The sequence below is a fragment of the Pseudoliparis swirei genome, chromosome 23 (genome assembly GCF_029220125.1).
Source record: "Pseudoliparis swirei isolate HS2019 ecotype Mariana Trench chromosome 23, NWPU_hadal_v1, whole genome shotgun sequence".
NCBI lineage: Eukaryota > Metazoa > Chordata > Actinopteri > Perciformes > Liparidae > Pseudoliparis > Pseudoliparis swirei.
Window position 1 is genome coordinate 19,938,768 of NC_079410.1, and position 144,179 is coordinate 20,082,946.

The 144,179-nt window shown below is 43.8% G+C and overlaps 5 protein-coding genes across 11 annotated transcripts in view; 4 read left to right on the forward strand and 1 right to left on the reverse strand.

The window, feature by feature from the left end:
• The first annotated feature begins 606 nt into the window (after positions 1 to 606).
• On the forward strand, positions 607 to 7,649 carry nat15 (N-acetyltransferase 15 (GCN5-related, putative)). The gene is made up of 7 exons (XM_056408202.1): positions 607 to 1,046; positions 2,217 to 2,332; positions 3,664 to 3,793; positions 4,790 to 4,886; positions 6,483 to 6,717; positions 7,264 to 7,433; positions 7,560 to 7,649. Exons 2-6 carry the CDS (start codon positions 2,223 to 2,225, stop codon positions 7,418 to 7,420), a joined length of 729 nt encoding a protein of 242 aa, XP_056264177.1. The 5' UTR covers positions 607 to 1,046; positions 2,217 to 2,222; the 3' UTR covers positions 7,421 to 7,433; positions 7,560 to 7,649.
• A 4,444-nt stretch (positions 7,650 to 12,093) lies between these two features.
• carhsp1 (calcium regulated heat stable protein 1) lies at positions 12,094 to 22,733 on the forward strand. The gene is made up of 5 exons (XM_056408205.1): positions 12,094 to 12,259; positions 19,676 to 19,847; positions 20,245 to 20,339; positions 21,125 to 21,247; positions 22,090 to 22,733. The coding sequence occupies exons 2-5, from the start codon at positions 19,743 to 19,745 to the stop codon at positions 22,250 to 22,252; spliced, it is 486 nt and encodes a 161-aa protein (XP_056264180.1). The 5' UTR covers positions 12,094 to 12,259; positions 19,676 to 19,742; the 3' UTR covers positions 22,253 to 22,733.
• A 7,637-nt stretch (positions 22,734 to 30,370) lies between these two features.
• On the forward strand, positions 30,371 to 59,991 carry LOC130189368 (neurabin-2-like). Of its 2 annotated transcripts, XM_056408172.1 has the most exons (15): positions 30,371 to 30,453; positions 37,597 to 37,989; positions 39,022 to 39,221; positions 39,300 to 39,722; positions 39,862 to 40,566; positions 50,649 to 50,781; positions 51,173 to 51,293; positions 52,006 to 52,110; positions 52,851 to 52,986; positions 55,140 to 55,283; positions 55,419 to 55,472; positions 55,618 to 55,749; positions 56,458 to 56,555; positions 56,654 to 56,750; positions 56,997 to 59,991. In XM_056408172.1, exons 2-15 carry the CDS (start codon positions 37,683 to 37,685, stop codon positions 57,048 to 57,050), a joined length of 2,709 nt encoding a protein of 902 aa, XP_056264147.1. In that variant the 5' UTR covers positions 30,371 to 30,453; positions 37,597 to 37,682; the 3' UTR covers positions 57,051 to 59,991. The 2 variants fall into 2 exon arrangements, with proteins under 2 accessions (XP_056264147.1, XP_056264146.1); XM_056408171.1 differs by having other exon boundaries at positions 55,140 to 55,472.
• Positions 59,992 to 65,333: 5,342 nt separating this feature from the next.
• Positions 65,334 to 76,307, reverse strand: prpsap2 (phosphoribosyl pyrophosphate synthetase-associated protein 2). 3 transcript variants are annotated; one of them, XM_056408194.1, is made up of 11 exons: positions 76,099 to 76,307; positions 73,329 to 73,489; positions 72,242 to 72,294; positions 70,753 to 70,819; positions 70,432 to 70,604; positions 70,132 to 70,247; positions 68,284 to 68,339; positions 67,912 to 68,060; positions 67,734 to 67,804; positions 67,056 to 67,202; positions 65,334 to 66,966 (listed from the first exon to the last, which is right to left on the reverse strand). In XM_056408194.1, the coding sequence occupies exons 2-11, from the start codon at positions 73,409 to 73,411 to the stop codon at positions 66,808 to 66,810; spliced, it is 1,074 nt and encodes a 357-aa protein (XP_056264169.1). In that variant the 5' UTR covers positions 73,412 to 73,489; positions 76,099 to 76,307; the 3' UTR covers positions 65,334 to 66,807. The 3 variants fall into 3 exon arrangements, with proteins under 3 accessions (XP_056264169.1, XP_056264168.1, XP_056264167.1); XM_056408193.1 differs by lacking the exon at positions 76,099 to 76,307 and adding an exon at positions 75,214 to 76,086; XM_056408192.1 differs by lacking the exon at positions 76,099 to 76,307 and adding an exon at positions 74,668 to 75,177.
• A 1,675-nt stretch (positions 76,308 to 77,982) lies between these two features.
• caskin1 (CASK interacting protein 1) overlaps positions 77,983 to 144,179 on the forward strand; it is a 104,435-nt gene continuing 38,238 nt past the window's right edge. For all 4 annotated transcript variants that reach the window (XM_056408167.1, XM_056408168.1, XM_056408170.1 and 1 more), the window contains exons 1-2: positions 77,983 to 78,772; positions 132,561 to 132,612. In XM_056408167.1, coding sequence (XP_056264142.1) covers positions 78,679 to 78,772; positions 132,561 to 132,612 — 146 coding nt within the window. In that variant the 5' untranslated portion in view covers positions 77,983 to 78,678. The remainder of the gene's footprint in view (positions 78,773 to 132,560; positions 132,613 to 144,179) is intronic.

Below are 144,179 nucleotides of genomic sequence, written 5' to 3' on the forward strand. Positions count from 1 at the left end.
GGATGAATTATTTGGATTAATCTCCGTTTCCTGCCTGGTAACCCTTTGGACCTCAGGCTTGTTTGGTTTGGAACGCATTTTTTCCCACTCCGGTCTGGTCAAAATATTCCTTTCATCAATGGTTTTGTAGTATATATTCCTATATCCTTCCGATATGTTTGGAAAAACATCAGACACGTATGATTTGGTCCAGTTTGGTTCGTACACTGGTAAAACAAGATGCCTGGAGCTTCGGACAACCACAGGGATTGCGGGAAAGCGAGACATTTCTTTTCCTTGTTGTTTTGGGGTTTGAAAAATGTTGAATTGGAGTTTAAATGTTAAATTGTGATTCCAAAAATGTAAAAAACTGAGTTGTTTACAAGATTCTAACCAAAAAAAAGTATACCTTCTGTATACCTTCTAGTATTATACCTTCTGAATCAAAGGTACAAAGCCAACTGATGACGTCATCAAATACGTCACATTATTTTCGACTTTGATCAGGGATGGGCAAACCGCGGTCTTCAGCCCCTCCCCCACCTTGTTTTCTTTCAGCCCCCCCCCCCCCCCAGTAAACTGTAAATGGTTAAATAAAAAACGATAAAAGTCACTGAGAAAAAGATAAAGTATATTTCTGCGCGGGCATATTTTTATGGTAACAGTATTTATGCACTGTAATATTGCCACTTTTATTCTATCATCGCAGCAAAAAGGACACCGGAAAAACGAGTCGATTTATTTTGCTTATTTGGATTCAGCGCCAGTAGGTGGTGATACAGCGCCACGGTGTTTTAACACCGACCGACTCTAAACTCAGAAGAAAAAACTCGCGTGACGTCATCGTTGTAGCAGCCACAAACAGGAAGAAAACACCCAGCTGTTCTCTATGCGGCGAGAGCTTTCGGCTAGCTTTGTGTAGCACTGCCACAGGAATGAAACGACGTTGAGAGTCGCAAACTAACTGGTGTTTGGTCATGCTGTGTCCGGAGTAGCGGCCGCATCCGCCAGATACCCCGGGAATATCGTCCTCCTCGACTTTCCTCCGGTCCGAGTGTTGAAACGAGGTATGTTAGCTTCGCAACCGACGGTTCGCTAGCGATAACTCGGGTTAGCCTGGTTGCTTTATTCTCTCGTTTTGGTGATACACGTGGACGTGGAGGTCACACATAAGCAGAGCTCTCAAGTCTCACGCATTTCGGTCTTATCTCACGCACTCCCGCCACACATCGAATTCCTCACGCTGAAAAAACCTCTCGGCTATTTAATGCTTGAATGCAGGGGTGCTCAATACGCCGATCGATTGTTCCGCTGCAGAGCTCAGACGCCGGTCTGCGCGCATTGGGATGGAGCTAAAAAATAGTCACTAGCACCCCCCCCCGTCAACAACTTTTCAGCTGTATCGGGTGCTGATGGAAATCTCACGCTTGCCTGTCTTCAAAACTTGAGAGCCCTGCATAAAATCACTAGCTAGCTGCTTGTAATACAAGCAGACCTCTCCAATATAACGTGGGTTGATAACATGAAGCGTTATGACAGTTTGGGGTACATGGGTAATGTAGTCAGAAATAATAAACTCGTTTATGTGGATTGTCCACTTGTGACATTTAACTGTTTTTTTTGGATGAAATCATTTCTGTTTTTTCGAGTCTGCATGCTGTCAACGGTCAAGAGATGGACACAATGCATTCTCTGCAGATGGTTTTTGTGTGCTGTCAATAACCTGGAGAGGAGATGGTACCATTCACTCCTGATTTGGGGTCTCTTCACTTTTTTCTAGTCCGTGAATCTGTCAGAAATAACATGTCAGTAGACGTAGAATAAATGCACTGACACACCATATTTCTAAATGCTGCACTCCCACCACTACACAGAGCGGCATGTGATCATTGGATGTGCTTCCTTGGAGTTTAGTGACACTTTTTGATGTCATTATGACCCGGAACAATAAATCAATTCATCATATTCCAGCCGTACTATTATAGTTGCACAACAAAGAGTTGTCAGTACAGATTAAGGCTGCAACTAATGATTCCAAAACGTTTTTTTAGAGATAATTGCCCAGCACCGTGTACCAGAACTTGGGGTGATGTTTTTAAAAGAATGCTTAACCCCCAAAATGGTCATTTGTGTTTCAATGAATAACCCTGCGTTACCTCGAATCCTTACAGACGATGTGTTTTTTCATCAAAACACCCATTGACAAACCTTTCTCTGCTCTCGGTTTGTCCCTGCAGGTGTGAATGAGTGACGTGGTGCCTCCCACAGCTATCAGTGAAGTCCAGCTCCGCTTCCTCTGCCACGATGACATAGAGAATGTCAAGCTGCTCTGTGGGGATTGGTTCCCAATCGAGTAAGAGTCGTCGCTCAGCGTGCAGAGGACAGCCCGTCGGGAGTTGTGGGCGTTTGAAACATTTTGTCCAATTTGCATCCAAGTCTGAAAGTGCTATTTGTCCTTGAACATGTGTACATGTGTTGTAGGGTAAAACCCCAAAACAATTGATAAAATAAGCCAACTTCTTCTCAGATTTACATTCATCCTCGCTTATTTACTCCTCTTGTGCACCCACATTAGTTGACGATGGCATTAATATTAAATTCACTTTCGGGCGTTCACAAATTTATAGTAACTGAAAAACATCTCGTGTGCCACCACCGGCACACTAGTGGGGCTCGGCGATATCTCAATATGATAGTGTGTCGTCTTTAATGGGTTCACACGCAATTAATAATTACAATACTAATTTCGATTTCTCAGACAATGTGATTATTTTTGCACTCTAGTTTTTAATTAAAATGAGAAATTACTGAGTACTTTTTACTTGTGAAGTACTTATTTCGCACAAGTATACCAAACCTTTTAAAATAGACTATTTATTTGTTGAATTACCATAAAACCGATGTCACTTATATTTAATTAAAATTATTCTAATTATTTTTTGCTTTGCCCGTTGTCTATATGGATGCAGTCAATTTACAGATCGGTTGGAGGTTTTAATTGCGATGTGTCATTATTAAAACTAATGTTAAATAAACAAGATTAACAAGAATATTTAATGGAACATTTCAAAAGTTTTGCACACCCCTGGAGTAGAGGAAGGAATGAATAACGTGTTCATGCATTACACTTATATGGGCTTACAAGATCACACAAATTGACATAACTAACTTTACTGACGATATAATATAGTTATATATACAGGGGTGCACATAACTGGTACGCAGGTACGCATGCGTGAAAATAATCAACAATGCGTAATGCCACTTGTTACTTCGCGCCTTTGCGTACTTGACCCATCTGATATTGATCGTGTCTACACAACAGCATGTCATTTCTGTCTCGTGTCAACACTTCTCGGCTCTCCGCCTCGCCTCCCCCGTCAACAACTCTTCTCGGCTCGCGTGCGGCAGAGCTTCGATGCCGGCGCGCACGCAAGTGAGCACACTCACTAGCACCCCCACCCCCCCCCCCCCAGTAGGTGGACGTCACAAAAGGTGACGCTACATATGGAGTGAGGACCAAACACCATCTCCCGGTACTCACTGAAAAAGTTATGTGCACCCCTGTATATATATATATATATAATCTGTTAAAAGCCTTTGTTTATTTAGCCTATAGCCTTTGCCCATTATTTGGACTGGGTGACAGACCCTGATATGAGCCCTTCTGACCTTTGCCTGCAGGTACCCAGACTCATGGTATCAGGACATCACCTCCAACAAGAAGTTCTTCTCCCTCGCGGCCACCTTCAGAGGGGGCATCGTGGGAATGATTGTGGCTGAGATCAAAGGCCGGACCAAAGTACACAAAGAGGTGCGACGCGCAGAAAAATCTACCGTGATTCTTAAAATACCATAAATGTTACTCTGATTGTTTCGTTACCAGGTACTATTGCCGTTTTGTGTGGAGGTACTCTTGACGAAAGACTGTTTTTGAGTAAATACATTGGCGTGGCAAATGAATCGCTCAAGACGAATAACTCAACTGTTATAAAACAATAGGATTCAGTAGCGGAAAAGTTTCATTGGGCTGATGTCAGATCTACTCCCCTCACTTCAGGTTATCATAAGCCGTATACTAAGTGGAAGGAACTTCATTTCCCTTTGGAAGAGTCTTTGCCTTTTGAATATCTGCCGTCCGAGTGGGTCGTTTGGCTGGGCACAGATTAAAGACGCTGTGCTGATGAGGGAGCACTCAGAAGCTCTTTCAGTGGTGTACAGCAGATGAGCAAACTCAAAGATCCTTTTGAGAGGATTACAAATGTAAATACCAAATTGAATGTCGTTGAAGTGGCAATTCGTCCAAATAACTCAAATAAAACTCAATTTGCCACTGACACTGGGTTTTAAGTTGATGCAGCCAAAAGAAAGTAATGTCCATCTCTGTATGCCTTTATTCTTATAATTTATTTACTAAACAAACAAAAAGAACAAACAAAATGCTGACACTGCCTCTCGTGTGCTGGTATAAAACCAGAGGCCGCCCAGGTGCATGCTGGTCCTGAAGCTACCCACACCTACATATAACCACAGGTGCCCAGTGTTACCCAATCAGTGATCCTAAAACTAAATATTTAAACAACAATCACAATAAACTAAACTAAAACTATCATAAGAAAAAAGCTCTTCTAACATTAATAAATATAACCTAAATAAGCAATGAATAATCAATCTTACTTTACCTTAAAACTAAATAGCTCCAACATAAAGTTTTTAATTGAAAAATCTGGATGGGAGAAGGAAAAAAGGAATTCCTCATCTTAATCTGCGGTTTTCTTACACTCTTTATCTGTGTGTGTGTGTGTGTTAGGATGGAGACATCATGGCCTCCAGTTTCCCTGTGGACACACAGGTAGCCTACATCCTGAGCCTGGGAGTTGTCAAAGATTTCAGGAAACATGGCATAGGTACCTTTCCCACACAAGCTCATTGCGCTGGAGAGACATCGCTTTGGAGGCTTTAGCTCCAACCTGCACGAGCACCCCGACAGCCTGCACACATGTCTGAATCCCACAGGAAGTTGGTCGTTGTAGTTTTCTTTGCTTATCGACGATGTGACTTACACCCTCCGACAGAAACTTAACTTTCCATGAAGTCGTCCTCGTCCGTGAAAACGCTTCGAAAAAATGACACCGCCCTCGACTTCACAACTTGCCTGAGAATCATCACCGTTTTAACGGCTGTAACAGGAACCGCTAACGACTCATCCTGCGTGCTTCTGATGGAGCCCGTTTTGCCAAAACGGGCTTAAGTCGTAGACGGATGTCAAAATCCTGATGGCTGAGCGGATTTAAATGTATTCAAATTCTACAATGCACTGGTCCAGCCGATGTTATCCGATCTTCATCCTATATTGTTTTCTAAAAATGCCACCAAGCAGACTTTACATTTAAATGTGAAAGCACAAATCAGTGATTTGCATGTCCCACGGGTTTTGCCCTACGCGACCCACTTCATCACGCCGCTCTGAGGTCCGTTTGAAACTCCGCCTCCAGCACGTCGGCCTTTACTCGCTATCCGCAGGATGCAGCGTTGCTATATTTGAATGCACACGGCGTTTTTCTGCAAGTTCGCCATGCAGCTCTGAGTTTGTATTTGTTCAGAATGCTTCCGGTCTCAGGCCCAATAAACGGTTCTGCTTAGAGGTGCCACCTTTTGTGGACTGAGCCTGTTTTTATTTTAGCTCTTGCAATGACTTGCAGACGAGCTGGAATCTAAACTCCCTCATCTCTTCAACCAGTTTACCATCAATTGTTCTTGTTACAATAGATTTCGACAGGTTTTTAAAATGTAATCTCTTCTGTTTTGTTGATGATTTGTGTTTTTATCGTATGACGTGTTATATAGAACTCTAAAAAAGAGATTTGTAAAAATAAAAACTTTTTATTTATTTAAAAAAAAATCTTTTAGTATACACTACCGTTGAAAAGTTTGGGGTCATCCAGACAATTTTGTGTCTTCCATGGAAACTCACTTTTATTTATCAAATGAATTAAATTGAATAGAAAATATAGTCAAGACATTGACAAGGTTAGAAATAATGATTCATATTTGAAGTATTAATTTTGTTCTTCAAGCTCAAAGGAAGGCCAGTTGTATAGCTTATATCACCAGCATAACTGTTTTCAGCTGTGCTAACATAATTGCACAAGGGTTTTCTAATCAGACATTAGTCTTCTAAGGCGATTAGCAAACACAATGTACCATTAGAACACTGGAGTGATAGTTGATGGAAATGAGCCTCTATACACCTATGGAGATATTTCATTAGAAACCAGACGTTTCCACCTAGAATAGTCATTTACCACATTAACAATGTATAGTGTGTATTTTTGATTAATGTTATCTTTATTGAAAAAACAGTGCTTTTCTTTGAAAAATAAAGACATTTCTAAGTGACCCCAAACTTTTGAACGGTAGTGTAAAGGTAAAAAAGTTTCAAAATCCAGTGGCCAACATAAATTGAATTAATTGTGCTTGCGCTCTTCTTTCTACCAATCCAGGCTCCCTACTGCTGGACAGTCTGAAGGAGCACATCTCGACCACGCCCCAGGACCACTGTAAGGCCATCTACCTGCACGTGCTCACCACCAACATCACTGCCATCCACTTCTACGAGAACAGGGACTTCCGGCAGCACCACTACCTGCCCTACTACTACTCCATACGAGGCATCCTCAAAGATGGCTTCACATACGTGCTCTATATTAACGGGGGCCATCCGCCCTGGACGATATTATATCCTTTTTGTGGAAATGAGGAGACGCATGCTCGATAATATACACACACTCATATTTCCGTGTCACGCCGTCTGCGTGGATGGCAAAAAGCTGGGGATTTGTCCACGATTGGAAGTTTGAAATGAAGCTTAAAAAACATTTGGAAAAACAAACTTAGTTGTAGTTTGACAATAAACTTTGATAAATCCAGTTCTTTCAAAGAGAAGCTTTCACAGCACTAACGATAGATATTAGAGAGGGAATTTAACTGCTTAACATCAAGATGAATTAATCAAATGATTTCAATTACATTTATTTTAAATATAATTACAACTACCGATGACAGGTTTTGTTTTTCATCGAAACAAATACAATCATTTATTTCTCAATATCCACTATAGACAGTAACTTTAGGCAATAACAAAGTAAAACGAAAAAATGTCTCCGGAATCGTAATTGACCGACTTTTGAAGAAAGCGGAAGAAGACGGATTCAGCCAAGGGAATTTCCAACGGGTTCATCTCTAAATATAAACGCTCCCGTTTTCCTTGACTTCCTGTCCCACTGACTATATCCAGCACATCGGCTCCAGCCTGGCCAGCCTGAGCCCCTGCTCCATCCCTCAGAGGCTGTACCGGCAGGCCCAGTCGCTGCTGCGCTCTCTGCTGCCCTGGTCCAACATCGCCTCCAAGGCCGGCATTCAGTACAGCAGAACAATGTGACCGCGGCGACAAGGTGGGCGGGACTTGTGGTGACAGCCGCGTGCTTTTGTGTTCCGTTTGTATTGTACCTTGTTCATGAACGGATGTTTGATTTACCTCCTTTTGTCTCTTCGGTTTTCCCCTTTTATTATTTTTTCAGGAGTGCAACCGATTCTCTTCAGTCTTCCCCTGTACACACCCAGCTGTACACACACACTCGCATCCTCGCCACGGCGCTCCGCGCCCTGTGCTTGTCACGGTTCCTCGGGTTCAACCTGCGTCCGACCTGCTGACGTGCGAGAAGAACGTTATTCCAGATTTCCGATACATGTTTGTCACCGTTACCCTCGAGATTCGGGTTCGCCCGGCCGTAGGTCTGCTAAACAGGATTGTCGCTTTTTTACACTGACCTGGTAAAACCGTAGGATTACTTTACCCGTATATACGACTACACCATCCCATAGTTACTAAAGTAACCTGTGTACACTGAAGCCGAGCAGCGTCGGTCCCGCTTTCTCCCGAAGGCAGGGAAGGATCTGGGACGGATAAACTGTGGATGGCAAACACAGATCGTAGCTTTGATGAGAAAAGGTTGTAACACACACACACACACACACACACTGGGAATCCGACGGGGACTAAAGGTCTCCGTCCATCTTTCTTGTCTCCTCTCCTCCTGTCCACTGTCACAGAGACTATGTATACTGTTTGTATATTATATATACTAAGCTAATATATAAATGTATCTTCTGTATGTCTGTTCTATGCTGTCGGTAGGCCTAGTTCAAAGATAACCCACCCTGTCCCCCTTTTTTTTTAATGTAAACTGAATCCAGAGTCAATTCCACTTTGTGAAGTAGAGACTCAAGAACACGCCAAATTGAATTGGTCCTTGATTTTAGATACGCTAACGGGCTAAAAGGGTAGAGCAAAGCTAATTATACGCAGGAAACGTTGGGACACGATGTAGATGGGGTGATATGAAAAAGAAATCGTCCCGTTCCAAAATAAAAAGTCCAGATATTTGCTGTGTGCAATAACTTGACGGGGATCTGGACTGGTGGCATCGGCACCGTAGCGTATGAACATGTCGGAGCATGTTCCGCAGACACCGGATATGTCCGGGCCCTTTTTTACATTGTTCCCAAATGTTACCCGTGTAGTTCATGCGAGAGTAGGGTGGGGGAGTTGCTCAGGTCCTTATTTTTAGAGGTTTTAAATGGCTTCAGCCCTGTCTCGTCTGCTCTATGGCTGTAAACTTGCTGCTAATGTAGAGAAATGTCCACTTGTTTTTCCAGATTTTTAAAAAAACACTTCCAAGATCAGATTTTTATTTGGGCCTATAGTTAGTAATCCAACCCCCAAACACGCACACACTTTACACACCTTGCGTGCCTGTGTGTGTGTGAGGGTCTGAATTTAGCACGCGGCTCGTGCTAAATGCTGAAAGACAATTGAATAAAGTTGGCCCGACATGTGAGTCACATTGTAGTTTCTCACTTCTCCTGTGTTCTGTTGCACCGGATCCAATGGACACGCCGGTGAGCAGATGGAGTCGATACATGGCACTGGAAAGGGTTTAGTTTCTGTGTGAAAAACAAAATGTGTGTGGTTTCTTGAGTCCACCCGTCATGGGCAGGTAACTCAAAAATAAATTTCAGACAGTGTTTATGCAATAAATTTGTTTTATTTGACTGATTGAAACGACTGAGTCAGTCAGTATTTTTGCTGTATGAGTATTATATTATCCAAGGAAGTCTATCAAGAACCCGTCTATTTCATCCAGAATCCATCCAGTGTAACAAGAACCCTTTTCAATCCCTGTTTTGTGTCTAGAACCCACCCAGGGCAATCTTATCAAGTTACCTTTTATATTTCAAGTTTTTTTTAATTATCTAGAACCCGCCCAAGGAAGTCTATCAAGAACCCTTTTATATTCAAAGAAGTTCTTTAAGAATCCACCCCGGATTTTCTACTTCCCTTTTATATTCCATGGGTGTCATCTGGACAAAGGCCTAAAGTGGTGCAGTGCAGCCAACAACCATGATGGTTCACAAGCACGTCTTTTGGGGGTGTTCCCCGTATAACACCCATGCTATCAAGAATCCTTGAACTCTTTCTTCCAAAAAAGGGTCTTTTGATGAAAAGGGTTCTTTGTGGAACCCATAATGTCACAAAGTAGCCTGTTTGTCAAATGTAATTGTTTACAACTTTTTTCAATGGTAGACTGCCCGTTTGAGATGTATTGTAAAAGGCTTCCATTGTGTCCTTTCCACCATCTGCTGCCACACAGACCTAATTGCAGCTTTAGCATCCGGCCAAAGCAATGCATCTCAAGAAACTCAGAAAGGAAGACATTTGTTCATTTTTTTTCTCCATTAAGCTTGGTTAATTTTGAATATTGAGTGCATATGAAGAAGCTTTATTTGGTCCAGGGCCATGCTACTTTTTCCTGTCGTAATCTGATATTAAAAGGCCAAGAGAATCATCATTTGTGGCACTCTAAATGTTCTCAGTATATCAGACCGACTAAAACTATCATTTTAATAAAAGTTTACTCTGTAAGAAGAATACATTGCCAGGGTCTAACTATATTGATGTTGTTTTTGTGATGGGTTGAATGGGTTTTTCTGTCCAGGTGAAGGGCATATGGGAGGTGGCTCACCCTTTGTTCCTGCTAATGCCGCCGCTCTCTTTGTTTTTTTCTCTTCATGAGTTGCACAAAAGGGATCCTCAGTTGACCGGTTATAAAAGGGACCAGTTAAAAAAAGGAATTCCAGTGCACAGCTGCAGTTTTTCGTAGCTGGGCGTTGTGTTTTTATCAGCTTACACAGTACTTTTGTAAACGTCTATGTCACTGTAGAAACAGATTTACAGAAATCCTTAAACGGAAGGAAAAAAATCAGAGTTCAATTCAGTTTATTTCATATAGCCCAATATCACAAATATTTATATATATATATATTTATATATAATCAGCAGGGCCATGACAGGAGCCCAGCACACCAGGCAGGAGGCATCAGATACAGCCAGCTCCAATGGGCCCTATGAGACGTGAAGTCACAAAGACTCCGGGGAGGAAGCAGAGTTAGTAATGTGTGATGAAGAGATGGAAATTCATCCATAAAGAGGGAGAGAATAAGAGATATATGCTCAGTATATCCCAAAACGTCCCCCAGCAGCCTATAAGCCTATAGCAGCATCTTTAGGGGCTGGACCAGGTGAACCTGATTCAGCCCTAACTATAAGCTCTGTCAAAGAGGAAAGTCTTAAGTCTACTCTTAACCCTTGTGTTGCCTTCGGGTCATTTTGACCCGAATCAATATTACACCCTCCCCCCGCCTTCGGATTAATTTGATCCCATTCAATGTTTAATGTCGGTGTTCTTTCGGTAGTCAACAAACAAACATAAAGTGCCTCACACTTAAACTTGGAAAACAATATTAATTCTAATAATTTTCTGGAGGTTTTAATTGCTGGCGTCAAATTGAACCCAAAGGGTAAAATATGTTAGTAAATATAAAGGTAACAGGAGGGTGACACATTGAATCGGGTCAAAATGACCCATAGGCGGGGGGAGGGTGTAATATTGATTCGGGTCAAAATGACCCGAAGGCAACACAAGGGTTAAAGGAGGTGACTGTGTCTGCCTCCCGGACTGAAAGTGGAAGCTGGTTCCATAAAAAGGAGGGCTAAATGCAGGAATGTCTCCCTCTGCTAAAATGAGAGGAGGCGCTTCCCATGAACTATGACACTTTTCCAGTTCAACCAGTTTAAGTACGGTTGTTATTCCTCATAGAACATTCTCTTTTAGAGTAAAGTTGCATTATTGTCGATTCATGTGCCCACAGGTGTAACAGATGCATCAACACAAACTGTCTATAAGTTATAAGGAAATAAAGACATCTTAAAGTAACTTGTTCAACACGATTTCTTCTCGTCCATCGGTTGTCCTGCTTTCTATGTTTTGATTAAAAGCTCCAGCCTGTACCAGCAATTGGAATAGGCACCTAGCACCAGGATGCCAGATGCCCCCAGCTGTCTCCTTCCAGGAATCACCCCCAGTCGCCTACCTCTTTCCTTCCCGGACCACCTCAACTTTGCCTAAGAATTTTTTCCAAAGGGAAAGCCTTTATCTCTCACCTCCGGACAAAACCATGCTATAAATATCATGTCTCTGGCTCAACCTTCACGCTGACTGTAACAAGATCACATTCTTTATCTATGATCAACTCGCTGACCCACACAAAATCCATCAACGTTTTTCCTCATATCAGAAAAATATAGTGATCTTTAATATCTCTATCTATCCTATATTGATATCTCTATCTATTTACATTCATATTTCAGAAGGAACAGAACGCTGAAAACATTATATCCACTGCACAATAAAGATTTTTCAATGACTTGCTTTGATAATTGTCCGTTTTAAAATGATTATTTTAATGAATTGCCATTAGGCCATCTGCAATGGTAAGTCGTGGTAAAATGCACTTATTGTAAGTCGCTTTGGATAAAAGCGTCAGCTAAATGACATGTAATGTCAAAGTAAACATTGGCAGCGTTGCGGGCTGTCCTTGTATTTACGGTGCGCAGCGTGTTTCTGAGGCCGCACTGTGGCGTCCGTTACGGTAAAGAGCTCACATCAGCCACGCCCCTTCAGAAAGAGAGAGAGAGAGAGAGCGCTGCAGTGAGTCGTGGTCAGTGAATCACACACACAAACACAACGACTCTCACCGCGGCGGAGCAAACAAACACAACAACCTAAACTCCACACAAAGTTGTTCCTCCGGTCTCGTCGGACCTGTTTCCCCGGGTCCAGAACGCCCCTCAACGGTGAAGTTGTTGGCGGTGAACGAGGTGAGTGATGCTCCAAGACACAACAAAGTGACACCGCCGTGAACGCATCACGGATAAATTCTCAGCAGTCAACGTGAGATCACTTCCATATGTTTATCACAAGCTCGCTGTCGTGTTGTCGGTCTCTTATACGGTCTCTTGATGTAAATACGTTGGTTTGCACACCGCCATCATTGATGTTGTGTCGTGGAAGTGAAGAGCGAGGAGTTGCTGTCGAGCTTCGCGTCTCGTTTTCTCTTGGCAACTTTTTATTGGCGCTCAAGTCCACTGATTTCCACGCGCTTCCTTTTCCATTACGGGCTGTGTTTTCCTGGCCTCTCGGGCTTCCTCGGGAGGGGGGGCTGCACACGAGCACGCGCGAGTCCACAACAGACAGAAAGAGAGTTTTTGGTAACGTGTGCGTGCATGTGTGCGTGCGTGCGCATGCGCGCCGCTTTCATTCAAAAGATGTTCTCTCAACACAATCCTCGTTTCGAGTTAATTAAGTGCTGAAGACGAGCTTCATATGAATACTTGTAGAACACATGTCTATGTGCAGTTAATCAGTGCAAGAATATTAGTTTAATTGGAGAAGAACAAGTCTAGTTGTGGTGTTTTGACAGGCCGTGCTCTAAATTCGTGCTTTTATTTCGTCTGTACAGGTGTAAACGTGTATGCTGTAAATGGGGTTTTTAACCTTTTGTGGAGGAAAAAGGCAAAAGTGTGCCTTTTGATGTGTGTGTATATTCATCACTCCTTTCCACTTGAATATAATGTATAGTTATAGATGCGGGACGTTGTCAGTATGTCAGCGGCTCCTTATACGTGGGAAGTGCTTATGTGCGCGCGCGTTAACCACACAGGAGAACAGGCTGATGGGAAATACCTTGTTTTTTAGTTCTGTTAGGGCCTGTCGTTGGGGGATGGGGATGGGGGATGTGGGGTCATGACATAGTTTCAGTCAGGATGTGGCTCTCTCTAAAAGTTTGAAGTGCGCTCCTCACCAGGTCTGAACACCATCAGGCTACTTGCGACAGATTCCTCACGGCAACGCCTGCATTTTGACAGCACATATTTTAAAATTCTAGCAGACTTGAGCGTGTAAACGAATAAGCTGCAATAGCCTTTTTAACAAACATCTTCAACCGTTTTTAAATAACAAGCACGTGCATTGCATTCTGGGATCGCCCCTTAATGATTTGTGTGAAATTGCCCTAATTAGCATTTCTATTTGTGATGGACACAAATGTGTGTTGTGATATTACAGTGACCTTTGACCACCGATTTCTTAACATTTTAAAATCTGTGTGCGAGTGGCCGTTACTATATCAAGTTTGAGGAGCATTTTGCTTCATGCTGAGGCTGATCAACAGGCCTATATCGATATAACATTGACAATTTATTGACCTATCAATATCGTGATATGAGAGTAGATATCCTCTTTGTATATCGTATTACGGCGTACGTGTTGTCCTTGTTTTAAAGGCTGCGTTACAGTAAAGTGAAGTCATTATCTCCTGAGATTGTGCATAATGCGTCCGGCTGATAAAAGCACGTTACTGTTTGATGGAAAAGCTCGCTGGTTCGCTCATAAGGTGAAATAAGTCGGAGAATATGTGAATATGCCAGTGACGTGGGAAGATAAAGCAGCGATCATCATCCATCTTTGCATGTCGAGAAATAGCTGCTATGGAAACGAGTTTGATGTAACATCAGCCATCATGGCGGACTTTAACCTACCTTTTTTATTTTGCATGCACACAATAGTCCAGCTAAGAGAAGAACCCAACCCAGGAAAAAAGAGGCTGTGTGCAACCGGTTCGCTGGTTGATTATGCGGCGAGAGATCGGTGTCTGTGAGCAAGCAGCTTCTTCAGTGAAAACGCTCATGCATTTCGAGTCCCAGTGAACTGAGAAACACATTTCCCCAGTTTCAACCCTGGGTTTGTTATTCACGTGTCTCTTGTTGTATGCCAAAGATATGTCAACAAGATTTATAAAAATCCCCTTCAGATTCCTGTCTTTTTCCTTCTGTTACATGTTTTTAAATGTTTGACTCATCCTGTCCTGGGGGGGTTTTAAGAAAGAGAAATCCAAATGAGACTCGACTTTAACACTGCATGTGTGGATCGTCAACTGGACGGTTGAAGGATCACTTGCTGTCATGCAGTCCCTTCGTGACACAACAAAGGCATGACAAACAAAACCAGTGGCACATTCCTGTGGTGCAAATTGTTTTTGAATTTGCATCATGAGGAATGTACACGGCTTCAACAACAGCAACAACAATTCTCTGGTCAGATAATATGGCCGACGTCTTCACATTCATAACTCTGACTGTTTGAGCATCATGTAAACACAGAGCCCTCCTCCTCTCCTCCTTTCACTTCCATAACCGTGTGGCTGAGGTTTAATTCCTGCAAGAGAAACGTTATGCTCATCCCCGCAGCCAAATTTGCCATTTTTAAAGATATGCGGTGATTTTGCGTAGCCGCTGCTGTCCACTGGCGGTGTCCAAACCAGTTGGCAGTCATCTGGACAGGCGCCTGGAAGGACATCGCAAAAGTCTTAATTGATCTAGTTCTAGTCTATTTCCACATTCTTATAGCATTGAGGCGCAAGATCCTGATACGACACATGTGATGCTCGTCAGTTGACCTTTGTAGCACGCACAAGGTACAGTAGCCTAAGAGGGCCAATCTGGGAGGCAATCACCAGGACGTGTGTGTGTGTGTGTTGCCGTTTTATAGGTAAATTGTACAAGTACGACTGCTACTCCTTTTTTCCTGACGCAGTACGTCTGCACAGACATTGTAAACGTGTGGCTCGTGTCAAAGATACAGCTGGTTGATTTAATTGATTAGTCGATTGGAGGAACACATTAATTGTCAAGAGTTTAGATAATCAGCCAAGAGGTCATTTTTCTAAGTTAAAAAAAAAAAGCTTCCAAATGAGAGGATTTGCTTCAATGTCTCATGTCCTCGTAAACTGAATGTCTCTGAAGGTTTCGACCGTGAGTCATGTCACATTGGGCCCTGATTACTTTTTTAATATGAATTGTAGAAAGAGTTGACACATTTGTCTGTCGTCGCACCTCAGCCGCGCAGGAGGCGTGGCCAAGAGGGTCCATGTCCTATGTTGGTAGACCAGAGTTACTTTACCTGGTAATGCTCGCCTTTTTTATATCTATATTTATTCAAGAATTGCTTTCACAATATAATTTTTTGTACCTAACAGAATAACAATTAAAGTCATCACAGGAGCCTTTGAGGCGAGACGCCACGGTTTTCTATATGAATTCCTCTTTCCGTGTTTCTTTCTGGGGCAGAACTCATTCAGCTGTAGCTCTGAGGTTTATTCCCACCAGAGGTGTCGTATTACTCAGTTGGTCTGCATGTGGTATGATGCACAAGAGGGCAGGACACAAACACAGGATCAGGTTTCATTGTGTTTTGGAGTGTGTGTGGAGAGCTGCATCTGTTTGCCATCCTGCTTTTCTGTGAGCAGGAACAACACGGAACACGCGACCTGCATCCGAGAATACCGTGAAGGAGTTGTACACCAAGTTAGGAGTGCAGTAATCCATTTTTATAAAGGCAGTGTCATCAAAGTTTCACTTGAAAGGCTCTCAATTTGAAATTCAGAAGCAGAACCTTCTTTTTGGCTCATGGTAGCTAATGTTAACGTTAAAAACAAAATCTTCCGATGCGTCTTTGAAATTTTTCTAAATCGCTATATAAATCGAATATATTATTATTACCATTCGATACATTTTTAAACCTCTAGCTTCATCCTATAATTCTCACATGTGGCCTCAGAGTGTAAAAGTTCCGTCGTCTTGCTTTAGGCGTTTGTATTTGTCCAAAATGTCAGTTTTATCATTGCGTGAACTTTGACTCCCACTTGGTGGAATGTGTTTTATCAGTGGGCAAAGGGTTTGTGATTCACCGGCCGGTGTCGGGGGTCATTGTAGCCTACAGTAGGACCCCCCCCCCCCCCTGCAGCGATGGGATGGTTTCACCACCCAGACGGCGTTCAAACATGAAAAGAAGCGCGGCCGCTGATCCGGACTTGACTCTCGGTTCACGGCTGTAAAAGTGTTGAAACTAACGGGGTCAAAGTTCTGATATTCTCAAGCTGCTCTTCTGCCATATGGCGGGAATGAGAAGGTTTATTGTTGTTCACAGCAGTTTGGGTAACGTCCTATTTAGTTTTTCACGACCCTGACTTGACACGAGTCCAAGTAGAAGAAAAGGCAATGATGCCACAACCCTGTCGGGAAACGCAACGGGGGAGGGTTGTTGGGGGCATGTTGACATTCAGTCAAGGACACGTTGAGGTTCATCTGCCGCGGTTTAAGAGTAGTCCCCCTCTTAACTCCTCCGGTGCTTCATTGTTTGCTGAGGATCATTAGCATCCTGTCGGAGAAGCTTCCTTTGCCTCAACACAGCGTTTGTCACTCTCATTCATCACACCCGTTCTGCCAATGCTCCCCCCCCCATCGGCTGTAGATGGGCCGCGATCAGGTTGAGCTTATTCACAACCACGTCACTTATTTTTTGTATCTGTCCTAAACATCATCAAGGAAGCATTTGCAAATGTGAGACATGTTGGAACAGTTCTTCCACATTTCTTTCTTTTTCCACACAGCGATACCCGTCGGACAATTTGAAAGATGCGTCAATGATAAGAAAAAGTCTTTGGGTGTGGGGCTGAAAGAGCCCCCACCACCACCACCACCCTCAGCTACTGAGTCACTTCCCCTCTGTGGCGGTTGCAGGGGATGAGATGTGCGGCTGCTTCCTTTTTTCCTGCTGTATCCAGGAAGTGGGGATGCACTGACTGGCTGGGTCGTGACACCCTGAGGAGAGGGCCAGAATAAGAGGAGGCACAGATAGCTGAGCGGGGTGCTCGTTGCTGTTGTTGGACTGTCAATGAATACAAAAACATCTCGGGACAACAGGCCGAGCAACAGCTGGCAAGTCCTGATAGCTGCGATTTCGCATATCCTTCTTTTATCCAGCTTGTGTGGTGGAGAGAATCCGACGCACGCTCTCTCCACTGGTTCTGAAAGCCGAAGGGATTCACACGAGTCGCGCTGGAGAGCGTCTCTGTGTGTGAAAGGAATCATTTTGCTTTGTTTCAAGTCGGTTCCAAGGCGTTTGATTTCCATGAACTCAAAGGTTAATAACAAATCATGGAAATAGTTTGATCAAAAGCTGTGCCAAAAAACCCAAAAGCGTTGCGAGTAGATCCCATGCAAAGTCCACGAATGGTTGGGAATGACGCACATTTTCGGCGGCGCCACTTACATTCGTTCATTCGCTCCCTTATTTGTGGTTTATTCGTTTCTTAGAGGGGCGGGGCTTATCTCTGTGGCTTTACTCCGGTTATCTTTTTCGCCATCCACCACGGAAGAACTAACTGCTTCATGCTTGTTGAGGACCTCCCACAAGAGTGGACATCTAACGCCCTCGTGTTTGGGTTCATAACATTAATATCGTCTATATTTATCCATGACATCACCCGTAGGCTCACAGTGAATTTCACCGTCTGTCTGGATAACTGCCGCCTGTCGCGCTACTAGAGTAGCAGCGGCCAGTTTGATTCACCAACGGCACGACGGGCGAAGCGTCTCAACGCCGATCGGCTTTCACAACTCGGCGTCGGGGCGAATTCTTGGCGAATGATGCTATTCGCGCGGTCCCCGTGAAAGTTTGCGTCATTCGCATCCATTCGCGTCCGTGCATCGGCTTTGCACCAGTGATCCGACTGACGGACGTCTGCTCTGAGCCAATCACAGCGCGTTGCTACTACATCTCGGAGGTGCACGGGTCGGGGCTCAGACCCATAACCTTCGCCCGCACGTTGGCCCGGACGCCTCTTAACCCCAACAAGCATGAACAATGTTTCAAGATGGTTTTAAAAATCTGGTTTTGGCAAGAAAGGATCCGTCTTGTAAATATGATGTGACTTTCTCGAGAAAAACCTGAGATAATTATTATTTTGCTATTCCAAGAGCAGGTCATAGTCGGGCCTCATCCACGCTATATATATATACTTTTCTTTGCTCGGTCCCGATGTGCGCAGACCAGCATCGGAACTCTGCGGCGACCGCGATCGACATATAGAACACCCCTGCATTAAAACATTAACGAGCCGAGAGTTTTTTTTCAGCGTGAGAAATACGATGTGTGGCGGGAGTGCGTGAGTCTCACGCTCAATGCGTGACACACAGAACCTGCATTTATACACGGGGTGTATGCTGCTCAGAACCTGCATTTATCGGGGGAGCTCGGAGCTCTGCCGCGAGTCGCCGCCGTCGTCGGAGCGCGCCGCAGAACAGAAGAGATGAGGCTGGAGGACGGGCAAAAACAGACTTTTTTCGTCTCCGATGTGCGCGCTTAATGGCAAAAAAAAAAAATTAAAAGTGTGGATTAATTAGTCGTTTAATTAACACACTTATTTTCATATTTTTCACAGCACTAATATATATATATATATAACTTTCTCCACCCAGTGTTCAGCATTTTTTTTCAACTTGATCCGTCCTCCGTACCACTAGAAATAGTAAAAATAAAAACTGGGCTGCATTAAAATTAAAAATTTAATCACAGGTTAATCACAGGTTTCTGTGGATTAATCATATAACTTTCTCCACCCACACAGGTGTTTCAGCATTGTTTTCGAACTGATCCGTCCAATTCGTAACCACTGAAATAGTAAAAACTAGGGCTGTGAAACGATTAAAAAATTTAATCAGGTTAATCACAGGTTTCTGTAATTATTAATTATCATATTACCGATTTTTGTGAGAACATAAAGATTTATGACAAAAGACGGATATATACATTTATACACAGGGGTGCACATAACTTGCTCACCAGTGTGCGCGCATCGCGGCTGAGCTCTGCACGAAAAGCCGAGTTGTTGATGGGGGGGGGGGGGTTTTTTTTTTTTTTGCGCGTGCGCGCGGCGCGACGCGGGCGCGGAATCTGGGCGCGGCGAGAGATCGGAGTAGTGTTGACGCGCGACGACAGAAGACAGAATGACATGCTGCTGGAGACAACAACAACATACGGTTTTCTTCTCAAGTTGCGCGCATGCAAAAAAAAAAATAAAAAAAAAAATCTAAAAAAATAATCATCAATCATTTATTTTTCACAGCACTAGTAAAAACAGGAAGTAGATTTTCTACACACTGCAGTTGGTTTAATGGCAGAACATAATTCGGAAAAAGGACGAGAGATTTCTCCGCTTCGACTGCCGACGAGGTCGAACTGTTGCTATTTTGTTTTCTCCAGAAGAATTTTCATGACGAGAAACTCTGACGCATCACAATCACACAGGAGCTCAGATGTGCGGTGAACTCCCATCTTGTTGTGTGTGTGTGGAATTTTTTCAGCTGACTGAACTATCTCCTCCGGCTCTCTCCCAGGTGTTCAACATCTTCTTCAGCGACACCCCCTCCTTCCTCCCAGCCCTTTGACTCCACCTGCTTCGCGATGTCATCTCAGGCCACGCCCATCGAGGGATTACGCCCGGTGACCCCCCCGCTGACCTCCGCGGGATCCCCATGTTCCCCAGTGTCTTCAGGTAAAGGCCGATTATCTTGAGCACCGGTGACTCCATGCACCAAACTGTAACCATAACCAGTCTTAAAGGGACAGTGCACCGACTTTTGAAGATGCCTTAAGATCTGTTTACTCCTGAGTCTGTGAAAAGTACTGTGAAGCCTCAGAAAACAGCGAAAGCCTGCGTTACAAACCGCAGCGTGATATTTGCATCTAATGAAAGATGCAATATGGGAAAGAATCCAGCTTTTCCGTAGTTCATAACGAGTCTGATACCTCCGTCTCCGTTCTCTGATTCTGACTTTACTTCCCCCGACTGAACAGGAATGACACTAAACCACTGGGATATCCTTCAGATACCAGTAGTTGAACTCTGTGTGTGTGTGTGTGTGTGTGTGTGTGTGTGTGTGTGTGTGTGTGTGTGTGTGTGTCCCCGGCCTGCAGACAAAGAGACCGCTCACCTTCCCCCATGAGAGGATACCTCATCCCCAGCCCCCTGCCCACACGCAGAAACCGGACCTGCTCGGCGTGAGTGCACACACACAAAACACACACACTCTTGGTCTCTCCCCGTTGGACACTGCGACACTCTAATAACTTTTGATGGAGAGGGAGACACATCTCCTCCAGGTTGACAGAGTAGGACACTCGGTGCGTTTACATGATGGTATAATTCTAATCTTGCTTTAGTCGGACTATGCTATCTTTTGGGGGATCTGCTGTTATCCCAATATACATGGCAGTGAGTAATTCCAATCATTGGCCGAAAGCATGTCACATCTGATACGATAGGTGGCGCTGTTTTCATTACAACTCGTGGCGATACAGCCATTTCCGCTTGACCTCTTCACCACTGCCAACAACAACCAACAACAACAACATTTCGAGAAAGATGGCGAACAGAGAGCAAGGCGGTTGCATCCTCTACTATTCTTGCATGATGTAAATAGTGACATTATCGTCTCTTTCGACTTCCGGGTCACGACATGGGAGGGAGGGGAGGAGGGCGGCGGGATCTCAAGCATGCGCAAAGACGCAAAGTCCAGTTCCTAATCCAATTCACCGTTACATGCCGCGATAGTCGAATTATCAACCGGATCGGCTCGAGTTATCCAGGGGTGTTAATCGGATCGTAGTCGGACCGCACATAGTCGAACAAAGGTGTTTACATGAAACGGATCATTCGATTTCAGTCCGACTAAGCCAGCTATTCGAATGCATGTAAACACGGTCACTGACTATTTATTTTCTTTCTCTCTCACCTTTCACCAACCCCCCCCCCCCCCACACACACACACACACTCTCCCTGCAGGACTGCTCGTGCGTCAGAGGGTCCGGCCTTCACCGGCGTGTGTAAGTGCTTTTCCCGCTCAAAGGGCCACGGCTTCATCACGCCGTCCGACGGGGGCGCCGACATCTTCGTCCACATCTCGGAGTAAGTGTGCAATCTTCTATTTGGACTCGCCAATATATGTTCTGATGACCGAATGAATGATGAGAGGGCTGCTTTAATCACTGACCTCAATGAATGTGTGGTAGTAGAGACGCACACACACACACACAAACACAGAGCAGTGGCAGTAGCTGCAGGAGTGTGTAGGAGGACAGCAGAATATCTGATGACCTTCACCGCAGAGCCTTTGTTATCAGCCACAGGCTTTGAAACCCATGGACATCTCCAGTGGACACACACACACACACAAATACACACACACACACACACGTGCCTACCAACACTTTGAACACAGTGTGCTGTGAATCGGCAATAAAGAAAGGTTCCCTGGATACGGTTTGAATGGACTCGGGGTGACGAGGGCTTTCTCTGTCTGGACCGTGTTGCTGGCTTCTGATTGGTCGACTCTCCCGTGTGCGATTGCCTCTTAATGCGTTCGCTTCTCTATGAGCTGTGTGAACTCTTCCTGATGGTCTGACTAATGAAATTAGTAATGCTCTGTTTTTTTTCTTCCTCTGTTGAACATAAATGTCTCTCTCAATCCAAACAAAGAGTCGACACATCTTTATGATATTTTATGTTGCTGTTTTGATGCTTCTTTCCAGTAGTTATTTCATATTTTCATACAAAACATTTGTCGGAATGTATAAAAACAACGTGAGGATGTCATTTAGATAGAAAATATAGTTTAGTTAAAGAAAATCTTTTTAAAATATCATACAGATGTTTCCTCCAGATGTTTAGAAGACTAAAAGAACCCGACTAGCGCTTCGCTCCCGCTGCTTAACCTTTAACCCCCCTCCCCCCCCCCCCCTCTCCTCCAGCATCGAGGGCGAGTACGTGCTGATGGAAGGCGACGAGGTGAGCTACAAAATCTGCTCCATCCCTCCCAAGCAGCAGAAGGTGCAGGCGGTGGACGTGACCATCACTCACCTCAAGCCGGGGACCAAGCACGAGACCTGGGCCGGGCGCATCGTCAGCAGCTGAGCGCCGTCCCTCACCGAGGGAGGGGTGGGGGGAGGTTTGATATCAGAGTAGTAGGGTGATGAGGTTTGAAGTTCAGAGTCATTGGTGTGAAAATAAGATGTGTTGGATGCATCAGTTACATATTAATCATCTCATAGTTCACTTGTGTGGACATTTTAGAGGGTGGGGGGGAGTGCTCTTCCTCTTCCTCTCTTTTACCTGGGAAGTGAGTATACTTTGGGAGAACTGCTAAATGAATAGATATATGATTCCGGGGGAGCATACGTTTATCATAGAAGCAACATGATGTTTCCTGCTTGCATGTGTAGACCCCCTGCATTACTGTCCTCTTCTTTGGGGTGTTGCTTCTTCCGGGTTAGCTGCGTGACCTCCGTCGACCCGGAGGACTCTCGGCTCTGTGTGTGCCTACTCATCCCGACCTCTCGTCTGTGTTGCATCATGTGGCTGTGGCTATGCTTATTAAAATCTTTTTCAATCGGGTCGTCTTGGTGGCTTTTGCATTTATTCCATTTCTTGGGGATGAATATCTTTGGCTAACTGTAATTGGAGTGAACTGGGCCAGTGTGTATGAAACACATGCATTACAAGGGACCATTTCAGGTTTTTAAATTTCACATGTTTTTTTAGAATATTTTAGAAAGAATGTTTTCATCTTTTTATTTTGAAAGTTCACCATCAGCCCCTTTTAAGAGGTCTAAAAAACACTTACCAAAATACAGAGATGCTGTTTCTCAAAGAAAAAAATTATATATCAGGCTTTTTTTAAGGCGACAAAATTGTTGGTTTTTACTATTTTATTTTAACAAATTGCACAATTGTCTGCGGTTTGTCCAATGGGAAAAAAATCTCAAACAATCCTGCACAAAAATGTATAATAATCTTAGGAAGAAGAACTTATGGAAGTTTTGCATTAAGCAGCTACAATTAAATGTGTGATTCTTCAGTGCAGTGATTTGGAATAAGGACTTAAAATCATCCACTAGCTGGCCTCCAGAGGGCGCTGTCATGGCTGCATCGCTACACCTTCCCTCTAATTGTGTCCAATGCTGCCAGTACGAGATGACGTAATGGTTTTTTCCCCTGCTGATTATATTTCTAAAACTGAGAACGGGAGTGACTTACAAATGGAAGATTTTGAGTTTGTTTTTGTTTCATATTTAACAAAACGCGCACAAACAACAGTTTTAATTATTTAGCAGGCTTAGTGTCGACATATTATAACCTATCTTCAATGCCAGAAAAGTCAAGTTAACACACACAAACATCTGAGTGTCATATTTGAATGCTGGGCATCGCTCATGACCAGACCTGAGATAAACATTGCTCTGCTGCCCTCCTCCGGCCACGTGTGGTTACTGCAGCTCGACACAGGTCAGAGGTCAGACCAGGGGTGGGCAAACTTTGACTTGCGGGCCACAATCGGTTCTAAAATTTGACAGAGGGGCCGGGCCAGGAGCATACAACCTGTTTGCAGTTGTATGTCACATTTGAGTTGTCTGATTTTCCCAGCTGCTCCTGAACGCATCATCTCACTCTTCCGGTAAGCTTTGGTTGCCAGCCTCAACAAGCACATGACTTCCTCTCTCCCCCGCTCCCTCTTGCTCAATTTGTGTCTCATGTATAGTTATCCCCTCCCTCCCTGATAACGATACAACACAACACAAAGTGTTATTTTGTGCTTGGGTTGGAGGCAGGTTGTTATTAGACGGTTCACCGGCTCCTTCGCAGCAGCTTCAGCTAGCTATGCCCGCCCTCTCCCGGCCCAGCCGCGCCAGCAGCCGTTGTTAGTCAGCTGTGTTAACCGTGTGCAGCCGGATGGCAGCCGGATGGGGCAGGGTTCAGTTCTCTGCTAGCGGTCACCACAGCACAGCTCATTTAACCAGTTTTCCACCTTTGAACCAGTTTTCCCTGAGGAACACACACCACATGATCACAGAGCATCCTCAGGGAACTCTCTCTAGCCGGCGAAACGGAATAAAGCGAGTGCCTGGAGCCAAGTGCCGGAGCAGGTTATCTGAACTCGGCGGCTGGCTGAGCGATAAGCGGAGATACAGGATTGCGAATACACACAGATTTAGAATGACCGCACCGCCGTAACCTACCTTACTAAAAATGAATCGTGAAATTATGTGCTTATGCCAAGACGTTGTCGGACAATGTGATCTTTCTTCCATTTTGGTAATTTCCTCTGCTTAATTTTTGCAACAGGCGGAATCTCGGCAGTCGAGGTGGTGCCCAGTGCTGGCTGTGTGGGGTGCCACCAAAAATAATGTGGGGTCTCCACGAAACGGAAGAAGACTTTCATCCCAACGCTCTGTGGTGAGAGGGAGTCATCGATTCATGACATTTCATCATTTCTGCTCATTTCGATATGCAATTCCACCACAACAAAACTTAACAACCAGAACCCAGGACCAGGAACGAGAAGTATCCAGGGAGTACTGCTCCTCCATTCGATTCGTAGAGTTTCGATTCAAGTCCTAGAGACTAGACTACTTTAGATGTCCCTTTCTCCACTTCCATACCAAAAAAAGCAGAAGAAAGTTAATACAATAGAAACACAAGTTATACAAATTAATTATAATATAACTAAATTAACAATTAGATGCTGGCAACAAAATAATTCTATGTGTCTGGTCTCTTACATCTCTATCATTGTTAAGCTTAGTTACTGAATCATTTAATATCATTGATTGCATTCTGATATGTTTGCCTGAATGACTGGGAAGAATATGCCTGCTATGTATGTCTGCCTGAATGCAAGTCCTCCGCTCCTCATCAATTCATACATTCCTCGAGGCACCCGGTCGAGGGCGGTGAATCGAATCTATTAATCGAATTATTAATTAATCAATTATAAAAATTCATCCTCCCTATTTCTTTCTTGTTCTTGTTCTTAAAACCTCACTCTTTCTACAGCCTTCACAATTTAATTTGAAGAATTCATCTTCAGAATTTCTTTCAAGTTTATCAGCTTTTTTGGTCTTATATTATCATTTATATCAAGTTTGGTTCTTAAGATGTTTAAGTTTGTTGGATATGAATTTTTGGATGTTGATAATGATTGTTGAGCTCGTCTGTAATCATCAGAGTGTTGGACTGAGATTGAGACCTTCTGTAGGAGCACCATGAACTTCTTCAGACCGGCCACACAGTCGACCCTGTCTTGCTTATGGGAACGACATTGAGCATTTGAGTCACTCCACAGACCTCTTCTGTTTCACCACAACCCACCTTTTGAATTTATACTACTAGAGATTACTCTTGAAGTGATTGATGTCTACCTTCTAGTGCTCCTTGTCTAACTGATAGTGCTAATTAAAAAAAGAAGCGATCTCTAATTGATGACACGATTCCTTCTGTATTTGATTGGACTCCTCTTCGTCTTAGAGCAGTCCCAGATCTATCACCATCATCTGACAGGATAGGCTGCCTCTCTTCTGAGCAACAGTGTGTCTGAGATCCTCTGGAAGAGACATAACCTGGAGGAAGAACTACCTCAGTAAAGACCCTCGACCAGACTGAATTTATCAAGCAGGTCAAGAGCTTGCCAACTGTCTAAGCTAATCTAAAAGCAAGAAAGTATATGTTTGGAATGGTCTTAAAAAACATCCCTCTTTAATCCGTATATGCCATGCAGCTCTATTATATTAAAATAACAAAAAATAAAAAAACAACCCAGACTTCTTCTTTCACAGCCTGACCCAGCTTGAGACAGAAGCCTGTCTGTGTCGCGAGCATTCCTATAACTTTAACAGGTATGTTTTAACTAGTAGGGAAAAGATTTCTTCTTTATTTAGTGGTAGGGACATAAATAATAATCTCTTGCCAACCACAGTTGCTCGAATCCTCAAAGTGGGATAGGCTGTGGGAAACCGTTTTTATTTGGAGGTTATTTGGAGGTTTTTCAACTATCTTCCGTGACCAATTTTTTCGCTGTTTTACTTCTCCTAACCCCTGTCTCTTGACCCCCATCCGGCTGGGCTCGCGTACAGCGTTTGCCTTATATATGTGTCTCTCTGTTAACTCTGCTGTAACCTGCTCTGCTCTTGACCCGCATTACTCATTCTCAGCTAACCTGTACTTAAACCCTCCCACAGAGAAGCCCACTCATCTAGAGTCTCCCCTCCCTACAGACCGAATCTAACCTCCCCCTTCCTCTCAAAAGACTTGATTTCAAGTAAAATCAGTTTTCAACGACTTTCCATTTCAATAGTTTGATTTGAGAAATTTCCATCAGCACAAGAAAACCAACACCGAGCTGACAGATGGCAGACAAAGGACCTTACTCTAACCTCAGGCAGATAACGGACCTCTCTGTCCTCTCTCTGTTAAGACCTTAGTGCTGCATTCTTGACGACTGATTGATTCCGACGACAGGAGACTGGGCAATTAATTTGGCATTTTCAGGCGGCATTTGGTTGATCATTTTAAATTTGTAATCGATCATCTTTGTCAGGTTGTACGTGTAATGACGGGACCAACCACCAACGTTAACTTGATCCTTGAGGTTCCACAAGGTTCATTGCTTGGGTTTTATTTATTATACATTTCTTTCTTCATTTATATTATCATTATATCAACTATACTTACTTCATTTGTTATGCAGATATATTTAACTATTAAAACTAATAGAATGCAATAAAAACAAACTCTGTAAAATTCAAATGTAAATAAACAAATACACCTGCAACTTGCTTGCTTCTCTGAATGAAAAAACATAAAACAAATTAATACACTCACTCCTTCGGCCCTGAGCATTCATGGCTCAATTATCACTGGCATTGCCTTCTGTTTGGCATTCAATTGCCACTGTAAAGAATCTTACTTTATCTTTGAAGGCTTCTCTCCCACCTAGCAAATCTCAAGCTTTCCATTCTTTCTTTCATCTAAAATCTATTTCTCAAAAAGATAAAGATGCAGAAAAAAATCAGAATCATTGGTCTCAAAAAGACTGCATTTTCCGAGACTGGATAGCGTTCGTTGTTTCTCTTTTTCTCTACCCTGCTCTCTTTAGGTCCTGCTCTGCTCCAGAATATCACTAAGGTGATTCTTTCTCACACCAAGAGCTTCACTCGCTGCTAAACTGCAACAGCCCAGTAAATCAATCTAACTTGCAAAATTCTTCTCCCCACCACTCCATCACTTGATGCCCATTCTCTTAACCTCTTAAGATACTTCATTGCCAATTAATTTCTACTACTATATTGTGCCCACTAGAGAGCTACTACTAAATGTCTCAGTAAGAGCGGGGAGTCTTAAAAGCAGAATGGAGCCTCTTTTCCTTGGATAGCCAAAAATTTTGGTTATCAGACTGCGTCACCAGGAAGTCACAGAGAGACAGACCTTTCAATTTGACAGAGACAGTAGTTAGGTTTGAAATGACTGTAGGATTAACTCCTCATTTGAGATGCTCTATTAGGCTTATAGCTGCCACGCTTTTGCTCTGAGCTGTGAATCAGCTATCTTTTTTTAGCTGCAGGGATGAATTTTCATCTCTCCTGGCACTATAACCTCTTTCTTTTTCTCCCAAGTCCTTTTTTTTCTCTCTCCCCTCATGGGGTTTCTCACCCCTTGAGACGGCATAGATCCCATCTGCCTGATGCAGGTCATGGGGCCCTATCCTCCTCTGCTCGATACTTATCACACTGTCCTTAGACTGCCGGAATTTGGACACGCAATGTAATTTATTAAACCTGGAGATTATATCTGATTTTTATACATTTCAATTAAAGGTGCAAAGTTAAAGAAATCAACATTTACTGGAAAAAGATCACTTTCAACATTCAAAACATATTACCCAACGAAATAATCAAGCTCAATAATTTCTAATTGTTTTAAACCCCGCAAAATAATGGACGGATTGTCTCAGCTCTCTATATAATGAGGCACAATTGTCCTCAGGTACAAGTGGAAAGAGAAAATATGGCCCAAAAGCTGAAAATTGAAGTTGGTTTTTTAAAGATTCTTCATATCGCTTCTGAAAACACACCTTTACTCATGTGGACGAACTGTTTTGGTTTTTGAAATTGGTTTACCAAAAGGTCATAGGTTCACAAAAGCAGTGAAATATCTGAATACAATGCTAGATACATGAAACTAAATGTTGTATTATCGTTTTTTGAGTAAAAATGATGTGATCTGTCACACATTCACCAAAATGATAAAGATGGGACTGAGAAATGACTTCATATTGCAGATAAAGCTTCATGTGGTGTGTGCAAATAAAAAATGACCATTAGATTTTTTCTTTCTTCAAATAAATATGTATTGTACATAAATGAATGAAAAAAATCTACATTATACACATGTTGAGAAATAGAAAACAGAACACAACTATTGACACAGACTATTTACAATATGGCTTCACTATAATAACATGTCATCGTTGTGGATCTCTTCTGGCTGCGTGTTCCTCCTCGTGGCTCTGCAGCTCCTCCGGAGGCTCCGCTCTGCTCGCCAAAATCACTGCGGCTGTTTCTAAATGAGCCTCACCTGTGTGGTGGGGAGGTCCTTTGTGATTTACTGAGTGTTCATTGGTTGTTTTTTTCGCAAAATGTTGACAGACAAACGGATTGACCAATCACGGTGAAGGGTTTTGTGTGAGGAGTACGTTCCGCGCCAACGCACACCGGAAGTAAACAAAGCTGCGATTTGGACAAGTTCGGCGGGCCGGATGTGGCCTGCGGGCCGTAGTTTGCCCATGTCTGGGTCAGACTACCTTCGGCTCACATTCGACTATCATTTTCACAAAAGAGGACACAAATTAAAATTTAAAAGAGGAAGAAAATATCCCCAACACTCGCACTGCTATTAATACGATTATTGATACTCCTAAATGATAATAATAATCAGTATACGTGTATTCTTAGCTGTAACTGTTTGATTACATTAATAACAATGTTACCGTGTGTTAGCATGAAGCTAAATCAATGTCGCAGTTCTTCCCAGTGACCACCTGAGGGCAGTAAAGACTAATTAATTAATTAACGTCGACAGTCACCCCCTTTCTGAGCGTCACACACGATAATACCATTTCCGGTGGAGAAAAGGTTTCAAAATAACGGCATGGCAGATATGTGAAAAAGTCAAAGGAAAAACAATATGCAATAAGGAGCAGGTCATTTAATTAGGTTTATTATTATTATCATTTTCAGTGATTACAAAAAAAAGTTATTTATTTGTTTTAAATACTGGTTATACGCGCAAGAATCCTCATCCATGGCACCTTATTGTCTCCTGACATGTGACAGGGTCAATAACATTATATAATGTATATATATCTATTTTATATAACAATTATATATACATATTCTAAAATACAGGTTCAGGTTACTTTAATTGTACCCGGGTAGAGATGGTTCCCAGTGGAAAGTGAGGCATTCATCTCGACAAAACATTACAATCAACACAAAAAACAAGACAGACATGATGATAAGAGTACACAAAGCCACACTTGTCTAATTACATACAATATAAATGTTATATATATATATATTGTTGTGACTTTTACTTACAAATGCATTGTGGTATCAATAAGTACTTTTACTCAACCATACACCACGAGCCTCCTTTAGTGTAGTTTTAGTGCATTTGGCCAACAGGAGTCGCTGAATCGCCACGTGGTGACTGACATGCTGCGTTCACTGACCCGTCAGCCGGCCAGCCGCCAGAATAAGGTCACCCAGTTAAAAACAGAGAGGAAGTGGACGCGATGCCATGAGGCCAATCGGCTGTCTGAGCACGTGACGTAATGACGTCTGTCAGTGGATGAATTGGTGAGGTAAACACGTTAAAACGATGCCAATACGCATCTTCTGAGGGGGGAGAACTACTTATAAGACACCTGATGGTCAAGAGGAGGGAGGAGGGGAGGGGGGAAAGGGCTGTAAAGGAGGGAAAAAAGAGGGAGTGAAGTAAAAGAGATTTAGAAGAGAAAAAAAAGATAGAAATCGAATGAGCAGAGGAAAGAATAGCAGAGGAGAGAGAGAGAGGGAAGGATGGATGGATGGAGGAAAATTATGGGAGGGGGAAGGGGGAGGGGGGGGGTGTAGAGGGAGGAGCAGAAGAGAGGCTGGCACTCAGTCTGTTCTCTCGCAGGAGGAATCAGCAGCGGCAGCCAGCAGCAGGACAATGGACTGTCTCCCCTACGGATCCTAACAGGCACCGGGGCTGCTGCTCGTGACTAACCGGAATACGCGGTAAGGATGACGGCGCGCGCCTCGAGCTGCGGGAGAAACAAACACAAACAAATCTGCGGTTTAGAGTTTGAGAGACGAGAGTCTGCAGGAAGGAAGGAAGCGACGCAGAGCAGCAGACAAGACAGCCAGCAGGGCCGCGTCGTCCGCGCGCCTCCGGGTCGTGAACCGGCCGGTGACACGTTATAACACAGACACTACCGGGGCTGCTCCGTGTCATTGTTGTGTACGTGCTGCATGTATTCGGCGTGATAACTCGTAAAGCAGGGGGGCGGAAAAAAACAAGAAAAAAATACACATCCGGAATGCGCGTGCCTGTGTGTTCGTCTCTTTTTCAGAAAAAAACGTCGCGGCGGAATTCGCTTAGAAATGTTGCTGTTTTAAACTCTCGCGCGTGCATGTTGAAGTGAACGCCACTAAAACGACGCGAGCGAACAGTTATTCGGATACCGCGACGTCTTCTGGCAATTTCGGGCGCACGAACTATTCATAAAAACCTTCTTTTCATTCAAGTTCAAACCGAAATCTCGATGCGCGAGCACAGCGCGCGTCGCTGTAGTTTTGACGGGAGACATTAGACACAGTTGACATTCTAACTATTCGAAGGCTCGTGCGTGTGTTACGCGCACGGCCGAATTAATCCACGTCGCGCGGCGATGCGCGGCAGCCGGAACGTTGTATCTGGCGAACATGCAGTTCGCGCTCCTCGAGCGACGCCACAATAAAGACTCTTGTTTTTCGATGGAAGTTCGGCGCGAGCGGCGGCTGCCAACAAAGCCTCTCTCTAGCCAGCAGCAGGAACAGCAGGAGCACGCACTGTGCGCGCGCGCGTGTGTGTGTGTCTGCCAGCCAGAAACCGTTGTCGCACCAGGTCAGGCCCGGGAGTCTCCTCCTCGACAGATGCAGGGATTGTGGGGCGAATAGACGGGAGTCATTGTAGTTCTGCCATAATGTGGCTTCTGTTGAACGGCGCGCGTGACGCACAGACGAGAGATGGTGTGCGGGCGCGGAGACTTTTAGGGGACCCATTATCATTAACCCCTGTGCGAACCGGAGAGCACATTGCGCGTCAGCGGCGGCGAGTGTCTGTCTCGAGCAGGACTGCGTTCGGCCGTCGTGCACGCGCACGGCTACACATGGTGCTACACACACATAGCTCCAGTCCTCCAGTGATGAAGGTCATTGTTGCCAGAAGAACCACCACTCTGTGTGTGTGTGTGTGTGCGTGTGCGTGTGTGTGTGTGTGCGTATGTGTGTGTGTGTGTGTGTGTGTGTGTGTGTGTAGCCTGTATTTAGTGATGGGAGGGGCTGCTTCTCCCATCAATAGTGATTTTTCTTAAGTCAATAGTAATTTACCTCAATATTCTGAGGATTATTGGTGCCCATGGTGGATGGGCTGCGATGGTTTTATTTTAGATTGTGTTGACCTGACCGAGACAGTGTGTTTGTGAGGAGGAGGAGGAGGAGGAGGAGGGTGGGTAGCTCTTGGTAAACACATTAGATTTTAAAATCAGCACAGCATCCTTTAATAGACCAACATCTGTTTAATTAAAAATGTTCTGGTACGTTTTAAATCGCAAGGTTGGCCGTACAATCCCCGGCTTCCTTCCGTCCGCAAGTCAAAGTGTCCTTGGTGCAAGACATCGAATCCCAGAGTCACTGGGAGTCCATTGTCAGGGAACGACTTGCAACCTTGCACAACAGTGCCGCCGCCATCAGTGTGTGTGTGTGTGTGTGTGTGTGCGTGCATGCGTGTGTGAAGGAGCAGAAAGTTGTCCGGAGGTTTAAAAACAAAACATAAATGATGATTTCAGTCCACACTGTCTCCTCAGCTGTTTTTAATGACGGCACCAACATTAAGGACAATGTCTTCTAAATGGAGACGACTAAGGAGAGGACCCCGAACAAATGACAGTAAAGCAAACCCCCTGAACCACAAGGGATTATGGGTAGCAGCAGACGGATGAAGTCTTTCCTGGAAAGGCGGGGAGTCAAATTAAATCTGTTCCGATGGAGACAGATTGTGTTTGTCTGTGTTGTGCATGTCAGGTTTGTGTGTTTGTCAATGAGACGAAGAGCCACCAGATTGGTCTCGACAACAACGGGAAAAAAGGCCAGGAGCTGTGTGTGTGTGTGTGTGTCTGGGTGTGTGTGTGTCTGTGTGTGTGTGTGTGTGTGTGTGTTTCTAGTGTCGCCTGAAAGAGCTCTTCTCTTTACATCGGATTTGCTCGCTTATCACATGATCAGTGTGTGAACACCTAATGTTTGGCAAGACATGTAAAAGTTTGTGTGTGTGTGTGTGTTTATATGTATGTGTGTGTAGATCTTTCGTACATTTCCCCAGAGTGAGTACTGTTTTCAACATTTGATTTGGCTGGTTTGAAGTGTGACCCAAAAACCGTTCCCCTCTGTGTCGACGCGGCGTCTGTCAACATCCATCCAGGAAAAGGATGCGAGCTCCCGCACAACATGAATCGACATGTTTGTAATCCACCTTCAGTTCGGATGCACGTTGCAGCATATTGTGTGCAAAGTAGCCGCTGCGGTGAAGGAGTGGAGTTTTGGGTGCAAAGCTGAAACTGGACAAAATAACATTGGTGACCCCCTGACCTTCACCGTGTGTTTGACAATTATGGATTTGATGAACTGTAAGGCCTTATGGTGATGCCTTTCAGGTTCTATACATCACATCACATGTCATTTAGCCAACGCTTTCTATCCAAAGCGATTTACAATCATGTTACATTCACACAGGGAGCCATTCTGGGTCTTGCTCAAGGACACATCGACTAGGGCGGGAAATAAACCGCCAAGCCCCTTGATTGAAAGACGGACTTGCTAACCTCTGACCCACAGTCGCCCTATATGGGATTCAGGGCAAACAACCGTCTGTAAAGTTATAGTGGAGCTTCCGGGCTTCTCTGTGCTATGTTTATGTATCTGGACCGGTTGTAAGCTAAGGCTCTCTGTTGTGCCCCACTAGCTAGCTGGTAGTAGCATCCCCCCCCCCCCCCCAAGATTCCCACAGTTCATCCTCAGCGAAATACCGTTAGCTCTGTCGTTTGTACTGCTATTTATTTTTGTTTCGTGCTAATTGACAAGGTGACACGCTAAATGTGCGTGTCATGACTGATGTATTCTAATGTTAGCATTGCCGTTGTGCACATGCTAACACTTAGCTCAACGCGCTGCTGTGCTAAAGGGCAGCCTCAAAAGAGCGGCTAGCACGGCTGTGGACTCACTTGTTGTCTGCCCTTTTATAGACTACGGGATGAATCAATAATTCAATGAGAAAATAATTGCCAGATTAAGCTCCACGCTGGACTGACGGTTGTCTCAAAGTGTGCGATGTGCATCGCTGCGCCTCTGACGTCTGAAAAGCCAATGGAAAGTTTCACTGTCGCGGCTTGTTCGGAGAAAAGCTTTTGACTGCGGCTTGATGAGGGACAATCAACACACCATCAGTTAGTGATGACATCACACTAAGCCGTTGCAGGGCGCCCTCGTTTGGGTCTCTTTGGTCTAAACCCGGGTGGACAATTCGCCTGGAGTATTTGGCATGTTCAGACTCGGGCAAACAAAGGACAGGGCAAGACTGTGCACGACCAGACCACTTCAGTTGTGTATTGAGGAGCGGCGGATCGAAAGCAGTTGGCGCTGTATCCTCACACCTCAGCTGTGAATTTTCACACAAAGCCCACAGTGGGACGGACTCTGCTGAAAAAAAGAAGACAAAAAGAGAGATGGCTCGGTCCACAGTCGATTAATCAAAGCGCCTGAGTTGCAAAACACATTTATGTTTCATGGAGTGGCCAACAGCTATAGATCCTTGTGTAATTAGTACCAGTCAGGGCCCCTAACTTAAAATTTTAGGGGCGCAAGCAGAAAATTTAGGGGCGCACACTATAAATCGACTTGCAAAGTGTTCCCATCATTTTTACTGTATTACTGATAAATAATTTGACAATATACAATCTTATGCCTGTTTGCCTTCATGAACTGCAAAACATTCACAACAGAGAACTCTTCAGAAGTTACTGTATTGAGTTTCAACATATTTTAAGAGAAAACATACCGTGAGCATGTGCATGTTGCACTTCGATGTGGCCAATCAAAACATTTGTTGGTTTCTAGAGATGCACCGATCAGGTTTTTGGTGCCGATCACCGATCACTGAAATCAGTATCTGCCGATCTGATAATACCGATCACCGATCACGGTGTCGATTGAAGCATTCTATTTATTGTGTAGCATTATTGCCTAGGACTATGAGGAAATACATATATAAAGCAACTCAAACATTAAAGAAATTACCGATTTCTTTAAACATTTAGGACTTTTACTTTGAAAAATTTCCTAATTGATACATTAAAATTGTTTGATTGCTATTGTAGGGGATTTCAGATATGTATGGAACACATCTGCATCATTCATTTCCTGGAACTCTTGGGGAAATCTATTTACAGGACTTTTCTTAACATACAAAAGTCTGACTTATTTTTATAAACTCTTCCTTGGTCCAGTAAAAATGTTTTAATGTTAGCATAATTTAAGCTAAATCTCAGAAACGATCTCAAAAGATACAAAATCAGTTAATTGTTTACTTTTATATGTTCGTGTATGATTTGTCGACATCTTATTTTGAAAAACGGATGTTGTTTCACGTGGTTCTTTCCGCTAACTTTGCAAAACCGGATGTTGTCACTTAAATCCTTCCGCTAACTTTATCAAAACCCTCACGCGCTCCCGATCGAATGTGTTTACCGTCAGCATCAGTCTCTAGGGGCAGACATGGAAGTGTCGGCTGAGTTGACCCAGAGATTCAACTCGGGGGACGGGGACGCCGCTCGGTGGTGAGGATCCCCTCTGACCTCTCACTCTGCGGCCCTCGCGATCGTCTCCGTTGCGATGCGCCTCTTTTCACACATTAGCCTATAACCGTGGTCATCCCCCCCCCCCCCCCCGGCTCTCACACACAGGCCAGCCTTCTTCTTCGGTTTTCATCTCCTTTCTTCGTCGGTTAGCAAACCAGTCATTCAGGCATTACCGCTAACTATAGTGGGCTGAAGTGTAGAACAAGTTTGTCAGCAACACAAATATTTAATAACAACAAAAAATCTGCTAATTTACTGGTCGCGCATGCGCGAGTTGATGAAAAATTTACTCGCACTGTGTCTAATTTTAGGCGCAAAATGCGACCATTTGGTCGCAGTCTGGAGCCCTGCCAGTGCAGTGGCCGTTCATATGCATGCCTGTTCTGTAACAGTTTAGCTCCACGCCTTCCTTTTTGTAATAGTTGTTTTCATCCTGTCACACCATCTCGTCAATCCAACTCCCCTCACCTGCCTCTGATCACCTCGTTAGTCCCTCATTCCCTTCACCTGGTCCTCACGCCCTTCTCACCTGCAGTCCATCCCCTCATTAGTCCCTCACTATTTAGCTCCCTCACTTCCACTTGTCCTCTGCCAGATTGTCTTGTGTTTTCGTGCCAAGTTCTCCAGTGTTATTAGAGTCTATTCCTGACCTGCCTGTTCTGACCCTGCCTGCCTGCCCTGACATCTGATTCTCTGCCACGCCCCTTTTTGGACTTGTTTGCTTCTTCGACTGATCTCCCGGTTTTGACCCAGCCTGTTTCCAACCAAAGACAGTAATCTTTGTTACTCCTGTCTGAGTCGTGCTATTGGGTCCACTCTAATAGCAGCGTGACATGTTCAGAAAGTGGTCGGATACTTTTGTGTTGCTGCTTTCATGCAAGAGGAACAGCTGACATGAGAGTACCTGCTCCGCACGCCCACGTCATTATATTATTTACAGTACTGTTACAGTGACAACAAAATGCAAATAATATTTTTTTACGAAGTTTGCTCTGTAAGCTCGTCACAAAATGGCTAGCATGACCGTGAAACGTGGAAGTCATTTGCCCAGAGAGATGGAACCTGAAAGTTCACAGCTGTTTTTCTTCTAATCATCAAATTATAATGAGATAATAATTTTTCTTGAGACCTCTACATATATAGATCAAACATGTAGTCACGTTTTCATCACAACCCGCTTTTATTCGGTCTCAGTAAGTTATTGTCCGTACTCTGTATCCATTTGTTCATTTTCATTGTCATAGCTTATAAGCAATTTAGTACTTGTGTGTGTTGCACAATGTCGGTCTCATTGCCAGTGATGTCGTACAGTGCAGAACTCTTAATGAAGCCTGATGAAAACATCACACTTCACTGTGTGTACAGACCGCCAAACGCAATCAGACAGTTAATAGGATCGTGATCGTAAGAAAGCAGCTTCATGTCTGGGGACAACGCGGGAGGGTTCTCTGTATTCATGCGCTGACTTTGCCACAAAGTAAATTTGGCATTCTGAGCGGCAACATTACACACACACACACACACCGACACGTGAGGCGAGGTCACAGTGACTCAGCATTTTAATTGGATTATTTTGACAGCTCCTGCAGCACCATGTGGATGTTATTAAATACACAGCGATGTCATTACTGGCAACTCTTTTTGGATTGGTCATTTTCCGTCGATGCTCGATTATGGATGAAAAACTTAAAGGCCAACTTCAGCGTTTTGGCTCCAAGTTGGGTCACTTATGAGGATGAAAGTGATCAAAATTCTAACGACTGAGGCAGAGATATACGGCATTTTACATTTCCTGTAGTGCAACACAACGTAATCTTTATCATTTTTTTAGACTTCCCCACTGGTTTTCTCTTGAAGTTTCCAGCCAAGATAAATAACCCTGACAATGCTGTTGAGAAAGTTTAGAAAGAGCCACACGATAAATCATACTTATTAATAATGCAACGCACTCTTAGGCATTTGTTTTCTTTTTATTGCAGAATGACTTATTTGCAAGAAACTTGTAAACATTTCTAATTTACATAATATTTAAAGTTGTGCTATTGTTTGATTCTTTTGAAGAAACTATATTTGAACAGATCTGTCAATAAGAACTCAACATTTGTCGAGTGTCATTTCACTTAGTTTCATATCATCAATAATAGAATACTTAGGGTTTTTGTTGGTTGCACGTCAAACCGAGGAAGAAGTTCGAAGACCAAGCTTTTGGGGTGTGGTTATCCTCATCTGGTTATCTAGATATGACCCATCGATCTGTCTCTGTGTGCTTCAGGAGGTGAATGTCAAACAGCTCCAGGATGCTGCCGTCCTCGTCCTTGCTGACCTGCTGTTCACCGGTGGGCATCTGAGTTACCAAACATGATGAAGACCGAACCCCCGACGGCCACGGGAGGCAACGGGACCTCCGCCGGCAGCGGCAGCTCAAACCTGCGGAGTCCCTCGCCCCACCGCAACGCCTACGAGGCGGGGCTGGCGGCGCTCAAGAAGGCCACGGACCACCTCAATAATGCCGCGAACGGAGGCGCCGGGCCCGTCTCCAAACCCGCTCCTCTGCCTCGCCCGACCGGGAGGGGACGGAAATACGGGTCAAATGTTCACCGCATCAAGAACATGTTCATGCAGATGCAGTCGCCTGGCGACGAGGAGGAGGGAGCCAAAATGATTGGTAATTACCTCCCATGTTCTATTTGGGTCAAAGCCTTTAGAATATACAGTGTGAGGAGAACCCGATGACGATTCCTATGTTGCCGTACTTACATTATGACTCTAATCTCTAGTTTGGACCTGCTTGGTCCAGACTTTGAGCCCTACAAACCCACACAGGTGGACAATTACTATTGCTGACTAGACCTGGAGTCAGGTTGGAATTTGGGTTGAGCTATGTATGTCGTGGACCGCTCACTAAACCCCTTAAATGAACAGACAATCCAATCGTCTACATAGCTTAGCAGTTATAACAAGGCAAGGCCGACCTGTCACATTTTTGATATGTGTAGCTATAATACGAACAATGTTTCGTATCTTAAAAGTTAGTCGAGGTTTACTTTTTTGTTCGTCTTTTATTCTTCTATGGATAAATGTTGGCGCATCATTAGCTGTGCATATGCTTTTTTGGAGTTGCCAGGTTATGCCTTTCCAACATTACATTTATATTAGCAGAACTAATCTGCTCTACGCCGCAACGCAAGAACAATGCTGCTTCTTTTATTTCCAAGCCTTCTAGATTGCTCATCAACTGGCGAGGACCTGTTAGCTTAAGCCTGGCACAGTTTGTGGCCCTCAAACATAATATTCAGACCCTTTGAGAGTGTTCTCTGTTTAAATGTCTGCTAGAGACAGCAGCTAGCTAACGTTATCTTAAGTAGCTAAAGTTAGCGAGCTACAGCTGGCTAACAGCAACGTTCTTTATCGTCATTCTGACTTTTCTTACCAAAGAGTAGCAAATAGGAAAACGTATTATTAGGAGTATTTAAATAGTAACAATGTGCAATGAATAGACAACAGATATTACCCCCATTGAGGACCAACTTTATCTGGTTTATCTGGCTCAACAAAGTGACTGCTGAGCTCCGGAAAGATAGCAACACCACCCCCCGACATCCAATGCGACCGAAACCTGGAATGGTTTCTTTAACTCACCTCTCTTACTTTCCCTTTTGCTGTTAACAATCTCCCCAAATAACCTTGTCACCGGCAGGTATAGTAGAGCAGGTGGTGAAACTGTCCCTGCCGAGGGCATCCAGCCTCAACGAGAAGGTCGACCACAGCGCCCTGCTCAAGCTCGGGTCCACGGTCTCAGAGAGGGTCAACCGCTTTGACACGAAACCGGGCGAAGAGAGCGGGGGCTTCTCCAACCTTCAGGAGACCAGGAGGATCTTCGAACAGCGGACTCTACAGGTCGGAAGGGTATCTGTGTTTCTTACTTGTGCGTTCTGGTTCTGATTCGAGACCATGACTGACTGTTGGCTCCTCCAGGAGAAGCAAGCCGCCACCAACCGGATCTTACTGAAGAAAGAGCGGGCAACGGGTTTCCAGGACAGCCGCCTAGATGTCGTGGCTCGCTTTAACGGCTCCACTGAGGCTTTGGACCGATTGGACGACCCCCCAGCTCCCGCTCCTCTTCCGGCTCCGGCTCCTCTACCGGCTCCTGATCTGGCTCCGGCTCTTCTACCGGCTCCTGATCTGACTCCGGCTCTTCTTCCGGCTCCCGCTACTCTCACCGCTGCCGCAGCTTCGGTCGGGCCCGGTGACGCGGTCAGCCCCACCGTGAGCCAGCTCAGTGCCGTGTTCGAGACCACCGAACCGCCAACCAATGTCCAACCCCCCCAACGTCGGGCAGGCCCTGCCCTGGCACCAAAGCCCAAACCTCCAGCTAGAACGGACGCGACCGGAAGGAAGGTGAGAAGACTTCACTGTCTTTTTTACTATGCGGGAAATCGCAAACTGCGGTACAAGGAAAGGAAATCTTGTTTGGAGGAAAACCAATGAATTGAGTGAATGATTGGACGGACGATCTCTCTCTGTCTTTCTCTCTTAGGGGAAAGTGCTCCCTCCAGGTAAGAAGGACCAGGAGGAGATGGCACAAAGCGGTGGAAGCACCCAGGACGAAGAAGAACCTCAAGAGACTCTAGAGAGGAGCATAGAAGAAGCGATGGCCACCAAGGATATGGAAGGGTCAGAAGACCAGCTCCCCAATTCCTCCTACTCCTCATCATCGTCCTCCTCCTCTTCTTCGGGAGTCAAGCCAGAGTCGGAGGTCCGGCCGACAGCGACTGAAGCCAGGGGCTCAAGTACGGTGCCTGTCCCAGAGCAAGAGCTGCAGGCTGATGAGCACGACGGCTCCACCGGGGGTTCTGAGGCCAGAGCCAGGCTGGTGCAGGCGGAGGTCCACGCCTCACTGGAAAATGGTGAAAAAGAGCATCCGGGTTCCTCTCCCTCCTCCTCGGAGGAGGAGAAAGGAGGGAACTCTGGGAGGAGGAGCGAGGAGGAGGAGGAGAACGATGAGGACGGCTCGAGGAAGGAGGATTACTCGGAGGGCGACCTGGTGGATATCAGCGCGTACAGCGGGCTCGGGGAGGAGGACTCTGGAGGCAGCCAGCTAGACGATGAGGAGGATGAGGAAGAGGAAGAGGAGGAGGAGTACCAGCTGGAGACCAGCTGCCACGAGATCCCGGGTCTACCTGAGGAAGAGGAACCCGCACCACCAAATAGGAAGATTCAGTTCAGCACCGGGCTGATCAGGGTGAGTGAGTTTCTTAGCAACGTAAATGGTCCCACGTCCTCTGGGGAGCATGAACGGTTTCTGGTTAAACACCCTGCGTTTCCTGTATCTTGTCTGTTAGATGGTACATCATCAAGTTATCTTCGATGGTATTCGATTATCTCTCTCACTGACGAAGTATGGTGTCAACGAGACTTCATCGTGACGCGTCGAGACAAGTTTCACAATTCATAGCTCAACCAGCTGACTGCCGCAGTGAGGAAGAGGAGGGGGGGGGGGGGGAGAAGAGCACTACGGTTTAGAAAAGAGCTTGTGTTAAATCAAGATCTGTGTTCAACCAAACACACACACACAGTTTGAGCGAGAGTCAGCAGGAAATTGTGGTGAAATCAACCCGTGTGCGAGTGATGTTACCGGAAGAGGAAGTCAGTGAGTCTTTTCAATCTTTTCCTTTTCTCTCTTAATTTCTTCTTACAGTTTACACGCTATGGTAGACAACAGCGCACACACAAGCACGCACGCACACACACACACGCACATCTTCACTAAACCTATTCAGGTTGTTTCTCCAATTGTAATTTGTCATTATAAGATACCAACTGTCCTGGGTTTGTAATATTTATCAATGTGCAATAATGCAGACGACAGAAGATAATAAGGAGGAACAGGTTTCATTTCAACGCAAGGGCCTGAAGGAATTCTTCATATTTTCGTAAACCGTGGAATATTTAACCTCCGAACCTCTTTAGCCACAGTGCAGCGGCCTGAGGCAGCGCTGGTCACTACCGAGGTAACTGTTGCCGTTAGCTGCCTAGCGAACCGACTCAAACCGGCGTCCGCCGCTAATGTGCGACCACCTGTTCTCTGGTTCAGGAATCCCTTTTGTTCACGATCATAAAACGCACACAAAGCATCCCTACTGTCCCAGTCAGGTTGTTTCTAATCACTGTTACACTGATTGAATTACTTCCACAAAACATAAAGAGACACTCTATTTATTGAAGAGGAAGTGTAATAATCATTTAAGATTGAATTTATTACCGTACTTACTTAAAAAGACTGCAACGAGATCAAGGAATGCAAATGGGAATGTGAGGTGAGGAGTATACAAATATTTATACAGAATTTCCCCCGTTACAAACGTTGCTACAATACCTTATTTATGGACATTTTCAGGATTTAGAAATAAAACAACTTGCATTTACGTGTGACAATACCCTTTTCTACCACATGCCACCTTTTCGTCTCTGGCTAGCTAACGTGACATAAATGACATAGGCTGTGTCTACTACCGCGCACTTAACGAAGTACACTGCGTCGCTGATGAAGTGCTGTCTCAAATGGAACACTTAACCGTTAACCACTTGGCGGAAGTGACGGACGCAAATCTGTTCACAGCACCCGCGAAATTAAGCCGGGAGTGACATATGCAAATCTGCTTGCGATACCCTAACCCTTAAACTGACAAAATGAATGCACTTCTTGCCCTCTTGTTGTCCCTTGTTTACCCTTCTCCACCCCATGTGGAAACTGCGATACCTCCACAATCGCGGCAGGAGCCTCCGCCTTCTGGCTGAAGTCGAGATGGTATATGTAAATTTAATTGTGATTTTGCCTTACCTTCACAGCATAGCTTCATGTAGTAGTTGCAATTAAATTCTCCTCGCTAGGTATGCTAAATTCTCAATTATCTTTGTCAGAAGTAACCTTCTTCTTTGCAATCCACATACACACCATATGGAAATAAAACATGACAAATCTGTACATGTTTGTCCCTAGATTCCAATTAGTTTTAAGAATTATCCACTGAAATGATAGGCATCATCTGCTTGAATTCACAGTAATAGGCCTACTTTGACTGACTGTACTTTTATACACATCTCTGTTGTAGTGAAGTTCACCCTGATACAGGAATCAATTAGCAATTGAACACACAGGCATATTAATTATTGTTACAAACATGCATCAATTCTAATATAAATCAGAAAACGCAATAAAAGACTACAAAACCTCAATGACAACATTTTATTGATAAAATGACTTACATATTAATATAATCTTCCCTTCCCCTCCCCTCCCCACACTCTACAGCAGCCACCCAGTCCCAGGCGGCGCTGCCGTATCAATGTTGCAATGCCACTGCTGGCGTTGTATTGTGATGGCCACAGTGACATGAGGGTGGACTTCAGGCTCACCCGAGTCATTCAACGCCCTCATGGCTGTGCTGGGCACTGACTGACCACGGTTGGGGCCCCGAGATCTCCTGTCTAGTTTTTATTTTTTGGCTTGCCAGCGCCACCTCCTATCGGGTGGTGGCCAGGGCCTTCGACAGGCCCCGGGCTCAATGCATGATGCCAGGGTCCTGAATAACAGCCCCATCTTCTATGAGCAGTCATACCCTCCACCAGGATCAGGGCTCCAGACTGCGACCAAATGGTCGCATTTTGCGCCTAAAATTAGACACAGTGCGAGTAAATTTTTCATCAACTCGCGCATGCGCGACCAGTAAATTAGCAGATTTTTTTTGTTTTTGTTATTAAATATTTTTGTTGCTGACAAACTTGTTCTATACTTCAGCCCACTATAGTTAGCGGTAATGCCTGAATGACTGGTTTGCTAACCGACATTAACTCCAGAAGAAGAAGAAAGGAGACGAAAACCGAAGAAGAAGGCTGGCCTGTGTGTGAGAGCCGGGGGGGGGGGGATGACCACGGTTATAGGCTAATGTGTGAAAAGAGGCGCACCGCAACGGAGACAATGCGACCGGCGTTGGCCGCAGAGTGAGAGGTCAGAGGGGATCCTCACCACCGAGCGGCGTCCCCGTCCCCCGAGTTGAATCTCTGGGTCGACTCAGCCGACTCTCACATGTCTGAGCCCCTAGAGCCTGATGCTCACGGTAAACACATTCGATCGGGAGCGCGAGGGTTTTGAGAAAGTTAGCGGAAGGATTTAAGTGACAACATCCCGTTTTGCAAAGTTAGCGTAAAGAACCACGTGAAACAACATCCGTTTTTCAAAATAAGATGTCGACAAATCATACACGAACATATAAAAGTAAACAATGAACTGATTTTGTATCTTTAGAGATCGTTTCTGAGATTTAGCTTAACATATGCTAACATTAAAACATTTTTACTGGACCAAGGAAGGGTTTATAAAAATTAGTCAGACTTGTGTATGTTAAGAAAAGTCCTGTATATAGATTTCCCCAAGAGTTCCAGGAAAGGAATGATGCAGATGTGTTCCATACATATCTGAAATCCCCTACAATAACAATCAAACAATTGTAATGTATCAATTAGGACATTTTTCAAAGTAAAAGTCCTAAATGTTTAAAGAAATCTGTAATTTCTTTAATGTTTGAGTTGCTTTATATATGTATTTCCTCATAGTCCTCATAGCAATAATGCTACACAAAAAATAGAATGCTTCAATCGACACAGTGATCGGTATTATCGGTGATCGGCAGATACTGATTTCAGTGATCGGTGATCGGCACCAAAAACCTGATCGGTGCATCTCTAGAAACCAACAAATGTTTTGATTGGCCACATCGAAGTGCAACATGCACATGCTCAAGGTATGTTTTTTCTTAAAATATGTTTAAACTCAATACAGTAACTTCTGAAGAGTTCTCTGTTGTGAATGTTTTGCAGTTCATGAAGGCAAAAAGGCATAAGATTGTATATTGTCAAATTATTTATCAGTAATACAGTAGAAATGATGGGAAAACTTTGCAAGTCGATTTATACTGTGCGCAGGGTTTTTCCTGCATAGAGAAAATTTGGGCGAGCCGAGAAGAGTTGTTAACGGGGGGAGGGGGTGCTAGTGAGGAGTGTGCTCACCCGTGTGCGTGGATGTGTGCGCGCATCACGGCAGAGTGGCCAGCTGCTGATCACTCACTCAACATCTCGACTGCATGAATAGATGGTGCGCGCGCAGCGCGCCAACAATTTTGACCCAGGAAAACCCTGTGTGCGCCCCTAAATGTTCTGCTTGCGCCCCTAACATTTTAAGTTAGGGGCCACTGTGCTCCTAGTTAAAAAAGTTAGTCTGGAGCCCTGACCAGGATACTGTATCCTTGGGGATGGTGGCTATCCCTGCCTGTCCCAACCCATCTGCCTCATGACCCCCTTCAGGCAGCCTGTCCGCAACCACCTCCAAGCTACAACTGCTGCCTGTCAAAGGCGAGGTGTGTTGTGGAGAGGTCCTTCGGGATACTGAAGACGCGATGGCGGTCCATCTTCTTAAAGGCCCTGGAGGTGGATGTGAGGTGCCAGAGGTCATTGGAGCCAGATGCAGATGTCGGGAGGGCAGCAGAGGACCAGCAGCACCTCCAGGAAACGTCTCTGGGGCAGGAAACAGAAATAGGATAGCCATTCAGTGCTCTGTCCCAGACCACGATTACATTAAAATTAATACATACACGACATTAAAAAAAAACCACACAACGATGATTGAAAGCTACAATTATTTCTAGAAGGATAAGCTTAGATAGCTATCGTAACGGTATTAATTATCGGGCGGCGTGTGGGCAAACGCACGCGGTGTCATGTTAACCTGTTATTAAACTGAGCATATCCATTGTTAATCCATTATTAAAATTGCTATTTCGATTGGTTAACAGAACAGCCGTTGTTTAACACTGTCCGATGACTGACATAGATATCTGTCGTCGGACTTGCCGCTGGAGCAAGCGCCTGGAGCCGACCTGCCCCCGCTCGTCAAGCGGAAAGTGTCCGATAAAAGTGCACCTTCGTCGGACTGGCAAGAGGACCCAGCTAGCTTATCATAACTGCCATGCAGATCCAATGGCATCTAATGCTACCTAGGTATGCTCACTAATCTGAGAATGGCATGTTAGTAGTACATTGTAATACCAGTACAATGTGTAATTACCGCTGATACTTACATTTACGGTCTGTAGCTTCGTGGTCTACCGCTTGTGCTGTCCGCCATTGTTTTAGAAATAAAATGAAAAGCTGGCGAAAGGGCTCCTCCTCTTCCGATACGTAGCCAAGATGGCGGCCGTTTAGGGCGAGTAGTGTCCATCGTTTTACACTACATTTTTTGCCCGTTTGCAGTGCACCATCTGGGTACTTTCAGTGCACTGAATTCTGCTGGTTTTTTCAGTGGCGCACTTCGAACACTGAAAGTCAGCTCGAAGTGCTCAAGTGCGCGGTAGTAGACACAGCCATAGTCTGGCTTATATGGTGTCCCACCATAAACAATTTTTAAACACACAAGCAGCTCAGGTAAAAAGTTGAATCCCACCTCACACAAGCAACATTAGATTTTATGTGTTGACATTAAAAAAAGCATTAAACATTAACGTTGCAAAAAAGTTAAGTCCGCATGTTTAAAACCGGAACGTTAGCTGTTTAAAAAGGTAAAGTTAGCATGAAAAAAAAGTACTGTTAGTACTAAAAACAATAACGTTAGCATTTCACAGAAGCCCTACTACTCGCATCACATTAACTACTTAATGAATGATAAAAAAAGAAAACTTAAGTTTACCTGTATATATAAGACATTAAAGAATAACTGGTGCTGTGAAGAAGGAAAAGAATACTGAGCCTTGGAGATTTACAGACTATTCAAACTGTCCCTCTACACTTCACTGCAAATTCACATTTTAATGCTGGACATTTGAAAAGCACCCATAAAGGATTTAACATGACAGAATATCATGGGAAAGCAGAATGAGAGACAAAGTGTGACTCGCCTCACGGCGTTATGCGTCCGGCAGCAGGTAACTGAGCCCCTGAACTGAGACTCCGTGGCTCGGCACGTTGGCTGATGTTGCGCAATTTTTTTCAAAACCTGTTGATAATTGTTGTTGACATCAAGAGAGCACAAACCTCCTCCGGCACCCAGCTAGTCTCTCACCGGGCCCCCGCGGCACGTCGTCTTGTTAAAAGAAAAAAGAAGAAAAACAACAGGCCCCACATTTGATCATCCGACACTTTCTCATGACGCAACAATCGGTGAGGAGTAATAAATGATCAATCGCAGCCTGGAGGAAACCGGTCTCTGTAGCTCGGTGGTCCCGCTGCTCACCTCACACAGCCTGGACCGAGCCGAGGCCCGCACAAGGCCACCTTTGTGCCTCTGCAAAAATCTGTTGGAATTTAGCCGGGTGTGTTTGCTCTCCTTGAAAACGCACGTGTACTCACACACACACACACACACACACACACCAACTCAAAAACACACAAAGGCAGGGGAAGCTGATTGATAAGAACCACAAAGTGGAGCTTTGTGTGGAAGAAATGACACCAGGTGTGTGTGTTTGTGTGTGTGTGTTGATGTGAACTGAATAGCTAATTGAGTCAACCTATTTTCCTCAAGGATTTTCGGGATGCACTACATCCTAATTGAGATGATAAAAGTGTGATTGGGGTGGTGTCGTGACTGGAACGTCCGGAGGCTTTTGGCTTCTTCACCTGCAGCATGAACGGCTCTATTAATAAAATGCTCGGCTCGATTTTTTTCGGCAACCGAAGGACGAAAGTTAGAAAAACCCTGAAGCAGTTTAGTTTATTCTCACAGTATGACATTGTAAAGCAGCTAATGTAGTTTGTTTTGTGATAATTTAGAGGATATCGCTATTTATTGGAGAATTTGTAGGTACCCGAATGGAGTTTTTAAATATCATTTGAATCAAATTCAATGAATTTGTGATACAACTTCCTCTCCTTTGAGTCCAGACTCAATTCCCCTCTTAAAAAAGTGCGTGATATTTGCAAATGTTCACATTTTTAGAATTGGAACTAACTCTGACAAAGTACTTCTGTTCATTATTCAAGCCGTCGATTTAACATGACACAAATTATATTTAAGCGTGAAGTTATTATGTCGTGTATGTAGGTCCGATCCACGATCTTATTTACAGTCAGGATGTACTTACGCCGAGCGACCCTGTGATGATGTATAACTAATCATGACTGGTTCTTTATGCCCATCTCCAGGGATATTCCAATCAATAAATAGTCTGCTATTCAAGCTGTAAAGTGCCTTTGGAAACACGCGGCGCTCAGTCTGAACACTGGCCGCTCTGTTTAAGTGCAGCATTAATTAACGGATTTATCAAGTGACTTGGATTTGAGAAACAATCTGACAACTGTCTCTCGGAGATGGCAGATATACTGTTATCACATAAAACCTGACGACCTAATGAATCCATTGCTTGATCCAAACTTCGGCGAAAATTCGGCGAGGGGTAAATCTTCCGTGGTCCCTTGACCTCTCACCTCAAGATATGTGAATGAAACTGGGTTCTTTGATACCCACAAGTCTCCCCTTTTTGCTTTGCATGCATATAAATGTGTTATTTTCGCATATTTTAATATTTCGGCACATGAATTGACTATAAAATAGAAAGCCGAGCTTCTTATGGTTCCCATGAGCCCGGCTGTCATCAGCTGTGATAATGGAGCCAGTTCATTTTAGCGAGACCATTTTAAAAAAAACTTTTGGAAATGACCTATTATTTAACAAATAGTTCCGACCAAGCGAACTGATTGGTGAGGTACTCATTCAGAACGTGCTCAATCCAGTAAAAATATTACCCCGATATTTCTATGACGACATTGTATCTTATGACTGCCAGAGCTGGAGCAAAATTGGTGGTTTTGTTGTTAATTTTGATTTCTGTGTTGTTGTAAAATGCGACGACGCTTAAACGCCACCAAAACTAATATTTGTACCTCATGTTTGCCTGGCAATGAGTTTCATATGTTGGCTCCAAACTAAAAGCTCTGAAAATATAAGGGGCAGTAAAAATTGAATGCAACATACACATATGTGTATATCTCGCTCTCTCTATATATATAATATATTTTTGTATAAGTATATATCTGTATATATAAGTGTGCATGTGTATATGTATATTTATATATATATATATATGTGTATGTATATATTATGTACGTATATATCTATATATATACGTAGTATATATCTGTCAGATATCTTCGTCAGAATGATTTTGCTGACGTGACTGATTTATTTTCCAGTTATTAGTCAGATGCCATGCATTTCCATGGAAACAGCGACAACACTTGCAAAAACCACAACATCCTTTTGAGAGTGAATTGCCCCACCATATAAACTCACTCTGACTATTTATTTGTGTATTTATTTGTTGACCGTAACAGTGTGAGATGTTTCCACAGCCTCATGAAGCTTTACAGCCACACACTCGAGGCCAAAGGTCATTCGGAGGTTCTGCTCTCCATTTCTGTTGACAGTGAGCGGCTTTCTGATCGATCGCCGCTCAATTACTGAAAACCAAGGCCTTGGTGTCTCAATGTGGTATTTTGGAGGGATTGGTGATCCGTTCTATCAATTTCCAAGTGGACAAAAACTGTCAAAATTGGAGCGTCACATGAGTGGAGCCACACTGCCAAACTCATATATATATATATATATATATATATATATAGAGAGAGAGAGAGATATACATATATGTATGTTGCAGTCAATTTATACTGCCCCTTATATTTTCAGAGCTTTTATTTTGGAGCCAAAATATGAAACTCATTGCCAGGCAAACATGAGGTAAACATATTAGTTTCGGTGGCGTTTAAGCGTCGTCGCCTTTTACAACAACACAGAAATCAAAATCCATGTGAGTGAGGAATAAAGTGGTGAGCTGCTGCTTGTAAATTGAAAACCCTTTTGTGTATCGTTGACACTGGCGACATCGTTTGTGTTGACCATAACCAAGCTGGAGTGTGATAGCAGTGTTTCTCACGAATATCCATCTGGCACCGACGGCCCTGAAGTCGACTGAACAAAAAAGAAAGGAAACAAAAAGGCCTGCAATATACAAGATGAGCAGTTGAAATACTGAAATAAAATGTATAAAATACTACAGATACAAGTGTATCTGTAGTATTGGTAGGGCGTTATAAGGGACCGTTGATGAATCAGGTCTCGGTGTGGATCTTCTTCACAACGACACGGATCAAACTGAAACGCTCCCACGAGCTCTGACTGCGTTTTAGGGGTGAGCTTTCCATTTTTGCTGTTGTTCCACCTGTTGTCTGTGATTTCATTGTGTGCTCTTGTGTTGGTAGAGGGTGTGTGTCCAGGGAAGTCTCAAACTTCATGGACGGACACACACACACACACACACACACATGCATACACACAGACAGCTTTAAAGTTACTCAACAGGAAGGAAACATGACGAGAGGAAGCAGTTTAACAATCACGCCCTCTGACCCTGTTTGTGTCACAGTGTGTGTGTGTGTGTGTGCCAAACACACACACACTCACATATACTGTAACAAGCACATCCTACACAAAAAGGCCTCTCTCTGTATGTCGTCTCACAAACATGAGCATATCTGCCAGACAGACAGAGAGAGAGACGGGAGAGGGGAGGTAGGAGAGAGAGAGCGGGTCAGTGCCAAACTCGCACTGGGCAAGCCTGCGGTTGCCGCGGAAACAAAGTCACGGGATCGTGGAGATGGTCACCGGGGAGACAGATGCTGCTGACCTTCTAGAGAGGGGGGAGGGGCGCAATGGAGAATGGAAGAAAAGAGGAGAAAAGTTTGAGGCTTTCCATCCTCTGAAAGGGAGTTTAAAAATATTTATTTATTTACTGCAATATTAGTCATCGCTGGTTTTATTGCCCGGTGCCGCTCGCTCAAAGGTGCAACGGCTCGAATCTGATTGGGACTTCCTGTGGTCCAATCAAGACAACGCAGACGGCGTTGGTCCTGGGCCGCTGCGGGACACGTATGCTGATGATGTACGAGGAAGGGAGACGTCGTGACGCCGTTCCTTCAAAGGAGATGTCGAAGTATACAGACTGACACGCCGCAATGATCGGGCAGCTACATACTTTTGTAAAAAAACAAAAAGGTAACTGCAGTACCTCCTGCATTAATCCCACGGCTGTAGAACAGAAAGGACCAAATGTAGCTGCTGTAATAGTTTAGGACGAGGAGTTGCAAACCCACATGATCACTCACATGATGATGATATGATACATTCATTCACTATATTTGTCATAAACGTCATCATCATCACTCGTGCACCACTGTAACACACTGCTGACCTTTCACCCCCGCCCCCCCCGCCCCGTGTAGGTGTTCACCACCTACTCCAACGAGGACTATGATCGGCGTAACGACGACGTCGACCCCATGGCGGCGTCGGCCGAGTACGAGCTGGAGAAACGAGTGGAAAAGCTGGACCTGTTTCCTGTAGAGCTGGTGAAAGGTACACACACACACACACACACACCTTTACAACCAGTGGGAGTCAAGCCTCTTGTGTAACTGCACGCATGCACACAGCCGACTGGGCCTGAGTAGTTGGACGCTCACTGTCTCCTAACAAGTCCATAATCCCTTTATGGGATTACACTCAGCGCGGATTAGCCTAATTAGCAGCGTGTAATTCTGAAGGTAACGGATGGGAACCAGCAACCGTCTTGTGTGTGTGTGTGTGTGTGTGTGTGTGTTTTATGGCACGCAGTGGAGAGGAAGACGGGAAAGTCATTGTGTAAATCTATAAAGATGCAAGATACAAGTCAGCGGTGATATTTAAATTGTGTGTGTGTGTGTGTGTGTGCGTGTGTGTGTGTGTGTGTGCGTGTGTGTGTCTCCAGACAGCGAGGGTCTGGGTATCAGCATCATCGGCATGGGGGCGGGAGCCGACATGGGTCTGGAGAAGCTGGGGATCTTTGTGAAGACGGTCACCGACGGAGGAGCTGCCCAGAGAGACGGCAGGTACCCTGTCCACCCGGCCTCCACGAGTCCTGCCCAGCAATTCTCATGGGGGGGGGGGGGGGGGGGGATGTGACACCTTATCTGCACCGGCACCTCACTTGCGGCATCGAATCCGGTTCAAGTAACGGAGCCGTTGGACCTCATCCGGCCACGGCGGCCGACGGGGAGCCGTTTGTGTGACGCGAGCCGTCAGAGATGACGTAACGTTGAAGGCCACACGCCTCGGCTCCACGGCGACGATTCTGCTTTTTTATAAATCTCCACTGTTATTCAAATCCTCACGTTTTGAGGATGTAAGCATCATAATAATCATATTAATAAACCTTTCCTACAAGAAATGCAGCATTAAGTGTTTTACGATGAAGAAAATATACAACACTCTTGCAAAAATATGATATATATTCTATAAAATATATTAGATATGGAATGCATGACATAAAATGGGAAAAAACACTATATATAACAGTGAAAAACACACTAATAATAATAATAATATTAAAACCAGAACCCATTTTTGCATCATGCACACACACATGAATCAAGCATCAAAAGGTTCCTTTTCTTTTCTCCATCAGTGGTGGAGATTTGAGGTTATTAAGCGTTCATTCCTTCCCCCCGAGTGCGCTCTCCTCCAGTCTTACACAAACGAGTGATGATGAGAGTTGACGGTGAGACGTCATGGCGTTCACACAGCTGCTGCTTTTGTCTCCAGGATCCTGGTGAACGACCTCATCGTGGAGGTCGACGGGACCAGCCTGGTCGGTGTCACTCAGAGCCTCGCTGCCTCCGTCCTCCGCAACACCACCGGCACCATCAGGTCTGACACACACACTCTGTCTCTGTCTGTCCTGCACACACACACACACACTGTGTTTACAGTGGGTGCTGTTTATTTTGGGGGTTTGAAGCTGTGTTTTTTTCTTCTGTTTTTTAATAATTATTATCTTTATTTAAAAGGGACCATGTACAGTTAAAAAATAAATGTCACCATTCGGGTGTAGCTTCAGCTAATTTGCATCCGTAGTCCCCTGACAGACAATACAACATAAAACATAAAACAATAACACATAGTATATTTGTTAATAGTAGGCAAAGTTACAGTACATCATTTTAAATTTAAGAAGACCATACCATTCAAAAGTAAGTATTAAAAACCATTAAAAGCAAGTAATAAAAACCTTTCAAAGTAAGTAATACACACTGTCAAAAGTAAGTAATAAAAACCATTAAAAGTAAGTAATACGAGCCATAATAGTTTTGCTCAATGAGTACAGCGCTGACAACAGACTTGTGATATAAATTGCATATTTCGCTGGTGTTTTGGTTGGTGCATGATCAAGTTCTCAGGTTCGTGCTGGATGCATTTAATCTTCTTTTTTTGCAGTTGAAATGATGTAAATACATTATTTTCTTGATTTTCTGCATGTGTGTGAGATTTGCACTGGAAAAAAATAATGTCTCCGGCTTTTGCAGTCGCCGCGCATTTGAGTTTCTTGTATTTATCATCGTGACATCGTGTTTAATCCTTTTTTATTTCATTTTTTTTTTCTCTCCCAGTTTCGTGATTGGTCGGGAGAAGCCGGGGGAGCAGAGCGAGGTGGCTCAGCTGATCCAGCAGACTCTGGAGCAGGAGAAGTGGCAGCGGGACATGATGGAGCAGAGATACAAGCAGTACATGGACGACGACGAGGAGGTGGGCGGCGCTCGAACCGACGGGCCCAAACAAAATGCATTTCATTCTGACGGTCCTTAACACCGGGTCGAACGGCGCTGAACGTAAATACAGCAACGACTAGACGGGGAATTAGAGCGGCAGAGTCAGTGCCATCAAACTCACGGCTGAAAATGTCACTGAAGGCCATCAGCTGAAGGTGCATGCATGCAGGTGCATGCAGCGTTCATGTTCGACGGTTACTCTCTTGCTGCACATTTTGGGCCTGATTATAATTTCTTTACAGCGAGCTTCTATAAAAGGAATTAGAACGAATTGATTTCTAATTTGAAAATGACAGCAGTGTCTCACCAGGACCGCCACGTGGCGATGTAGGAATGTCCGCAAATCGGACTCGACAGCCACAGAGAGGGCGCTCAGCAGCGCAGAGGACACGCTCCAGTTTCAAGAGGCCCGATGAATCATAATAATAACAATTATTAAGTCAAATGTTCTGATTCTGACACCAGTTCTTCTTTTTCTGGAGGTCAGGGAGTTTCACATTCACCGGTCACTGTGGAGGGTGATGGAGGAGGAGTAGGGTGTGATGGGAAGAGGAGGTGGGATGAGGAGGAGGAGGAGCAGGGTGTGATGGGAAGAGGAGGTGGGATGAGGAGGAGGAGCAGGGTGTGATGGGAGGAGGAGGAGAAGGGTGTGATGGAAGGTGGAGGAACAGGGTGTGATGGAAGGTGGTGGAACAGGGTGTGATGGGAGGAGGAGGAACAGGGTGTGATGGAAGGTGGAGGAACAGGGTGCGATGGGAGGAGGAGGAGGAGGAGGAGGAGAAGGGTGTGATGGAAGGTGGAGGAACAGGGTGTGATGGAAGGTGGAGGAACAGGGTGTGATGGAAGGTGGAGGAACAGGGTGTGATGGGAGGTGGAGGAACAGGGTGTGATGGAAGGTGGAGGAACAGGGTGTGATGGAAGGTGGAGGAACAGGGTGTGATGGAAGGTGGTGGAACAGGGTGTGATGGAAGGTGGAGGAACAGGGTGTGATGGGAGGTGGTGGAACAGGGTGTGATGGGAGGAGGAGGAACAGGGTGTGATGGAAGGTGGAGGAACAGGGTGTGATGTAAGGTGGAGGAACAGGGTGTGATGGGAGGAGGAGGAACAGGGTGTGATGGAAGGTGGAGGAACAGGGTGCGATGGGAGGAGGAGGAGGAGGAGGAGAAGGGTGTGATGGAAGGTGGAGGAACAGGGTGTGATGGAAGGTGGAGGAACAGGGTGTCATGGAAGGTGGAGGAACAGGGTGTGATGGGAGGTGGAGGAACAGGGTGTGATGGGAGGAGGAGGAACAGGGTGTGATGGAAGGTGGAGGAACAGGGTGTGATGTAAGGTGGAGGAACAGGGTGTGATGGGAGGAGGAGGAACAGGGTGCGATGGAAGGTGGAGGAACAGGGTGTGATGTAAGGTGGAGGAACAGGGTGTGATGGGAGGAGGAGAAACAGGGTGTGATGGAAGGTGGAGGAACAGGGTGTGATGGAAGGTAGAGGAACAGGGTGTGATGGGAGGAGGAGGAACAGGGTGCGATGGAAGGTGGAGGAACAGGGTGTGATGGGAGGTGGAGGAACAGGGTGTGATGGAAGGTGGAGGAACAGGGTGTGATGTACTTTAAAAAGGCTCCTGTCGATATCTATACCCTTTTTATGACACATACTCTCAAAATGATATCATACAACTTATGAGGAGCGAAAGGAGTGAAAGTGGGGTGCAGAAGAGGGGGGGTGGACTTTGTTTATGTTTAACTTGTTATCTACAGGTAACATTTTAAAGAAAATTGGGAAAAGCTTATTGTCTTCCTCATGTCTGTAGCTAGCTCATGTCCTCATGTTAAGCTAGTTAGCTTAGCTTAGCATTAAAAGACATTCTGTAACCGCTAGCCTGGCTCTTATCAAAGCTGACTAAATGTGCCCACCGGCACCTCTAAAGCTCAACAAGCGGCTCTGAGCCCTGGCATGAAACCACAACTTGTTGTTCACCTTTACCCTTTTTAATGTGTTATTCTTTTAAGCTAAGCTAACTAGCGTTAGCTTCATATTAGCCGAGTGGTATCAATCTTCTCGGCGACAAAACAAGTGAGCGCATCGCCGAATGCAGAGTTCTCCTCTTCATCTTTCCCCCGTCTCTACTCTGCAGACGGGTGAATATGCGACCGACGAGGAGGAGGAGATGAGCCCCGTGTTTCCCAACTCCATCGAGGTTTTCGACCTGGCCGAGAAGCAGGACACGCTGTCTCCTGTGGAGCTGGACCCCGAGAAGCTGGCGCACAAGTTCAAGGAGGTGCGCCAGATTTTTGACCCTATAGGATGCTGGAATGAACGATTTGATTGGTTCCCTTCACTCGTGTGTGTGTGTGTGTGTCTGTTCTCCAAACCGATCGTGCCTTTTGTGTTTGTTGTTGTTCTCCACCTGCAGCTCCAGATCAAACACGCAGTAACGCAGGCGGAGATCCAGCTGCTGAAGAGGAAGGTGAGAATGTTCTGTCTCTTCTCGGTGTGCGGGACAGAAACACAGTGCATCATATCAATCATATAACACCAGAACCACGGCTGACTTAACGCTGGCTCTGCCTCCCACGCACCACCTCCTCCTCCTCCTCCTTTTTGACCTCCAGCTGGCCCATACGGAGCAGGATAAGTTGCGTTGGCGGATGGAGCGTGCTCAGTTGGAGCAAAACATCCGGGACAGTAAAGAGAGGATGGAGAAGCTGGAGGGCTACTGGATGGAGGCACAGTCGCTGTGTAAGGTAATTCAAGAGAGAGAAGGGTCAAGAGAAGCGAGAAGAAAACCATCAGGTAGCAATTTATCAATTACTTTGGCCTTGTTCAAGAATGGATTTTGTCATGTTTGTTTTCTAACTTTGAGAGTTTAACCTCAGCTCCTATAATAAGTCTATATATTAAACTGCATCGCCTAAAAAACAGACACTCATGTCTCTTAAAGACAAACATGTCCCCATTAAAGTCCATTAAAACACGTTTTTTGATCCGTGTGGCGATTACAGCACAAACTCCCACTTTCAATCCAAACCCCGCCTTCTAAATGTGACGTTTCACTATTTTTCACCACATCGAGCTATTTTTCTCCTGTTTGCCCAGCGGGACGAATTACATGCTATTTTGAATTAATTATGGAGCACTTCCGTGTTTGATATTATACTTTAAAATCAATGTTGCTACAAAACCCAGAATGTCAGAATAAATGTCAATAAAAAACATCATCCGAGTATACAGAACATATATGAATTGGGAATTCCGGAAAGAGTTTCTGAAACTAATATTTGGTAGTTATGATCCGGGCTGAATATAAAATCTCGTGGGAGTAGAGAATATTATTAATATTTAATGTGATGGTATTTTTCCAAAAGGTTTGTCAGCTCACATGTGTTCATATTTCAATGTATTCACTGACGGTGTGTAAATACACGGAGTGTGTGCGCTTGTGTGTCCTTCAGGCGGTGGACGAACACCTGAAGGAAACTCAGGGTCAGTACCAAACCCTCGAGAGGAAATACAGCAAAGCCAAGAGGCTGATCAAAGAGTACCAGCAGAAGTAAGCAAGCAGAGATGCATTCACGGTTTCAAGAGAGACGGAGAGAAAGACATCGAAGCTTTAACGTGCTCGTGTGTGTGTGTGTGTGTGTGCCGTAGGGAGATCGAGTACCTGAAAAAGGAGACGGCTCAGCGTCGGGCGGAAGAAGAGAGCGAGGCAACACACAAAGAGGAGGCGGACAACTTGCAGGAAACGGTGAGTTAAAAATAGTCACCTGTGTTTTTATTTATTATCTGTTCACTTTAACATTTTTCACGAAATGAAACGCCACAAATTCGCTCCTTTCCATTGGGAGTGTTTTTTAAAAAAATGCAGCGCTTATCCAGCTTTTCTTAAAATAACCGGTCCTTGCTACTGGTTGTTTACATTTTAAATTCCAGTCAAAGCAGTGACCTTTCCTGTGTGACCTCATCTGTCTGATCGGAGAATGCTTTTCAACAGATTGACGACCTGGAGACCAAAGTGGATGCCCTGAAGACCCCCAACCCCTCCTAGACTGCTGCTACGCCCAACAACCTGTCTGACCGGAAGGGGAGGAGCTCCGCCTTCACTCATTTTATTCCAATCAACCATTTGCTGCACGGACAGGTAGTGGGGGGGGAGGGGCGGGCGGAGGGAGACTGGATGGGAGGACGTCCGTGCTCTTGTCAGCCAATCCCTGCGATACCCAGAATCCTCCTTGTGTGTCTTCCCGGCTCGGCAATCAACGCGGAGAAAAAAACCACCACATTCGACGACCCAGTGCGTCACGTACCGGACGATCCGCTTCTCCTCTCTTCCAATGACCTTCACCGGATTCCAATTCATATGAGAAAAAAGCGCTTTTATTGAACAGGCTCGTCACAAAGTGCTTTTATAGGGTGACACAGAACGCAGCGGGAACAAAGGACCGGGGACGTCTTTCGCTTGTTGTCGTGCGACTTTTAAAGCGAGGTGGTTGCTGAAAAGCGTTCCCTTTTTTCAATGTTTATTCCGGGGGGGGGGGGGGGACCGGACTGGATTCTCACGGAGAGGACAAGACCACAGCAACCGGAAAACAACAAACACGTCGAAGAGAAAAGACAACACTCTGAAGTGGAGCCTCGGTTAGTAACACGCAGCAGCAGCAACGGCAACTTTGAAAGGAAATAGCCACCACCTGCTGACAGTTAAGTAATAGAAACTACAAAAGAAGATGGCCGACACATTTCCCATTAGGGCCAAAAACAGCCCCCCCCCCCCCCCCTGGCCTCCTCTTTTCTAGCGGTGGGAGGAATCAGGCGGCGGCCGGCTCTTCAGGGCTGAACTGTGGCGGCAACCCGTTTGTATATTATCCCACGCGTGTATTTAAAAGTGTTTTTGGGTCCCACGGCCGAGAGTCCGGCGGTGCGATGAGCCCCAAACGACCAGGAAGTGGTTCCCCAATTCAGTCGCTTTTCTATCAACATCGACGGCAAACAGGGTGCGAGGAGTCGACCGCGCGCTCCGAGAGCTTCTGATGGAGTTTACTACGGTATCTGTGGGTTTACATGCACACCACCCGTCTGTTTATTCATCAGTCATGGACTACATCTTTTCAGTTGGTGCAGGGTTTTTTCAGAAATCTTCATGCAGGATTTTTTTTTTCACAACAAAAAAACGTATTATGCTATTTTGAATACGCACATCGGTGTTGTGAAGCTTTACAGCTTCGGGTTGCACTCGCGTCACGAGAAACTGAATATTCAGTTCACGGCGGATATGAACGACAGATATGATCTCCTGAGGTGCACTTTATCAGACGGGCAAACATTTCCTGGAGGCGACGCCGCTCTGCAAACACTCTCATTGGTCGAGGTGAACTCGAAGTGGGTGGAGCTCAAAGTTTCTGAGCGATGCCAGACTTCTGAGAGTTAAAAAAGAATTAGAATCTGTTCACCATGTATCTGACAGTTTTATATATATATATATATGCATACTTTTATACAAATACATAAGTAAACAAACAAAGATGCTTAAATGTGCTTTTTAACAACTCTGTATGATGTTGAATAAAGATAAATAGTTTGTGCTCATTTATGGGCAAAATATTTAAAAGTAACTGTTCCCAAAGGACCTCAAACTATTGTTGGTATTTCTGAACTAGCTCCTCTTACTTATCAGTTCAAATTAGCCAACACTGTTGGCTACTAAGGAAGTAAAGAAATTAATAAATAATTCAAATTATTTGTTTGAAGTAGAAGCTATTGATTACTGAATTTGGAATTTAAAGACTACTGAATTTATAGCATTTTGTGTTTGACTTAGAAATCCATCTGTCTGACTGTGGTTCCAAATCTCCTAGAGTGGTACAATTATGTACAAAGAAAGAAAGAAAGAGGTCTGATCGATTCCTTCAGGCGCCACTGATTTATCGTCTCGAAGTAACCGACTTTATTTTGATGCAGGTCAGACAGTTTTTTCTGTTTGTATGTAATATTTCAGTGCGACACAGACTTTAACTTTGAGTATTCAGTACATTTCACAATGATCTTTTCAGCGTCTTATGAAATTAATCAATCTTATGACCATTCTTTGCTTCTGCAGCCGGTATCGGTATCAGTCAGGCTATAACCGCTAGTTATCTACGTTAGCTACTTATCTACGTTAGCTCCTTAGTTAGCCTTTCTGATTTTTTAATCCTGTAACTCCATATCTGCTGATGTAGCCTACTTAGTCGTTGCCATTTCTATTTGTATTGATATTTCTCTCAGTATTAGCCCTCTGATCGGCTCGTAGAGCCTCGTTGTGAGGATGGTGTTGCCTCGAGGAAATGTTTGCTGAACTAGATTTCAACGTGTCGTTCAGAAAAGCGTGTGCATGCAAACACACTCCACATCTCCTGTATCCCGCCCAAAGGAGAGGGCCCCAGTGCCAGTATTATGAATTTATGCCTGACATAGTCCAAATATGGGTCGAATACAAAAGTGTTGCTGAGGTATTAAAGGTCACATCATTCCTTCTGGAACCCAAAGACCACTGGAGGTTCTGGGTCAGCTGCATACAGATTTTTTTTGTATTGATTTCTTTTGTTTTTTAAATTATAATGTCTCTTCTAAACAAATTGAATAAGTTGCAAAAAGTCAAAGACACACAGCAATTTCTTTTTTGGGTCACAAAATGTATGTAGTTGTGGAAATAGCAAATGAAGACATTTTGTCCAAACAGTCTCTGTTTATCCAATATGATTACAGATTTAATGATTCTAATTTGACTACTATCCAGTAGCTGGTGATGACTTTTTGGTATTCCAAATATGAGGCTCATATTTTGCATGTGGATGACACAATGTGAGACGGTGTGTTGAACGGACCAATGGGGCATTTTGCCGCTCGTTCACCACGGCAACTATTCAGAGTTTGTGCATGTCTTCATCGAGATAACACAGCTTGCTGGCAAGCTCCCATTTGGTCGCATCAATTAAAAACACTGAATACCACATCGCCTCCGTTAGGCTGTTCAAGTTATCGCCGATAATGTATGCGAAGCAAAATAATTTCTTTTCATGTTTTCCAGAGAATTAAGTTGGGTTGAATTCTTCTCCTCTAGCACCACCTTCTGGTCAAACTTTCAATTAGTTCAATATTTTCAAGACCTTGTCTGTCATGCTGATTAGCCGTTAGCATGCTGACACACGCCGAGGCGAACGTTACACCTGCTGAACATCAGCATGTCGACAACGTCCCCGTGAGCATGTTGGCACGTTGGCATGAGCATCGAGCCTCAAAGCACCGCCTTGATAGAGCCACTCGTGTGGCCGTAGACTCTGTCGTCTTGCTGATATTATACAATATTCAAAGAAATATTCTGTTTGTTTGTCATCCTGAAAAAACACCGGGAAAAAAAAGGTTCACAAATAATTGCCCCAAACATTTGCGAACGTTTTTTTTCTTTCTGTCACGTGAAAATCCAATCTAATGTTGCACTTTTCAAGCATACAAATTGTTACCGGTTGTACAGACATGCCTTTTGAAATGAGGTGTTTGCTCTTAAAAACGTTTGTTGTGTGCTGACCAATTACCGGTCCCTGTTTACTGTACCAGCTCCCGACCTTCACCTCTGACCTCCAGGAAATAATCAGTGTTAGATTTTCAGTGACTTGTGGGAGCAAATAAGCTTGTGTAGTGCTCGGCTCACGAACTGTTGGGGAATTGTGTGGTCGCGAACAGGAACTGGTGGGATGATCCAGGAAGTCAGCGTTGCACTGGTTCCCTCCACAAAAGAGCCAATAGGGGTGATCTGTCAGTACATTTTGGATATTGCAGAAATCTGTTCAGCAAGATCGTCCTCTCAAATGAAAAACACGTTCATGTTTTTTGAGGGTGTGGATGCAATTGAGAAGCTAACGTCGGGCTTTAACCCTTGTGTTGCCTTCGGGTCAATTTGACCCGATTCAATGTTTCACCCTCCTGTCGCCTGCTTCAATATGAATATGACCCAATGTTATTTAACCTCTCTATATTATTTTTATTATATTTTTATTTACCCTTGAGGTCAATCCCACCCCAGCAAAAAATTCCAGGAAATAGAATTAATATTGTTTTCCAAGTTTAAGTGTGAGGTACTTATGTTTGTTGTTTGACTCCGAAAAAGAACACCGACATTAAATTTGATCAAATTCATTATTGAGGCGGGCGACAAGGTTAAATATTGAATCGGGTCAAAATGACCCGAAGGCAACACAAGGGTTAAACTCATTTAGTCGCATGTTAAGCAGCCACATTGTTGACATGTAAAAGCCTCCAAATTGGCGGGAGGGGGGTATTTGCTGACGTATTTTACATTATAATCTCTTCGATATTTGTCTAACAAAAAAAAACTTTAAGAAAAACAATTGACTGGCGGGAACCATGAAGTGCAAAAACGCTGACTCATGCTTTTAGGACCTGGGCTCATTAAACTTGATGTACTAATATCATGATATAAGTATTTTCGAGTTCGACAAGGGGGAGCGAGTAGTATAAAGGATGTTTTCATTGTGTGAAGCCAAGTATTAGTCCAACACGTGCAGTATATATATATATATATATATATATATGAACGTTGTAGTCCTGTTGGACAGAAGCAAAGGGGCTTCGAGAGCATTTTCCTTATTAGAGGAATCAAAATCAGCCATAAGCAACTCACTTTTGGGTATTTTTCACTTGGGTATTTTTTATTAGTCTCATCTCCTTCGTCCGACTAAATGTGAGCTGAGCAGTTTTCCGTTTCATCAGCAGGTCAGGTCACTTTCACGTCACCTCGCCACCCATGACTCGTCCTCATTAGTTTAGCGTGCTGCTTTTCGCCTTCACGAGGCCTTCCCACGTGCGCTAGCTGTAGCTGACTGTCACCGTGGTTACCCACCACTCATTTAAAACAGTGTTTAAAACAGTGTTTAAAGAGCGTTTGCCGGTGAAGACACGCCGCCATGTTGGACAGACGGATTGTAGCGCCGCAACATTTACATATCGACGCCTTTCCCCCACGTTACGTTATTTATCTACACTGCTTCATGTCCCCCCCCCCCCCCCCCCCCCCGGTGGCCTCCGAGCAGCCCTGTGCGGAGGTGAGAGGGTTTAGTGCCTTGCTTAAAGGGTGAAGGATAATAGTTGAGAGTGGGGAGCGCGCGCCCACCCGCTCGTCAGACCTGTCTCAAAACGGACCGTTACACTTTCTCACACTTCGACAACTGGCACGTCGTTATGTCCCGTGACCATCGGCAACCAGACTTTAAACACGTCTCCGTTCGTGGCGTCAGCTTGTGCTGACGTGATGGGGTCATACAACTCGGGGGAGAGGCGTTCACAGTGCAACACAAAAGCACCCCCAACTTCTTGGCTTCCCTAAAACACCCGCGACACCAGGGAGGGGCGGGGCGATCTGACACGGCGCTGACTCGACCTCTTTCGGGTCTGGCTACAGATTTCCATCTCTGCCTGGTTCTGTTCTGTAGTCCAATGCCGCCATGTTTGTCCGAAACAATACCGTGTCTGTCAGCATTAATAAATAAACGAGATATGTTGAACAAGAAAGTGGTGGCTTTAAATCAGCAGGTGTGTGTGTGTGTGTGTGTGTGCGTGTGTGTGTGTGAGAAAAGAGGATTCTAACCTGAGGAGTTTCAGTCAGGATTTAGAAAACACCACAGCACCGAGACAGCACTGGTGAAAATTACAAATGACCTCTTAATGGCAGCAGATAAAGGACTCCTCTCTGTCCTGGTCTTGTTAGACCTTAGTGCTGCATTCGACACCATTGACCATGACATCCTGTTACAGAGACTGGAGCAGTCGATTGGCATTTCAGGCACGGCACTAAGTTGGTTTAAATCCTATTTATCAGATCGATCTCAGTTTGTATTTGTAAACGATGACGCCTCGATAACCACCAACGTTAATCACGGAGTTCCACAAGGTTCTGTGCTTGGACCAATTTTATTTACCTTATACATGCTTCCTTTGGGCAATATTATCAGGAAACACTCCATAAACTTTCATTGTTATGCAGATGATACTCAACTATATCTATCGATAAAACCAGAGGAGAGCAACCAACTAAGTAAAATTCAAGCATGTCTTAAAGACATAAAAACATGGATGACCTGCAACTTCTTGATGTTAAACTCAGACAAAACCGAAGTAATTTTACTCTGAGCACCTCAGAGATCAATTATCTGGTGATGTGGTTTCTGTAGACGGCATTGCCCTAGCATCCAACACCACTGTAAAGAATTTCGGCGTTATCTTTGATCGGGACTTGTCCTTTAACTCCCACGTAAAGCATATCTCAAGGACTGCATTCTTTCATCTACATAATATTTCAAAAATCAGGCACATCTTGTCTCAAAAAGATGCAGAAAAATTGGTTCACGCGTTCGTTACTTCGAGACTGGATTACTGCAACTCCTTTTTATCAGGCTGCTCTAATAAGTCTCTTAGGTCCCTCCAGTTGATCCAGAATGCTGCAGCTCGTGTTCTCACTAAAACTAAGAAAAGAGATCACATCACTCCTGCACTAGCTGCTCTGCACTGGCTCCCAGTAAAATCAAGAATCACTTTAAAAATTCTTCTCTTAACGTACAAAGCCTTGATTGGTGATGCACCATCATATCTTAAGGAGCTTGTAGAACCATATTGCCCCACTAGAGAGCTACGCTCACTAAATGCGGGACTACTTGTAGTTCCTAGAGTCTTAAAAAGTAGAATGGGAGCCAGAGCCTTTAGTTATCAAGCTCCTCTTTTATGGAACCAGCTTCCAATTTCAGTCTGGGAGGCAGACACAGTCACCTCATTTAAGAGTCGACTTAAGACTTTCCTCTTTGACAGAGCTTATAGTTAGGGCTGAATCAGGTTCACCTGGTCCAGCCCCTTGATATGCTGCTATAGGCTTATAGCTGCCGGGGGACGTTTAGGATGCACTGAGCACCTATCTCCTCTTTTCTCTCTCCTTAAGGATGAATTTTCATCTCTCAATCACACGTTACTAACTCTGCTTTCTCCCCGGAGTCCTTGTGACTTCACGTCTCATGGGGTCATCGGACCCTATGAGACGGCATAGATCCTATCTGCTGATGGATCATCGAGGTCTGGGTCGTGGAATTCCTGCTCCTGACTACACCACTGTCCTGTTGAGACTCCGCCCACTGTTGAGACTCCGCCCTCCTCCCCACCGCCATCTGCCTGATGGATCGTGGAGGTCTCCATCGTGGAATATGCCAACTATGAACTATTCATACACTCTGTCATATTCATTGAATGTATTTTAACTCTAAATCTGTCCTTCTGGTCACATGACATCTATTGTTCTGTCCATCCTGGAGAGGGATCCTCCTCTGTTGCTCTCCTGAAGGTTTCTTCCCTTTTTTCCCCCCTGAAGGGTTATTTGGGAGTTTTTCCTGGTCCGATGTGAGGTTTTGGGGCAGGGATGTCTATATGTACAGATTGTAAAGCACTCTGAGACAAATTTGTAATTTGTGAAATTGGGCTATACAAATAAACTGAATTGAATTAACCAGTGGTGGAGTGTGACCAGGTACTTCCGGTAAGTACAGCTTTGACATACTGGAGTGTTTGAGTGTGATACAGTGCCTTCAATTTATATACTCAACTATATCTTAGAGGACATATTGTACTTGTTACACTTGTGTAACACCAGCTGATATGCTTTTGACATGATGCAGTATTTTTTACCACCTTGTGCAACTTGTACTTCTCAATCTTTAAATATATTTTGCCAATACTATAACTTGTCATTATTCATATTTTTACTATGGTATTTCAACATGTACTTAAGTAGATTATCTGAATACTGAAAAAAATAAAGAGCAGCAGCTAGATGTACTTAAAGGGCCAGTGTAGGATTTAGACGGATGTATTGGCAGAAATGGATACTATTTTTTAGAACTTTATTATCATTAGTGTGGTATCACTTAAAACTATTTTGAATTGTGTTTTTGTGAGCTTGAAAGGAGTCCTTCGAAGCTACAGAATAGGCAGACCCTCTTCAGAGTCCGCCATGCTTCTACAGTAGCCCAGAGTGGACAAAACACTGACTGGAGGGCCTTTCAGTTGTTGGATGTCCCCTGAAGGCCACCGTAGCTCTCAGACAAACAGGGAGAGGTTCTAATTTTGTAATGCGTCATCAATATTTATTGCATTCATTGAATGTCATTCCAGTTATTTGTTCTTTTAATGAGATTTGGAAGTATATCATACAGGGAGTGGTGAGTGCCAAAACAAAGTTAAACAACACATTTTAAAGTATAGTAAAAACACATTTATCATGAAATCAGAAAGCACACGCTCCAATTTATAAAAAAGGTCATATTTATTCATAAGAAGTGCTGAAAATAAATACAAAACTTTTTATATTTTGGGAACACATCTGGTTTAGTGACAAAGACCTGCTTTCAGTCGAGTGTTGCTTGTCAGAAAGAAAGAAAAAAGATTTAAAAAAAGATTTGCTTGACTTCCCGCTTTGCCTGCAGGTGTGTTGGAGCATCTTTCCTGACCATTTAAACTCATAATTAAGAAAAACCTTCCACTTCTAACAGGAGTGTAAAACTACCCACAGCCCTACAGCTGGGCAACAGCTCATTGTGGCAAATATTAAAAAAACATGAGCAGGCATTGAAACAATGGCACACAATGTTACACGGTTGACTCGTGAAACGCCGTAAAAACAAATTTTTTTATGACGCCCAATTGACCGGACCGAGACGTACTTCCAGTTCATCAATGATTAGATTTGACAACAGCATCTCAGCGCTATGGCAACCAGTTAGCAGGAGTCTGAAGCAACGACACACTGGGAAGCCATGAATAATCAGAAAGGGGTGATGACGAGTTAATTAGCTGGGACCCCGAACATCCCGGGATCCAGTACAACGGGCCTGTGTTCATTAGCATGTCCTGGAGAAGGCACCGGCACTCTTCTGATGCCGTTAGGAAAAGGAGACTTTGCTGCGGGGAGGGGGGGGGGGATCAAGGCGAACAAATGTCATAGTCTTATAGGAACATTAATTTCTATGGAGACATGGGAAACAAAATGTAGACGAGGAGTTAAAAGAAACACTGAGGTCTGTGTGCTGTTTGACAAGGAGGACAGCAGAAGGAAAGACAGGCAGTCATCTATCAAGGGCACAGATGTGTGTGTGTGTGTTCATCTTATATGGTAACGGGGGGAGTTCTGATTCTTCTTGCAGTGGCTTGTATGCGGTGCTAATCCACATTATGTGCATTAGCTGCTGTCAGAGCTCCAATTTCAGCTCGCGTGGACGCGACGATAGAATCTTTCCAGCGCTTTCCCCTTTCTGACGGGGATCCGACGCCATTCTCTCCGCTCTCTTCAAAGCCACGAGGCTCCTCCCGACAGCTCGGCATTCTACCTCGCAGAGCGGCGGTGGTTTGCGTTCCTCGTGTGACACGTTCACACATCCAGAGGGTCGGCTCCGAGTCGCCTCGGTGGTGTGACACCAACGCCACTTTGAAGAGAGCGTCAAAGAGCCGGCTGATGGGAAAGTAACGCGCTGAATATCCTCTCGCATTTAAACCTCCATCTACTGGAGGAGAACCACCGACGACGGAGAAGCACCTCAAACAAGCCGCTTCAAAAGAATCTAAACTTCCCCTTTAAGCTGCACTGAGGAAAAAAGACAAGCAGGACATGAAGTACATCATGCAACGTGTGTCACGATCTCAGTGTTCGACATTCACCTCCATGTTTCTGAAGAGACACGACAAGGCAAATAGTGAGTGTGTGTGTGTGTGTGTGTGTTTCAGTCGTCCATTCCGATGTTGCGGAACAGGTAGGACATGGACTCCCCGTTGTGGATGCGGCGGATGGCCTCCGACAGGATCATGCTGATGTCAACGGTTTTGATCTTTGGACACTGGAGCTTCTGGAGCTCGTGGGGAATCGTGTTGGTCACCACCACCTGGAGGAAGACGAGGATGATGAGGATGAGGGATATGTAAAGGAGGTTTGTTGTGCGGTACAAGTGAGGATTGCAGAGTTGCCGCTCGCCTCGTCGATGGCCGACTCCTCGATGAAGCGGGGCGCGTCCAGGGAGAGGATGCCGTGCGTCGCCATGACGTAGATCTTGTAGGCCCCCCTTTCCTTCAGCGTCTCCGCCGCCGCCACGAAACTGTCCACGTCGTCGATGATGTCATCCTGCGGAAACAAACGAGCCCGTCTCAAACGAGCTCATCAGTTCTGCAGCATGTGAAAGAACCAACGCGCCCTCGAGGGAGAAGCGTTCACTTTGATGAGCACCGACTCAAAGTGTTCTTCGTAAAGCGTCCTCAGACCATTTGGGTTCAACTCAAACTAACGGGACAATCGATTGAACATTATTGACAGAACATTACTGGCGATTTGAGCTTCCCACAATTAAATGAACAATAGCGATATTGACGTTGAAAATGATCCGCTTGTAAAAAAAGAAGCTGCATATTAAATCAAGCGCTTCCTAAAGCTCCCTTTGTGGCTGGGGGGATCCAGATGTTTTGGCTCCACTGCTGTAGGGATCATAAAAAACGATTTGGTGCACTGGACAAAATCATACATAATATAAGAATAAATATTGTAGAAGAAGAAGCTCTCCTGACATTCGATTCCCTCCATCTTTTACCACTCTGCCTCTCCTGCCATCTTCCTCCTCTCTTTTCTTTCCCACACTTTGTATCCAAACACACGCCTCACCACTATGATGGCGATGCGTCCTCCTACGTCTCCGACCACGGTGATGGGAGGCTTCTCTTTGGGGATCAACACTGGAGACCAACCCACAAAGAGAAAAGTTGACCTAAAAACCTATTCTGTTGCATGGCGGTTACAGGGTGTGTGTGTGTGTGTGTGTGTGTGTGTGTGTGTGTGTTACGTGGCATGTCCATGCTGGGGTGGATGGCTCTGCTGGTCTTGACGGTGGGGGGGGAGTGTCGCCCGTCTACCTGGTCCGACTCGGGGTCCTGAGCTTCGCCGTGGATCACCGCCAAGCCCAGACGGAGCCGCTCGGCAAACGACTGCGCCCTGATGCAGAGGACACATCCGTAACCAGGGCAACCGTGCAAAACATTGTAGATAAAGTACAACTCGCAAGTGTGAAGGTTCCTGACGTTGCCGCCCCCCAGTGGTTATATAAAGAATACACTATGTGCCGCTACATAAAGGCAATTATGGAGCAGGTGAACTTCTTGGTTCCTGTGTGACGGAGGAGGTGCAGCTCGGGGATGAAGGACATGGCCGACTGTACCTTTTGGCAGAGGCGGGGGATTTGGCCACAATCACAGCGTTTCTATAGTCGGGGATCTGGAGGGAAATAAAAGGATTAAAGGACACATGTTTAATGTCACATTTTCATACGACTGACGGTTCTTTTAAGGGTCCGTTTCTTTATTCCCTTCGCATTGAAAATGCGGAAGGGAATGTTTTGATCGGCGTGTATTTATTTATTTATTTGTATGCGTGTTATTCGCATAAGTAAAAAAGTTTTAAACCGAATCGCATGAAATTTGGTGGGATGATTGGTTATTATCCGGGGACCATTTGATTAGATTTTGGGATCGATCGGGTCAAAGTCATGAAAAGGTCAACATCTTCTTTTTACCATAGCGCGGTCAATTTATATCCAATTGGCATGCAACTAATGCCAAAATGTTCATAATTCAATGCCCAATCTTGTGATATGCGAAGGTATGCGCTCTACCGAGTGCCCGTTCTAGTTCCCTTGTATCTTGTCCTCGTGCACTGGTACGGATGCAAAATTGTCTGCTGGAGATGAGAAGCCTGATTGTGTCTCCCCTCCTAAATCGCCCACCGTTGAAAAGCATCGCAAATGCCACTGGAATTTATTTTTGAATTATTACCTTGATTTATTCCCTCGGTAAACATTGTAAACACGAGTTTATGGTCTCAATCCCTGGTTTCAGTATGACGGTCATTCAGAGTCAAATAGATCATAAAGTAGAGTATGCTTTAGGGCATGTCTTTATTATGCATGTCTTATATACGTCTTATAGGGCTTCAAAACTAGAGATGCACCGATCAGGTTTTTGGTGCCGATCACCGATCACTGAAATCAGTATCTGCCGATCTGATAATACCGATCACCGATCACGGTGTTGATCGAAGCATTCTATTTATTGTGTAGCATTATTGCCTAGGACTATGAGGCAATACATATATAAAGCACCTCAAACATTAAAGAAATTACAGATTTCTTTAAACATTTAGGACTTTTACTTTGAAAAATGTCCTAATTGATACATTAAAATTGTTTGATTGCTATTGTAGGGGATTTCAGATATGTATGGAACACATCTGCATTATTCATTTCCTGGAACTCTTGGGGAAATCTATTTACAGGACTTTTCTTAACATACAAAAGTCTGACTTATTTTTATAAATCTTCCTTGGTACAGTAAAAATGTTTTAATGTTAGCATAATTTAAGCTAAATCTCAGAAACGATCTCTAAAGATACAAAATCAGTTCATTGTTTACTTGTATATGTTAGTGTATGATTTGTCGACATCTTATTTTGAAAAACGGATGTTGTTTCACGTGGTTCTTGCAACTAACTTTGCAAAACCGGATGTTGTCACTTAAATCCTTCCGCTAACTTCATCAAAACCCTCACGCGCTCCCGATCGAATGCATTTACCGTGAGCATCAGTCTCTAGGGGCTCAGACATGTGAGAGTCGGCTGAGTCGACCCAGAGATTCAACTCGGGGGACGGGGACGCCGCTCGGTGGTGAGGATCCCCTCATTGACCTCTGAGGCCCTCGCCGGGCGCATCGTCTCCGTTGCGGTGCGCTGCGATTGAAACGTCTCTGATAGTTTTTCTCTTAGAGGTTACGTCATCTGATCGGCCGTTTTGATCGGCCGTTTTGAGAACGCCGATCAAAACCGATAATGGGAATATCGGCCGATATGGATCGGCGCCGATCAGATCGGTGCATCCCTATTCAAAACCATCATGTCACTGGGACTACGCCCACCTCTCGTTTCCCGTCTAAGAAGCAAACGACCATCTATTTAATACGCACAAGTCATGTTGTGTGTGTGTGTGTGTGTGTGTGTGTGTAACCTGCGTGTCTACCTCTTCCTGTATGTACTGCAGCAGGAAGGGAGAGGCTCTCAGATTGTCCACTGGGATGTTGAAGAAGCCTTGGATCTCCTTCTGATGGAGGTCCATCGTGATCAGGTGGGTGAGTCCTACACAAAACAGTCAGTTCGATGGCGCTCGCACCTTTTCACAACAACAACAACGTGTGCAAAGATGGACTCACGGGATCATGCTCGTAATCATGTTAACCTACTTTACCCTGGTTTCTGACTCCCATCCCCCCCCCCCCATGGTGTGCTGTTAAAAGCCTCCCCCCCCCATCCACCCACCTACCAGCTTTACACATCATGGAGGCGATGAGCTTCGAGACGATGGAGCCCCTCTTCCTCATCTTGCACTGCTTGCTGTAGGGGAAGTAAGGGAGGACGCCGGTGATGCTCCTGGCGCAGGACGTCCTGCACGCGTACACCAGGATCAGCATCTCCATGATGGTGGTGTTCACATCCCTGAGGGGACGAGGCCGAGAGAGAGAGAGAGAGAGCGGTGTGAGGTGGACACGTTTCAGGCGGGAAAAGAAACTGCAAGCATACGTGTGTGTGTGTGTGCGTGTGTGTGCGTGCGTGTCTGTGTCTGTGCGTGTGTGTCCTTTCTTACTTGGACACTGTCTGGATCACAAAGACATCTTTGCCCCGCACAGACTCTTGGACCTGCACCCGCGTTTCTATGGGAACACAAACAGGTGGGGTGGGGGCGTGAGAGCGACAGGAGCAGCGAGAAAGCAAAACACGCTCCTGCCTCGTATGGGAGCACCCCCCCCCGCTTCATTAGAGGCCCATCTGAACACTTTGTGCCTCCCCCCCCCCCCCGCCACCTACCCACCCCCTCACCCTGTGTTGATAGCAGCATTCCAAAAATGTGCCTCCCATTGAAAAGAGATTAGGAAACAAAATGCTTCCTATGCAGACACAGAGGAAACCAGAGCTGACGGCTAATGGGACGAGCAGTTTGGGAGCCAAGAAGCAGAATGTTCACATATTAACATTCATTAACGCTAATATTCTACCGCACAAACACACACACACACACACTCCTCTTTCCTCAGCATCAAGCCGATATCAGACTCCCGAGATATGTAATCTACCTCTCTGAACATTTCGCCTTGGGTTCTGTCCAACGGGCCTCGGCGATAGAAACCAGTGCAGGTGGCGAATGTTTGGAAAGCGCTCCTGATTGTTGGGAGACCAGCTGGGTCCAATACTCAAAACAAACCGGGCATTGTGGGAACAAAAGTCCAGTTTGTGAACTTCTTACATACAATGTTACAAAAAAGGACTTCTCCCTGTTTAGACAAATAAAAATCAAATGCAAAAAAACTTTTTATTAATAAGAATAATAGAGCCCAACACAAACCAACCCAAAAGAAAGTCAGAGGGACATTTTACTAAAGAGGTGTTACCACAAAATGAATATATAATGCGCAGTAAAACTTTGGAGGACTTGGAAGTCTCACCTCATTTACATAACTAGTCCTTCCTCTTCAGGGAAACATTTAACCTGCCTGAGCTCCGTCAATCAGCCCATCTTCCTTTGCTGCCAGTCACAAACACACTAATGTTGACTTTGGGTCGAGTTTAGTTTGGTGGGACTCTGTGTGTGTGTGTGTGTGTGTCATCTAGGTAATAAGCCCCGCCTTCAAGCGAACCCAGTTTATGGTCAATTTAACTCTAAATGGATCATAATTTACGAAATCAACATCATGCTGGATTGAAGACTTGAAACTAGAGACCATAAACTTGTGTTTCCAATGTTTACTCGACAGGGCGACGCTGGCAAGTTTAACGCCGCTCCGTCTGGTCCGTTTAGTTTTATTTGTTTTACCTTCTCCCAATTCTTTTTGTTTTGTTCCGTTTGTCTCTTGTTCCCTGTAAAGCGTCTTTGAGTATTTAGAAAAGCGCTATAGAAGTCTGAATTATTATTATTAACTGAGGGAATAAATCAAGAGAGAAGTAGTCATCTTCATTCATTATTAGAAAGGGGTTGTTGAGCTTGTTGTGAAGCAGAAATGCAAAAGTGGCTGATAATACTTCAAAATTAAATTAGCAATAGGTCAACACCTACACATGCACGGGAAGCCCGTCCTTACCTCGGTTCGTCTCCTGGTACACCTGCACCTTGCCAAGCTCCACCCCTAACCGCCTGAGAGAGAGTCAACAGTCAGAGGACACTTGCATGTTTACATTTGTACAGTATTTAATGAGTACTGAGAGAAAGCAGCTTATTATTATCTCAAAATACACAAGAAGTACATTTGTGGATCACATGCTGCGTTTCATTTCCCGTCCGTCTCACACAGAGACTGGAATTCCGTGTCTGTTCCCAATCTCCTCTGTTTGTTCTCTAAACATGCACCTTGGAGTCCGGGAGGGAATTCAAGGTGCGTTTTTTGCACTTTTGACGATTGGTCTGTTTACACATAACGCGATGAAATACGGACGCTGTTGCAACTTCTGGCAACAACAATTGTAATTTCTCTGCAGGAGGGGGAGGGAGTTCAGCCATGATTCTTATTGCATTCCTAATCTTTTGGCTGCAGGGACAATTTGGACAACACCCAGGCCGTCTGCTATACGACTGTTGAAGACAACATCTCACTCTTCTTTGGTGGGAACGATATATTTCACCTCGGTGTCAAATGTGCAGAAGTTTTGGGGTCACTTATCCCTCAATTCTCGGCTCAAAGACTTAACGTCTGTTCTACATTTAGAACAAAACAAACACACCTTGAGATTGTAACTGCTTATATTTTTTTATTGAATATATTTTAGTTCTGGGTTGAGCACTGTGTAGTATAAAACATTAAGCTACTTTGTTACAGCATTTTTATTGTTATTTAACGCTCTTATTTTGTAAATTATTTAGTTGTTTTTTTGCCTTTAAAATGTGCAATACTTGGCCAAAAGCTTCAAATAAATGGGGAGCAGATGTTCACTGCCATGACTGGGTCAAAATAAAAAAATGTAAATAAAGACAACTACAAGGGCAATAATTTGCTAAATATAAAATCAAACTGCTGAGACTCATAATACTGACCATATGCTGGTAGTCTGTGTATGCTTTTTGCAGATTATTTGTTGGATATTAGCAGTAGCGACATAAATGTGACACTAACTTCTTCGCACTTTTTTTAAAGGCAACTAAAATGTATGCGTGCGTGTGCATCTCTTACTCACTCTGAAATCCTCTTGGCCAGCTCGCGGCTGGCGGGGTGGGAGTTGCCGGTGAAGATGACCAGGCTGTCCTTGGTGTGGTTCATGTCTCCGGGGCCTCGGCCGCGGCCCTCCGTGCGCTCAGGCAGTGGATCCCTGGGCACCCACGCTGCGCTGAGCCCTTCCTGCAGTGCAGAAATGGGAAGGGATTCACTTTTTTCTATCAATGTGTCAACTCTCGAGGAGAATGAGAAGGAGGAGGAGGAGGAGGCGGGGGAAGAGGAGGAACAGGAAAGGTGTCTCCATTAGTGCTTGAGGCTGTTTGGGTTTTTTCCTCTGTAAAAAAGCAGCGTTTACAGATACAAGTATAATTAATAATGAAATACCTTTTTGTTTCCTCACACCACAAATCTGAGGCATTGTGTTTTTTTATTAGAGTCAAATCAAAGAACCTCAGAAAGGGACTCATGTGACTTCTTCATGAAATTACTGCATACAGCAAGGACTTTTAGACTGAATGAGAGCTTTGTCTTGACACACACACCACACACACACACACTAAAGAAAGAACCGATAGCTAAGGGATTCTACGTTTGGATTGACATTCCAGTTCAGTGAACTTTCATCTTCAACAACATTATCCACTTCTACTTTCAATCCCTCACAAACGTCCCTGTTCACGCACACTGCTTCTCTAATGCTTAACTTACTGTTTTAGTTTAGACTTTAACTTTGAGGGATTTAAGAGCTCAGTGATCAGGCTCCTGCAGGAGGGGACGGTTGGAGTGCTTGTTCATCCACCTCAGGGAGTTAGTGGAACAATAACAGAGCAAACAAAAGACAGATGCACTGTAACCATGTGCAACCTGAATATAACTAATAATTGTAGTAGGAAGGGGGCATTATATTATATTAAAGAATGTGTGTAACTGTAAAAATCCTTCTTTCCAACTCTCATCACAGTCACGACATTAGCTTCCTCGTGTTGCTAAGCTAGCCGGACAACCCAGGATGTGTGTGTTGCCATGGGCTGTTCGAGGACCAGTGTGAGGAGGGTAACCCGCGTGCTGCAGTTGTAGCTGCAATGTGTAACCTAAGCATATAACCTATATCCTAAGTAGTTGTTGTTTTATTTTATTAAGTGACGCCGCTTAGTGTGTCATGTTTGGCTTGTAACGCCGTGAGATAACGTGAGCTAACGGTAACATCAAGTCGCGATAGCTCGCGAGGAATAATCTCGCCTGAGCAAAGCTCTAGAATGCGCGCATTGATTTGTCTCGCTTCAGAGAGCAAGTCGGTCCGTGTAACAGGGAGAGAACTAGAATAACGCCTGATAAAAGAAACGAAGCGCAATACTACTCACCAGTTTGCGTGTTGGGTCCGGTTACAATCTGCAACCAACAGTATTTGAATATACAAAGTATCCAGCTCCTTTCTACCTGTTCCCCTCAGTCCGACTGCTCGCGATCGTTTGACGGGTTTTCCAGCCGGCCAATCACAGGCAGGAACATGGCAAATGGGCGATATTGAGACGCATTCAAATGCTCTACGTAAACCCGTAAATTCTATAAAATCTACTTAAACTATATTTCACAGAGAGCGATTCATGGTTACCAGCTCAGATTTCCGCGAGGCCCAAGGACATCCGTTTATTTTAATTGTTGTATTATTGTTTTTGTTTGTTAATGTTGTGTACATTTCCCCCCTATAGAAGTTGAATCAACATCTAAACCAGTGGTCCCCAACCTTTTTGAGTCACGGACCGGTTCCGTGTCAGAAATAATTTCCACGGACCGGCAATATAAATGACGTAATACATATGACGTCATACAATTATACGAAGGGCATAAAGTGCCAAAACTACAACTCATCATTACGCCGAATTAGTGTGAGCCGTGCGCTTGTTTACCTGCAACGAGCCGCTAATGGAGACGGCGACACAGACCTGTGTTTGGTCCGCTGCTCCTCACCGAGTTCTGGTCGCTGTCATTAGAACACCGGCAGAGTTGTTGTGTGAAATGTCCCTTCAGGCCACCGTCATTTGCATCTCCAGCACATTTTTTTCTTGCTCGGACGGGCTCGATTCACCGGGTGGGTTTGTTTACAAATGGGTTGCAGGTCTATTCTTTTGCAGTTGGGTCTTTTGTGGTTGGAGTACCGCTCAAACTCTTTTAAAAGCCTCTTCCACCCGGTCAACGTCTGAAACATGTAGAATGTTCCGCCGTTCACTCGCCCTGCAGCAGCGACTTTATCGGCCAACTTGAAAACAGTTGTCATTTCCCTGAAGTGACAGAATTCATTGAGCAGGTTGAATCTGTTTGAAGATTCTTTGTCACTGTGCCGCCAGCAGAGGGTTTGGCGCGTGAGACTCGCCTGCAGCGATAAACCCGAACTTTAAGACTCCTGAACGCGGCTCAGACGTACACACGGGTGGATCCGGTCCTTTTTCAAAATAAAATATTTTTCCGACTGATTAAAAAAAAAAAATTTAAACTTTATTTATTCACTTTTTTTCCGCGGCCCGGTTCCAACCAAGCCGCGGACCGGTACCGGGCCGCGGCCCGGGGTTTGGGGACCCCTGATCTAAACGACCAACACATCCACTGTCACGTGGAGGTTTATTTGTTTCCGTAATTTCCGACGGTTATGAACTCAACCTCAAACCTAAGTGTATTGTCCCTTTATTTTCTACAATCCTTTTAATGCCGATGTGGTGACTGTAATACTCTACTCAAGTCAAATGTGGTATAACCATACACAAGGCATAATTAAACCACTATATTTGTTTTCTTACCTTGTATCATGGCTTAGTCTCGCAGTGATTCAAGCATTCAAGGACACGGAATGAAGGACTGAACACCCTCCGCAGAGGTGCATGCTTTGTGACGGGCCACTTGAGGGCAGTGCGCATTTCACGCACAGCATCACCACCTCAGCTCATGAGAATTGGTTCTCAATTGACTTTACCTGGATAAATAAAGGTAATATATTGTCAAATAAAGGGATTCGCAAGTGTTTCAAATGAACATGGGTTTATGTCTGATGTATGAATACTTTCTATAACTGCATCACCAAACGACTATTTGAACACCTTATTGCTTAGATGTCAACATTGCAGTCGGGAGGACGAATCACTCCAGAAATAGGTACATTAATCAAGCTCTCAGAAAGAGGGTGGTGTGCAGGTAAACTCTCCAAACTGTAGCATTGACATCAAGAGTTCAGTGAGCTGCTCTTGCATTAACGGGAGAGACCGGATTATAAATACACTCTCATGCCATACGGCCTACTCTTCAGTATATTCTTACATAACTCCCTGGATATGTGGAGGAGGCAGAGAGCAGCATCCGACCACACTGCCCACGCACACACGCGCACACAAAGAGAGTGGAGTTTAACAAATCTGGAGGAGGATGTACAGAGAAAGAATTAAGACACGTTAGATATTCATGGGTTCAAAATCACGGTTTCTTTCTCTAATTATCATATACAAGTTTGTGGAGAGACACAAAAACAAGGTATTAAATATCCTAGCTAGTGCCCTCTGATATTACATATAATATGGAGCTTATGCAGAATAGGCCGAAGTCTTTATAGCTTTATATATATCGTGCAGTCATGATCTAAAACATTGAACTCTCGGCAAAAAACAGAATACATGAACCCTCAAAAATGTTTTAACTCTCAATTTAAATGCAATAATTACAGACACATAATGGGAAATATAACTATAACAGCGGCGGTATTGTGACAGAAGGGGACACGTGACAAGAACCTTAAAGACTGGGAAATGATCATTTCATGACAATAACCTGATTCAGAGTTTTTACTTGCATTCCTTTCCAATAGTAGCCTTAACAACAGTGTCAGGTGCAGTGAACGTTTAAAAGCAGTGTGATATACGTTGATCCGAGATGTCCACCCTTCAAGCTTATCAATATTGACTTAGAAGCAATTTGTTTTGCACTGATTTGTTGGCTGACGTTCTTTTCTGCAGAGTGAGAGGTCGGCCATCAGAGATATAAGTTCCTGTGGGAACGATAATGCATAATGTCTTTCCTATATATATATATATATATATATATATATATATATATATATGTATATATATATATATAGTTAACTATATATAGTTAGTTAGTTTAACTGTTTAACGATAGCATTCTTTGGCAAATATATATATATATATATTTAATAAAATGATTAACATCTCAATTGAGGGTGGCAGTTCTCTCTGACATCACTAGGATCTACATTAAGCTAAATACAGCACAACACAACTATTGATTCATTGGCGGCTTAAATCATCGCTGCAGCTCCTCTTTAAAGAGAGAGAGAGATAAACAGAGAGAGAGAGAGAGAGAGAAGAAGAAGAAGAAAAAAAAAGGAGAAGGCGGGAGAGCACCGCGCTCCTGTTCCGCCCCCGAGTTGCAGCACGAGCCGTTTAGCCGTAAGAGCTGGGCCAGCTGTAGAGCCCGCGGACGCGTGCACGTGCCCCCGCAACCCCCGCCCCTCACTACCCCTGCCCCCCCCCACACGGAGAAAAAACATTACCAAATACAGAGCCCGAGCGCACGCGGAGCGATGGCTGCAGCAGCAGCGGCGGCCGTGGTTTGTGTTTACGACGCAGAGCTCACGAGAGCGGCGGCAGGACGGCGGGCGGAGCGGAGCCCGCGCGCGCCCGCCTTTTAAAACGCACAATCCTTTTGATGCGCCTCCTCTCGCTCGTGAGCTCCCGAGGCCGCTCGCTACATCGGCCCGGTTGTTTCATTTGATTCTTTTTTCTTTATTCGTTCACGTCTCCTCGGCCGCTGCCTCCATATTCGGTGAATCGTTGTGTTTTTTCTCTCGGAGCGCCGCTGCAACGGGAGACCGATCAGCCTCCAGCCGCGACCACAGATGAGGAGCGCGAGCCAACCGTGGAAACGGGGGAACCCTTCATCCTTTACCTTTTGAATACTACGCAGCGACGCCTGCGCGCTGATACTGGATTCTAGCCCGGCCCGGTAGCCTCTCGGTCCGGTGCCCAGAACCAGCGGCGGTGCACTGAGCAGGGGAGGGAGAACCCGAGAGCATCCCTCCATTCCCACCCGGACTATCCTCCCCTGCCTCCCCCCCCTCCCTCCCGCTCTCTCGTTCTCTCTCTCTCTCTGTCGCCCCATCACATGCCAGAGCTCTAGCGGGGGTCTCGTCGAAAGTCAGGGAACCAGGGGTGCGAGGGGAAGTTGGGGGGAGAAGAAGGAGGAGGAGAAGAAGGAGGAGGGAGGCTGTCCGTTGCGGCCGCGGCAGACGCAACCCTGCGCGCGCTGAGGCTGAGGCTGCCGCCGTGTTTTTGGAGGATGCTGCGGGAGTAAGAGCGGCCTCCGAGCGGAAGATGGGGAAGGACCAGGAGCTGCTGCAGGCGGTGAAGACCGAGGACCTGCTCACCGTGCAGAAGCTGCTGCAAAGGCCCCGGCCAGGGAAAGCAAGTAAGGCGGAGTGATCTGATCTGTCACAGCGGTAGTGTCATATATCATTATAACACATTTAAATAAAACATGACATGATTCCCCCCCCCCCACCCCCATGCTTTTTTAAACCAGGTATTTAGGTATTTCTCACACGTCTTTGCTGGCTGTTTGCTTATCGGCCTAATATGATGATAGTGATAAGGAATTTGATGTGTGTGTGTGTGTGTGTGTGTGTGGGTGTGTGCGTGTGATTTGAGAGAGCGAGATGGAGAGAGGAATAGGCTGTGTATCGAGGTGCACCAGAGGAGATCAGTGGTGTGACTGAAGACGGACAGCTCGTCCTGAGACCCCTGTCTGTGTGCACTGCAGCAGAGAGGGAGAGAGGGAGAGAGGGAGGGAGGGAGGGAGAGTGGTGTTATTTTGGGGGGGGGGGTGGATGTGTGACCCTGTCTCACCAGTGATAGACGACGCCAGTGGCCTTGGATTTGTCAGGGTTCAAACATCGAGTTCAATGGCGGAGCGAAGTGGGCGATGAGAGCTCTGGTCTCCTCGGGAACCTGTGTGTATGTGTATGTGTGTGTGTGTGTGTGTGTGCGTGTGTGTAAGGGGGGGGCAGCTCCCTTTAATTGTTTATCTTCTGCAGGCAACGCACGGCAACGTTGAACCGTGTTTCACTTCCACAGCACACAATCTAATGTGTGGGCAATAGAGTGACGCCAGAGATGGAGAGAAAGAAGGGAGGTGGGAGGAGGAGGAGGAGGAGGTGCAGATAGAATACTCTGTGTGGTTGGCAGCCACTCTGATACATCCACTGATAGATAACTGGCTGGTCGACAGACAGGCATCCGACATGAAAACGCTTGTAATTATGGGTTTAATTAGATGAATGAAAATGTGCTATCGCCCCCGGACTCGAACCCCTGTCACCTGCGTTCATGTCGGGATGGCTGCATGTGGAGAAAAGGTCTGTCGGCGGGAAGGTTCCAGTCGGGCAGGTTTTATTTTTTTTACAGCGTCTGACCTGGAAAACAAATGGGCCTCATTTAAATGAAGAGTGTCCCGGGGCCGCGGTTTGGGGGAGAGGGGGTGATGACAGATAATGGACCCGGAAACATTGGCAACATGTAATAAAAAAAGAAAAAAATCTGTGTCACTGAGTAACATCGAGTCTGAAAACTGTCCACGTCTAACTTCTGGTTTTAAAGCCCCCGCTCACCCACACACAAGTGTTTTCAATCATCTCGGCTAATTAGACACACCTGTGAAGGGCCTGTAATTGAGTCTTTTATATATATTCCCATAAAAAGACTGGATGCGTGTCCAAAGGATTCCCTGGTCGGGCCAAAAAAAAAGTACTAAGAAGAAGAATTAAAGTGGGAGCGGGTAACTTTAATTAAAATAATGTGTTCTTTTATTTTGTCGTATTTGCGCAAACGGTGATTATATCCTGACGGTAGCATATAAAACGGACAATCTGTGGGGGCCAAAACAATATTATTATTTCCCTCTGTCTCCCTTTTGGTGTTTGCAATATTCCACAGTGGCCGAATGAAAAAAAAAAACCAATCAGAGGACAGAGAAATCTCTTAGCTTTCTATCACAAACATTCTAATTTGACAGCCAAACGGTGCATTAACATATGTTTCTGAAATGCAGTAATAGACAGTTCTTACCTGAAGTCTCATGAGGTGATTGACAGGTGCGTGAAGAGGCTTCTCGGCTCTGATTGGCCGTTTGTCTTCAGCCGCGGTGGAACCTCGCAAATGCCACTCGGATCCCTAAAAGGAGGCAGAGGAAGCTGATACATGTTATTGGGGTCACAGATTATCTGTCTCATACTGCCAGGATATCACCGTTGAGCAAATAGGACAGACAGCTATTCTTGATTAAAGTTACCAACTGCAGCTTGAAACGGTTGCGACACGTCTAAACACAGAAGGAGAATGAATAAATCATCCCAGATGGGAGGATGAAAAATATATTTTATGACTTCTAGGCAATTGATTTTGCGTGCTTTACATTTCCAGAGGGTCATTGACTCTGATATAATGTGGGAAATGGAGAATACGAATCACTTTTGTTGTGTACGTAAGCAAAGTTGTGCGCGCCGCTTACACCCCAGATGTCACAGTTCACTCTGCAGGACTCTGTGTGTATGTGCGTGTGTGTGTGTGTGTGTGTTTGTTTGAAGTGCAGCACATGGCCTCCAAACGGTTTGCAGGAAGCAGCGGGGTGCGCTGCTTTGCCGGCAGGCGGCGAAACAGTGGAGCCCAATACAGGAAACCCCCTCGGATTAAAGGTAGTCTGCAGACTGTCTCGGGACAAAGACAAGACACGCCTACCGCCTCGAGGAAAACAATAAATAAATAGTCGGTGGGGTCCAGCATCATTTGGGCGGTGCCTAATAATAGTGTCTGCTGTGGGAATACATTTTGTGCATGAGCACATTATAAAGCAACTTTTAGGCTCCAGTGAAGGGCACTTTGAAGGGCCCTCTCTGGCTGTGGACACTGGCTGCTTACTTTATTATAATCCATACGTCGTTACTGTTGCATACAGCATGTTACGCCTTGCTGCTGTAGTGGAATAACCCCTCAATGGATTTCGGGCTCCATTGTAGAGACAGGTGCCGGTTCAACCAGATGGCGTCGGCAATATTTGGAAACACGAGGGCGGCGGTGGAAAAAGCTTCGTCCATTCATGTCGGTGTTATTGAGGTGCTTTAAAGTTCACTTTCTCTCCTTTTATACTTCTACTCCACTATCTGTCACAAACATGTCTGTAATAATATACTTTATCGACTTCAAAGATATGGATGAGGTTGACATTTTTTCCTTTTTATCGACTTATTGTACGATATGTGAACATGACCGCGATCATTTCTACATTATGAACTTATTGTACGATATATGGACATGACTTTGATCATTGTTACGTTTATTGACTTATCGTATGATATATGGACATGACCTCAATCTTTCTTACGTTATTGACTTATCGTACGATATATGGACATGACCTCAATCTTTCTTTCGTTATTGACTTATCGTACGATATGTGAACATGACCGCGATCATTTCTACATTATGGACTTATTGTACGATATATGGACATGACTTTGATCATTGTTACGTTTATTGACTTATCGTATGATATATGGACATGACCTCAATCTTTCTTACGTTATTGACTTATTGTACGATATGTGAACATGACCGCGATCATTTCTACATTATGGACTTATTGTACGATATATGGACATGACTTTGATCATTGTTACGTTTATTGACTTATCGTATGATATATGGACATGACCTCAATCTTTCTTACGTTATTGACTTATCGTACGATATATGGACATGACCTCAATCTTTCTTACGTTATTGACTTATCGTACGATATGTGAACATGACCGCGATCATTTCTACATTATCGACTTATTGTAAGATATATGGACATGACTTTGATCATTGTTACGTTTATTGACTTATCGTACGATATATGGACATGACCTCAATCTTTCTTACGTTATTGACTTATCGTACGATATATGGACATGACCGCGATTATCTCTAGGTTATGGACTTATTGTACGATATATGGACATGACCTCAATCATCTTTACATTATTAACTTACTTATCGTACGATATGTGAACATGATCTCCATAATTTCTACGTTATAGACTTATTGTACAATATATGGACATGACCTCAATCATTCTTACTAGGGCTGTCAGCGTTAACGCGTTAATCTATGCGATTAATGTGGCCGTGATAACGCACTAAAATATTTTTAACGCAATTAACGCAATTTTTTATTTTATTTTATTTTTTACATTTTAAAAAAAATAGACTTTATTAATCCAGTGTCAAACCGCGGCAGTGCGGTTTGACACTGTTTCCGTTTTTAAAACAATTATTTCTCCGCGAAATCAGTCGGATTTCCTCCTCCGCTCCTTCCTCCCGTCTCCCCCCCTAATACACAGAGGAACAGAGGGGCGACGGGTTGGGTGACGCGGCGCGGAAAGAACTCGTCACACGAAACCTTCAACGTGATTGGTCAATCCGTTTGTCTGTCAACATTTAGCGAAAAAACAACCAATGAACACTCAGTAAATCACAAGGACCTCCCACCAAACATGTAAGGCTCATTAGCAGCCTGTCAGTCAGAGAAGCAGAGAACACGGCGCGAGGACAATGCGCCTCAATATATAGAGCTGAGATTGTTCTGGAATGTTTGATGTATAACACATGGGGATGTGTAATATGCAAAAGTCTTTAAAAGGTGAATTTACATTTTTTTGTAAAATGTATAAAATGCCCCCAGCCTCCAGAGGGTTAACGTGACATATGTGAATGTCAGTCAGTTACCAAGGCCACTGGTTCTGCTGTTCAGTGTTAAAGATGACAGGACCAATGGGGTCTCAATATACTTCTTTTTTTTTACTAATCTGGATGTTTCACTGAAGAAACAATTTATCATCCACGATATTAAATACCTCGCTGGCACTTTATAGGTAGGAGCCTCTTTGAAAACACAGCTCTGTGTGAAGTTTGGTCTTTAAAAAAGAATACAAAGGGATTACTCGTTCATTTAGAAGATTTAGTCTTTAGAAGAAAAAAAACCTTTTAATCGCGATTAATGATTTTCAAAATGTGCGATTAATTAGTTAATTTTTTTTAATCGATTGACAGCCCTAATTCTTACGTTATTGACTTATCGTACCATATGTGAACATAACCGCGTTTATCTCTAGGTTACAGACTTATTGTAAGATATATGGACACGACTTTGAGAATTGCTTTTATTTGTTCAGGATTGTTTGATTTTTTTTCACCTTCCAATTCACTTTTCTGAATATTCTTAACAATTATATGTTAATCCTCATATTTTATTGTACATTTTCACATTTCTTATTACTTATTTCTTATTACGGCGTCCAATAGAAGCAGGAATGACGGGGCTGGAGACGAGTCCCAGACCAACAGCAGGGAAGTGTGACGCTCGGACGAAGTTAACACACACCGGTTAGCCATCGGGCATAAAACACAGAGCTCAAGGGACCGCTGTGTGTCTGTGTGTGTGCACAGAAGTGTATATGTACGTGACGGAGAAGGTAAAGTAGGGTTTAGAGTGTGTGTGTGTGTGTGTGTGTGTGTGTGGGGCTGTGCCCTGCTGCAACTCGTTTACTTCTCACGCCAGAGTTACAGTCTGCTCTGCACATATTCACCTGCATCACACACACACACAAACACACATCTAGCACCATCTGGAGAGTCATCATCAGTTTGCTGTCGCCCCCATGCCTCAACACATGGCATGTGTGTGTTTGTGTGTGTGTGTGTGCGCACGGAGCAGACCTTGAGTGTGACCCGAGGTCTGTGTTTGTTGGCTGCTTCGTTGCCTGCGTGTCAAAGCGGGCCGGTGTAATCTGTATCGACGGTTGTTTATTGTGTGTCGTTAAAAAGGCTGTGTGTGTGCGTGTGTGTGTGTGCATGTTTGTGTGTGTGTGTGTGTGTGCCTGTGCGTGTTACATCAGTGAAACGATTTGGGATTCGACCCTCTGGCGCGACTTTCGCACTGCCGCGAGAGAGAATGACACGCACGTTCCTTTCCTCTTTCCTTTTTTCTTGGAAGCCAAGAGAGAGAGAGAGAGAGAGGAAGATGCCCAGAGATCATTCTGGATACCGACCCCCCCCCCCCCCCCCCCAGTCTCTCTCTCATGCCCCCCCACATCAGCCGGAGTCTTCACGTCGGTGAACTGGGCTGCGTCTGCAACTCGACGCCCCAGTGACAGAAGCGAGGTGCATTCATATCATATACGTGCAACACGATTGGATTACGGGGAGAACAAATGCATGAGTTATTAATGGAAGGACGCATAATCCGTGATCTAGATTAATATGTGATCAATAATCTAATGTAAACCACATTCTATTGCATTGATTGCAAACAAACACTTCGTTTGTAGAGATCTGTATCCGAGAGGGAGAGAGGGGCAGCAAAAATGATTGATCATTTGATTTGAGTTTATTTTTTTGAAAACAGGTTGACGAGAACTGTTTGAGAGAGCTGGCTGAGTTCCCTGCATTTCTCCTCCAAAAAGAGTATCACTCACTTCCCACGGCTGAATGCCTCCGCGATTGAATTACTAGGGAACAGATGGGGAGGGAGAGAGGAAGAGGTGGATGGATATTTTCACTTTGAGGTGAGAGGAATTGTGGAAGAGAGAGGGCAGATCAAGAAACCAAACGAGGGGTGAGATGTTTTCAGGCTGAGCATTAAGTTGATATCCTCTTAGATTTCCGGGATATGGTTATGTTGTATAATGGTCTTTTCCTGGTTTTAAAGGGCTGCATGTCAGTAAAATGGATATCATTTGCACTATTATTCCCCCCCCCCTTCATCATTATATCCACATTGCTGAGAATTTTCATAAAATCTGCTCATTTTGTGAATCCACTAATATCGAGGTTTATTAGATTTAGTCTCCACATCGCCCAGCCGGAGGCCGGTGGAGGAGGGGGTGAAAGAGAGAAGAAGGTGATGCAACAGTAGCTGAACAGACTCATTTACACCTCACCTTTTTTTTCTGATTGCAGACATCAAGCCTCTCTCTCTCTCTCCCTCTCTCTCGCCCTCTCTCCCTCTCTCTGCACAATGCACTGCACCAAAAATAACATCCACATAGTTTAACGGGTCAGTGTTCAAGTTCAGGGAGAGTAAGGGAGAGGTGCGGAGAAGGGAGGAAGGAAAGGAAACGATATGAGGGAAAAGGAAAAGGGAGGGAAACGGAGGAAAGGACGAGACCGCAAAAGAGGGGAAAGGGGTCAGGGAAAGGAAAGAAAGACACGTCTAGACAGGAAGGGATGAGTGTCGCTACTCAATATCTATGAAGTTATCAACCAAATAACCCACGACCAAGAAACTGACAAACTGACACCTGTAATTGATCCTTTTTGTGCCCGGATCTAGAAGAAAACAACATTTCTACGGTTTTGCCTGCAGCCAATCTCTGCAAAGGTTTTATCACTATTTCATGTGACGTGTGATTGGCTCACAGCAGCAGCAGCTCCAACCCACACACGGTGGCGGCTAGCAGCTAACGCCGCTAACGTCAACAGTGCTCGGCGGCGATTAGCGAGCCAGTGGGACACAAAAACACACACACACACATATTCATTTGACATACATTGAATGAAGTACTCTTGGTATTGGTACTAGCATTAACAATACCTATCCGGAAATGAAAGGAAAGGAAAGGAGTGAATGGTTTAGTCTAAATATACATAAAGACCACCCGCAAAATGAGAAGGGCAGCTGGGTGAGCAGATTCTAGAGGTGGCATTAACCACCGACAGTACTGGCTTATACACACACACACACACACATACACACACACACACACCACCACCACCACCACCAGACTGGCACAGAGAGGTACAGACTGTGTTGGAATTCACATTGTTGTATGCCCCTCTTCGCTGCTCATTTCAGAATGAACATGTCAGAGTGGAATGCGCGTGTGTGTGTGTGTGTGCGTGCGTGTGTGTGTGTGTGTGTGTGTGTGAGAGTTATGATTGTTAAAGGTGGAAGTCAAGCATTGTGACCAGTGGACAAAAGTTGACACACACACACACACCAGCATCGCCATGTGCAGACACGAACATTGATTCCCGAAGATATGAGAAAAGAGAAAGACAGCTGCTCCTCGTCATGTGAGATGATTTGTGTAACTAATACAGTCGCTAGATGTATGTGTAGCTGTGTGTTAGCATGTAGAGGTGTGTGTGTGTGTCTCCTCAACAGCTGCGGCAGAGAGCCGCTGTGCCTTGTGGGATCTCTTCTCTCACGCCCCAAATTCATAACATTGAGTGTGTGTTCTTTCTGCTTCAAATGAATGTTTGTGCAACTAATAAAGGCAGTAAATTATGCTTTTCTCCCCCCAGACACAAATGTAGTTAAAGTTAAGCCAACATGGTCTGGACAAGGTTGTCCTGTACTCTGCATGAGAACCTCTTAGCAATGCTCCGCCTTGCTCCCGCAGAGGAGACATTTAGCGCCGCCGGAGGTATTGTGAATGAATGCCGGTGTTCTTGCTAAAAACAGAGCCGTGGCGCCCTTCAGGTGCGCCTTGGAAAAATGTAGAACCAGTCGGCCACTGCTATGTGTGAGAGAGCGTAGCGGTGATGGTACTGATGTTCATGCTACAGTACAGATAGGAGTCTAAACTGATCTCTGCCCTAGAAATATTGTTGCCATTGGATGAATAAATGAGTTAATTAGGGCTCGCTCCCATCAGTTATGCTGCGTCCACACCAAATTTGCGTGAGTTTCTCGCTTGACTATTTGTGGCTTTTTCGCTTTAAGGTGCGTTCACACCAAAAGCGATGCAATTTTTTTAGCGCGACCGAATCCCATGAAAAGTCAACGATAGACGCAACATTTTTCCGGGCGGCGCGTTTGGGGCGACGCGATGTGGGCGACGCGTTTACAGCGTTGATAACGGTCTTTACGGAGACGAGACACGGAGATAAGCCCCGCCCCTCGCGGAGCGTCTCGACGCTTATGGCGTGAACACGGTGAACGGTCGAGCGTGTGAACGCACCGTAACTCACTTCATTTGCGCGCCTTAGAGGGGGCGGGGCTTCTCTTCGTGGCTTTACTCCGTGGAAACCGTTGTTATTTTTGCCATCCACCACGGAACAAATAACCACTAGTTCTGCTTTATACTTGTTGTGGAGATCCCACAAGCGTCGGAACATCTAACGCCCTTGTGTCTGGGTTCATAACATTAATCTCAAGTTTATATATATATTTATATACATAACCTCACCCGTAGGCTCAAACAGCTCGGTGACTTTCACCGACTGCGTCTGAATGACTGCCGCTTCCAGCGCCACTAGAGGAGCCGCAGCAGCAGTTAGATTCACCAACGGCGGAGCGTCTCAACGCTGATTGGCTTTCGCAACTCTGCGTCGTGCACATTTTTAGCCAAAGTTAAAATATATCAACTTGAGGCAAATTTTTGTGCCGCGCAATTCGCGTCAAACCCGGTAAAAATGTGCGTCTATCGCAACCACTCGCGTCCGTACGTTGACTTTGCATGGGATCTACTCACGCGTAAAAATGTGCACCGCTTTTGGTGTGAACGCACCTTCACTGTTGAAATTCTTAATATTTATAGTAATGGCCGAGACAGCGTTGTCGGACAGAGCTAGACAAAGGCTTCTCATTTCTAACCGATGAAAACTGCCGCTAGCTGCCGCTAACTAACTACCGCTAACTAGCTACCGCTAACTAGCTACCTAAGTTAACTGTACAAAGTGTACTCGGTGGAGAGAACCCTCCTGGTGTGTCTCTCGCCTCCCAAACAAAAAGAAAGAATTGAATCTCACTCTCCTTCCAAGATGGTGGCGAAGATAAGAAAAGACGGGGCTCTGATCATCTCGTCTCGGACGTAGCGCTTTACGTTACTGTGGGTTGTAAGCTAGGTTGACGGACACGCCAATGATTGCAGCTCAGATCAGAGCATTGGAACACACACACTTCTATCCGTTCCTGACTCCTTTGCTCTGACGCGACCTCCATAAAAAGGTAACTGCCCTGAAACGCTCCTCCATGCTGTGACATTCCCATCTGCTGTGACAGAAATATCCGCGTGACCTTGTCTGTCATGGCAGCCTCAGACAGTAAAGCAGTGAGCTGAGGCCAGAAGGGTCTGGCCGGCAGGACAGATGTTGAGTCTGGACCCCTGTGTGTGTGTGTTGGTATGTGTGTGTGTCTCTGTGTGTGTCCATACTCAGTGGTACATGTGTGATCCAGTGGTTGGACAGATGCTTGGTGCATCACAGCTTCAAAAACGATTCATAATAATGTACTTGACCTATGCTACATGCACTTATATATATTGTGTGTGTGTCCGTGTGTGTCCGTGTGTGTCCGTGTGTGTGTCCATCATCCAAATCAGTTTTTCCACAGATGTGATTCTTTTCTTCACTGTTTTTTTGTAATTTAACTCACCATAAAAGTCTGCCCTCTCTCACATATGAACTTTCTTTCACCCCTTTTTAAAAGAGGAAAGTTAATCTTGACACACTGATGTTTGCTGTAGAACTCCCTCATCCGGCATTAGCGCTGCAGGACGTTCCTAAAGAAGCATCTTTAGGGCGCAGCGGCCCGGCAGCAGGTGTGTTTGTAGCCACAGCTGTTGCTGCCGCTGATAGCTTCAGAAGTGAAAACTGTTCATTCTCTATTATGCAATTGGCCCTTATGTATACATGACGATTGTTTTGTCATCTAAATCCAGTCGGGCTTAGAGCTTTTGTGATGTTTTTTATTCATAGGCTGCTGCTATAAATGCATTTAGAAAGGGGGAAGCCGGTGAGGGATCATGTCCTTGTTGCCACGCCGCAGGTTCCAACAGGTGGTTGCGGTTGCGATGCAACTCCAAAGTGCAAAGAACAAGGCTGAGAACGCCACGTGTTTAGCTGGAAACTAATTGATAAGCAGATAAAATAGATACTGATTGTTAATTGATCAGCCGAGCGGCGGGAAATTAAAACCTTTACTTTGTTTGAAGCAAAAATTAAAAAGAGCATTTCTCTGCTTCCAGAATGTGAGAATTCACTTTCTCTAGTTTTGCGATTTAGCACAAATTCAAACCGAATAGATAATTTGGATCAAAGGGATTACATCTCAATACGATGCATCTGATTATATTCTGTAGTCCATTATATACCATTATATCCGCTTACTGGTTAAAGTCGTGCCATCTGATCTTCGACAGTAGTAAATGACTAATGTTTAAAGCTGCAGAGGAGGCCTCCTCTTCACCCAACTCATAAATATTTCAGTCTTTCCTTTCGGCCTCTCTTTGACGCCTCTTTGACGCCTCCCCTGCCCATTTCAAGGACGATATCTGGGTCAGATGTATTTTCCAGGAAGCTCAGAATCCTCTAAAATGTGCGTAGACTGACGGTTGAAGATGGTCAGTGAACACGTGACCTTCCGTCTGAACAGATCCTTAGAAAGTAGCTGGGAAAACTGGAGCGAATGTGAAGCCTCCCTCCTCCCAAATGAAAAAAAAAGAAAGGCGAGGAAGAGAAAGAACAACATGATGGGGAGAGAAAATGGAAAGTTTTATTCAGAGTGAATTTGGCCCGTGGCGTTTTTATTAGCATGTCACAGTTTCTGTCTCATTGAAATGAAATGCCTCTGTTTGTCTGCTAAGTCGCCACAGATGCACAGATGCTAAGCCATGTGATTCATTGCACACACACACACACACACATACAAACACACACACACAGTGATTCATAATTTTGAACGTATTCCAATCTCATCAAGTTGATTTCTTCCCTGACGTCCATTTAATTTTCCTCAGCCCTCGAAGCCCATTAGCTCGACAGCACTACGCCGTGTTCCGCGCTACTTTTTAATGAGCGGTTGTTAGCGAGCCAACGTGCTAAGGCGGGAACGCGTGTAGACGTTGCCCGCTCTACGTCACGCGTCAGCATCGACACCGTCACCGATATTTGAGTGCTGGCGTTCAAAGTGCCGTCGTGCCGACGCACAGCCTCACGCGGCTTCTAGCACGGCTACTAGCCTATAGCATGTTAGCATGCTACAGGGTTCATACGGTCATGGAAAACCTGGAAAAGTCATGGAACTTTAAAATGGTTATTTCCAGGCATGGAAAAGTCCTTGAAAAAAAGTTTTGGAAAAGTCATAGACATGTGTTTTATTCATATGTTCATATACACAGTTTGATTAAAAGAATAAACATTTATTTAAAAAAAAATTCTTTTAATAAAACTATTGTCTCTCATTCATTTGTGTCATTTAAGGTTTATACTCGTCTATACACCGAGATTTCACAAAATGTTTGGTCATGGAAATTTGGTTAAAAGTCCTGGAAATCTATTGGTCAACATGTCTATGAACCCTGTTGCTAACATATCTAGGACTAAACATGAATGGAATGACATCAGATTTTCCAAAAGTATTGGAGAAATAAACATTTGGCAGCTACTGCAGCTCAACCTTCAACATTTGAGTCAGGATTCCTTTGGCTGCTGTACTGCTGGCTGTTCTCATCCACGCTTCATCACGGAAAACGGCCTAACGATAACGAGTGACTTTTCTTTGTCGCGGACTCAACTGGTCGCTTCCTGCCTTCTTACCGACGTTGCGGCTGAAAATCAACCGAAAAGTTTACGCCATCCGACATCCAAACACTTTTCTCCCTCCCATCTCTCCTCACTTGCTTTGTTAGCTGCCAAGATCCACAAACAGGGAAGTGCAACTCTATACGACCCGCGTGATTAGCTCGTTGCTAGTTGTGGAAACACAGGTCAAAAAGACAAATGCTACGGGGAAAACAGACGTTTGTTGTCGCATAAGCTGCAGGGACGGGTTACGTTTGCGTTTGGTCTCGTGTCACGTGCACTGCCTCCATCTTTTCTCTCTCTACATCTTTCATTTACTCTCCCGCCAATTCTGGAAGAGTCCACCTAAGCTGCAGCAGCCCCCTTCTCTTTTATTAAGAACAAAAAAGGTTTCCATTTTTTCGTTGTATTTAAACGGTAACAGTGGATAGACGAGAGAGGGGGGGGCACGGAAAAAGTCCCAGACCATATTCGAACACACCTGTTATCCAGATGAGCGACCACGATGGTCCAACATCTGTCCTTTCCGTTTGTCCTCCTCTGTTGCTCTCCTGAAGGTTTCTTCCCTTTTTTTCCCCCTGAAGGGTTATTTGGGAGTTTTTCCTGGTCCGATGTGAGGTTTTGGGCCAGGGATGTCTATGTGTACAGATTGTAAAGCACTCCGAGACAAATTTGTAATTTGTGAAATTGGGCTATACAAATAAACTGAATTGAAGTGTGTTTGAGGATTATGAGTGTGTGTTGCTACAAACAGCTGTGTGTGCAGTTATTTTTCGTTGTGCACATGTGTTTTTAACAACACGTTGTCTCTCCCGACGCGGCAGCTCGGTCAGTGGCCCCGAAGCTTCCAACTATGACGCTGCGCTTAATCCCTGTAGAGATGACCGCTTCAGACGGGTCAGTTTCAGCGAGTTACATGCACACACGCTTCAAAATACACTTTTTGAGGTTTAGGAAAAGGTCGGGATTAGGATTTAAATATAAGGAAACATTTACGATACGGAATGTTAGCTAACTTATTATGTAAGAAAAAAAAAGTCAAAATGTACTTTTGTTTCCATCCGGGTAATGAACACCAGTCTGTTGGGTGAAAAGTTGTCAGGTTTCTACTTTGTTGCTTATTATATTACGCCAACATGACTACGGCGGGACCAAGCAACACATTTTTCGATTTGTCCAATTATGACGGAATACCTGCAAATGTAACGACACGCCCATCAATCCAAAATCGAAGCGCAGTCATCGACACCGACCTGCAGAAAGGGGAGACTGACATCCAGGGGAAAGTACCCGCTTTCTGTCTGAGAACAAAAACAAACGAGACAAAGGACTCCACAACGAAGGACACGGTTCTTCAGCACGTTACATGTTCCAGCTCACAGTGAGTTAGCGGCATGTGTGTTTGTTTAGTACCACAACAACATCCATGTTCGGCCAACACTCTTTTGTTTGCCCCTGTAAAGCTGCGTTCACACCAAAAGCGAAGCGATTTTTCACGTCGCCCAAAACGCGTGAGTTTACTCGCTCGACCATTCACCGTATTCTCACCATGAGCGTCGAGACGCTGCACGAGGGGCGGGGCTTATCTCCGTGTCTCGTCTCTGTAAAGACCGTTATCATCTCCTTCATCCACCAGAATAACTAACCACTAGTTCTGCTTTATATTTGTCGTGGACGTCCCACACACTAACGCCCTCGTGTTTGGGTTCATGACGTCACCCGTAGGCTCACTCAGCTCGGTCACTTTCACCGATGAAGTTACTGTTACGTCTGGAAGACTTCCGCTTCCAGCGCTACGAGAGCGGAACTCAAGAGCTGATTGGCCCGAGTTGCGAGATGACCGCCTCAAAGTTGAAATATTTCAACTCGGGGCGAAAATTGTGCCGCTGTAAACGCGTCGCCCACATCGCGTCGCCCCAAACGCGCCGCCTGGGAAAATATCGCGTCTATCGCAGCCACGCGCGTCTGTACGTTGACTTTTCATGGGATTCGGTCGTGCGAAAAAATAGTTTCGCTTTTGGTGTGAACGCACCTTTACAGTCGGCGTGTGTCACTTCGGGCCAATCGGGCGGTTGTTTTGTGGCCGCGCCGGCCAATGGGAGAGAAGCAGCAGCACCCACTGAGCCATCGAGCGTCTTTGTATGTTTGTGTGCTCCGGCTAATGGGCTGGTCGTATGCAGCTGTTCAACACATGCAGAACCGTGTGGCTCGGCTACTTGTGTGTGTGTGTGTGTATGTGTGTGTGTGAGAGAGAATGGTGCCAAACCTGGTTCTGTTTTTTTCCATCCCAACCCCCCTCCTGGTTTTATCTTTCCACACTTTTCTGCTCTCTCTCTCTCTCTCTCTCAAGTCAAAATTGTTGGGTCGGGTACATTTTCCGGATCACCAATTCATATTGGGATTCAACACTGTGGGGTCCAGTGTGTGTGTGTGTGTGTGTGTGTGGGGGGGGGGGAGGGTGATCATGGGATTACACTGTAATCTGACAGTAAAGATTAGCCAAGCAGACCTACTGGCACACTACTGGCTATGATACATTCTCTCAGAGAACAATGTTCATCTTTACCATCACCATCTATCTTTAATATTCTTTTTTTCTCATAATTGTTTTTCAACAGCTTCCCTTTTGGTCTCATTCTCGTCCCCTCCTCATCTTTCCTCTCACCCCATTCTTTCATTACCCCCCCCCCCCTTCGTGAATCCCTCTTTTTATCACTTTCATCTCTGCACACATCCCTTTTTCATCCCCACCTCTCTCCCTCTCTCTCTCTCTCTCTCTCTCTCTTTCCTCCCTCCCGATCTCTCCGCATGCATCCCACGTTTGGCCTTTACCTTCCCTCTGCTCGCCTCATTTACCTTTAACACTCTTCCTCCTGATTTTCTCTCCTCCCCCTCTTCTCATCTCTCGTTCATATCCAAATCTCTCGCTTAACTCTCATGGGATCAGGGAGGAGAAATTCCTTCTTTCACACGCTTTTTTCTTCCCTCCTCTCTCTCTCTCTCTCTCTGCACCCCCCACCCCCAGTCACCCCAGTGGGGGAACACCCGGGGGGCCCCCATTCTGCATGCTACTGTGGCCACGTGCCAACGTGGGGGTGGGGAGGGGAGATGGTGCTAAAGGAAAAACTAGTTTGACTTAGTTTGCAGCACAGCAGGTCCACGGGCTTCAGATGAATACTGGACAATCAGTCCATTCATTGATAAGTCTGGAAACAAAATAACAACTGGCAACTATTCCTTTCATTGATCGATTGATCGATTGGATCCGGCTTCTCAGATGGGAATTTGTTTTCCTTTTCTTGGTGCAATTATTTTGATAATTCTTAGACTGATTAGGAAAAGTGCAGCCCTCGATGTTCACGATGGAAACCTTCATTTCCGGTTTCATTTTCAACCTTTTTTTTCACCAGCTCATCAGATCTTTAATCTGGTATATGAATTGATTAAAAAAGTCGGTTGAAGCATCAATAAAGAAAGAACGACATAATATATTGGAATGAATTTTAGCCGATTAAAAGTTGGCCTTGAATCAAATGAAGTGAGCCGAGCCACAAAGCCTGTTCGCCGCAGAGGCTGCAGATAAAAGCAGCTGTTTCCTCCACGAGGAGCTTCAGTGACCTGACGGGACCCCGGCATCGAGCCGCCGCTCCCCTCACACTGTGAGGAGCCGGCCGGGGGCGGGGGGGCGAGTACGGCGTCAGAATGCCACCTCCTGCTGCACATGTTTTTTCTTCTCCTTCAGGTGAGGCTGTAAAACTCTGGGGAACCCTGTTGTCGAGAGAGGAGAGGAGAGGAGGGGAGGGGAAAGGAGGGGAGAAGAGGAGGGGAGGAGAGAGGAGAGGGGAGGAGAGGAGGAGAGGAGAGGAGGGAGGAGGGGAGGAGGGAGGAGAGGAGGAGAGGAGGAGGGAGGAGAGGAGGAGAGGAGGGAGGGAGGAGAGAAGAGAGGAGGAGGGAGGAGAGGAGAGGGGAGGAGAGGGGAGGGGAGGAGAGGGGAGGAGAGGAGAGGGGAGGAGAGGAGAGGGGAGGAGAGGAAAGGGTTTTGGGGCTGCTTCGGGAAAACTGGAGTAAGTTGAGTTCTCACAGCAGCAGATAATCATGTGAAGGGGATCTTAAAACTACAATTACTGATCACCAATATAAAAAAAAAATGTTAAATAGCAAAAAAATATGTAGTAGTTACAATCCAAGAAATTAAGTTTAAAATGATCCATAAATTACAAACTACCCCATACAGTAGGAGCAGATAGACTGTTCTGTCGTATGTTTAAGGTGAAAGCAGCATGTTGGCACTTATGTGGATTTAATTTGTCTCTGTCCAGAATTGAATAACCTCGGCCTTCACTCTGCCTCCCCTGTATTAAACCGACTTAGGAGGATCCTCAGTCTTCTATGGTACGATTGTCCATCCAGTGGCGAGACAGCACCACACCATCTGTCTCGAGTTGGCTCCACAATGTCCTACGACTGCTGCCATTGGAAAGACTCACACATGTTCTCCAAGGAGACATGAACGGGTTCTTTTCCATCTGGAACCCTTTTATGACTTTTATTGACGAAACCATACAAAGAGGGACCCAAGTGACTGTGAAGGAATGGGTCAGCAATATTTCATTTTTTATGATTTAATGGTTTTGACGGACATAATCGGGGCTTTCCTGCTCTGCTATTCTGTTGTACCCTTCTTCTTTTTAGCATTGCTTGTCGATGTGTCTGGCTTCCTGTGGAGCGAGCATGTTATGTAATCCTCCAAGTAGCCTGGAACATGTTTATATAAAATGGTGGTAAGAATGAAATAAATACAATTGTTACAGTAGGTTCAATATGGAGGATGATGACTTCTGATGATTTCTGTCTGTGTTTTTCTGTCCTTGTCTGATTGTTGGTATAGTTGGTTGTTATGCTGTTAAGTCATTTTTATTTATTTGCTGTTGTTTTTTGTTGTCTGGTAATGTGTAGCTTGTAAAAACTTTAAATAAAATGATTGAAAGAAAGGAGAGCTGGAGTAGGTAACTACAGTAAGACTCTGACCCTGGGTAAATGGATAGACGCGTATAAATAAGACTAGCACGTCTCCCTCAACAAACTGGGGAGAAACTAAGAGTTGTATCTCACTCAATTCTCCCTCCAGGCTCCCTTACAGTCAAGATGACAAAAGCTGGGAAATAATCATCTCGGGTTGTGTTTGTTAGGAAACCAGAACTTCTCGGCCCCTACGAAGGCCGCCGTGTGTCCTTCAACAGACGAGGTCCCGCTCTGTCGTAGCCGAGCCAATTGCCAGAAATGTCTTTTTGCTACTGAAGCAGTTGCAGATCCCTGAGAGTGACGAGTCAGCAGTCGATGACGGAATAAATCAGTCAATCGTAAAATTGCTTTTCTTTTTTTAAAATTAACCACAAATAGTTCTTGAGCATAGAGCACAACAGCAATCAAGAGGCGTCAATATTCTCATGTTGCAATAACTGATTGTTGTAAATGAAATGTATTGAATTGGATTGGATTCAATTTATTGTCATTGCTAGAGTACAGGTACAGGTACAGAGGCAACGTATTGTCCATAACATGCCATAATTCAGATGTTTTGAACTTCAAATGTTAAAAGTGATCCGTCATACTGAGACTAAGCTCGGTGCAGAGCTGCTCTATCGACACCAGACAGACAGAAGCTCCAGACACAGGTACAATAAGGCTTTTGTTTTCCATGGAACTCGACCACGTGCACATGGCCTTGTCCTCAAAGCCTCCCTTCATGTCTCAGTCACACACACAAACACACACACACACACACATTCTCTCCGTCAGTGAAACAGTCCAAAGCTTTCCATTGGTTAGTTATGTGTGTGAATGAATCGGCGAGGTTGCAAAGAGACATTTGATAAGTTGACAAGCCGGAGAGAGAAGGAGCATGAAAGAAGGAGGAGAGCACTCGGGGAGCCCGGTTTCAAAGACTCGCGTCAAACTCAGGATATCAGTATTAAAAAAGACGGCTTCCTTAACTTTCACCTCCTCGAAATTCCAAAGAGACATTCAGCGATTCATCTTCTTTTAAAGCTGTATCCGTTTGTGCCGAGGCCTTTCCTCATAATTAAAGTATAAAGCGTCATCCTGAAAGTGCATTTAGGCATCAGAATCTCTTCTTAAAGGTAAAAATGACATTTTATTTCACCTCACTCTTTTGTGACTTACATACATAAGTAACAAACGCACTTATCGTAAACAAAACCACAAGCTTTCCCCCAAACCTAACCAAGTAGTGTTGCTGCCTATACCGAGCCAATTAACTTCAAACTAAAGTAAACCGACGTTGGAATTTTATTTTGACACGAGCCGCAACGATCCGGCTCTGCCTGGTTTCGTCTCACAGTTTGTCGGTATTTGGCGAGTAAAGGTGCGTTCACACCAAAAGCGAAACTATTTTTCGCGTCGCCCAAAACGCGTGAGTTTACTCGCTCGACCATTCACCGTGTTCTCACCATGAGCGTCGAGACGCTCCGCGAGGGGCGGGGCTTATCTCTGTGTCTCGTCTCCGTAAAGACCGCTATCATCTCCTTCATCCACCAGAATAACTAACCACTAGTTCTGCTTTATATTTGTTGTGGACATCCCACACACTAACGCCCTCATGTTTGGGTTGATGACATCACCCGTAGGCTCACTCAGCTCGGTCACTTTCACCGATGAAGTTACTGTTACATCTGGAAGACTTCCGCTTCCAGCGCTACGAGAGCGGAACTCAAGAGCTGATTGGCCCGAGTTGCGAGATGACCGCCTCAAAGTTGAAATATTTCAACTCGGGGCGAAAATTGTGCCGCTGAAAATGCGTCGCCCACATCGCGTCGCCCCAAACGCGCCGCCCGGAAGAATATCGCGTCTATCGCAGCCACAAGCGTCTGTACGTTGACTTTTCATGGGATTCGGTCGCGCGAAAAAATAGTTTTGCTTTTGGTGTGAACGCACCTTTAGGATTGAGGATGATTTGTCAATTACCCCTCATCGCCACAGATGGCGCCAAAGACACAGAGACGGAGGTTTTCGAGATTGCACCTGTGAGGCGTAGAGCTGTGTGCTCGGTGGAGGGGGGACAGAACATAACTTTACTTGTGGTAATAACAGTTCTCTTTCAGACCGTTGTGAAGGAGAAACCCACATTCTGCTTCTTTTCTTTTTTCTTTCTCTCACTCCTCTAACTCGACGTGTAACTCTCTCTGAGGGTTAATCTATAGTCATAAATGTGCGGGCCGCTGCTGACGCTGCATGATATCAGTTCATTACATGCCCCAGTGGACTCTACATACAGTATGAGCCTCCCACATCCTCCCTTTGCCTCTCTCATTTGGAGATAGTATCGTATATATATCCTCCACAAAACACCAGCAAAGGCAACTTCCTGAATGTAATATTCTTTCAGCATTTTAAAGATATAATTTAATTTTCACATATTGGCTATAACAAAGGAAACGGAGAGAGACAAGAGCGAGAGAGAGAAAGCAGGAAGCGTATAGACTTCTGTCTGTTGGATCAGGTTCAGACCAGGGAGGGTTAGCGGGTCTGTGTCTGTGGGACTGGCTTCCTGTGATTGTAAATCTATCCCCTCGTTCTGTAATGTGTGTGTGTGTGTGTGTGTGTGTGAGAGAGAGATCAGGGCGTGTCGTTAAAAGATTTCAAAGTTAGCGCATCAAACTCTTGACCCTTTTGTTTTCTCTATCATGTCTTCCCCCGTTCCCCAGAATGTTTTATCAGCTTCTTCTTTTTTTTTTAGACGACGTCACCTTGTTTTCTCATCTGCTTCCATTTTAATTCGCTGCTGTCCGTTTGCTGTCAATGCAGACTCTAAATCACGATATGTTTACCTGCCGTCCACGAAGATTCAGAATAAAGTAAATTCCTCGTCTTTAATTCCATCAGCGAGACAGCACAGAGTCACTCAGCCTCCCTGCGTTTCTTTTCTTGAATAGAAATACGGTTTTCATTTAGTAATTACGTCTCCTTAATCACATTTACCTTGTTCTTTCACCAAGAGCCGATTAGAATCAAAAAATTGTCTACTTAAATATTTATGTTTTCTGATTAAGAGTCAGAGAGCGGAGCATTAGCCTCCTTCCATCGATACTGCTGTCTAATAATGTGTTGGATTTGGACTTGAAGGTCGAATGAACCCCACCAACCCCGCCCTGAAAATACAAAATGGCTGCTCTGACAGAGAAAGAAACAATAAAAAACCCATTGGTAACATGCTGTTTATTAGCACCTTTGGATTATTTGCGTACCAGGATATGGAAAACAGTACTGTCCAACCTCTTATCTGCGGCCGTGAAGCTTCAGTGTTTGCATGCGCAAAATACCGTCGTTATCAACTGACTTAGCTAACAATGGCTAACAACCGCTTACAACTGCTAACCTGGCAACTGGAACGCACTTAACTGGGCTGTCCGCCTTCCACATGAGCTGTCGTGGCAATTCCCTTTTCACAGGTGTACTTTGTGTTAAGTGCTAATTACCTTCGCATTGAAAATGCGGAAGGTTATGTTTTGATCGCCGTGTATTTAATTGTATGCGTGCGTGCGTGTTTGCGTGTTATTCCCATAACTCAAAAAGTATTAAACCGAATCGCATGAAATTTGGTGGGATGATTGGTTATTATCCGGGGACCATTTGATTAGATTTTGGGATCGATCGGGTTAAAGGTCAAGGTCATGAAAAGGTCTACATCTTCTTTCTACCATATTTGTATCCAATTGGCATGCAACTAATGCCAAAATGTTCATAATTCAATGCCCAATCTTGTGATATGCGAAGGTACGCGCTCTACCGAGTGCCCGTTTTAGTTAACATATGTTAGCACGCTAAATAACAACTATATGCCTACTGAGCTCTGTGATAATCTGCATTTTAGCGTTGTCAGTGTGATCGTGTGAGCGCGTTGTCGTCGTGAGCATGTCCAGGTACTAGCAGTGTTCCCTATGAAACCACTGTGCTCGTCTCTGTGACTCTCTCCTGCTTTTCTCTTTCTCCCCCACCTCTCTGCATGTCCCATCCCAAAAGTCGCTCTCTCCTACCTTCCAACCTTTCAGACTTTGGCCCGAATTTGGCCTTTTTGTTTTTAAGTCTTCGTATTTGGTCAGGGTGAAATGCCATTTCAGAGGGTCTCACCAGGAGAGTACGTATCACCGTCAGTCAGAATGCCAGAGTTACGTCAATGCGCCGTGATTAAAATACTCCCAAAGACATTTGTGATATTGACTTATTGATGTGTGCGTGCAACACGCCAGCTGCTTCAATAAAGCATAGATATCGAGCCAATCTGTCAGTGACCGACTTTCATCTCCACTTCTCTCCTCATCTTCTTCTGCCCTTTCCTCCTTTCATTCATCTATGCCCTCCTCCATCCCTTCGTCCTTCTTCCCTCTTTTCCCAGCAGTCGGACAGAAATAGCCATGACGTGTGTGTGTGTGTGTCGGTAGTCAACTGGAATAGATCCATACCAGGACCTCACGGTGTGTGTGTGTGTGTGTGTGTGTTGCTAGTCCTGCTCATCGCACACACAGGGAGGCTCAGGCTTTTCTCCCTGGGCGTTCTCTGTTAGAGAACCTGACATTTACACTCTGAGACGGAGGCACCATCTTGCACATCAAAGCCCTCCTTAACTTGGCCTATCTCCGGGTCTCTCACTTGCTCACTCTCCCAAGTTTTCTGTTAACTTTAACACCAGACACAGGCTAATTTGGAATACTTTTTTTTTTAAATCGTGAAGGTTATTTTTGTATTCAAATATTCAGGTGGGGATATTTATGGATATTTACAAACCAGATGGATATTGTGCTATATTGTGCTGATTTAATAACTCATCTTATCTCTACTTGTGCCTCTGTTGAGCAGCATTGTAGCATTCATGATTCAGAATGTGCTCATTTCCAAGCAATTAAATGAATTAATTACTGTAACTTGTACAGAAGATCTAAAGCTTTTGTTTCCCTTTCTTAAATCTTCATAAGGGTAACACTTTTAAGATGCATCTTTCTTTCTACTTACTCTCTACTTCACGTTATATTTTCAACAGCAGTTCGACTAAGCAGCAATTTAGCAAATTTTTTTTTGCGCCGTTTACGCCGCCATTACTCGCCTGCAACCTTCCAGCCTCTGGGATGTGAAGATGTGCTGTGCATCTGTCTGTCAGTCAGTCAGTCAGTCCTCGGTAAAAGTGTAATGCTTGAACAACGAAGGAGTTCTGTTACCTAACTCGAGAACAAAATCTGTCTATTTGTATCATGAAAATGTAAAATAATTCTAAGTTTATGTCATGTAAGGTAGCGCTGAATAAAGTCCACACCCTCATTGGACTTAATCACTCACTGGAAAACATCACATTTTTCAGTCCCACGCATCGGACTGAATGATTCAACTCCAGTAAACCGCTCGACTATCCAAGTGCAATGATAAAATATTTGATTAGTTTGACGCTGGGAAGAATCAATATGCAAAGAAATGACCCCCGCACGCTCAGGCGCGGCGGTCATTTGCGCCTTTGATCAATACGGGGGAGTAGCGGTGGGGTCATTTACTGCTGGGTAATTGATCTGCGCAATAATAATTGGAGAAACCAAGCGCAGAGACTCATTTTTGCATAAACACACAGACATACAGAGAGTGAGAGAGAGACTCCAGTGTTGAATCACTGCAGCCAACCTAGTTTAGGAGCAATATTAGGAGTCAGATTTGAGAGTTTCTCTCCACTGAATTCAACGCTCTGATAACTCAGGGGCCGCTGATGTCAGCGTCACGTGTAAGCGAACGGGAGTGTGTTTGTCTGTGTTTTATGCGTGCGTGCGCATTTCCCTAATTGAGCGTTCACCCACCCCCTGCCCTGACCAGCGATTGCCCAATCATAACTTAGCAACTGTCAAGACGTTTGGATTTCCCAACACGCTCCAAACATGTACCGTCTGCATGGTGCTGCAATAAAAGAGATACGGGGCAGTCAAAGAGTTTGGAAGCTGATGTCTGCGTAATCATATGCTTCAGTTGTTAGCATGTCTTAGCGTTAGGCTAACGTTTTAGGCTAACGTTAGCAGCACTGGCCTCCGCTGCATGCAAATTGGGAAAGCCAGTAAAACATTTCACAAACTAGAACGGGCACTCGGTAGAGTGCATATCTTCGCATATCACAAGATTGGGCATTGAATTCTGAACATGTTGGCATTAGTTGCATGCCAATTGGATAGAAATTGACCGCGCTATGGTAAAAAGAAGATTTTGACCTTTTCATGACCTTGACCTTTGACCCGATCAATCCCAAAATCTAATCAAATGGTCCCCGGATAATAACCAATCATCCCACCAAATTTCATGCGATTCGGTTTGATGCTTTTTGAGTGATGCGAGTAACACGCATACAAATAAATAAATAGATAAATAAATACACACACGGCGATCAAAACATAACCTTCCGCATTTTCAATGCGAAGGTAATTAGAGTCACATTTTCCAAAACACATCTGTTCTCAACCACTATGCACGCTAAACAGAACAAAATATGGTAACATTAGTTGGTCTTACTTTATTTTATCACACAATTGACTAACTTTTGACGGAAATACCTAGAAAATACTTCTCCTTATGGCATCTACATGGAACACCTCAGCCTTTAAGATGGCACATGTAGCCTGGAAACAATGTCTTAATCTAACTCGTGACGCTAACGTTAGCTTAGGTTATATACTTAATCGTTAATTTATTACGCTTTATGCTATACGTACATACAGACTGATGCAGTATGCTAGTATGCCGTTTTGAACGTGTCAAAAACCATGGTCGTCAGCTGGAAACGAGCCCATCGGAAATCAAAGACCGATTGTTTTACAAATTCTACGAGTTTCAGGTAAATCTGTCACCGTTAGCTACCGCAGTAGCAGTCGCTGAGGGGGTTGGGCTTTGCACGCATGTTTGCAGTGTTGTGAACATGCATCGGTGTTATAGGTCATGTGTTCATCACGAGTTTGATGTTTGCATTGTTTTGTTCATGTGTGTGTTTGTGTCTACGCACAGTGCTGGCCGTCTTCCAGAACCAACTTTCAGCCTGAAAGCGGGAGATAATGCAGCACTGCTCGGAAGGGGAGTAAGAGGATGAGAGAGAGGGGGGGAGGCAATAATGCAGCCGAGAGATGGGAGGCCAACAGGGATGCTGGGGAAGAATAGGGGGAGAGGAAAAGAAGGAGAAGAAAGGAGGGGGGGGGGCAGTAAAAGAGATAGCATAGCGGGACCAGAAGAGAGAGAGGAGAGGAGGGGATTAGGAAGAGGAGAAGATGGTGTGATGAGTCAAGAGTGGAGTACTCTTGATAGAAGAGGGAGGAGGAGGAGGAGGAGTAAAGGTGGAGATGTGTGGGGGGGTTCATTATGAGTCATGCCTAGAGAGGCTGAGCGCTGCTGGGGAAACAGCTCACTGACAGTCCCAGGCATCTAAAGGCCTTCTGGAGCTTCTCATGATGTGTGTGATGTCATCAGGGAGAAGAGGGACAGACCGACGGATAGATGTTAAAGTAAAACTGGGACACAACCTCTCCTCTCCTCTCCTCCCAGCCCTTGCCCTAGTATTGCGTAGGGGCAGTTTTACTGCAGCATTGCAAGGCTGGAGAAATCACTGCACACACACACACACACACACACACACACACACAGTGTTCCGCTTTATTAATGCCCAAGGCTATAAGCTTTACGCGAAAAGTCGTAAATGTTATTTCACTCTTTTTTTCATCTCACTCCATCTCTCTCGTTGTCCCTCCACCGCTCAGCACCTCCCTATCTCACCCATCTCTCCTCTCAACAGTCTAAATGCAGCGACCAAATCACAATATGCCAGAATCGCCGGGTTACAATGGAGGGACGTGGAGCGCAGAGGAGACAGAGGTGTGGAGAGTCGAAATAGAGGCGGTGTGTATCGATAGGCAGTGAACAACAGAGCGGAGGGAAATGGAGAGTGTGATGATGAGAGGGGGAGGGGAGTCTGAACCAGCTGGGCGAGGGTGAGTTGTGTTTGTTGTTGTTGTCGTCGTGTGAAAACTCTACGGCTCTGAGTTTTTTTTGCGATCTAGCGCTGGCTTATTCCTGTCCATGATCACTGCCACACGCGTGATGTATTTGTCACCTTCCCCCCACCCCCCTTCTTATTTTCATTCCACTCAACACGGCTTGTCTTCCTTTGTCCTCATCTTAGCGTTTGGTCGTCGCTCTCTCCTGATTTTTACACATATGTTTCTGTCGTTGACATTTTGTTTAAATGATTTGAACCAGCACAAAAAGCATGCTTTTATAACAACCGCATTTCTAAACTGCCGGTGTGGCCCACATTGCGGCAAAAAAAGAGAATGATTGACTATTTGGGAAATAAAGACGTTGATACTATGATCGAAGATTTACTTTGTCAATCGGGAAAAGAAATAAAGTTTGAAATCAAAGTTGTTTTTGTCCGTTTAATGCTTGCAAGGGAAACATATGAGACAGCTACACAGGGCAGTCTGTGGCATAAGTTTCAACGTGCTCATTTATGCACACTTGAAAGTCACACCCCTTTTTAAAGAAACACAACAACAAAATAGTGAGAAGACAGTGTAGGGCTAAGCAGGATCTAAACTAGTCTAAATCAGTTTCTGCAAAGTAAGTATTTTTCTCACAAGCATAATGTATCAATTCTTAACAAACCTTTGTGTGGCAGTCATAGAAAACGTCTCAAGCACATTGCGAAGTGTTGTTATCTCTGTTAGCTACGCAAGGCAGCCTCAAGACCCTCCGAGTCACTTCACTTCAACCAATTCTCTACGCAATTTATGCTCTACCTTTGTAACATAAGCAATGCTATGTTGTTCCATCACAATACGCCTCAGCACTTCGAGTCAAATGAGAAGACTACCACTTTTGTATCTGTACAGCAAATATCCTAGCTTACAGCGTGCTAGTTTAGCTTAGCCGAAGACCGCTAGCTGGTTTCAGTTACCAGCTCCTTTAAAGCTCATTAATTAACATGTCGTATCTTGTTAATTTCACACACAAAAAAGAAATAATTATAACCTTGGGCCAAAGCTTAGCTAGCTTGTACTCTCTGTCGCCTACCGTTATGCTAAGCTAAGCTAGCTAGCTGCTGGCTATAGCTTCATTATTTAACCGCACACACATGAGTGTCAAATCTGTTCATCTAACATTCAGCAAGAAAGTGAATAAAAGAAGAAACAAAAAAATTCTAACTATTCTTTTGAAATTGCAGCGCGATGCTTCTAGTTGGTCCTTTATAGTTGTTGAATAGCCGGTCATTTCAAGTTCCCGCCTTCATCTTAGGAGTTTGAGATGAGGTCATTGTCTGTGTTGTTCAGTCATCACAGTGCTGCCCTGAAGGTCTGTACTCGAAGAGAGGCCACGAGTCATTCGCCACACTCGGCGGGAAAAAAACACACACGACACGGAGCGACGCAATTCACAGCGAAGCCTTGGCAATTAGAAGGAAGTCCACGGGAGAATAAACTTCATGGCACACGCAATGTAATGTACAGAGTTAATCAATGAGTGAAACCGTAAGTGTTTCCCCGAGGCTCACTGCTTTGGGGCCGCACCACCACACCCCTCCCCTCTCAAATGGAACACTCCAAAGTGCCTTTATCAGGTCATTTCCCATATTGTTATTTTTCATTTACTCTTTGAAATGCACATGAAGCGCTCTTCAAATGTGCACATCGGAGCCACCGCACAGCATTTAAATAATGAAAACATGTCACTTTTGAAGCGTGTTTGCCTGTCACGCGGTTTTTTCGTCTTCCTAAACAGTGGTTAAGAACACATGGGGTAAATGGCGGGAGTTGAGTTTTTTATTTAAACTCAATTATGAATGGATGCCAAATTAATCAGAGTACCACCAGCCAAATTGCCTCATTATTTACCATATGACCGGTTGCTGACAAGCAATGTAACCTTTAAAAAGACATTTTTAAAAATGCATTCTGGCACAGTGCTCAGTTCACATTTATATTCCAGCATCACCGATCTCTGAACTAAATAATCTCTGGCCTAGCTCAACTCTCGTCGTTCACAACGGGTTTGTGACCGCCACCGGCAGCGTTACCTTCACCCCGCGAGCCTCCCCTCTGCTCCGGTCCGTGTCGGCGGAGAGGCGAAAAGCCAAGCCCTCTGTGAAACACGAGCACAGAGGGTAATTATGATCGTGCAGAACTTTAGCTGCGGCGCTCACAATTCTGCAGCGGTGGAATGGATACACACGGGACAATATGGATCCATATGTGGTTTATAGGGATGTTCTGAAACTGGGCACTTCGCAAATGATGGAAAACAGGCTTCCGGACGCGTGTGAATTAAGTTATCAACATTTAATGGCAGGAAGCGTAAAACAAACATTCAAGGCCTCACGATCGTGGTCTTCATCGTCCGGCTCCTCAGCCTTCTGGCGTCGGGGTACCTGTAGAAGAGACACGCTATCTATAATCCACAGAGTCTTAGACTCAAAATCAGCCAATCCTCAATCTCAAAGGTGAGTCCAGCCTTTAACACCGAGTGATTGGTTCAAAGTCCCGCTAGAACAATGGAGGGGTCGAATGTCACTGAACCCCGGGTCAAAACGTCACTTCCGGTCAAGTCGCTAAACAAGTATTTTCACAATAAAAGTCCCGTCTTGTTATTGTCCGCATTAAAGTCACTTTCACAATAAAAGTCCCGTCTTGTTATTGTAAGTCACTTCACGGAATTCAACCGGCTTCGTCAATCTATAATACTAACATACAGTCACTCTCATGCAACATACATTAATTCTTGCCATTTACATTTGCATAGAGTAAACATTACCCCTAAGCTTCATAATACATTAATAACAATATCAATATTCTCCCTAATATTTTCTTTTATAATATCTTTCTATATGTATTAATTTAAAGCATAAGACCTCTGCACATTTTATCAAAATAAACTATTACAACCTAACAGGTTTCTATAGCTGTCTTTTGACATCAAAAACCAGAAGGCGTGACATCATCTAGTAATATGTCCCCTTTCAATCACCTGCCGTTCTCTCTCTTCTTCTTCTGTGTCTCTTCCTTCCATGGCATGTCAGGGGCTTTCACCCCCTACTGTGTTTAATGGGGATAAAGCTGCACTATCAACACCACCACATTTACTGCACATATCAACTGTGAATGTAGGCCATCTCATAACCTACATACTTAAGCCCAAATGACTTCTGCATTTCTGTGGCCGCCAGGGTCCGCTTGACGTAGATCCTGTCGTCTAGGAAGCGTGGACGTGGACAGTATATGGCCCTCTGATGCAAATTTGTAATTTTTTGATATCAGGCCAGAACAAAATTAACTGAATTTAATTTAATTATATGGATAGGAGGGATGAGAACAGGTGGCGTCAGAGTTCCTGCGTCCCGACCACTAATCGATGCCAATACCCTGTTTTAGTCAGACAGTGTCTCCACGTCACTCCTCCGCATTCTAAATATGGTAACCTCCATTAGGTAAGTACAAATGGTGGAGGCCATAATCAAAGATGTTACCATCTCATCGTTAAAACCAACCTCTACACAGCTTTTATTCAGACTTATTTCTTCAGTTTAGACTACCTTTTGCAATTCTTTTGATCATGGGGCTAAAATACAGATCATACTTTATTATTTGATGAAGTTAGGTAGGCTACGTGGTTTAAGTATTGTCAGAGGTGTTATTTTGTGTGTTTCGAGCTATAGAAATGCATATGAGGAGCGTAAAGTGGAGTAGAACAGTTTGCAACGGGACGAGACTGAACGCTTTGTATCACACGTGAGCATTTTCATGGAATAATAATTGTAACGGATCCCCGTATATCATTCGGCGTGAGACTTTACTGCTGGTGAACTTCTTTATTTCCTTTCTTTCGTTGTATAAACATGAACCAAAACTCTTGAATAAAAACCACCTTGTCACCACCGTAAGAGCATTAGCCTCATACGGGTCCATTAAAACTATGAAAACTTTAAATCAAATGCGCATCCGTCCGTCACACTTAGCCGTACCGTCAAGTTTGTATATTAACATAAAATAAAGTTGCGCTTCCTTTTAACATTTCAAAATAAAAGTCAAAGCTCAAAGCGGAAGTAGATTAAAACATATACAAAATCATTAAAACAATATAAAAAGGCATACATCAAAACCAATAAAGCAGATACAAAATAAGGCAATCAACACAAAACAATAAACCTTTTAAGGGGTTATTTACAATAATAATAATGGATAAGGCACTCTTCATCCAAGAATCTCAGAGTGCCAAAATGTGACTTCATCTGGACCTCAAGTCTCACTCACTGCTAATATTCTTAAGATCAATAACACGTAACACTCCACTCACATGCATACTAAGAGTTTCATTGTTTTGAACACGTGCGTCTTGCACAACAAGTGGCGAGCAAGTGTTGTGCTCTCTGCTCTTCCTGCAGGGAGAACCTGAAGGCAGCAGTTGACCCTTTGTTCATTGGTTTTAGGAACATGTCTGTGCTGGTATTATGATGCTAAACAGCACCGACAGCAAAGAGTAGAGAGGGAATCACATGTTTCCTCCAGCGATGTCCCACTTTATATTCAAACACAGGCAGATTCATAGAGTTCCTGCAATTAGAGAGAGCAAAGTATTGGTCCAGGAGAAATCTACACCTGATGGTGAAAGGTCGTGAGGTCACCAGAATAATTTTGAATCCTCCTCTGGGGTTTTTGAATATTCATATCAGATAATATGGTAAGACATGTTGCTTTGTATTTGACCCTATGTCACCCACCACTATATAACTTACTTTTTGCGTTTCATTGTGTTTTATTTCATAATATAAGTTTTAAATGATAGAATATAAAAGAATAGTAGTGCTACATTGTTCTATACAACTTCACTTCCCACTAAACTAATACTCTTCCACTAAAACAACAGTTTTGACTTTAAATGGATTTTTCCACTGTGTGATGCCTCACAGCCGTACCGGATCAGCACCACTTAACCTCGTTAAACTCCCATTTAGGTATTTGCAAAGGACAAATACAACAGATTTTTTTTTTATTCAGCCATGTTCGCTCCTGTGGTGGCAGTGTCGGTCGGTCCACCACAGCGTTGGAAATACATGAGGGCAAAAGGCAAAACTGCCCCTAAGAAATATAATGTTGCCCTTGATATCACGAGGAGAGGGGCAACAAATCCCCCCATCAATTCCTGTTAATAATTCTGATAATTGAATCGCGTTTTGTTTGTGTTCTTTGTAGTGTGTGTCCTATCTGCCTGTACTAGGTAGGTGCACACACACAAAATCAATAAATATAATTTTTAATTATAAATAAACTAAGAAATAAGTTATAATTGTTAATAGTTATTTAAAAAATGTAATAACAATAAATAACCACAAAGAAATAAGAATATAATTGAATGAATGTTTTCTGTTTTTGTTGTTGTTCAAAAGATGTAAGAATACGCTTTGAATTTGTAGACTATACTGCCTAATAGTCTTATTACTGCAATTTTTATGACAATTGCTCATATACTGCAAGCCGAAGTAAGTATATTTATTATTTTTGAACAAAGGTTAAATGTTATTTCACAAGTTTCAAAAAGTGCCCCCAATTTATTTTTAAATGCCCCTGGATGAATCAGTGGGGGCATTTCCTACCCTGGTCTACCACTTTGGTCCAGATATATCTGATATAACCTATTTATCATTGGCTGGCTTGGCATACAATTTGGTTTAGACAATTATTCCCCCTCGGGATGAATTGCAATAACTTTGGTGATCCTCTAAACTTTTCTTTTAGTACATCTGTTGTGCCTAAGTGCCGCCTCCTGGGGCCGCTGGCGTGGCTATAGAATCTGAGCCCTGTTTACATTGACACTAATAGTGGATACAGTACCAAAGGAATATTGCTAACAAGCATTGGCAGCAGTGTTTTCTGTTAGCCTTGTATTTATCCCATGTGCTGATACATCAGCCCTTGAAAGGTAGCGTTTCTGTTTTCAATTACCTCCAAAAGCCTTTTGTGAATTTGGTCGGCAATGGCTTTTACCCGAGAAATAGATTCAGTCTTGTTATAGGTCAGGCATTAAACTCCATTATCCCAGCACCGTGTAGAACAGCCGTCTCAAAGGCCTCTGCCCATTGCAAACGCACCTTTTTGTTAGGGCTAGGTATCGGTACTCTAGCTTTTAAAGGTGTCAATACTCTTTAAACTTCTTCACCCCAAAACCCGCCGGTGGGATTGAAGAGCATGTTTTCCGTAAACAATTGCCAAACCCCATTGTTTCAACTTGCGCTTTTAGATAATTTCTTTGTCAAAACAAAGCTTAAAACTCTAATACTTCATTTAATCCATTTTATTTGCCTCAAATGCATTTTTTGCTTGAACCAGATTATGCAAAAAACATTACATTATGTGTGTATATTATACAAAATGTCATTTCTTTTCCCAATATTTGTTATTATTAAAGAAATTCAACTTGCACTTTTACATTTCGTTATGATTCATGGCATTATCGCATTTTGAGTTCCCTCTACTTCTAGCCACACTTGTGCTGTTTCCCCAAAGATGCAGGACTTTTACATTGCAGTGAAAGTGAAGGCTGCAAAGGGTCAAATGTGACAGGAGAAAAAAACCGCACCAAAACTGCTCGGGGTTCAGAGGGTGAATGTATTGACCAACATAGAATCAACACTTATCAAGTCAGACAACAACCCAGACAGCTGGGGTTGCCTGCCTCCACACGGCTGTGAAAATAGAGATGCCAGTAGGCTAGCGGCTAACGGTGCTGACAGCGCTAACATTTTAACCTGGAGGATGGACATTACTCTTCCCAAGACAATGCGGCCCCACCATGTGGGACGGCTAACCGTTAGCTAGCCAGTGCGGCACGAAAACACCTTCCATTCCCATGGTGGATATTGAATGACGTACTCTATTGGTGTCAGCACCGCTTTAAGGATACTTTATTGGCATCATTACTTTTTATGTAGCCGTACTACACAAGCCTAAAGGTCAGAGAGGAACATTCAAATTGTTTGTTGTTACATGGAGATTAAGAAACAGACCCCTTCACATAATTTTGGCCCAGGACTCAAATATATATAGACCAGTGTCCACAATACATCAGGCGTCTGAAAACAGGAGTGCTGTCTTTGCAGAAAGTCTTCCTCTCTCATCCTTATGAATGAATTACTGAGTAATGCAGGATCAGCAATCCTATTCTGGGCGGGTTGGAACACACTGGCCCAGATTTACTGTCAATTATGCGACCATCTCACACACAAAGCTAGGATTTGGGCTTCGAGACCTTACTGCCGCTGCTAAGATGGACAATGTGGCCGGTGGCATGAATTTGGTTCTCATTTAAAGTATCATCCAAGTATTTGTGATTCCACGGATGATTAGAACCCCCTAATTGAAGATGAGAAAAAGCGAGAGAAAGAAAATGAAAAATCCTTTGATGATGAGTTGGCAAGAAGAAAGGACCACTTCAGAGACAACCCAAATTGTCCTTGCATGATAATAAGACAAAACAAGGGAGCAGTGGAGGATGGAGGAAAGAGCAATGGAAAGGAAGCAGAAAGCAGTGAGAGAGAAAGGCAGAGAGGGATCTTTTTACAGCAGTCACATGGCCTCTATTGATCACCGGTCCATGTGACTGTCCCCAGGGTGTGTCGTGGTCCTCTGGAAGTCTGTCTTTGCCCCGCTGGGGCGCTCGCCTGTCTGCGCATCCCGACGCGTTAAGTGTACGGGGATGGGATGTGGCGCCTGTGACAATCAGACCGAAATGTTGGGAGAGGGGCAAAAAAATGTAAGCACATGCTTTTGTCTTCTTGATGCTCTCACACAGGTTCCACTGCAGCGAGTCCCACAGGCCTTTGCATTCACTTTGATAATAAACTGTCCTCCAAATCATGTATATTGCAATACCACCAAGCTTCATGGTTTTCTCGAGACGCTTCGCGAGGGGCGGGGCTTATCTCCGTGTCTCGTCTCCGTAAAGACCGTTATCATCTCCTTCATCCACCAGAATAACTAACCACTAGTTCTGCTTTATATTTGTCGTGGACATCTCACACACTAACGCCCTCGTGTTTGGGTTGATGACATCACCCATAGGCTCACACAGCTCGGTCACTTTCACCGATGAAGTTACTGTTACGTCTGAAAGACTTCCGCTTCCAGCGCTACGAGAGCGGAACTCAAGAGCTGATTGGCCCGAGTTGCGAGATGAACGCCTCAAAGTTGAAATATTTCAACTCGGGGCGAGAATTGCGCCGCTGAAAACGCGCCGCTGAAAATGCGTCGCCCACATCGCGTCGCCCCAAACGCCGAAACGCGCCGCCCGGGAAAATATCGCGTCTATCGCAGCCACAAGCGTCTGTACATTGACTTCTCATGGGATTCGGTCGCGCGAAAAAATAGTTTTGCTTTTGGTGTGAACGCACCTTCAGGCTGTACTCTGGCACAATAGCGCTTTAAGCTAAATGCTAACATTACTATGCTAATGTGCTCACAATTCAGGCTGCTCTCATTCATGTTCATACTGTTGAACAACAAGTTATGCACAATAAATTGTATATATTCTAAATAATGATTATTCAGGACGTGCAAGGCTGCGTGACATAGCATAACCAAGGTGGTTACCGAAAGTGCCCAAACGCAAAGAGATAACACCATGGGGCTTTTTGGCTCAACGCTGCTGTATCGCTCCGTAAATCAGGGGATACATTTTTATTGAAGTCAAACAATCAAATAACTTATTTTAACCTACTTTTCACCTTTATCGTACACATACACGTGTTAACATCGCTAGGCCAAAGATTGGCCACGTCAGAGAGAAAGCACATTTTAGTACATAAGTAAAGTAACAAACATTAACTTCATATTTTGTTGAATGAGAATATGTTGCACAATCACCAAGTAGACCAAACTTGCTGATTCTAAGCAGGTATAATGTTTACCATGTTCACTAATTTAGTTTTAGCGTGCTAATCCTCGCTTATTATGACTAAACACAAGAACACCAATTGGGAGATCATGCCAGTTAATCCAAAACATTGTTCCAGGCCAAGATATTCGAAAAACTATTGCTTAAATGTCCATGAAATTTGTTTTGGATTTTATTCTTCTTTTACGATTTTTAGAACACCCTCAACTCAACTTTCTCTCTACATTCTCTCTACATTCGCAGAACCAGTAACTTCTCTTAAATCACTTCTTAAAAGCCATTTCTATAGAATTGCTTTAAAGTGATGTCGTCCTTTTATGCAGTTCTATGCTTCCCCTGAATTTGTTTGTCTGTTTTTTCTATTCTTTTCTTTTTGATTGTCTGTGTTTGGTTTTGTTGTGTTCATTGCCTATTTGGCAGTGTCTTTTTTGCCTCCTGTATTTCTTAAATGTTAACCGGTATTGTCGTTATGTATAACGATGCGTTGCTTCTCGTAGTGCACTTTGTAAACTCAGTTTTTAAAGGTGCAATATAAATACAGTTATTATTATTACTATTATTGCATTGAAATGCATTGAGCACACCAATGCTCAGAGAGGAAGGAACCATCACAGACCAGCCATATAACGGCATCTTCAGGAGAGGGTGGGGATTGGAGTGTGTGTGTGTGTAGGGGGGGGGGGGGGCGGACCCTTGTTTTCAGGAATGTGTATGGCATTCACACACGTGTGTGTGTGTGTGTGTGTACATGCATGTGTGTGTGTGAGTGTATTTGTGTGTCTCTAACAAATGTGTCATTAATCTTATTCATTGTGGGTGAGAAAGCTGTTGCTAGGTAACTATAGAGCCCCATAGTACCTTTGACTGTGGCAGATGCAACGCTCCCAGAGCAAGGTCCTATGAGCGAAGACAATCAATAAATAAAGCACATTTTTCATCTTTTCTTTTATATCGTTTTGGTGGCAGCTTAAAGGGACACAACTCCCCTTAAAATTGTTCTGGAGAAGCGTTTGATACAAATCATGTTGATGAAGAGGTATAATATCAGTCATGAACAGATGGAGCCTACAGGACTTTAGATGTGCTCGCTGCTCAGCTCTACTAATAGGAATCTTGATGAAAGAAACATGGCTCTGGCTTTCCGTGTGTGTGTGTGTGTGTGTGTGTGTGTGTGTGTGTGTGTGTGAGGCGTCTGTTCTGCTGCCGGTGACACGGAGACTCCTCGCCACACTGATTATTCCAGTCACCGTGACGGTAACACAGTTGTTTACAGGACGGCACTGCTGTTTCCGGCAGAAGGACTTATCCAGATAAAATGGGACACACTTTTTTTAAGAAGTTCACATAATTGGCCCTTTACTAATTCACGTCTCTCGGAAGCAGACTGGCCAATCAGAGCACAGCATCAACCGGCGTATAACTCTCATGCGATCGTTTCATATGTTCTTTGTGGATTGGAGCTTGTCACAGTTAACATTGTATAATAGGAGATTATATGTTAAGAAAACTTTTCGTTTCTACGTAAAAACGTGGAGCATAAATAAAGACCCATCTGGCTAGATAGGAACAGTGTTGTTCCTTCATTGTATTCTCTTCCGTCTTAATCTCCAGGTGATTCGGGGGTTCACTTTTACACTGTGATCTGTAGCTTTCAGCTTTTAGCTTCTATCTTTATCTTATTAACTTTTGTTCACTGCTGAATAATTTTGACATCCTGCATGTATCCTTAAATGGACTTCTGTCCGTTTTTCTCTGAAATCACGTTTTCTTTTTTTCAATGAGTGCAGTTAGTGTCAGCGTGGGCTCCATGGCAGCTCTGACAGCTTAAGGGAGTAGCAGCAGTGGGCGGGGCTTAGCAAAGGATCAATTAGCTGTTATAAATTACAAATAAATGTAAAAAAGTGCCCAGATTGTACGTATTTAGACACATCAATATACTGAGTATGACAAATCTGTTTCAAAGATAAATGATGGAGAAAATGACAACATATGTGTTGTTATATTGAATGATGCTACATATATCTGCTTCCCTTCTTTATGTGTTTCTTCTTCTTTGACATGTGAGGCGTTTCAGGGAAACTCAACACCCGCTTGCAGCCTCATCTCTCCCTCTAGCTGAACACATTGTAGGTTAGTCCCAACACATCGAGGTCAACGAGATGCCACGTTCGACCTCTCGGCCCCGTGGCGTGTGTTCGGCTCTGCTTATCTCCGCCAGGCCGCTCCGTTCTGCGTCTCAGAGATAGCGACCATGAGGCGTTCCCCACCCTGATCGCAGGTGGTCAAGTTTCAATGGGACCGTCCTTTCAGAAAACAATGTTGGGTAGATAACAGAGTCGTTTCAGCTCGCTATTGAGGACCACTCTTGTATCCAAGGAGACAGCCTCCCATGGTAAGCAGAGTGTGTGTGAGTGTGTGGTCAAAGCAGGGGTTTGAGTTTCACTATGTGTATAAATAGCAGGTTATAATGGAAATAAACCCATCGTCCTAGTAAAAGCCTACAGTGTTACACAAGAGTGCATTACTTTTCCTACCACATGCTCCACCGGCCAACATTTCACAGAGTCCGCTTTGAGAATCACCTGCATGGACGACATGTAAGTTTAAATAAAGAAATAACATTGCACTGTAAAACTAGTTAGCCTACTCTTGGTATTATGACATGGAAAAAACATCTGAAAGATCTGACTGAACTCTTCTAACTCAACCATGTTTTGCCTGTTTTGTCACGACGGAATTAGCACCAAATGCACGACTCAGGAGACAGATAATGCTGATAAAGATCCTTTACTGAAAGTATTGTCAGGAACGGAACAGACCGAATAAACAAACACACTGTGGACCGCTCAAGGGCTTGGTCTGAGAAACACAAGACAATCTGGCAGAGGACAAGTGCACGTGAGGGAACCTAAGTAGACAGGGACTAATTAGGGAATGGGTAACAGGTGAGATGGGCATGAAGACCAGGTGAAGGGAATGAGGGACTAACGAGGGAGTGATCAGAGGCAGGTGAAGGGAGTTCGACTGACGAGATGGGAAGCAGGATCTGGAATGACATGATAGTTAGTGACAGGATGAAAACAACTCATACAAAAAGGAAGGTGTGGAGCTAAACTGTTACATGTTTAGCTCAACGGTTCATATTTTCAAACATGTTTTAATTTTACCTGAGGAAAGGCTTCCAGGGTGGAGATTAAGCGACGCTTTTTGCAACGTGACGCTATCTTGTTATCTCCCTCTGTACACACATCTTCAACATGCGGAGAAATCCAAAGCTTAACAGAGCTGCTGAGCCTCATTACAGCTGCTAACCTACGATTAAACAATCATTGGGTTTAGCAAACAGTCAATTAGCAATCAAAGATTAGAATCCCCGTCACTCTTACATCTCTTTTACTTTCAGTTCATTACAGTTGTGTACAGTACACTGATAATGGAAAAAATAATTCTACCAATGTAAACCATTAAGCTGTCAGCGTACAATAACCACATGTTGGTGTAAATTCCTAATATTGTTAAACAGCGCGGAAGTAATACAGTCTATTACAGCCGGCTCGCATCGATCGCTTTGTCCCATAATCACTTCCTGTTGTGGTGCTTCCTGTCCCACCGTCTGTTGTTACTTCCCCTCTGGATCAATCTGTCCTCTTCTCTCAGATGGACATGTATCTGTTCGGAAAGTCTCTCCTCTCTTATTCAATCACCCCACTTCCTGTTTACCTGGCAGCGGGTGTGTGTGGTTGTGTGTGTGTGTGTGTGTGCAGCTGAGCAAATATGGATCGGAACTAATCATCACTCGTCATCCTGTCCTGTGCACTTTGCCAGCCGTTGTACACACAAAAGGAAAACACTCTCGTGCACAGAAAGATCGTTCATACTGAGCCTTCAAGCTGTTGCCCCAGATATGTGCGAGTTCAAACCCACTGTCGATTAGTTTGAACAAAGTTTTCCTCCAACTTAATAGTAACGGATGACACCACACACACATTTAGGGACAAGTTAAGGTGTAACTGAAAGTGCACATGCCCCCAGAGTGTGTGAAAGTCGTGATTAAACCAGAGTTTATTGCTGTAATGCGACGTCTTCAATATCTACAGAACACTGTTTAGGTTTTCACGTCTGTAGAATAGTTTTAGGTGACCGAGAGTCCACAGCCATGCTAGCGTCTTTTTATCAGGCTGTACTTAAGCACCAGAGTGCCCTGAGGTTAATGCTGATATCCACATGCTAAATTGCTCACAATGACGACGCTAAACTGCTGATATTTCGAGCCATCCTCAATCCCAATTTGTCAAATATCAAAGCAGTATGACCCGCACCAGGCTTTCAACAAACAAACAAAGATGGACTTTCACCCAGGAGGCCGCTGTTTGTGTCCCGTGTGAAAACAAGTCAACTTTGACTTTTACCTTTTTTTCTATTACCTTTTATTTACCTTCTTATGTAGTCCCAGAAAACCTCCAGTGGGAGGCATCCTGATTAGATGCCCGAACCAACTCAGCTGATTCTTTTGGACCCCGGGGAAGACCCAGAACACGCTGGAGGGATTACATCTCCCAGCTGGCCTGGGAACGCCTCGGGATCTCCCAGAATGTGGTTGGGCCTGCTGCCACCGCGACCCGGCCCCGGATATGAATGGATGGATGGAGTTAATGCCTCATCATTTACTTGTGTTGCTTCAGTAAACCTAACGTCTGACGAAAATGTTGGACGTTTATTTTGAAAGGAGAGTGAATGCATGTAGGAGCGGAAGCTGTACGTTTCCTGTGAACACGAGTTTATTTTGAAAAGAAAGACCGAGGTCAAAACTGAGGCTAGCGTTTGTATCCATAGCGTCATAGTACCGAGAGTCGGGCCAATGACCCAATGTCGGCATTGGAAGAGCTGGGAGTGAGAACTTGTTGTATATTTAAGTTTAATGTTAACAATCTGTTACCATGCTGACATATGGTGATAATCACTTAACACAGCTGAGGTTGTTTGGGTTTTGCAGGTCCAGTATTTGATTCTAAACCTCAGTAGGATTCAACCTCTAGGGACCATGAACATCTGTGCAAAATGTCAGTTTTATTCCATCCACTGATTGTGTTGTTACTGTGTTTTAATTTGTGTATAATGATTCCTTCTGTACACATTACATCTATTGCACCTGTCCATCCTGGAGAGGGATCCTCCTCTGTTGCTCTCCTGAAGGTTTCTTCCTTTTTTCCCCCTGAAGGGTTGTTTGGGAGTTTTTCCTGATCCGATGTGAGGTTCTGGGACAGGGATGTCTATGTGTACAGATTGTAAAGCACTCTGAGACAAATTTATAATTTGTGAAAATGGGCTATACAAATAAACTGAATTGAATTGAAATTGTCGAGATATTTGTGAATTAAAGTGGAACGACTGCCTGCCGACCTCCTTTGCCCTCCCTTTAGCCCTGGCACTAGTGAGGTTAAAAAAAAACCATTGAAATAGATCAATACACTTGTTTGAATTTAGGGCTGCAACAACGAATCGATAAAATCGATAAAAATCGATTATTAAAATAGTTGCCAACGAATTTCATTATCGATTCGTTGTGTCGCGCGATTATTACGGCGCTCAATAAATCACGGAGTAAAAACAAAGTTGAGTTGAGCGCAGAGCGGCGCAGGGGAAACACGAGCGTAGCGGAGGGAGAGGACAGACGGAACGCTGCGTTGTGAGAGCCAATCAGCGCTGAGCTGTTCCTCTGTTGATGAATCTAATTGGCTGCTGCTGCTCACGTGGCGCTGGATGCGGAAGTCATTCACGTCGTCGGAGACATTCACGGAGCTAAGTGTGCCTACGGGTGACGTTATGAACCCAGACACCAGGGCGCTACATGTCACGACGTGTGTGGCATTTCCACAAGAGTATAACGTAGAAAACGTGGTTATTTATTCCGTGGCGGATAGCGGAAAATATTTTTCCACGGAGAAAGGCAACGGAGATAAGCCACGACGCCACTCGCTGTGAAGCGCTGCGCTGCGCGTGCAGACATTTAACGGAGCGGAGCAGCGCGTGAGCTCTGATCGGGCGCTCTTTTAATGAAGTATCGATCCTAAAAATATGCTAAATCACATCGTTTTTAACGTACGGGTACTTTGTTATTATCGCTACACCGTGCAGCGTGACAGCAGCAGATGTAGCGGGCTAACATTCAAGCTAACCTAACTTCCCAAACGCTGTGGACATCTGAACGCTGATTGGCCGAGACTCGACACATCCCATCAAAGATGTTTTATTGTGAAGAGCACCACTCCACATTTTTTCCGCGTCTCACTGTAATCTCAACGGCAGCGGGCCAGATGAAAACAATAATAAATCGGAACGCGTCTCTGATATTGTTCAGGGGGCGGGGCCACATGGGGACCACTGCTCAGGAGAGGAAAGCTGTCAGTCTGTTTGTGACGGTTCATCACCATGGTGACCAGTGAACAGGTTCATCCACATGCTGACCAGTGGGTCTCCAGGACCTTTCCATGACTTTAAACCAAATTTCCATGATTAAACATTTTGTGAAAACTCTGTCTATACGTGACAAAGTGAGAAGATGTAGTATTTAAACTAACAATGAGAATTCCAAAGCATACCGTATATATACCGTGTAAATTAACATTTGAATAAAACAAATTTGCATTACTTTTCCAAATATTTTGGGATTTTATTTTTTTCAAATACTTTTCTAGGCCTGCTAATAGCCATTTAAAAATTCCATGACTTTTCCAGGTTTTCCATGACCGTACGGACCCTGTTTTGAATAAAGGGTTGAAAATTAAAGTGTTTTTGTTTTTTATCCGATTAATCGATAAAATAATCAACCGATTAATCGATTATCAAAATAATCGTTAGTTGCAGCCCTATTTGAATTATTAATAAAGTAACGGACGATGATGTGTGTTCTAGCTCAGATGTTATGGTTCAGTTTTCTTCTTGAAACAATCCAACAGAATTCTGGGCTGTTGGATGTTTGCTGATTGTTACCAGGACTTTACTAATGTTTATATATTTTTCTTGTATAATTCCATGACAAGGGTGATTTGTGTTGAATATGTCCCGTACAGGTGCATCCAGAAGACAGGAGAGGTGTATAGAGTATTCCACACATGTGGACAATCATGACACCTGTATGCGGCTGTTGCACTCAGGTTCAATAATGCCGTCCACGTAATTGAGAGACAGGATGGAGGGAACATAAAGATAATTTGTGTGTGTGTGATTCAGTCCAAAAGAAGAATAGTGAAAAATGTGGTGAGGGAATACGCAAAGATACCCCCATACACATTTTCTGCATGACAACTATGCACACCGGGGAGAATTATCCGCATTGCTGTAAACCATTTAGATAAACAATATAAAATAAATCACTTATTTTAAAGTGTCCTCCAAAGTTAACTACACAATAACAGGGCTCTCAAGTTTTGAAGACAGGCAAGAGTGACATTTCCACCCCCCTGATTGGCTAATGTGTAGCCCATTTTCTTTTTTTTTGATTGGCTGATAAGTGGCACCTCACAGCAGAACAGTGTTGCCAGGTCCGCAGTTTTCCCGCGGAATTGGGCTACTTTTGAAGTGTTGCCGCGGGTTGAATTTTTTGTCCGCTGGTTCGACAACGCTCGCAGTGGGTCACTTTTCTATCTCAGGGGGGCATCATGAAGGTGTTATGGGCATATTTTGAGTTCTGATATTGGGCTGGTTTTGATTGGCCATTGGGCTTGTTTTGTCACACAGACCTGGCAACCCTGCAGCAGAACTCCAGGGGAGCGCTTGATTCCTCCACGGTGAGGGCAGCGCGGCTCATGTTGGCGCGCTGCGGCACATTAAAACATTAAATAGCCGAGAGTTTTTTTCAGCGTGAGAAATACGATGTGTGGCGGGAGTGCGTGACTTAAGACCGAAATGCGTGAGTCTCACGCTCAATGCGTGACACTTGAGAGCCCTGCAATAAACTAATCAGACCAGCAAATGTGATGCTAACGTTAGCGGTTGTGTCCAGCCCAGTTCTGTGACCTAAAATGTTAGCGAGTGCCGGTGGTGTATAAAGTACCCAGAAAAGGACTCCAGTAAAAGTAAAAGTCACGTATATGAGAATACTATTTGAGTAAAAGACTTAAAGTATCTGATATTCGCTGTACTTAAGTATCAAAGTAATTTTCTGATATTAAATGTAGCCTACTTAAATATTGAAAGTAAAAGTACAAGTAAGTGCTGTTCATAAAAAAGCAAAGGGTCAGAATTTGGAGAATGATGACATTTATTTATTCATATTGTAATTCTTCCGTCTCGCAAATGTTAAATTAGCGTACGACAATTTTGCTAACTAGCTAGTCAAAAGCTGCCTAGCTAGCAAGCCATCCCCAATCCCCAATTTGCCAAATACCACAAGGCGTCCAGGCTTTCAACTAACTACAAAAATGGGTGAAAAATAGGGATGCACCGATCTGATCGGCGCCGATCCATATCGGCCGATATTCCCATTATCGGTTTTGATCGGCGTTCTCAAAACGGCCGATCAGATGACGTAACATCTGCGAGAAAAACTATCAGAGACGTTTCAATCGCGGCGCACCGCAACGGAGACGATGCGACCGGCGAGGGCCGCAGAGTGAGAGGTCCACGAGGGGATCCTCACCACCGAGCGGCCCCCGTCCCCCGAGTAGAATCACTGGGTCGACTCAGCCGACACTCGGATCTCCGAGGTCAACTCAGCCGACTCTCACATGTCTGAGCCCCTAGAGACTGATGTTCACGGTAAACACATTCGATCGGGAGCGTGCGAGGGTTTTGATAAAGTTAGCGGAAGGATTTAAGTGACAACATCCGGTTTTGCAAAGTTAGCGGAAAGAACCACGTGAAACAACATCCGTTTTTCAAAATAAGATGTCGACAAATCATACACTAGCATATAAAAGTAAACAATGAACTGATTTTGTATCTTTATAGATCGTTTCTGAGATTTAGCTTAAATTATGCTAACATTAAACATGTTTACTGTGCCAAGGAAGAGTTTATAAAAAATAAGTCAGACTTTTGTATGTTAAAAAAAGTCCTGTATATAGATTTCCCCAAGAGTTCCAGGAAATGAATGATGCAGATGTGTTCCATACATAACTGAAATCCCCTATAATAGCAATCAAACTATTTTAATGTATCAATTAGGACATTTTTCAAATTAAAAGTCCTAAATGTTTAAAGAAATCGGTAATTTCTTTAATGTTTGAGGTGCTTTATATATGTATTTCCTCATAGTCCTAGGCAATAATGCTACACAATAAATAGAATGCTTCAATCGACACCGTGATCGGTGATCGGTATTATCAGATCGGCAGATACTGATTTCAGTGATCGGTGATCGGTGATCGGCACAAAAAACCTGATCGGTGCATCTCTCGTGAAAAACGTACAGATATTTCACCCAGGAGTCATGTGGGAGTTAATCACACACACTCTCCTCTTCCCTCTTGTGTCAGAGGCTTCAGAAACAGATGCGTCAGTATCCTACGTATGTGCTCTCGGGTGATGTGTGTGTGTGTGTGGAGAGTTAGAACGGATATGAGGTGTGCATTCATAGTAAATTAATTCAGCTGGCTTAATTAATTCTCTGACTTCTTCTGGAACGCTCTGAACTGTGTGTGTGTGTTAGTGCACGTTGCATGCATTCGTGACGTTGTCATGGTGTCATCTCTGCGTTGCGTCATGTGACATTGTCGGGGCTGACGGTGTGCAATAGTTGGCTGCTGCTTGCCCCCATAATGCAATCAATGAAAGTGTCCCATGTCACTCGGAGTGAGTGACAGAGTTGGTCCCAGGTTCAATTAGGTAGATTATATAGGCAGTATGGACATCAGTCCGACTCTATTTTAGTCTAATCGAGTTCTTATGTCTGGTTTATTCAATCGTTTAGAAACGACTGCACTCAAGCTCCTCATCCAATGTCGGTTTCAGGGATCTACATTCAGGAATGACGGATCTTTGTCCTCCAGATAATGACACAGTTCGTTTGAATTGTGTTATGTAAATTATTTTTTTATTATTATTTTACAGCTAAACTTTTTGGAAAATATATCGGCTGCAATAAACACCCATTTTCCTTATCCCTTTATATTGTGGATTATTTTCTGTCTATATGAAATGGACAGCAGGATGTCGTATGTGTATAGATGTCAAAGCCCGCTGAGGCAAATTCGTAATTTGTGATATTGGCTTATATAAAATAAACTGAATTTAATTTAATTTAATTGTCAATTTACAATTAAAATGTTCTGTTGATCAAATAATGAATGAATGCACTTCAGCTCTACAACGTTTGAAATATTGACATCTGCATCAAAAATGTGTTGTTGTCTCTCATCCTCACTTTAGTGAATAGTTTGTGTGGTTATTCACACAACGTTGGGGGGCATGTGTGACTTCATGACTTACAACTATTACTAAAAGTGATGGAAATAAATTGTAACCATTGACGAAAAGGAACACCTACTGTACTAACTTTCCCCCCAGAGCGTTCAACTACATCCTACATCCATCCTATCACTCACACGTCAACGTTGACCCAATCCCTCATTTGTAACGTGCTGCTGTTCATCTCTGGCGTTGTAGTTTTTTTCGCCGATTGTGGTTTCCAACCGCACTGCCCTCCATTTTAATGGCTCCCTTTTGGCTTTGCTTTGATTCCCACAATTAGTGCGTTTACCACCCGCATCCCATATGTGTCAACGGTGAGGAGAGAGAGAGAGAGAGAGACTATACTTACAGTAATTGATGAGTTAACTGTGGTAATGAACCGAATGCTATTTTGCTGCATCGAGCTCGGCTGATCTGGCGTCAGTTGAATGTCTCATTCCGGAGGAGGCAGATGCTGCTTTACTCGGTCTAGAAGAAAGGATGTCACGCTGTCGCCTCACTCATTACGGCTATGAGGACGTATCTCTCTCTCTCTCTCTCTCTGTGTGTGTGTTTGTGCACGTGACGTCAAATCATGTGCATGTGCAGGACACATCGACATGTTTAAGGAGAACTGGAGGATGCTTGTTGCCTGGCAACCGCCTCTGTGCAACCCAGTGCTCCCGTGTGTGTGTGTGTGTAGGCAGGGAATCGGTTTGGCTGCAGGCTGAGGTGTGCAGCAACATTGTGAAATCAGTATTTTCCCAGAGTTCTGCTGCGGCAAGCAACAAAATGGTGATGATATTCAGTGTGTGTGTTTGTGTGTGTGTGTGTGCGCCTGTGTGTGTCTGTGTGCAGCTGGTACAGGGTTTTACTTGCTTTGAAATGATTCCTTTACTATATCTTATAGTGGTGTTGCACATACATACTCAACCATACTGGACCCAAATGTTGTCAGATTAGATCTCTTTACTGCAATCTGTGGGCGTGTACCGACTGGCCTTGACGAGGGTGGGAAAAATGACCTCATTAATCAATTATTATTATATTATTGGTCCAGAGGGTTTTATAAATTCCCAGCATACTGTAGCTCCACCCGGCTTCAAAGAATGAAAAGTGAAAATGATTTGCCTTCTCTCCAGTTTTTTCTGATGATGGAGTGAAATCGTAAAGGGCCTCTTGGGGAGTGAGGGGTGTCGGGGAGATGAAGTTGTCTTGATTGTGTCCGGTAACGGTTGGGTGATATATTAGAATTCTACAACCGCCCAACAAATGGCAAATAGTAGTCAGTAGTTTCTCCTTGGGGGATGTGTTCATGTTCGAGCTACAAGTTTGCTACGTTCCACAAGCTCTCCTGTCAAATATAAACTTGGGAAAGGAAATATTGGTACAGTTAATCTGAAATACAACTGTCTTTCTACTGTTCCAACAACCAGCAACTGAAAACATCACATGAATTTTTAATACGTTTCGTTTTAGCCAAAAGCTCTACAATATATTCTACAATATACCACCTATCCAAATGCCTTTATGCTTTTGCAGCATGACCCGTTTCCATCCGAGCGCCAGTTACTTGGATGGAAAAACAGCAACAGATGTGGAACTGACGCTCCAAAAATGACCCCCCCCCTCTATTACCGCCACGACGCCTCCTCCCGACTCGGCTCGCTCTCTGGCGGGACTCTTGGGTTCCAGATGAGCCACACGTTTTATCTAGCAACCCACTTTTTGGACTGATGCATGTTTTCATGACGGTGGGCTCACCGTGTTCAACGCAACGTTCAAACCACAATCTTAATTGTGAGGGATGACAAGTGTCTGTGTCTGTGTGTGTGTGTATGTGTATGTGTATGTGCGTGTGTGAGAGCAGTGAGCAGATGGCGTGTGTGTGCTACCTGCTCAGGAAGCTCAGTCCAAGTGTTGGTTGATAAAAAAAAAAGGAAGCAGGGAGGGTCAACGAGGATCAAACTGCGGTTACCACGGCAAAACGCACACGCACGCACACTAGCACAGTTCATCTGTCCGATATTATATGCGAATACATTATTAACGCTGATTATTTTTACTGAGACATCAGAGTTATGTGCTTCACAAATCACTGTAATGCCTGTGTCGTTGGTTTGGCTGTGTCGATTTACTGTGTGCGCGTACATCTGGCAGGCGGTGGACGATGTTGGCCGAGCTCCCGCTCTCACCCACTCTGCCCTTATATGATGTCTCCTACAAAGCTTCTGTCCTTCTTCGATGATGAGGGTCACAGAGACCAAAGCAAAACAATTATTCTACCCACACAGGGTTGAAGGACAGAGATAGCGTTTCTATTTTTTTTATTGGGTTTATTTAATAAGGGACAGTGCACATTAATAAAAATGTGCCAGAGTTAGCCAAGAGGTTATTTTTCATCTGTAGTCCCTATGCCTTTAATGGTTCTCAACCAGTGGATTGTGTGGATTTTCTGCATGTGTTTTTACGTGTGTGTCTGTTTGTGTGTGTGTGTGTGTGTGTGTGTGTGCTTTTACATGGAGTTGTGAAGTGGGAGGGGTTATTTAACAAAGATCATCACCCCTTCATATTACTGGTTTAAAAGCTAATAGGCTACAGTTAGAATGAACAACATAAACAACTGCCAATCGAGTTCAACAACCATGCATTTATTGCAAAATATGAAGATTGATGGGGTTTCCACAAACACACTGAGGCAAAGCCACTGACTAAAGGTAGAGCGCACAACACTGACATATTATCTATCACCTTTCAAGTTGTGGTGTTGAATTTATCAGCAAATGGTTGCCAACGTACACATTTAGCAGATGCTGAGCAACGTGATAATTAATTTGAAGTCGTTGTTGGGTTCAAATGTGAGTCTAATATTCACACTCACTTTACCGCTGCTTCACCCGGCGTATCCTCGTCTAAGAGTTCGTTTGAATATTTTATTGAAAGTTATTCCTCATTTTTTGTGCATTCCTACAAATGCCCAGAAACTTGGTAAGCACACCCAGTCTGAAAAGGATACAACTTAGGTTTAGACAACGAAAAAATACTTGGTTACGCTTAGGAAAAGAACGTGAAATACTTTGTTAGGTTTAGCAAAGAAAACTGCTTGGCTAGGTTTAGGAAAAGACTGTGATCTACTTCGTTAGGTTTAGGAAAAGATTGCAAACTATTTAGCTAGGTTTAAGAAAAGATCATGACCTACTGAGCTAGGTTTTGGAAAAGATCGTGAACTATTTAGCTAGGTTCAGGAAAAGATTGTGAACTACTGAGCTAGGTTTAGGAAAAGATCGTGAACTATTTAGCTCGGTTCAGGAAAAGATTGTGAAATGCAGAGCTAGGTTTAGGAAAAGATCGTGAACTATTTAGCTAGGTTCAAGAAAAGATTGTGAACTACTGAGCTAAGTTAAGGAAAAGATCGTGAACTATTTAGCTAGGTTCAAGAAAATATTGTGAACTACTTAGCTAGGTTCAGGCAACAAAACGACGTAGGTTTCGAAAAAGATTGTAGTTTGGGTTAACATAAGTACCTAAGTTGCATTACGTGCCACGTAAATCAACGTTGACTTTTCATTCCACACGCAGCAAGATCCATGTTCGTCTGAAGGAAAGACCGTTGTTTGTGTGACACGCCCACCTCCACTGACTTTATGTAGTCTTCATAATTCCTGGCTTTTTTTAATTTTCCTACAAACTGCAGTGCATACACTGTTTGTAAGTTTAGCTAACGTTGGGCTTTTAAATTTTCGTTGCCGAAAAACTAGGTTCAGGAAAAGATCGTGAACTACTGAGAAAAAAGGTGTTTTTTCTAAACCTAGCTAAGTTCGTGGGTTTTTAGAGCTTTTTTGTTTAACATCATCTGAATGCTGATGCCAAAAACCCTGGTGAGAGCGGTGAGACTGAACCAGAACAGGAAAGCATGAAGCGGTTAGGCCATAACACCGTCACCGTCAGCCCAACAACCAGCGATTTCTAATATATTCGCGCAGGTGTGTGTACGTGTGCGCCGCAGTTCGGGAAAAAGTTAAACCGACACGACAGTGTGGTTTTACAATAATCCTGATTGGATTCTGCAGGGAACCGTTCAAGAATAACGAGTCAACCTTAATATTGCAGCAATAATGCATGAATACAGGCCCTGCTACCGTGTCTGCCAATGCAATTGCACTGGGAGTGCTACAATGAAGAAATTGAGAGGAAAATGATTACGCCAGACCGAGGAAAATAAATACTATCACCTTTCTCATTTGCAGACCTCGAGGGAATTGATAGCAGAGGAAGAAAGGAGAGAATGAGGATAGAGGGGGCGGAGAGGTGGATGAAATAGTCAGAGGAGGGGGAATGGGGACAGATCAATCAGGGCAGAGACAACAGGTCCACTTTCAGCGAGCACTCCAGAGTTCAGCACTATTTTCCATCCTCACTGCCAGAAAGAGAGAGTCAGAGAGGAAGGGAAAATAAATTCGGAGAGACAGGAGAAAGGCATGAGAGCTTAGGCTATAAGCTAACGTTTCCTTTCCATTTGTTTCCCTCTAAACTAAATGGATTCCATGTAATATAAACTCCATTGTTTAAAGATTGTCAGTACAAAAAACTCTGTCGTCCCCAGGATATATTATATAACAGCACAGCATATTAAGAAAAGCAATGACACTGTTCTCTTTTCCTCTCCCATGAGGATAAAATCAGCCCATTTTGGCCGGGGGGTAAGAAAACAGAGAATCAGCAGACTGCAAATAATCCCTCTGTAAAAAACATTTAGTCTCTTTTATTTTGACTGCCTCCAACTCATAATTGGAATATGGATATAACTAACCTTTTCTAACATGCATGCGAAGACAGTAACATTTTAAAATCAGCATCCAGCAAGTCAACCGGCATGGTGGTGTTAGCTCACACGCTAATATGTCACTTATGTACAGAGCCGAAGTGAAACAGGAACTGTTCCAGAAGTGAGAACACTTGGACATTTGTAGGAATGCAAATGAGTAAACATCCAGACAGGAACATGACCTTACTCAACAGTACGGCATGCTTTTTGTTTAATTTGTCCAGACAGGGATGGCAATTTTTAGCCACGCTAGCAGCATGGCTGTTGGCATGGCAATGGCGGTCTGTTGGCTGGTCATTCACCGTCCCTTCAGGTTATCCTTTAAATGTGCTTGTGCTAATCTGTTTAACACGTTATTGTTGTCATCAGCTGTAGCTGAGGGGCTTTCAACATTAGAATGGAAGTGATGACCATCCCCATTATCACTTCCACCATAAGCTGTTTCAATCATTTTTGAAAAGACACCACTTGTTGCAAATATTTCATATTTAATTTAACTATTTTTGAACCAATCAAAAATTTATAGAATTGTCAAAATATCCCTCCAAAATCCCAGATTAAGACTCCAAGACCTTGAGGAATACCAAAGAAAAAGCCGTGTGTTTCCACAACCACAAGAGCTTTCCAGTCGCACCCAATATACGCACCTCTCAGACTGTTCAGGGCAAATGACGTTAGAAGAGTGTTGAGGTGGAAACCAAGTTTTGATGACTCATTGCTGGGCTTGTAAAGGCTGGATTTTAATAGGCCGACGATATAATGTTGTTAATATTGCAATAATTTCAACTCAAGTGCAAATGATGCTGTAGTAGATTCTCATTTATTTTACTATATGAATAGGTAAGAGCTTTTGTTGTTGTTGTTAAGACCAATAAAGAAATTATAAAATGAGAGATTTCAGTGAGGTATATAGAAACTAGTGGAAGAACTATAACAGATAATGATATAAATGTTGTTTTCTGGAATAGACAAAAATGCTTCAAACGTTCCTGACCCTTATTTACTTTGATCATGAAACCCGGGATGTACTTGGATATATTTGCTCATTGTGTGTAATTACCTTCAATTTACCTTCTTCATATCTTTCTTGTATATACGTATTTTCATATCGAATAATATTCAACACACAGCGTATTTCAACATAATAACAGTTTCTGATATCCTGAAGCAACATTTCATCATTCGCAGTATTTCATATATATATTTTCTCTTGCACAGCCTTAACTCACTTGTTTATATTACATTTTTCATTTTTCTTTCCTTCGTGTTATTATATAACCATCGGCAGTTTGCCAACAACGACTTGCACACAAAGAGAATAAATCTCTCCAAGACCCTCAAGGGTTCAACACTTTTAGTTGACTTTATAAAAACAGATGTTTTAGAAAACTTCTATATAGTGCTGCATTTTATTATGCTTTGCTCTGCAGATAGCGTCCTCGCTGCAGGCGGGTCCAGGCCACCAGGAGACTGGGAAAAACAGAAGGGTGACGTCGGATGCTTTGACAGTGACTCCAACAGGCCTGCAGTCAGGGCAGCGTCCAACATGGCAGAAACCATGAATGCAGCAATGTTTTTTTAATATGTTTATGTGTTATTTCTTCAGAATTTAAGAGTGAGTGGCATTTTCTGTTAGGATATGGTATGTATTCATGAGTTCCTACAGTATCTGTGTGTGTGTGTGTAGGTGTGTGTGTGTGTGTGTGTGTGTGGAGTGTTGGAGTGTGTGTTTTTCAGCTAGGTGGCTTCGTCATAACCATAGTTTTACTGTTTGTTATGACTGTCTACTACTATGTTGCTGTCCAGCATCTCAGAGCAACACACACACACACACACACACACACACACAGAGACATGGACACACTGATGCAATAGCATCAACTTTGACAGGAGGTATTTATCACCGGTTTGTTTTTTGAACCAGGTGTGTGTGTGTGTGTGTTCAGCCTGATTAGTCTTCTGAGAGCGATCATCATATTCACTCTTCTCTGTTCACAGTACTGTTGTCACACCAAAAGCGTTGCTAGCAAGACGCGAATGACGCTAAGCGAATAATTTGTATAAAGCAGAAAGCGTAGTTATTTATTTCATGGTGGATGGTGTAAATGATAACAGAGTAAAGAGATAAGCCCCTGTGTCCACTGTGAACGTGAAGATGTCAGCAGGAAACGACCAACTCAATGAGCTAACGTTAGCTTCATTTACTCGCTAGCTACAGACGATACCTCCGTCTAAAATTAAGGACCCATTTTTTATCGAATTGTGTGTGTGTGTCGCGTGAAAACCGAGAGGCTGACGGGTGTAGCAACACTTCGCTGAAATTCAGGGCCATGTCCTTGCGAGTTGACATTCTAGGGAAAATGTCGGGAAATAACTGAATGACACAGACGAGGCTTGGGGCGAAGTACAGACATCACTTTTTTTAAATTGGATTTCACAAAACCGCGGCAACATGCAACCGGAGGGGCGGGGGGGGGGGGGGGGGTCAGGTCAGACCATCAGAGGATGTCATGGAGTCATAAGTCAGAGGCAGTTGGACAGATGTGAAACACTGTGAACAAAGACACAAATGTGTTTTCCTCCCTTTTTGGTAACAGGCCAGTCGTTTTGTGCAGCTTATTGGTAATATATAGATTTTATCTCCTCTCTCTTAAAATGTTTTGCGTTATCGTTTCTCTGACCGAACTTCTCTCCATGTTGACCGCAACTTCACCGCGCCCTCGTATGAGTGCATGTGAGCGGAAGCATATCAGGTTCCTACGATGTTACACCCCTCTCACACAGCAGGCACGCACACAGTGGCCGGCAGTCTGCGGAAGACACACACACACAGACACACACACAGGAAGCAGATAGTGCCTTTAAAAGCTCTTTGTCCATGTGTGTATGAGCGAGAGAAAGAGAGAGAAATAGTAAGTGTGTGTGTGTGTGAGTGTGTGTATGTGAGTGAATCCCTGCATTTAGCGGCCAGAAATAGCTTGTTAGGAAATCAATGTCCCTCTCCCAGTGGCGCTGGGAGCTCTCTCCCCTACAATGGAGGGACTGTCCTGTTTCCTGCACCCTGGAGAGTGTGTGTGTGTGTGTGTGTGTGTGTGTGAGTGTGTGAGTGTGGCAATGGGAGAAAGAGGGAAAGCAGAAAGAGAGGGTGAAGACTCCTCTTGGCTGCATGTCAGCTGACATTAGACATGAAAACAAGGAGCAGAAAATGAACGCCACGATGTGGGTGAAGGGAAGCTGTGCTCTGACTCCCTCTACCTGTAGATAAGTAACTTTAGAATTGATGATGAGTCGGATCTAACAGGCGTCGATCATTCGTCTGGTGAGCAGCGTCAGATCAGGAGAGAGGTCACCGGGCCTCCTGAGCTGTGACGGGAACAGTGGGTGAATTGGTGATGTCATCTCTGTGAATGTGTTCCGATACAATTTTTTCCTTCCTGCTACCGATACTTGAATACGTGTGTCGGCCGAAAACTTATAGTAAAAAAAGATTTAATGAAATATATCTTTACTTTGGTGTGGAAAACCTCTCCTTCAAGCGAACTGTATTTATTTAAATTCATGCTCAGTGCACACCGATGTGCCGTTTATCAGGAGGAAACAGAGTGTTGTAGTTCCTGTGTCGTGTAAATGAGCTGATGAATGAAATAGTAACGCTCTGGTTCTTGAAACTGGTAATTGTATCAGAACAACTCTCAAACTTTGAGACAGAAAAGAGAGCCGAAGCAAACATGAACACATTAAAGCGGTCGGCTCGACAACCTGATGGGAAAAACAAGCATCGGCTTCCTTGCTGACAGTCAGAGGAGAAGATTGATACCACTCTCGTGTGACAACAGTTCATTATGAGTCACCAGCTGGTTAGCCTAGCTTAGCACAAGTAGCTGTTGATGTGGTTTTGGATCCTCTTGAAGAAAATGGCATTTAATTAAAAAGAATTGCCGTTTAAACTTAAACTCTCAAATTAACCTGGATTCAATCAGGATGTGTCAGAAAAACCCACCATAAATAACTAAGTCACACTTAATAATCAAATACATATATAAAATAATATATAAAATAATATGTTAAATTCAATATTAAATAATATATTAAATAATATATTTTAAAATATATTAAATACTATATAATAAAAAATAATAACCTGCACATTGCGTCAGTTTATATTATATTTAAAGGGGTAGATTTTGAATGTAATTCTGCATTCATGCGTCACTTCACAAGCAAGCATGCTCTGAAGGGAGAGACAGATATTGTCCCCATGTGGTCCTGAACTCAAGGAAATGGCATGGCGAGGAAATATGACGATGATGTGACTCGATGATAAAAGGATGATGATACTTTTAACATAAATATTAAATATAACACCTATATGGTCATGTGATGTTGTATAAAAGCGGCGATCGTCCGTTTATGAGCTGGAAAAATCCATTAATGTTCCACTTTGTTTGTGTTTCAGAGCTCCTCGGGTCGGCAAAGAAAGTGAATGTCAACTTCCAGGACACAGACGGGTGAGTTCCGTCTCCCATTCTCGCTTCACTCCCTTCTTCCCGCCCCTTTTCTTTTAAACCGTCGTCCTCTCCCACTCATTCATACCAGAAACTATGGAGGACTTAAAATGACTTAAAGCAACACTATGTAACTTTTCACTTTTGGCGCCCCCTTCAGGTTTTTAGGTATTTAGGTATCGATTTCAGTATCGTAAATACCCAGTGACGATAGATGCAGCCTCACATACACTTGTATTGAGTTGGGATCATGTGTTGTCCTGTATTATAATATTATTATTATTATTATTTGTACGTGTCACGGGTTATAAAAGGTGACGAGGGGGAGGTGACGCAAGGTTTTTTGTTTGGAGCGCGCTGACCGACGGCGGACTCAGAACGGCAGCAATCCGGCGACTTTCTATTTTGGATTCATACCAACGGGCGGGATCACTAATAGAAGACTGCGCAGGAACACTGTGAACTGGCCCAGCACCTACCGGACTAGGGTGAAGTAGCGCGGGGATTGAACGCGGCGCCTCGCCACGTCTCTGCCTGGTCGATCAGCTGTAGCGGCACAATTTTTTTCAAGCTGTTATTTTAAGGTCCAAAAGTTACATAGTGTTGCTTTAAGTATAAATAAATAAATGCATGAATAAATATAGGAATAAATAAATAAATGCTTAAATAAATGTATAAATAAATAAATAAATATAGAAATTAATAAATATAAGTTATAGCTCAACAGGACATCATTAAATAAATGTATTTCTACATTTCTGTATTTCTTCATTTATTTATTTCTCTATTTATGTGTCCACACGTATTTCTTCATTTATTTGTGTGTGACATTTACATGTCCGTATATTCAAATGAGCTGGGGCACACATTCATTTCTGTATTTATACATTTATTATTGTATTTATTTATACATTTATTTAAGCATTTATTTATTTATTCCTGTATTTATTTATTTATACATTTATTTAAGCATTTATTTATTTATTCTTGTATTTATTCATGCATTTATTTATTTATTTATACTTAAGTCATTTTAAGTCCTCCATACAGCTGCATCGTCACCACAGTTTTTTTGCCAGCATCTCTCTTATATTAAAAGTGGAAGGATAAGCCCAGATACCACCCGGGTTCACGGCGTGTTTATGTCCACGTGTGAAATAGAGGGCGCATTAATGCCACCAGAAAGCCCTGCACGTGTGCATGTGTGGCTACGTGCCTGTTGTTGAGTGCTTATAATTGTAATTATAGTTACGGCTTCAAACAGACGCCAACGTCACGGGGAGGAATGTGGTGACACGTACTGATGGTTTAAGACCCTGCAGACAAACTACGAAAGTAAAGCCAATGCTGAAGTGCCAGAATTCTCTCTAATCAGGTGGCGACTCCTTAAAAAGAATTCTGGTTGCATAGAAGTCTATAAGTAAATTACTCTACTTCTCTCTTGATTTATACTCTCAGTGAACATTGTAAATATGAGTTTATGTCTCATTCTCTAGTTTCAGGTCTTCTTCAATACAGCATGATGTTCATTTAGTTAATTATGGTCAATTCAGAGTCAAATTTGACCATAAAGCAGGGTGTTCTTAAGGGCGGGGCTACCTTGTGATTGACGGGTTGCTTCCATAGCCACCTCGGCGTCTCCATCACGGCGCCACAACAACCGACATGCTCACTTGGTTGCAGACAACTCCAAGATGTCGACAGTCAAATTGCCAACTCCAGGCTTCAAATAGGCCGTCCACGAACCAACGGGTGGCGTCACAACGACTACGCCCACTTCTCACATACAGCCTATGATTGGCCCACTACCACAGCCGCTACAACCCACATCGGCTGTGGTGGCATGAAGTCGCTTCCATTCTCATGTTGGGTATCGAATAAAGTATAATAGCAGGTATGAAATGATGTACTGCTGGCCGAAAAACAGAGTCCTGGTGTTAGTACGTTTGGAAACGATACCCAGCCCGACTGCTGCATCGCGTTCTAGTGGCTCAGTGATAGACCGGGTCGTCCTTCATTCAGAGGCTCGATCCCCCGGCTCCTCAAATTGCTCCCGTGGGCTGTGCATTTACTATTTATTTCCTCTCTGACCTTTTTCTCGACCAAATAGTTCCGGGACGATGGAACCAGAGGAACCAAATTCAGGAACTAAACCAGGAACTAAAAGTCCCCGTTTGGGCATTTCTGTTTGCGTTTCTATGGCATCGGTAGAACAATAAAAATAAGACTTGTAATACATCGAAAAAGATGACAACTGTGGTCAAAAAGTGATTTTCATACATAAGGAATGCACCGAAATTGTCTATTTTTTAGCAGCTTTTCCCATGTATAGGCGCTGCATTTGACTGTAAAAAAGGGTGTTGGTGACGCTGCGTGGTGATGCAGCAGTCGCCTGTTCTTTTGCAGCCACATTTACAAGTTTCCAGTTGCTTTGCCAACGCTTTTTTTTTCATTTTACAAGCTTGTGTAGCTTTACAACTGCGCTTTCCTCGTTTTAATTAGTGCAGAGCAGACTGCATTGTCTGTAATTTATATCTGTGTATCCTGAACAATGAATAATAGCTGAAGGATAATATCCTTCGGCTGCTTTCCAGATTGTGGAAGGGGATGAGACATAAGCAAACAAAAAGAAGACAAAGTTCTTGTTTATTTCTGGAACATTGAAGCGGTTTCAGATGCTCACCTTTTTCCATTCACTCTGCACGTACTGTTTCTGTTCATCCATGATACATGAAGAAAATGCTGATTTCCTGCGTCTATGAGTCACGACAGCTTCAGTGTGAGAGTCATTTAAATGGAGCTGAAAGACTGCAAACCGTGCTGAATGAAGTGGTTTCTGTACAAAAGCAATCCTCTCAGTGCTGCAACAATCTAATTAGTCGGTTTACTGTTATTGCCTCTGCCCGTGATTTCCTTCAGTATTAAATGCTCCTTACTGGCTCATGCCAACATGGCTGTGCATGGGTAAGTCGTAAATAAAGTGTATGATATAAGGATCAAGTTGAATTTTGTTTTATAATGAGCTCTCATGGATAATGAGGCTGCACAGGCGCCGTCATTTGAGATTAATTTAATCTTCTTTGAAATCGCTTGGAGCTCGCTGTGTTAAAAAAAAAATGCTCTAGATTGGAGAATTTCCTCATCTGCTTTGTGAGCCAACGTGATCTCATTATTTTCCCTGTGTCACTTCTGGCTGCTAAAAAAACAAGTTGGCGATGACCAAAAAACAAAATGGCGACGGCAAAAAAACAAAACCAGGATTAAGACGACCAAAAACCAAGATGGTCAACGGCCAAAATGCCAAACTCGTGGCTTTAAAACCGTAGCACACAAACCAACGGGTGTCGTCACGGTGACCACATTCTCTTCTTCTATATAGTCTATTCACGTAATGTATAGAAAAACCCAAACCCATGTAGTTAGGCTGAAAATACATACGTAGACGTAGAGATATGTAAACAGAAACTTCAAGAAATCTAATCTAAACACGGCAATAGGTGGGGACACTAACACCGGTCTGCTGGTTGAAAGTCCTGTGTTTGTTTGACCCATCCACCAACACCTCCTTTTCTCACTGTTGTCTTAACTGTAACTGTTTTAATGTGTTGTACGGCGACCCTGAGTGCCTTGAAAGGCGCCTTATAAATAAAATGTTTATTATTATTATTATTATCCTAACGCTGTAATCTGTTTCTACCACAACAAAAGATCCTTATTTACTTCATCCTTTCAATCAGTTTATTTAAAGTTTTTACAAGTAACACATTACCAGACAACAAAAAACAGCGACAAATAAATAAAAATGACATAACAGCATAGCAACCAACTATACGAACAATCAGACAAGGACAGAAAAACACGGACATAAATCATCATAAATCATCATAAATCATCATCTTCCATATTGAACCTACTATAACAATTGTATTTATATCATTCCTACAACCATTTTATTTTCAATTCATCCAGACTACTTGTCGAATGTCCCCCCCCCCCCCCCCCCCCAAAAAGGAGGATTATGTACAACATGCTCGCCAGACACATCGACAATCAATGCTAAAAAGAAGGAAAAAAAGTGTACAACAGAATAGCAGAGCAGGAAAGCCCATATTATGTCCATCAAAAACCATTTAATCATTAAAAAAATGAAATATTGCTGACCCATTCCTTCACAGTCACTTGGGTCCCAAGACAAGCCTCTTCGTATAGTTTGGACTTTATCCTTATTGCTATGAGAGACCAGCCAGATGACAGCAGTGTGGTATCAATCAGTTGGTGCCAAGACATCATCAATCCATCAAATCCTCGTCCGTGTGTCTACGCGGTCGAGCTCATTAGAAAACGGCATCAAATAGTGGAGCAGTGAGGGGGACGTGTAGACAGGAAACACATAAAGAGAAGTGTTGTCACGTATGCTAATACAGAAGTGTGTGTCTCACAAGAGACTGGAGATGTGACAACTACAAAGCACTTAGAGTGTTCGGAGGATCTCTTATACACTCTGACAAGGAGATCCCCAGTGAGACACCAGAGTGCCTTACAGGAGAGCTCCAGTGTGATGAGATATATATATATACTGTATATATATATACAGGACTGTCTCAGAAAATTAGAATATTGTGATAAAGTTCTTTATTTTCTGTAATGCAATTAAAAAAACAAAAATGTCATGCATTCTGGATTCATTACAAATCAACTGAAATATTGCAAGCCTATTATTCTTTTAATATTGCTGATTATGGCTTACAGCTTAAGAAAACTCTAAAATCCTATCTCATAAAATTTTAATATTTCCTCAGACCAAGTAAAAAAAGATTTATAACAGCTGAGTGTTTGTCAAGGCTCAGGAAACCCTTGCAGGTGTTTCGAGTTAATTAGACAATTCAAGTGATTTGTTTAATACCCTACTAGTATACTTTTTCATGATATTCTAATATTTAGAGATAGGATATTTGAGTTTTCTTAAGCTGTAAGCCATAATCAGCAATAAATCAGAATAAAAGGCTTGCAATATTTCAGTTGATTTGTAATGAATTTTTTAAATTGCATTACAGAAAATAAAGAACTTCATCACAATATTCTAATTTTCTGAGACAGTCCTGTATACTGTATATATATATGCTCTGAATGCGAGTGTGTTTCTGCAGACGTTAATAATACGAGCGTGCAGAACGGGGGAAGCTGGAACATGTGCAAGAAGAAAGGGCCGAATAGGAGACGGAGAACGCCTCGTACCTCAGCCAGCACATTCTTTTTTGGCACAGGAAGTCAAATCTGATTGTGTTTGTTTCCTGTATGTATGTTTATATATATATATATATACAGGACTGTCTCAGAAAATTAGAATATTGTGATGAAGTTCTTTATTTTCTGTAATGCAATTAAAAAAACAAAAATGTCATGCATTCTGGATTCATTACAAATCAACTGAAATATTGCAAGCCTTTTATTCTGATTTATTGCTGATTATGGCTTACAGCTTAAGAAAACTCAAATATCCTATCTCTAAATATTAGAATATCATGAAAAAGTATACTAGTAGGGTATTAAACAAATCACTTGAATTGTCTAATTAACTCGAAACACCTGCAAGGGTTTCCTGAGCCTTGACAAACACTCAGCTGTTATAAATCTTTTTTTTTACTTGGTCTGAGGAAATATTAAAATTTTATGAGATAGGATTTTAGAGTTTTCTTAAGCTGTAAGCCATAATCAGCAATATTAAAAGAATAAAAGGCTTGCAATATTTCAGTTGATTTGTAATGAATCCAGAATGCATGACATTTTTGTGTTTTTAATTGCATTACAGAAAATAAAGAACTTTATCACAATATTCTAATTTTCTGAGACAGTCCTGTATATTAGGGCTGTGAAACGATTACAATTTTTAATCGGATTAATCACAGGTTTTTGTGGATTAATCATGATTAATCACATATTACCGATATTCTCGGTATATTTTGTGAGAACATAGAGATTTATGACAAAAGACGGATATATACATTTATACATTCTTCTATACAATGGTGCTGCAACTCAGCAGTTATTTAACAGTTTTCTTCCATATGGAACATTAATACATCTTCATCCTAAACAGAATGTTGAACCCTCCTGTTACCTTTCGGGTCAATTTGACCCCATTCAATGTTTAATGTCGGTGTTCTTTGGGGTCAATTTGACCCCAGGCTGTTTTTCACTGTGTCAAACATATAAGAAATATCAACTTTTTTATTTATTTAAAGGGCTATTTAGGTAGTCAACAAACAAACATAAAGTACCTCACACTTAAACTTGGGAAGCAATATTAATTCTAATAATTTTCTGGAGGTTTTAATTGCTGGGGTCAAATTGACCCCGAGGGTAAAATATGTTCGTAAATATAAAGGTAACAGGAGGGTTAAACAGAAAATGTTTCTCTTGTTTGTCAACCATTAACTCCACCATGATACAATCTAAAGGTGGACAGATTGACAAGTGACTTTTTTTTTGCTCGGTCCCGATGCGCGACGGAGCTCTGTGGCGCGTGAGCGGAGATCGATAAGTGTTAACGCAACGCGAAGAGACAGAAATGACATACTGCTGTGGAATCGATCAACAACAGGCGTTTAGTTTAATAAAAGAACAAAGGCGTGCTATAGAGAACATGTCAGGGGCGGGCCAATCTCTTTAATGTCATGCGATCTACCGACACTACGCCGCGATCGACTGGCAGGTCGCGATCGACGTGTTGAGACCCTGATCTACAGGAAGTAAAAGTCGTAACAAGGTTTCCGTAGGTGAACCTGCGGAAGGATCATTACCGATGAACAGACCGTCTGCATGAGAGCGGACAGAGTTCAGATTGAAGTGGTGTATTGGAAGCTCATTTTGCAAGTGACTTTTTTTTCATCCCGACGACCAACAACAGACGGATTGGAAGCTTATTCTGCGCATGCGTTAAAAAAAATAACTAGTTAAACCTGTAATTGAATTAACTGAGTTAACGCGTTATTTTTCACAGCACTAATATATATATATATTTATATATATATATAAATCAACATACAGGAAAAAAACAATCATATATATACAGTATATATATATATATATATATATATATATATATATATATACGTATATATACAGGACTGTCTCAGAAAATTAGAATATTGTGATGAAGTTCTTTATTTTCTGCAATGCAATTAAAAAAACAAAAATGTCATGCATTCTGGATTCATTACAAATCAACTGAAATATTGCAAGCCTTTTATTCTTTTAATATTGCTGATTATGGCTTACAGCTTAAGAAAACTCAAATATCCTATCTCTAAATATTAGAATATCATGAAAAAGTATACTAGTAGGGTATTAAACAAATCACTTGAATTGTCTAATTAACTAAACACCTGCAAGGGTTTCCTGAGCCTTGACAAACACTCAGCTGTTATAAATCTTTTTTTTTACTTGGTCTGAGGAAATATTAAAATTTTATGAGATAGGATTTAAGAGTTTTCTTAAGCTGTAAGCCATAATCAGCAATATTAAAAGAATAAAAGGCTTGCAATATTTCAGTTGATTTGTAATGAATCTAGAATGCATGACATTTTTTTTTTTTTTGCATGCACAGAGAAAATAAAGACTCATCACATTCTTCTTTTCTTCTCAGAGACAGTGCATGACATTTTTTTTTTTTATTGCATTTACAGAAAAAAGAAAACATATATATACTGTATATATAAATATATACACAAATAGAGACAAATAGCATCCATATGGTAGCAGACATGCAAAAAGACTGTGGGTCGTATATAGAAAAGGAGCCACTTCACTAATAATATTACAAAAAGTATTTCTGTATCTGCTGTTTTTTTATATAATTTATTTGACACACATTTTAAAATCCACAATTGTTAAAGCAGTACCAGTAAAAAAACTCCTTCTCGAAATGTTAAGGAAATCTAGACAAATACTTTTTCGGGTCCTAAAATGGCATGGAAAAAACATTCCCATGTGTCTATAACCCATTTAAAATGAATTTCATCCAATCAGTTTATTTGATACAAATCTGCTGCTGAACTGAAAACCTCTGAAATCCCAAAACCCCCAAATAAACTGATTGAATTGCAATTAACGGACAAAAGAGACACAAACGACTTTTAAAATGCTTGTTTTCTCAATGAAGCTCTGATCGATCGGTGCTTTGCTAACATTGTAGCAGCTCCACCAAACACTCAAAAATAACATCATATATAATATAGTATTATATATTATACATATATTCATTGTGTCTACAATATTTGTATTATTTATGTCATTTTCATACATTTACTTTGTATGGAATCTAAAAACATCAAGTCATAAACACAAGAGGGAGCTTAACGTTGTTAACCCCTCTCGCCCAAAATGTTCCCGACCAATCAGACCACATCTGAAACGGTCTGATTGGTCCCAGTTGCCACTTCTCCGCTGTTTACCGTCAGAATGCAGACGGAACATTGTGCGGAGAGCGGGAACATTTCAGAAAACCGCAGCGATGCTGTCGGTTGGTCGGTTAGTTTCTACGCTAAAGAGGATCTAAGGAAACATGAACAAACACACAAACACACACACACAGACGATCTCCAAGGTATCCATGAGGATGAGTCATCTTCACACGGCGCCTACGAAGTAGTTGGTCGACGACAGAACGCTCGGAATAGATTGTCGCCTTGTCAAGCAGCGGCTGAATGAACGCTCTGCGTGAACACGCCCGCGAGCCTTTTACACCGACGCCATGTTTGCAAAGACGCAGCCAGAGATATCGTGTCCCAACAGAAAGACTTCTCTTTAATCTGGATACACCCTGGACACACACACACACACACTGGCACTTTGATGTGAAACGGGCAACTGCTGTCACCAGCGTTGAGACTAATTTATCAAGTGGAAGTAAAGGTTGATGGATTCACGTCGAGTAAAGGAGAGGAGATTTAAAGGAGGCCTAATGGGAGAGGAAGTACGGGAAGATGAAGAGGACCAAGCTGTGAGGATGCTTGAAGGCTGAAGAGAGAGAGAGAGAGTGATATGGAGGATGATGGACAGAAGAAGAGAGAAAGGGTGTATAAATATTTAAATATTGCAGGGTAGGTTTTACTACTTGGGGCTTCCCTCCCCGACACGAGCACCCCCGCTGACACACACACTCTGCCAGTGTAAGTAAGTAAGTAAGTAATTTATTTTCCATAGGTACATACAGAACGTGTACATACTGACAGACATTAACAAGAGAAAAAATGTACGACCGTCCAAAGACCGAGGTCTGTAGGCTCCTCTGAGATGAGGAGTTGGACGGCCCCTCCCCTAACCCTTTAACCCCCCCCTCCCAACTACTACAGGCACACAGACAGTACACACACATATGGATCAAAACATAAAATGTCGTACAAGCAGCAACAACAACAACAAAAAACAGAACAGGAAAAAAGAAAAAGAAAACGAAAAAGAAAGAGACATAGTAAAAAATAATAATAAAAGGCAAATGTGAAGTACTGATAACTTAGAAAAAGAAAAAAACTATCACGAACATCAAATTATGTATATCCATTTTATTTTAAATATCTTTCCTCTATTGTGCTGTGCCGCCAGGCTGTATAATATATAATAATAACTTATTGCTGCTTTGTTTACTGCTATCCCTGTTTAACCCTGGGAGGAGGGCAAGAATAATATATTATTAGTGGTAGTCGAGTAAATATTAGGTGATATTAGGTATATGATGGGGAGAGGAGGTAACGGGGGAATATCAAATAGGAGCAGAGAACGTAGACTTTACATAAGAAGTGGACCTCGTCGTTGTGACGTCACCCGTTGCGGTTTTGAAGCATCGAGTTTGTCGATTTTGGCCGCCGCCATCTTGGATGACGGGCGCCCACGATCAGAAGTTTCCATATTTGGAATGCGGAGGAGTGACGCCCTCCACGTCTCTGGTAGCGACAGCAACCTGTCAACCACAGTAAGCCCCCCCTAAAGTATACCCTGCTGTATGGTCTATTTGACTCTAAATGAACCATCATTTACTTAATTAATGGACATCATGCTGTATTTTAAACGTAAAATGTTTACTGAGGGAATAAATCAAGAGAGAAGTAGAGTCTTTTCCTCATTGACTTACATCGTCTGACTTCTTTTTACACCCGGAGGAGTCGCCCCCTGATCCCTGATGGCCAGTGGGGAAGACGTTTTTTGGCCACCTCTTCATTGGCTTCACTCTGGAGGAAAATGAGATGAGACTCCAAACTAAGAAAAGGAGCGCAGAAGAAGTCGTGCAGGCAGAAGGAAGGAGGAGAGGAGGAGAGGAGGGGAAGATGTGTAGTGAATAAACTAGAGCAGGTCACTCCGGGAGTGCGGCGCTCTTCAGTATGCAGCTCCACACACTCACACTCAAAGCAAGTGTGAGTCCTATATTCAGCCCTGTGTGCCAATAACCGCCTTTCTCACAAAATAATCCACACATGGAGATTCAGTGGCTCGAAAGCTGTTGACACTCACTCTCGATGGTAACGCTGGTGCTGCCACTTTGGTTACGTAACAGTCAGTTTGCAATTTGCTGTCGAATCACAAAAGAGCACAAATTAGAAACCGGTAATATATGCATCCAGCCCCCTTAATTCGCTGATACTCCAGTTCACTGTTCACTTAGTTTTTGGATTTGATTTCAGACATAAGGCATACAAAAAAGTTCTTCTCCTGGAAGTGTAGATGAATACTGAATTGGTCACAAGAAGATAACAAAAAGCCAATATGTTGAATATAGCTGTGTCCACAGCCCTGGTGGTGGGCGGCTGTGGGCCAGGGGTTCGCTGGTCTTTCAATCAGAGGTTCAATCCCCGCCTCCGCCAGCCCTAGTTGATGTGTCCTTGAGTGAGACACTCAACTCTAATTTCGACGCTTTGGATAAAAGCATCAGTTAAATGAAATGTAAAAAAATGTACATCTACACATGCAATTCCTGTAAGAATGAGATGGTAACATTATGTAGCCTATAATGCATCACCTTAACTATTCAAGGTCAATGGCTCAACCAAAACCTTGGAGGTCAATGCCTACCTTTAACCATCCAAGCACAATGTGTAAGGGACACAAACGCAGACACGGGGATGGCAAGGTTGGGTGAAGGTCATGCGATGACGGAACACTGATGAGATGGTAGGACAGGAGGTGAGTGCAGGCCGAGCGGTGAGGGGGCGTGACCGGCGGCTGAGCAGAGCGAACAAAAAGCCAGTGTAGCAAACGAGAGGCCGAGAGTCGAACCACTGGAAACCATGAAATGATCTGCTACTGGAGAGAGGGAAGCCGGGAGGGATCTGAGGATATGATTGAAGACAGGTGCTGGAGATGAGGTAAAGGTGCCAGAAGCCATGACACACACACACACACACACACACACAAACAAGAAACAAAGGGAAAAGATTAAAAAAAACGACAGGAGTCACGGCCGAGCTGTGACACAAAGCCTAACTGTAACCATTTGAGGACAATGACTAACTTTAACCATCGATGACTAACTTTAACCATCGATGACTAACTTTAACCATCCGGGAACAAAGCTTAAC

Excerpts from the sequence above, each read along its gene's own strand:
- nat15 (XM_056408202.1), top strand. The coding sequence starts at position 2,223 with ATGAGTGACGTGGTGCCTCCCACAGCTATCAGTGAAGTCCAGCTCCGC. Across the intron at positions 3,794-4,789 it reads GGACCAAAGTACACAAAGAG|GATGGAGACATCATGGCCTC; the intron begins GTGCGACGCGCA and ends TGTGTGTGTTAG. Across the intron at positions 4,887-6,482 it reads TTTCAGGAAACATGGCATAG|GCTCCCTACTGCTGGACAGT; the intron begins GTACCTTTCCCA and ends CTACCAATCCAG.
- carhsp1 (XM_056408205.1), top strand. The coding sequence starts at position 19,743 with ATGTCATCTCAGGCCACGCCCATCGAGGGATTACGCCCGGTGACCCCC. Across the intron at positions 19,848-20,244 it reads CTTCAGGTAAAGGCCGATTA|CCGGCCTGCAGACAAAGAGA; the intron begins TCTTGAGCACCG and ends GTGTGTGTGTCC. Across the intron at positions 20,340-21,124 it reads AGAAACCGGACCTGCTCGGC|GACTGCTCGTGCGTCAGAGG; the intron begins GTGAGTGCACAC and ends CTCTCCCTGCAG.
- LOC130189368 (XM_056408171.1), top strand. The coding sequence starts at position 37,683 with ATGATGAAGACCGAACCCCCGACGGCCACGGGAGGCAACGGGACCTCC. Across the intron at positions 52,111-52,850 it reads AACACCACCGGCACCATCAG|TTTCGTGATTGGTCGGGAGA; the intron begins GTCTGACACACA and ends TTTCTCTCCCAG. Across the intron at positions 56,751-56,996 it reads CGGACAACTTGCAGGAAACG|ATTGACGACCTGGAGACCAA; the intron begins GTGAGTTAAAAA and ends GCTTTTCAACAG.
- prpsap2 (XM_056408194.1), bottom strand. The coding sequence starts at position 73,411 with ATGAACCACACCAAGGACAGCCTGGTCATCTTCACCGGCAACTCCCAC. Across the intron at positions 72,295-73,328 it reads CTGGCCAAGAGGATTTCAGA|GCGGTTAGGGGTGGAGCTTG; the intron begins GTGAGTAAGAGA and ends ACTCTCTCTCAG. Across the intron at positions 67,203-67,733 it reads GACGCATCGCCATCATAGTG|GATGACATCATCGACGACGT; the intron begins GTGAGGCGTGTG and ends TTGTTTCCGCAG.